Genomic DNA, 144,179 nt, shown 5'->3' with positions numbered 1-144,179 from the left:
TAATATTTTTGTCGGCAATTTTAAAAGACGGTATTTTTCACAAAAACATGCATGACAATATAATATCAATATATATATATATATATATATATATATATATATATATATATATATATATATATATATATAGAATATTGTGTATGAATCATAAGAATACACAAGGTTGGTCATAATACCATTTGTTACATTAAACCATGTTGTAATGTAGGCCTACTGTACATAAGTTTAAAAGAAATCACAATATACTGCAAACAATTCTACTCATTTTCGGATTACTGCAGTAAATGTCTGGTATTTTGCAATAGACGACCCTAGTATCAGCAGACTTTATGTTGGGCTATACTGTCAGATACAATTATATAGTAAATTATTGCTTGACAATGATAAAGCAGATTTAGACTTTTAGCAATGTAACTTACATTTCTGTATGTCATTTGTGTAAATCAACTATGTATTTTCTATGTCCCCGTTTTAGGTTCATTTTGCATTAATTCAAACCATGTTAGTGATTCGAGAAGGATGCGCTCTGCGAATATTATTACCAGAAAACAAAACTCTCAGTCTGCTGTGGAGCTGAACGAAATCGAATTCAAAGAAAAACTTAAAACGCTCTTGGAGAAATTTAACCCATCGAATCCTGCAACCAGAACCAACATCACCAGCGACTCCGTCAAGAGTCGAATGTTTGTGAACCCAACCAACCCAACGCAGACAACAGCCAAGCTACTCCAGGCCATAGTGGCAACGATAATTCAGGGAACCGAACTGGAAACGCATTACGACTTTCTAAAAACGCGTTTGTATTTTACACGCTGTTTATTACAGAGGATTCCTGGGATCAGCTGCCCGGGACGCTCGTGTGCATTCTACAGGATAGGAAAGACTGCGGCGTTATTGCTAGTTTTGTGAGACGTTTTTCCGGTCAGATTGGACATAAGACAAGGCTGCAGCATGACCTCGACTAATGTGAACAGCTTTGGAAGATCTGCAGCCACAAGTCTCGGAGCGCTCCTCTCGCCTTCACCGCGAACGAGTCCACAGGTGGTGACGGCTCGAATTCTGGAGCTCCAGGTCCAGGTGGCGTCCTTCTTTGATCTGCTGCCCCAGTTGTTCGCTCAAAGGGTGCAGGTTGCTTGGCAGATGTTCAGCAACTTAGTTTCCCCAACTTTCGAGAGCTATATTGGAGATAAGCTCATAAAGCTAATTCTCACGCCTGCAGATTTTATCATGCGTGAATTGTACATGTTGGTTGGTATTCCAAGTCTGGATCAAAATGAGCAGTGTTCACAAGGTAATATAAATCATGTTTATCATGTTTAATTTGATTGGTTTGCATTCATTATTCAATTTGTTAGTGATTGTTCTTCATTACTTGTATTTATTTATTTTATTTCCTACCCTATTTTCAAATGTAGGTGATTTAAAACAGCTCATTCTTTGGTACGTTTTCTTTTTTCTTATTTATATTTCAATTCACGCACCTACAACATAATTGTTCAGGTTTACACATACAGAGCATTCCCAGCATACAAAGCAATACGCTACACTGCCAGGACTAGGGTGAATATTGATCTAGATCTTTAAACAGAAACAAACGTAAAAAGGATCTTTGTGGGTGACAGAAAACGTCTACAGCTTACCATTCCAAAAGGCTTCTTTGCAGTGATTTTAATTTGCACGTTCCTGAAACTAAACGGGGATGTGCGTAGCACTGCGAATTTGGTCACATTAACACTACAGTGAATGCTCGTCAGTGAAGCTGCCCCAGACGTTATACTGGCATGTACGGTACATGCTATTTCATCACTCGCACGCCCTTTTCAGTAACATGCAGCCACAATCCCTTCCACATCCTGTCTATCTTATCTATCTATGTGTGTCTCTGTCTGTAAAATCTATCACTCTGTCTGTCTGTCTGTTTATCGATCTAGCTAACTCTCTGTCTGTGTATCTATCTATAGAATCTGTATATATCAATCGGTCTGTATGTCTGTCTGATTATCTATCTATCTATCTATCTGTCTGTCAGTCTGATTATTTATATATCTACCTGTCTGTTTGTCTGTATGTCTGTCTATCTCTCTATCTATCTATCTATCTATCTATCTATCTATCTATCTAGGGGATCACATATTTCTAAATTCCCCTGTTAGGTCAGTATGCACAGTATAAAGCACATAGATCTTTCTGGTTTGTAACGGTCAGCAATATCCTGTCCTCCATTGTGTTTCAGGGCTCTGACCAGGTTACAAAGTGGCTGGGTGCTCTTGATCCCCTGCTGCCCGAAACTTCTCTCCTGAGTGTGAGTTCAGGGCTGACCCCCCTGCTGTCCAGCCTCAGCACAGTCAGTCACCCGGCCTGGAACACACAGCAGGTCAGCCATCGAGTGCAGCTCTGCCCTTCCTTTATTCGTTTGTCATTTGTAGAGCACCCACATACTGCTGTGTTGTACAGTTATATTGTTGTTACCCAAGCGTTCCCCATGCCTATACAGAGAGATGCTTTACTAGGGATTTGTCCATACCTCCCCCATGTTTTCTCTATGCTTTACTACCCTTTGCTGTGCTGTTATCATGGTACACCACTGTGAACCCTTTATAAAGGGACTCCAGTCTCCGGTGCTGTAGAGCTGCCAGCTCATTGCACAGGTTTGTTACTAATGCATGGCAATGGATTGGGCTAAGCGGCTCAGGTTCCTTCCCTCTCCTCAAACACCTTCTTATTTAGCTGATGATGGATGTTTTCTGGCCAGTCGGTTGTAGCTCCTCCCCTCGGGGTGCCTGTTCATTCCCATAATTAAATATTGAATTATTTAGACCAGCACAGGTCAGCAGTGGTAGCAGCGCTCTATAAGTGCTATAAACGGCCCCAGCGCTGCTTCTGGTTCATTCACTAGGCTCCCATTCACACTCATTAAGTAGCAAGTAATGAAGACTAATCTGTCTGAGCTAAGCAAGCAGCTATGCTAAGCTGGGTGGGAAACCTGGCTGGATTTCTTTTTGTTTGTATTTTCCACAATGCCGCTAAAAATGATTGCTTCTAAGGCTTGCGCTCTGAAATACACACACATTGCATATTGATTATTTGTGCAAGATAACGTTGAATAAAAGTGCTTTCTATCTTTCAGGCAAAACTTCATTTCAGGGAATCTCTAAACGCATTCAGCGATACAGGGAGGATGGGTTCTTGTAAGTAATGTTTACCGTGTTTGTAGTCCCATGAAATCCACCCCATATCCCCACTGCCATGGCTATTTCTGGGGGTTTATTTCAGATGAATGTGCTCCTATGATGCGCAATATTCTTAGGCGGAGCTGGTTCTGGTCATGATAAACATGATAGATTTGTGGTACAGCAGAATAATTAAATAGCCTATCCAAAACCTCTTCGGTAACACAGAACTTTGTTTGTTTTCCTGTTTTTACTCCCTTATTCGTAAAGTTATAGCATATTCAGTGTTTTGTTAGCATCACATATAGTTTGATACCAGCATAGTAGATGTTAACCCTCTTGCTTCTGAGCACTCTGAGCACCATGGAGGGTTCTGGGAATGGATTCCTGTGTGTGAAGGTTGCTGTGTTTTATTTTCACAGGAAGATCTGCTGATATACCTCTGCATCCAATCCCATTTGGAGTCCTGTCCAGCCTGCTGCTTGTATCGCTGTCCCCCCATTGACTGCCCAATCATAAGGATGTCTCCACCATCTGTTTGATTTGCAGTGCATGCTTTTGGCTAGTTCCACAGACCCTGATTAGCATTAATCATGCACTACCATGCCTAAGGTGACATTAGGAAGTCCAGGAATAGTGCTAATAAGGTTCTGTGAAACCAAACGATGATGGAGTACTCTTAAAGGGGGTTACAGCTAGTGAAATACTTCCTTAAATCTTACCGGCCGTGCACTTCCAGCGAAGACCGCAGCTTGCATGCCTTCATTCAAGGTTACTAGGTCATTAACTTTGCTTTGGGGTCAAAGCATGTCACTGGATTCCCAGCACGTCAGTCATTAGGGGGAAGAAACTGGTTGGTTAATTCCAGGCAAGAAGGTCTCATAGAGGCTGAAGAGAATTACATTGTCAAGGTGAGCTAGAAGTGCAAGTCTAACAGACTGTGAAAGAACACAGTTTTTTGAACATGTGGTTCTTTTCAAGGTGCACACTGGAGAGCTATTGTACACAGTGAATGGAAGTGTACTAATGGGTATTTATTTCATAAAGTGTCAATCTGTTTAAAGTGGGATTATTTTTCGTGATCTTTTTTGTCTGTTCACATCAACTGATCAAGCAGTGGAGTTGTGAAAGAACTGTTCTCTCATATTATACCATTGCTGCTGTAGCGGCTGACCGTTTGATTTGTAAAAAGTTGCGATATCCAGTATGGAAAGTATTATTATTTTTTTATTTCAATTTACAAAGCACCTCCTGGCACCCTAAGGAGTATCAATAAAATTGACAAGTCACAATATCTATGTCATTATTTACATATTTTCCTCTTTGTGTAATATTGTGGATCTCAGTGGCTACTCTGTCTGGCTCAAGAGCCACCTCACCCCCAGCATGTCATGTTTTTTTTCTTGTGCTTGAACGAATATATATATTATATTATATAGATATATATATAATATCTATAGTATATATATGTGTGTGTGTGTGCTTTGTGGTTGTGTTTGTGTTGATCTAACTGAAAAATGATATATGTGGGTTGTCTTTGGGTAGGTATACATTATATTGGTCATTGAGTGGTACTGTGGTACATCATGCTCTGTATTTGTAAGTATAAAACAATAAAACAAATCACATTCCTTAAATAATCTGAATGAGCCTTATTTTATATTGACAACTTCCCAGAACATTACATACCAGAATTCAGAAAAACATACCACCAAACGAAAATAAATGTTACCCCAAAATGTCCCAACATAATCTCACAGCATGTGTCATTAATATTACACTGAATATGATTTTATTTTTGTGTAGTGCGTATGCCACCTGGTGGCTGGATTGTGCAGCTGCAGATACAATGGCCTGGTAGCGAGCATGCTTACATTTTATTTTATTTTATTTTATTTCTAAAACTTTGTGCTTACATAGAAACTACCTACATTAACGAGAAAGAAAATGTTTGCGGCAGATTAGTCCAGGAATTTGCACGAAACATAACTTTAACATAACTAGCAACAACAACGCTTTATTGCTGTATTTATTTATTTTTTTGGGTGGAAATACATTAACAAACCTGACCCACTGCGCGCACAATTTTAACCTGAGAAAGAAAACACTAAATACAATTGAAAAACAAGACCCGACATCAGTCGCTAAACGGCGTCGTTTAAAATGACTGCATGCATGCCTGGCACACGCGTGTCCCGTGGAAGTCCCCCAGTATCCCATCATGCCGTGGCTGGAACAGACACACGGAGCGAAGATGGCGGACGCGGACTCCTGGGGTAAGGAGAAGAGACAGCGTGGTTTGTTTGTTAAAGTTAACGCTTTCCATACACAGCAGTGCCATATTCACGCACGTCCTGACCTCGTGTTCTTTTTGTTTTTCACAGACGCTGACAATTTTGATAATTTGGAGCCGGACGTGCCGGTCAAAAAGGGAGTGGTGCTCGACAAATGGGAGGGCGAAGATGAAGAAGAAGATGTGAAGGTATAGACGGGAGCAGAGTGTCGAGAAAGCTCGGGGACTGGCCTGGCTCAGGCCGCAGGGCGGAAGGAGGGCTGCCGGGTCGTGTTAACCTGTTTTAGACAGGGCGGGCAGGAGGGGAAAGTGTAGTTTCAGAGCACGTCTGTGGTCTGTTTATTAGACTGCAGACTAGTTGTCGGTTTATTCTCGTAGTACAAGAACAACTACCAGTGATAGTGACAGCCAGGCCATGTGGAGCTGTACGCAAATACTCAAACAAGTACGCCAACATTGTATATTTAATTGCAAATCCCTTTATATAACACTTTTAGTTGTGCGTTTACTGCGATTGAGCTGATTTTATAATAGAAATGCACTCTGAAACCTTACCATATGTTTTAATGATCATGGCCTGAGAGTCCTCTCCCCCCCCCCCCCTGTGGGTACTGCTACAACTGAAACCAGTATATTGTACTGGGGAGAGGGGACTAGGTGGCAGTACCATCAGTCACATGGTATATGAGGTAATTACACTCTGCTTGTGAAAGCACCGGTAAAAATAGATGATTTTTAATATAACTAGTAGCTTTGTGTCCCTTTGTAAAGCGAAGATATGTGGTGTAATTACTGGGAGGTAATGTTACACATTTCAAAGTAAACTGACAAAATAAGGGCCGTGGTCTAATGTGGAATAGAAAAACATATATTTTGGGCGACTGCAGCTAAAATGAAATTGGGCTTACTAGAGACCTCTAGGTAAACGTCACCCTGATGTGAGACAGATAAGCAGAATGGACATTTGTACCATATAGACAGACCCTCGCCAACACCTGCCCAGGTAACTTATCAGTCACATCTATGTCATGCATCTCCCACAAATTGAGGAAACACATTAGTAGAAATTGTTCTGCTTGATCTGGAGCGCCCTGTCTCTTCAGTGGTAAGCCTTCGTACTCATGCCAGTAGAGCAGCGTTTCCACTGTTTGTAGGGAGCTGATAAGTCACATTTGCATTATTATAAAATGCACTATTTAATAGGTGTATGCTTTCTGTTAAATGCACTAAGCTAGAATTTACATGTTAAAAAGTTAATTTATTTTTATGGAGTTCCAGAAGCCTCCCTCAATTGCCTGCTTTAGTGTCCAGCTGTACATTTACTGCAAGCAGGACAGGTCATGAGATTTTAACTAATGCTACAGAAATCGCTAGTGCTTCCTTTGCACCGACTAACATGAAAATAACTGTTCACCATACAGAGTGTGTTTAAAAACTTAATTAAAATCTACCTCTCTGAATTGTCCTGCACTTTAAACGGAGTTTCAGTTTACTGAAGCGTTGTTTTATTTTTAAATGGTACCGGTGCGGCACGAATACATATTGTGCCTTATAGGCCTAAGTAATATCTTTGAACAGTGTAACAGCGAGCGGCTTTAACCAGCACTACTGCAGAACACTGTTTAGTGGTGATGTGTCCTGTTTATGCCTGGTTTTGTTGGCCTCGATTAGCATTGTGTTTCACAGCTGTTTGTGTAATTCAAACACAATGAATAGTTTCATCTAATACCAAGGACCACCGTTCATGCAGTAACGACCTAAATAAACTGAATTCATCACCACATTAAGGGCAGGGGTGAACCTCCAGTTCTTGCATGCATGTAGTTGTCAGTACTCATGTGTGTAATATATGGAGGAACAGTAACTGTCAGTGCAATGTCTTCGGTACCAGTGAGCCCAAATCTCCTGGTTCTATCCTCAATCACTGGCACAAGATGAATAACTAGTTTATGCATATACAGTGTTGACAAATCAATATCATGGTGCTGCATTCTCTCATCTAGCTGTACAATAAACTCTATATACTAGACCACTGTGAACTAAAATTACTCTCTGCTCTTTGTGCCTGTCACTTTGGAGATGCTTACAAAAAAAAAAAACTTATCTAGGAACCATTTATAAATGTGTGCTTTAGCTGGTGAAGATTATGTTCATTTGGACTAAAATGGGCAAGTGTTTGAGGTTCCCTTTCTAATTCAGAGGTTAGCAAACGGGATGGTAACACAAGCCTGCTTGTAAAGGCAATGTTACTAGTGTAACCCAAGTTTGTGTTTCACCTTAAAATGTATTGAAATAACTGATTTGTGTTTCCTCTGTAGGATAATTGGGATGATGAGGAAGTGGAGGAAAAGAAGGAAGAGAAAAAAGCAGGTGGGTTAACAGGTAGTGCAATTTGAGAGCACTTTCTATCTTCCTTGATTTAATCCAGATGTCTCTTTCCTATAAAGCTAGAATAGGAAATGTACATGCATATGTCTGCCTGGTGCAATATAAGACATGATAACCCAAACCATTTGGTAAATTCCTTTTGTATATTCAGATATTCGCTACTGCTGTCCGTCCCCCCCCCCCCTTTTTTTTTTTTTTTTTAACTGGTTGCTTATTGACAGATTAATATTTTGGCATTACAGATCAGCAGTTACATTAATGAGCTTGTAGTAAGACTTTCTACTTCAGTAGTAAAAGCAGTACACAAGGTCTGCACTGTTAAGTCTGTGTTAAAGATCTCTTAAATTATGTTTTTTTAGAGGTCAAAGTTTCAGAAAAGAAAAAATTGAGTGAAAAGATCAAAGAGAAAGAGAAAAAACAAAGGAAAAAGCAAGAGGAGCTCAGAAAGAGGGTGAGTCTCATGAAGATGAAGGAATGCCAGACGAGCTTCTTAAACACTTTCAGGGACTTGGTGCCCTTCCACTGTTGTGAACTCAAGCAACCCACTGTACAAGTGGACTGAAAACATTCACGTGGAGGGGTGGTGGTGTTGATGAAGACTGGGGGCTCCTTTCTGTTTTTTAACCTTTGCTCATATCACTTGCTTTGAGCTTACTGGATCTCACCCTGCAAACCCTCCTGAAGATACATTTACTTCCCCACTAATGTGTATCCAGTTATCCAATTTGATGCTAAATCTTGGGGAAGATGTGATTCACCACAAGTTATTGAGAGAACAGAGTACAGGCCAATGAAAGTGGGTCATGCGTAGGTAATGCTCGGGTGTTTTTTTGATTTTTTTGTTACGTTACCACTGGATTATTATTTTTTGTGCATTGCTGTTTCTAGTTAGAGGAACCAGAAGCACCAGCAGAAATGACGCCAGAAGAAGAGTTTGAAGAGAAACTACGAGTACGGAAAATGCAGGAAGAGGCGGACCTTAAACTAGCACAAGAAGCATTTGGTAAGGAATTGCTGTATTAAAAAAGATTCAGAGCTTTTATATATATATGTAAAACGCATGTTCAATAGTTTCAGTAGTATTGTGTGTTGATGTGTCTATTTCTATATAGTCCTGTAGGATTGGTGGCTTTTCTTATTATATACTAATACACTTTCACCAGTAGCTTTGTTTTTATTTAGATCCGCCAAATATCAGAGTCTGTTAGGACAAATGCTTAAATCATTATCTTAAACTTTGAAAAAACCATTAGGGGTCACCAAACCATGCTGTGTGTTTTTACTGGGATTGCAGTAAGGAGGTGGTACGGAGGACCTGTGATTGTAAATGCACATTTAACCCTTTTTTTTTTTTTTTTTTTTTGTGCAGGTGTAAATAATGTAACCGGAATTGATGACATGAATCCTTCTTCTAAAGATGATTTTACGGAATTTGAAAATTTGCTTAAAGAAAAGATCTCTCAGTATGAAAAATCAATACATTATTCCAGCTTCTTGGAGTCGTTGTTTCGGGATCTCTGTACTTCATGTAAGTGTGTTTATTTTTCATGAAAGTGTTTATTTTCAATGCGTTCAAATCCTATAAATCGCAGCTAATGGTTATTGTCCAGTTTAAATATCATGACCTCGATGGGAGGGAACCTATATTGGGTGAAATAGACCTGGAAGATAATAGGGGAGTTTGTTTAACCTTGGAGTCCTTGACTGAGGTTTATTTATATTGCACATTTGTAACATGTTCCACATAACTCATTGAGTTTCTGCACTAGTGAAGTTCCTCATTGAAATTCTTGGCTGCTTTTTTTTTTTTTTTTTTTTGTCCGATTTGGATCGGAGAGCCACTAGATGCAGTACAGAATAGATGAAAATGGTGCTGCTAGATTAGATGTACAGAATAGATTTGACAGTAGCATTATGTATAGGCATGTCTGGTAAATGAAACACTTGAGAATAAACAAGGGCTTTGAAGTTTAACATCCTTTGACACAGTGTAATGATGTTCAGATGGATCTTTTTAAAATGTGGTTTGTTTGTTTTTTTTTTTTTTTTTAGCTGTGCATTCATTAATTCGAGGAGTAAAATGTGTTTTCCTGTGTTGAAAGCTCAAACCATTCACCCTGTCAGTTTGAGTCCAGCTCAAGACAGTAGACTGTAATTGAAATCCATTATCTGAAATGCATTGTGCTAATAGGATGTGATAAATCTCCACTGACTGCAACTTATACCCACTTAGTGTTTGGAGAGTGAGTGGGCCTTATAAAGATGGAAGGTTTTAATTCTGTGCTGAAATGTTGCGACTGTAAACTGTTGGTAATACAGCGCATCAACTAAATCGCAAAATAAAAGCCTTCAATTTAAAAATCTGTCTGTTACAGGCCTCCCAGCACAGTTACCAACAGCAAACATTTCTGGTTTCGGATTAGACTCCCGTCACATTTGTTCTACTTGAAAACACTCTCCATATTGACACTGTGCTTTATGTAATCTGCAGGGAACAGCAATGGGAAAGCATTAGAGAGAGGAAAGAGAATGGAGACCAGAATTAGTTGTTCATCCTCTGTGTATCAATATTGTTTACAGCACTGACAGGCTAGTTTAATGGGACTCACTTGCACTGCCTTTATTTTTTTTTTCTTCAGTGGAAGTTGAAGATTTGAAAAGGATAAACAACTCTTTGACAGTGCTATTTAATGAAAAACAGAAACAAGAAAAGGTAAGAACTTTTTTTTTTTTTTCCTGTAGAGATGATTTTTGTTGTAAAATTGTGACTTGCAGTACAGGTTACTTGCACTTGGTGGAGCTCTTGAGCTATGACACATTTTTGAATATAAAGAAGCCTTCTGTGTGCATTGAAGGATAAAGTATAACTATTTGATAAGACTGATACAATACCAAGCTGGGTAGCAGGTTAAAAAAAATGGCGGGGGGGGGGGGGGGGGGGGGGGGGGGGGGGGGGGTTACTAGAGCTACACAGAAGGTAAACATCTGGCCCATAATTGAAGTCAAAATTTATGGAATTTAAGTTATATGTTACTGCTTTCAATTTGCCAAGTGGATAAAGCTTTGTGATAAATGCTCACCTGTGTTCTGTAGATTTGGGATTGTTAAAAATGTTTTTCCTGATTTAGCAAAATAAAGCCAAAAAGAAGAAGAATAAAGGCATCATGCCTGGAGGAGGACTGAAGGCAAAACTGAAAGATGACCTGGCAGACTATGGGGGGTTCGAAGGGGGCTATGTGCAAGATTACGAAGATTTCATGTGACAAAGGACCCTCTCTGCAGAGCCTGTCTTCATTCTCCACAGTCCCTTAACATGCAGCACAGCTTACTCATTTCTTTCCAATGCCATCTTTTAAAGATGTGGTATCCTTGTGCACGCTTTGTCTTTTGAAGGTTATAAAGACTTCATAAAGAACATGCTCTTAATATGCTTTGTCTTCTGATGATAAAGCACAGACCAGAACCTGATTCAATTCACCCTCCAGATCACCACCATAATTCAGCAGTTTTCAATTTTGAATGACTACCGTTGCACTGGAGTAAGAACACCTGCAATAATTGGTACATCTTAAGAAAACAAAATATATATTTTAATTATTTTAAAAAATGAATCAACTCAAGAAATACAAGTATTACTCTATTAAATAAGTTCCTGCATCTACAAAAAAAAAAAAAAAAAAATCTGATCTATGCAAATAAAACTGGGTATTTTTAATACAGGTAAACATCAGCCACAGTTTACAAAGTGCAGGAATAGGATACTGCATCTTTATAAAACCTGGACCACCACACATGCTTATTGATGCCTTTTGGAAATGCTGGTTATAAACACAAACGCCAGAGCGTGCTCAAATGAACAAAAACATGACTGACTGTGCAGATGTTTAGTAAATAACTATGATATGCTAAAGAAAGAAAAATGAGCCATGAGGCTGTACTCCTTACATAAAAATGTTACAAACCCCCCCCCCCCCCCCTTTTTTTTGGACTCAGTTAATTTGTAAATGCATTGGATAGTATCTGCTCAGTATTTTTGTGCATAGAGTTTAGTTTATATTCTGTGTTTATTACTAATGCAAAGACAAGGGTTGGCTGTTTTTCTCACATCTGGGTTTTCCAAAACTTCACAAGTTATTCTGAGTACGATGCAATCTACTTAAAGGAATATACTTGTGATGCCATATGGGCTGTATTTAACAAACTATTGCAGGTTTGCCTTTGTTTCCTTAAAGACTTGCTAGCAACAGCATTACATAATTGGACATAAAAAATGCAAACAATTCTGACTTTTGCAGTGTTTTATAGAGCGTCTAATGTAATAAAATCGCTATTCTAAAGGGATCTGCTGTGTGAACTTATTGGGCTGTGTAAGAATGCATATAATTTGTATAAAATTATTTAAATAAAACAAATCAGCAAGCAATGCTTGTTTCCAGTTATATTGAAAATTGTAACTGTTCCAGCTTGTACTAATTATGCTTTTCTTTTAAGTGGAAGTGTAAATGTAATTTTGGAGTTGGTCCAGTCTACATACATTGTACCTGCATCCTGGTCATGGACAGTTAAAGACATATATAATATAGGATATCTGGGTTTTACACATCCCCTCATTCCTCGTCAGTTTGTCTGTTGATGTTTGAAACTGCAAGTAAAACATTCAGAAAGACAGTAGGTCCTGTTTACCTGCCCCCTGCATCTGTTAATATTTAATGTTTTTTTTTTTTTTTTTCTCTAAGTCACAAACTCATTATGGTTTACTTCAGCTACAGTGGTGAGCCAGCAAGGTTTTGCCTGAATGTATAGCAAGCAAAGTGGTAACACGCTGTTCTAAAGCTCTGATGCGTGCTCGTTTAATTTCAGTGGCTCCCACGATTTCATTAAACACATTTTGATTATTTGCACCGTGTGCCAGTTCATGATGTTTTTCCTTTAAAAAGTTCATAAAAATCTTCTTGAGCTTGCTGTGTAATTGTTAGCAGGACTGTCACATTGTACAATCGAAGTGTTTTCTTGTTATGTGCTAATATGCTTGTTGATGCACGATCCAGGTGTCAAACATCCTTTCTGAAATGTCCAAAAGCTGACCTCCACCTACACAGCATAGCAAGCAACCCCGTTGAAGCTATCAGTCCAAATAAGGTATTTCTTTTAGATTACTTTTTTTTTTGTTTGATAGGGTAGTAGAAACAATATAATGTAGTTTAGTTGCAAATGTTTATAACTAAGCTACATTACATTAAATGTTCCATCAGTAAGAAAACCATCTAGCCTTATTATACTGAGAACGTGGTGTCCTTGCAAAGAATATTTCTTAGGAAGGAATAAATGCATGCATAGACTGTAATTTACAAGACAATTATAGTAACAGATGAATAGACTATTTGTTTTTCACTTTGGAAAACCACTACTCATCACATACAGTAATATAATATTATTATTCATCTGTTGTATTATGTTCAGTTGAAAGAATTATATCTGACCTTGACTTCTGCATAACAATGCAGCACTTGTAACATTAACAATGGGTTTATTTGCATTATGCAATAGTCCTGTTCCATTTATCTGAAGACACAAAGGACTGCAGGGATGCTTTTTTGCAGAAATTAAAGGAATTAGAAGTAATCTACTGTAATTTACTTGGACATGGGGAATAAAGGCTGAATTTGACACCTTTGTATAAATAATGAAAAGACAGCCTGATTGATTTAGCTGACTGATTGCAAGTTGTTCAGGTTTTCATTGCGTTTTAGTTTTATTCCAAAATTAATAAATTCTGACGAGTCTTACTCACTTTGTTTCTCGTGAATATACAGTAAATCTGTTTCAGCTGTTTGTTAATTATGAATACTTTGTATAATCTTCACAAAATTAAGAAGTGCATGGAATTCCTGTTCTGAATTACTGCCAAGTTTTACTTGTAATTTTTCGGTTAAGTGTGAATGCATAAATCAACGACAAGCATACATTAACATTTTCCTGAGTACAAAATAAAAAAAAAATTAAAAAAGTCTTAAGTGCACAATGATGTTTTATTTACATGGGTTTTAAGTGGGGTGAAGAAAAAAGTTTTACAGTCATAATTGAGCAGTTTTATAAGGCAATGATTTTGCATGAAGTGGCAGCAGTCAAAACAGTTATGCATGAACTTAAACATCAATTAGCATGTTAACTGATGAACACAAAAAGTAAATGTATGGCTACATATTGTCTTACACTGAAATTCCATTGGTAAAACAAGGTCATTTATTCTAAGAACTGAACATCACCGCAGTTTCTTTTAAATTGATCTAGCTTGCAAGCTTGTCATTTAGGTAACAGCTTGTTTTGGTATCTTGCAAAAGCATGTTTGCTACATCAAAAAACTTGTGTTCGTATGCCAGTTTGTAGTAGATATAGATGTCCTCACAGTACTTCAGCAGTTTCTTGAGATTCTGACTTGCAGTGGTATCTGGGTGCTGCTGGTGCTGCTTGAATCTGGAAAAGATAAAACGCCACACCCTGATAAAATGACCTGCAGTCCCTGACTCTGCAAGAACGACACAGCATGACAATACACACTATACCTAAGAGCACAACATTCACAATATGCTTGACCTGTTCATGCAGGGGAGAATATTCTTACAGTGTTTGACTAACTGGATGTTTTAAAAGGTTTTAAATCTCCTGCACAGTGGATGGAGTAGGGAGAAAGGTACATTGTGATCCTAGATCATCAGAACTGCTAATCCAGTAGTGATAAAACTTGTGTTCTGTGTTCCAAGAGTGAGCAACTGGCAAACACTTTTAGTAATGCGAGTTAAAAGAAATACGTCTGGATAAAAGAACACGGTGCATAGGTTGACTTAGCCTAATTTATTTTCTGTATTTCCAGTGTGGAATCGATTGTGCCTTGCTGTTACTGTTAAGATGCTGGCATGCTTACTTTTTGGATATTTCCTCAAACAGGCTGGCTTGCAGGAGCCTCTGCTGCTTAAACTCCTCCAAGTAGGTGAAATCCCCTCGCACAATCACTTGCTGGTATAAAACTTCTGCCCAATCAGGAATGAAGTCGTAAGCCTCGGCAACAACAAACGCCTTCAATGGAAATTAAGACAGACTTTGTTATCTCTAAATTGCAAGAAACCAAAGAACATTATAATGTTGATATTTTGCGTGCACTTTTGAAATTCCTCAAGGGGGTGATGCAACTGAAAAAAAAAAGGAAGCTTTTGCGACTCCCCAGATTTTCAGAACTGTGAAAAGTGCCTGTGTAATGTACAGCAATCCAAACAAATATTCTACAACTCTAAAAGGAGCATCAGCATTTTTCTTATTTTTCTCTGCACGTTCTGCATGTTTCTCAGTGTTCCTGGGCTGCCTCTCATCATATCTGGGGTGTGCTTGTCTCATGCGAGGAGAACGCCCTGCGGTGCTGCTGTACCTGGTAGAAGCTCGGCAGGGAGATCATAGCCTCCAGCAGGTCCTGCCTGGGCAGGTTGATTAGCCTCCTGTCCTGGTTGTTGTTGAGGAAGTGCAGCTGCAGGGTGACAAGCTTGGCCAGCTTGATGCACCTCAGAGCCTGACGGGCGCAGCAGTCCTGTGGGGGTGGGGGTATGAGAGACCCACTCAATTCAATTATACAACATGTCACAGCGTGCATCCTCATGAACAGTATCGTTGTAGCCTTTTATATCTTCCACTGAGTATTCTGAAAGTCGTTTTAGAGTTTTAGTACAGTTAGTTTGGTATAGTTTCTTTCTTGCTCGTGTTTTTTCTAAGTACCAGCATAAGCTTTCTGTGTTACATATGCTGATAAAATATCAACTCATTTAACTTTTCAAGGTACAATCTAGGTGGACAACGTGTTACTTATACAACATTGTCACAGTGCACAATAAAGACATGTTCTGTAACAGCATTAGGTAATATCCAACAACTAACAAAGTGCATTTTGTGAAGATGTTTGCATGATTTTCACCTGTGCCTAAGGGCTGGTATTACCTTGGAATAACTTTCTGCTGCATCTTTCAAAAGGGTCAAGACTTTCACCAAGGACTTCTTCAATTCGGGTGTCGCAGCTTCATTGTAAGAAAAATAAACACATGTTTGCACAGCAGTAGTCTTGCACACTAAAGTTTAATTGGATTTGTATTCTTTATAATTATGCTCCTAATACATCTAAAATGTATTCAAAAGAAATCTTTCAAATTACAGGCACTGCATTGGCAGCCCTGCACTGCAGAATGACTCGCAGCTCAATTTATATTCTATCGAAGCCAAAATGAAATATTTTGAGATGAAATGCACTTTCGTTTTTTGATCACAACAATGGTGTCTTATAATCCAGCACTCCCCTTTTAGAACACTATAGTTGGGAACCACAGTTGAGGAAACAAGACCATACTATTTGTGTTCTGCTAGTGGAATGGCATTATGAGGCAATCGGTAGCCACGCCCACACCATGCTGGAACTGGTTCCGTGGGGTTAAAAGGGCTGCCTGATAAAGAAGGGAGCACTGCAGGGTGCAGGGACTGTCTGGCACTCAGTGGTCATGTGAAGCCCCCTGCACTCACTCCAGGGCTGGGACTCGATCAGTTTGAGCTGGGTGCGAGCTGCCCCCTCGTGGTTCTCCCCGATCTCCCGGCACATGCTGAAACACAACGCCACCATGTTGTGCTTCTCGCTGTCCCCGGGGTGACACCGCTTGATGTAATCCAGCAGGGCTGTCTTCAACGTGGCATTCTAGCAACAACAACAGCAGGTATATTGAGGACCCATCAGTAATTCTGGACTGGTTTGGACAGCAAAGGGATCCAAATTCAAAATCCAGTTAAACCTGCATTTTTACAAACCCTGCTGCTTGATGAACAACGTTACGGTATTAAATACATTGCTCTGTCTGTAACAATCAGTTCACTTCAATAACATGTGAAAAGGCACACTTTGCACTGCAATAACTGTACCCTGTTCTTGAAGCTTTTGTAAAGATGTGATACAGTAGGTTTTAGCTATTAACGGAGTGTCGGATCAGAATGAAGCAGCGCACTGGGGGAGTTTAGAAAACGTCATGCTGATCATATGAACCGGCACAGACAGACCCAAAGCTAGGGGCCTCAGGGAAACATTTAACAGCGTTCCTGTATAACTGAAGATGGGTAGCAGGTTAGGGACACTGAGCAAACGAGCATGACAACTTATTTTCAAATGAAAATCTCCAACACAAGCCAAGAGAGAAAATGTGGGGTTTAATTCTGATAGCTAGCTAATAAGCACCTTTAAAAGATCAGCTTCTACATTTCTCATATTAAAGCTGCTGTCCACCACACATCTCCCCCAGGTGTTAATATAGGGACACATCTCTCCCAGTATCAGATGCTATTAGATTATTTTCTTATAAACAATGAACAGGTACGAGATTTCCTTCTTACCGACTCCACTTTCTTTCTGAGCAGCATTTCAAAGCGGTGGTTCTGGTGCAGCAGGTCAAAGATATAGGTCATGTCATTGTACCTGCCAATTCCAGTGAGTAGCCGCACCTAAAATGATACAAATAAATATTAAAAAACAAAAAAACGCCTATGGATGTTTATATCTTGCTCATATTATAGTGAAAGGGTAGGGTTATAAAAAGCTGATTCCCGTTCAGGGTCTAAGGATAACCCCCATCTTGCAATATGGAACAGCGTTTGATTTCCAGGCTCTGTTCAGGTCTGCAGGGCTCAGCCCATACTGGAGACACACCATGAGGCTGTACTTCTCGCTGGGTGCCAGGTGATTGTGACAGAGGTGTCTCGCTGCCTGCAGGACCCGCACGATCCCCTCCATGTGGCAGGTCAGGCTGAAGCAGTCATGTGCCAGGACCAGCAGATCCACAGCTAGGCAAGAGAAAAGCACAGTGAGAACAGCACACATGGTACCGCTACAGATTACAGCATTGCAGAACATGGAAGACTTCATTATGCCTTCTAATTTCAGAAGTTCAGTCTTTTTGTTTTTTGTATTTTGAGGGTCAATAGTTAGTAAACCTGGTAAATAAACAACTAAAAAGACACAATGCAGACACTTCAACTACACTATTTTTTTTCTGACAAATCATTAGATTAATATTTTTATGCACAAACGCAAATGCAGTATGTGTGATATTTATCAGCTGTATTAGACAGGTAAATATGTCTTGATCATGTTTATCCTGTACATTAAAATATTATCATTTTTTAACTCAGAATGAAAATAATTTTTAGTAGTTAAAATCACTCATTCTGAAATTCCAGACAAATTAATGAGAATCGCTGCACCGAAAACCAAAAAAAAAAAAAAAGTTAAAAGCAATGCACAAGCTAAACCTTTACAGGACTCAGTTCCAAGCTGGTGAAGGAGTCTTGTTAAGCAGCGATAATGAATTGAATTGAAATGCTAATACCCAGCGACTTACTGCATGCCAGCTCTCCGTGGGGCATAGAGGAGATTTTATCCAGTAGCTTCGTGCCAACAAGGTTCGGGTCCTGGCATAGCTTAGCAAGCTGCAGAAATGCCTCTTTCCCATTGCCAGGATCGTAAATCTGCTTCTGCCTCACAGCTGCAGTTACAAAGTGTCAGGTGCGTTAGTAAAGCCTGAAACAGACTGATAATGGTGTCAAACACCCCATTCAGAGGTTTAAGCCGAGTAACTAATCGCTCAGTCCCGGCTCCATCACCTCAAGTCACCTACCTACTGTGGCACAATTATCACACAGAAGTGACTAAAGTGGTGAAATAGAACTGCAATATAATGGATATTGACCAATTATCCTCCTGGCTGTGCTTGCTTTACTCATAGGAGGATTAGCAGTCCTCCCTGATCATTTAAAAGCACTTTCAGTCAGAAACCCATAATAAAACAGTAAATACTTTTATGACTACAACTACAACTGATGAAGTAAAGTTATGTGCCGTCATACTTGACTTTGAGAGGAAAAGACTCTCAGTGAGCAAATCTAACTGCAGAGAGCTGCTCTTTCACCCGCAATGGATAAATACAATGCAACAGTGCAACACAGATTCAGAAGCTTCGACAAGTTGCTTAAAGCTTCCAAAGGAGCATGAGAAATGCAGTGCGAGTCCACTGGTAATCTGGAGCGTGTGTTTAACCTGTCTCTGCCCCCTCTGCAGAGCTCAGTAACGCCTGCACCACCTCTCCTGAGACCAGCTCTGCAACAGCCTCCGTCTCCATGCCCTGGATGGTGATGAAGGCCTGGGCTCTCTTGTACCGGTCGGGCTGCTGGGAGCGCAGCACCTCCCGCAGGACAGTCTCCCAATCCTGGGCTGAGATCTCACTGTATGAACATCCCAGCTCCTGAACAGACAAATCAGAGTGATACAATGGAAGAGTCCTGCACCATGTGAAAGAATAGAACACTAACAGCTATCCTGGATTTTGGAGAATAACACGATGTAATGTTAATATAAGCTACAGTTAAACTTCCCTATATAACTGTATTGAGCCATGTGCTTTTTAGAATTCTTTGAAAAATAAAAATAAAATTCTGCTTAAGGCTTCCGTGACTTACATTTGCAACTATGTTATTTAATGTTCTAGTGACAAGTTGAGCACCAAGTCAAAAAGAGTCGCCTTTTCCCTTCCCTGCAGTGTCTGTGAACGCAGCGTGATGAATTGAGGAAATATTACGACTGGATACCTGGGAGAGCTGGAACAGGCTCAGGACCTGCCTGCAGTAATTCTTCCCATGGTGACATTCGTTTGCAAGAATCTGCAGCTCCTTAATAAGCTGGTCTTCTGGCTGCAACACCACATCGAAGGAGGAGCAGCTGCCCAGGCTCACTGCTGAGAGAGCGAGAGATTACCTACCGCCACTATCTAGAAATCAAGAGATGCACGGTATTCGTCTGCAGAAATAAATGCATACCCGGAATAAAAAAAAAACAAAAAACTGCACTATTGGTTTTAAAAGCTTAAGAAATAAAATATTAGGACTGCTTGAAAAATAAAAACACATCTTCAGATTTCCAAAAAAGCAACATCAGTGTTCAGACATGAGCATTATACATAGCTTACACTTTACACACACACCGGGTTCACAGAAAAATGTGCTACTGTATATAGCAAGGGTATCTGTGGCTCACTTCCTACTTCAAAAGGTTCTATTCATGCATTCCTGTCCTCTAAAAATATGCATGATACTCCTATAATATAATGGGTGTCTCCTCATACTCACTGCCTGGGATGGGCATCCTCCTGGTGCCTCCCTCTAGCCCCAGTGTGGCTCCTGCAGTGAGGATCACCTGAATGGCGGGCTGGAGGTCGTCTCTCTTCGCCTCTCCCGATGCCAAGGCTCTGCAGTGCAGCACCAGAGACACATCCCGGTGGAAGAAGTCAAAGTACCTGCAGACGCGGCTGGCTTCGTGGATACACCCCCCATCCAGCAGCTTCCCAATCAGGGCAGCCAGAGCTTCTCTCTCCGTGGCATCCAGCCTCGTTTCTGAAGCCTCCTTGGCCGGCAGACCCTCGAGCTTCAGGTAATCTGGGCAGTTTAGCACCCCCAGCTTGGAGAACGAGAACTCCTTGATTAGAACGTCAAAGGAACAGTCGCCAGCAACTGAAACAGGGCGTAAGAACGTGGCAGTCAATTTCGTGGCTGTCAGCAAGGTTTCCTGGCGAATGCGGCACAGCCATATTCTCTTTTCCATCTCTTCCAGCTGCTCGACAGGCACGGTGTCTTGTTGGGCCAGCCAGTGTCCAGCCATGGTCAGCAGTAACCATCTCTCCTGCAGGCTCATGATCCGCGTTTCCAGTGGACACTCCATCTGCATGGCTTCAGCCTGAGCCAGGAAGAATTCGGTCACCGCCATGCTGTTAATGCCGTTGCTTTGAAACTGATCGTTGCACTTCCTCCAGAAATTAATTCGGGTTTCCTTTCTCTCCCACTGCCTGCGCTCTTTCAAAGTCTGTAGCTCTTGTATTAGCTGAAAATTACATTGCATTTTATCATCAGAAAAGGAAGTGGTTTCTTTAACTCTGCCTTACCTGACCTGGAGCTTGCTTTGAGTTTCACTGGAGATCCTAAATGCAGGAACAATAGAACAACCTACTCCCCTCACTCATTCAAAATCATGTTGACAATACAAACATTTAACACTGCCCACCTATTCTTCATATAGATGTCCAAAGAAGTGCAACACAATCAGAAAGCAGAGCTTGCAAACAGAGAATTCCTCACCTGGATAATCATGTTTAAAAACTAAAAACACTTGTGCTAGAACAAAACTGCATGTTTGAGATGAATATACATAGCACAAGGAAGTGAACAAAAGGTTAAGACTTAAGAAATTATTTTGTAGACAACAAACGCTTAATAATAAGTGGGAGCCAGACCTCTTGGATCACCAGGCTGTCCACAGGGAGCTCGGCCAGTTCAGCTACCCGTCGAGCCAGAGGGAAGAGCCCCTCCTCCAGCAGCCGGCCCAGGACCCTCCTGCACTCATTCTGCAGGCTCTCCATGGGGGAGCTGGCCAGGTCCGGGAGGCTGATGGAGATCCGTGTGTCCTGTAATATCTCACTCAGGATGCTCAGCTTCTTGAAATCTGGGCCTGGTGTAAGGAAAGTAAAAAGTCAAAAGACATGCCATTGGAACTGCTGGCCAAGCTGTCACAACAATGGTTGAAAATATAGGCTCAGTGTGTGTACTGGTCCATAGGATATGTTATTGCTTCTTTTTTAATTAAAAAAATATATATATATATATATATATTCCCTATATAATAGGTATACATATTCCCCCTCGATACCTGTATTAGTGTATCAGTGTTATGGAAAATAAACACTGGGCATTCCACAGAGTTATAATTATAAAAAAAGCAGTTCTAGAACAGGCAGCAGCTGGGTCTCCTGATTACTGTGGCTGACAGACAATTAAAACAAGGGGATGTAATAGAAAGCAGTGACTAAGAAAATTTCCATCCGTGTATGATGGGTTTCAGCACCCTCTCTTCCAAAGGGACAGCTAATTACCTTCAGGCTTCCAAAGTGATCGCCGTGCATGCAGAATAATTACATATCTGTCTCTGCGAAACATACTAAACAGAACACCTCGTATTCAGTCAGAACAGACTTGAATATGCACAGAAACTGAGGCAGAATGTTAACGAGAACAAAAATAAAAATGTGTTCTCCTCCAGTGACCTTGGACCAGACATTGATCTCAGATTTAAAATCATGAGTCATCTCTGGGGCATATCAAACACCACAAAACAGGACTTACAGATGGAAAGGAAGTATAAATAACATGAGCAAAACAATGACCTGGGAGCACACTCTTTACATCTATACATGCAGGACATTAGATTGATAACCTGACAATCACATTTGTGGAAATGTGTTACTATTTTAATTACGCTATATTATGCAACAGATTATCACAGAGCTCTTCTGAAAGTGAACAGGTTTATTAGCCGAGAAAAGGATTAACATGTATTAACATGGTACTATTTGTATAAAAATATTCTCAATTAATACAATTGCAGAGAACCTATTCAACTAAAAAACCCAGAATGTAGCAGGGTCTAAAGTCTTTGACGGAGACTCTACTGATAGTGTGGAACAGCTGGAATATGCATGGGGTGGAGAGATGTGCACGGTGTTACCCAGAACCCTGAACATTATTAGCACCCTACCGTTTGTTTTCAGGATGCTGTCCATGTCTGCTAGCAGCTGCAGCAATTTTCTCAGCTCGTACTGCGTCCGACACTGCTGCATCATCATGTGCAGGAGAGACGATGCCTGGACCTCCAGCCACTGCACCGGTATCACGGCAAGAGCCTTTGGGCTCATGGTTTTCAGCTGTGAGCACATACAACAATGGTTTAGTTTTTTTAAAGGATGTCACAGCTACATAAGAGCTACCAGAAAGAACGAGGAACAAGTAAAACACCTTGACCCACAGTCGCTGTGTCCACATGTGAAGATGTTAGTCTGACATACTGATTGGGTGGAGAGCTGCCTAGAATTTTGTAATAAGCAATGGCTCTGAGGACTTCAAACACATTCTCTGATAGCTAGAAGTTTGAAGTGAAGTAAAGGTGTTTTCTCCATATTTAGTCCTTCACAAAACACCCACTCTTGCAAACAATACATTCCCTCTCCTTTGTATAATGGCACACCAAAGTCTCCCTGAAAGCCTTTCATTCGAGACAAACAAGGTCAACCTCTCAAACGACTCACTGAATCATTGTTTCAGTAAGAAAGAAACGCAGCAATCTGTCTTTCAGCACAGTCTGCCGTGGGGATTACAGGCTTACTGCGAATTAGTTATATACCCTAATTGAAATCGCAAAATGTTTTACCTCCAAGCAGTATTTTATAAATGCCATATATTTGAAATGTTTAACCTCGCTATTTTCTCTACATTTTTTTTTTATGAAAGGTGCTTCTTTTTCTTAGCATGCACTAGGAAGAAAACCTTTCACTGAGACACTTCGCTTTAAGTAAAGCATCCATTCTTTGCCAGAAGATTAGTTGAGAGTCTGATTCTGTTCTATTAAGCTCACAAGAGATTAATCTGAACAACAGATGCATTATGCACATTAACATTTTGTGTTTCCACCCTATCAATAACGTACCTTTAGCTACAGTTATGGCATTACATTAACCTCCATCCCATTTTTAAGCATTTCAAGTCAAAAACCTGCTGCAGTGAACACTTACACTGAACAGGCACTGCTGGAACTCAAGGAGCTTGGTCTTTGCTTCGCGGTAGTTTTTGTAATCGTTGCACAGCTCGTACATTTGCAACATGTACACTAGCGGGGAGTCCTAAAAAGAACAGCACATTTTATTTCATTTTGGATCACTGCCTACAAAATCAATCTCTCTTATGCTAGTTATAGCTTTATATACTTAGTTATATATATATATATATATATATATATATATATATATATATATATATATATATATATATATATATATATATATATATATATATATATATACACACACACACACACACACACACATACATACATACATACATACATACACACACACACACATACACATACTGTGAATTTACAAAGGAGAAGTCAGAAGAAAGATCAAATTCTAGATACTGATATTGTAAACGTTTCCAACATTTTGCAATGGAAGTTATATGCACATCCAACACTACCCTTCATGGTACTTTAAGAATTTATAACAATGGGATTTTGTCACAATAGTGTCTGTTTATGTGTTCTTGTTTCGGTGCGTGGATGTCTGTTTCTATTAAAGCTGATAACTTCAGAACGGCTTGCTAGATTGATCTGAAGATTTGTGTACAACAGCTTTGTAATGGTGGGGGAGCAAAACAGGAACAGGTATAGATTTTATACCAAACCATTTCCTCCTAAACACCCCACAAATCCATCAGTGTGTTGAATGTTAACAGCTTATTGAGTTTAATTAATCTGCAAGTCAAGAAAGGTCATCTTCATTCATGTCAGACAAACACCCTACCTTTTGGAAGAGCTGGAAGCCTCTGATCAGGGATTTAATTCTTTGTCTTCTCACCAGAACCTTCCAGATGAGTGACAGGTCATGGAGATTCCACTCATGGTGTTCCACAGACTCTTGGATGTGGCTTGTAGCTTCAGCAATTGTGATATCATCAACTGAAGAAAGAACCCAGACGCAGAGACACTGCAGGATCTCAGAATCCTGCAATACATTGAATTGTTATAGTTAGAATTATCATTATGATGATGAAAGAATTTTCGTACCCTTTCATCAAGCCGTTCAAAGAAACGGCAAGATCAAAAATCAGAGTGCACTGGTGGCAAGACAAAAACAACCTTCCTTGTTAATCTGATTGTATCCCGTGGCTTTTGAAAAGTAATGGAGGTTTCCAGTCACTTAGAGCTGCAGGTTTATTCTTAAAATGCAGTCACCAGAGCAGTTGAGCAGAATGGTGTGAACAGTTCTAATGAGAGAGATGTTCAGACTGAAAAGCACACACAGAGTGTGGTCCATATAATATATTTACTGTACATGCACCATAACCATTTATAGAAATGCCACTCTTCACTACCTGAACGCAGGCAGCCAGAACACTGAGGACAGGGCAGTGTTGACCCATGGCCTCGGACAGAAGATAGCGCCACGGGCTGGGCTGGTCCTGGCTCAGCAGCAGCGCCTGGAACAGATCATGGGGCCTCTCTTTCTTGTTCTGCAGGACAGGCCTGGCAGCTTCCGGGTGTCCCTGATCGTTCTCTTCATCAGTTGGAGGCACAAACTGCAGATTCTCAAAAGCCAGAGAGAGGTGATCCTGCAGGGCCGGGCTAAACTCCTTCAGCAGTGCTTTTACCTTAAACAAAATAGATGAAAACTGACAAACAGCAATTCAAATGGCAGCATGCCGCAACATTCAACATATACCAATGTCTGTGCTCTTTAACTTCCTGAAATTATAAAAAAAGAACAGCTTGTATCAGTTTATTTTAGTTTAAACTACAGGGCGATGTTTTATTCATGAAGGATGTTTCCAAGATGAACCCATGCAGGTTTGAATGCATTAAACCAAGGTTTAGGAAGTTCTGAAGAGGAACCATGCTGCTTTTGTGAAGCTAACAGTGTGCAACAGCCTCACTCATGAATAAACTGTACTAAAATGCATTCCCCGCGGTGATGAAAATCCCCTTGAATCAATCCAACACTCCCTTCCACCTCTCTCCCTGAAACCTTCAGTCACCCCAGCGCCAGCTCTTTTACTCATTCTAATCTGTGCACCGACTCGACTCCCTTCCAAAATGTTTATTGACTGGAAAAAAAAATTCTGTTTTGATTCAAAGTTGTTTTTATTGTTTGTTTTTTTTAAATAAAATATAAGCTGGTATTAAATACAGCACTCTTAGACATTAAAGCAAATAAGTATTCCATTGCATTTCAGGAATGCGCCCATAAATATTAAAACACTCAATAGTGTTAAATTTAGATATAGTATAAGAAACCTGACAAGTTAAATGACAAATGTTTTGATTAGAAGTCTTTTTCAGTGCCTGCGTGTCATCTCATAAACATGCATTGTGTGAAATTAGACTCCTAACGCAGTCACTAAGTAAAGAGAAGTGTGCTTTTCAGGATCTACTCACTTGCTCTGGTTGGTAATTGTGAAGCTGGATGAAGGTGAGGAACTGCAGCCACTCATTCTGTCTGGCACAGTCCTGCAGGTAAGCTGTGCTCAGGGTCACAGCGTGAAGCCTGCAGAACTCAGCCACCAGAGACCACTCCTGACCAGACTCATATGAGGTCCTGCAAGGAAAACCAACAGATTACAGGACTCAAAAACATTTCTCTGTTTATATTAAAGGATCAACAACTAAGGCTTTTAAAAATCATTTTATCATCTCTCACTACCAAATTAACATTCTATAAGTATTCTCTTAGGCTGAACAGAGATCAACAAAATATAAAGGGATTTGTTGCACTAATGATTTTTTGTCATGGTTCTCCGAGGAAGCTTGTACCTGCTAATGTTCCTTCTCTCAAGGTTATCCAGCATAGCAGCTTCAAGATGGATCAATAACTCTTCTGCTGTTTGTTTTTCAGTCTCTACAAGCTTATGCAGCTTTTCAGCTTCAACAAAAGAAAGTAAAAAGTCTAGACAAAAATCCACAGAGCACATTTGAAAACAAACAATTGCCATCCAAACTTTTTCTGGGGATTGCTTTGGGATACCAATATGTTTGTGGTGCGTTAAAAACACAAAACGCCTTTATGAAAAGCAGCAGTAAAGGCAGTAGCATGTCCATAAAATTCTGGATCCTGAGTGCATGCAAGCAATAGCTAATCAAATACAGCATGCTAACAAAATAAGACAACTTGAGAAAATGACCTGCTACTCACTGAAACATCTACATAATCCAAGAACACACTGATGGTCAAAACTGTTATGTCACTAAATTTGCATAATGGGCATTTCAGGGTGCAAGACTAAGCTGCTTTGCACCACAGAAGGCATCGTTTGCCTGCACTAATTACAGTCCGCTGGTTCCACAGACCCTGATAAGGACTGTTCCTGCATAATCTAATGATACCTTAGTTATAATTACATTATTATATAAAGTATATGGGGTCTTGCACCTTCAAAAGATAAGCAGGCAACATGCATGGTAATGCTTAAATACCTAAAGCTTCTCTAAGCAAGGTGTTCTGTGACTCTTCAGTGCTTCTGGTCCAATGCTTCAGGATCAAATTTGCAACTTTTAAATCAACTCTGAACTTCAGGCTGCTGAGACCCAGTAATTCACAAAAGCAAACGCATGCCGCAGCCACTGGAGACTCGTCAAAGTAGAGGAGACCCAGTTTATATGCTTCCATGGCTGCCTGTGTCATTCTGAAACAAACAAACCATCATTTACTGTACTCTGGGTGGTTAATGCTCCATAACGGACATAAAAAACATGCAGAACAGTTAACCAAACCAGTATTTCAAAAACAAAATCTACATTTAAACCTTCCAAATGCTCTGACTCTTAGTGAAACTACAATATTTAAAAAAAATGTCCTATGCAAAACCTAGGAGGCTGTATGGTCTTGTACTTACTGCTCCCTTGCAGTAGAATTGTTTTTTGATAATTGCTGAACCAAAAAGGTCCCGAAAGCGAAGGAAGGGCGGCCGTGGCGCAGATAGTACAGGAAATCCAAGCGCTCGGTAATGGCATACTTGTTCACAAGATCAAGACAGGAGAAGTGGGGCAACTCGCTCGATGTATCTGTCATGAATGTGCAAAACAAATTTAAAGAAGATGATTAACAGTAATAACAGCAACACACAGTATACCACTAGCTATTTCAAATCTAAAGCTGGTGACCCTGTATATGTGTGAGTGCATCTTCCCCAAAGAATTCAGTGCTGAGCAATAATCCACCCAACACCAGTTACCATTTACCTGAGTATCACTACAGAAGAGAGATACATACCAACAGTCGCAAGAGTGTTGGCTGACTGCCACCCAAACTGCCTTGAAGGATCAAATGGAAACAAAGACTGCAAGAGATATAACAAGGTCTCTTAGTAACATACAAGCCCCTGGCCAAGCATGCACACAGCTTGTACCTCTGCCCTGATAAAGACGCCATGAGCTACACCCACCCAGCATGCTTGACGGAATCTCACTGCAACCAGCTGTGCAGATTGATCATGGTCTCCATGACTTAACCTCAAGCACTTCTGATAAGTACATGGCGAGATTTAACACGACTGCAAGAGGTTCTCAAGCTGTAGCATATAGTAGGTACGGGGTAACAAGAACAATGCTGCTTTTAAGGGAAAACCATTTAGCCACAATATAATTATTCTCTACAGTAGTTGCTTTCTGTGACAGACCTCTTGATGTCATTTTTTATATAAATATGGTATCTAACAGCAAGAACACTACTGTATATTCACCCATCGCTGCTTGTCTGATATAACACTGCCAGTGTTCATTTATCTGGTTAATTTAGCTAGCAAGGCTTATGTATTCCTGTATCCTCCAAGTGTGACAAACAGCAAGAAGGCTTATATATCACAGACATCTGTTCCCTTTAGGCTCTGCTTACTAATGACTAACCTTCCCTCCAGGTTATACCTAAAGGGAGGTGATTAGCAAAAGATGTCATGGCCTATAGCTTAGAGATTAGCACACTTTTAAACAGCTTTGAAGACATGCCATCTTCTGAGGGTGGTGAGGCAAATAAATACACAGTTAATATTTCTCTAAACATCTATCCAGGCTTTAATTTAAACAGGAATAAAGATGCATGCATCAGGCCGTTCAACTTTAAATCTGGAAGTTACTTTTTATTTTCTGCAATATTTGTTTTGTTAAAACGATGAAGTTTGAAGCACCAACTTTGATGTACATCTTGACATGTTCTCTTTTTATCAGTCCTCAAGGTTGTTGGCTATTTCAACCAGGTTAGCCTGAGTTACCCGAGGCAGCCAAACAGGAGGGGAAGACATGAGTTCAAAACTGCTCCAAAAAGCAGGAGAAACGTATTTAATTAGATCTTCACGTTCAGCGTTTTCTTCAGCTTGTCCACTACAGCAGATGATCTGAGTTGGTATGATCTGAATCACCATATAAAAAGGCATAGTCTGCTTGTTATATCACTTGAAAGACATGTATTTGCAGTTGACAGTCTCACAGGTACCTGGACGAGGTGATAGACAGAGATATCCGGGGGCGGGATGCCTCTGGGAGTGGTCTGTGGGAACAGCGCTGATTTCAGTTTGGGGTAGGGAGCCAAGGCCATTTTCAGAAGCTGTGGGTCCACTTTCCACAGGGAGTCATCTTCCTCTTCTTTGGGACTAACAACCTGTTGGAATCGAACACGATACGAGATGTGTTACAGAAGAGAGAAGAAGAAGAATCACAACCCATTCCTGCAGGCACAGAGCACTGTACAGATCTGTCTCGCTAATGACTTTGAATCTCAGCGGCTTTAGCTTGCTGCTCAATCAACTCCCTATACAGGCGTATACATGTACAGAATGCAAACTGTTTGTCAAGGCGAGTACAACAACCACAAATAAAACGTCTTCTGAAACACATTATCTATCAGAACACATCTCTGAAAGGTCATTTTTGAAAATGGATATGGAAACAAGTACATAAATAATCCAATCAGCTTTAGTAGGCAATTTGTTTTAATAAAATGTAAAAAACAACAGCTGATATATATTAAAAGCTTCTCGTATCCTTTATGAAATTCCATTGGCATTTGCATTACGACTTGAATAGCAATCGCCTCTTATTACAACTCAACTATGTACAAACACAGTTCATATACAGCACTGTTTAGAATGCAGATGCTTTTACTTTTATTTTGTGCTGTATCCTGTGCTGTGGTACCATTGTGTTTAACTGAACTCAGACCTTCTTTCTCCTCGCACCCACAGTAAAAGCTGACACATGTTCTCTGTTGTTTTACTACCCAGCTGATTATATCCCATGATGCACATAATAAAAATATCAGGACGGTGTTGTGTACTGACACGTTACGGACAACGCGGGATCAGTAAAGCAATGCGTTTCTTGCAACTGCTGCAGTGTGTTCTGTAGCCCTGCAGAGAGAAGCAGACAGCTTAGTGCACCTGATCAAAGCCTCCCGGAGCGAACATGATGGTTGCCAAGCCCAGCAGGGTGTGCCCCTCCAGCAGCATGCTGCTCACACTGGCCTGGTTACTGGGTATCAGGATCTGGGCATTTGTCAGGCTGGACTGAAAAATAATGCTGGGGTCTATAACAATAACAACAAAAAACACATTAATGCAACCATGATGAAGTCTGATATAGTGCATCCATAGTGGCATTATAATACAGCTCTTTTTGACAGGTCCTGTAGGGGTAAACTGTTTCTCTTGTATTACTGAAGTAATATATATATATATATATATATATATATATATATATATATATATATATATATATATATATATATATATATATATATATATATATATATTTTTTTTTTTTTTTTTTTGTAAAAAGCAGCCAAACATATTTCGATTTTGAGCACATAAAAAAAACCATTAAGGCAACGGTAGTCTTTTATATAAGTAATTGAGATTTGAATTAAATAAAGCGGGCTGCAAATGTTTTGACCAGAAAGACTGACCAGTACAGTTAATGCTACATTGTACTGAAATGCAACAAGCATTGTGCTCCTTCACTTTCAGTTTGTGTAAATTGATTCATTTGTCTGCTCACATTATAAATCAGGACTGCGAATGATTGGTGGAGCCCTGCAGCTTCCTTTGTGTAGTTATACAGGCTCAGAGCCTGGAAACAGGCATCACGTGGCTGCAGAAATAATTTCTGAGACACACTTTGTATGTGGTAATACATGTAGTCACAAATAATTCAATGCTCCTAACAGGCTGCTATGGGTTTTCATCAAGTGCTGCTTCCCTAGGGGTTCGTCCTTGCCGACAGTCAATACACTCTGGATTCTCATCGGGGTTGTTATTCCTTCAGAATGACTTTTCTATTTGTAGACACTGCACAACACTGACAAAGACATGGTCTGCCATTCAACATAGTTTTAACCCCCGATATGCCTTACCTCTTGGGTTTTTGATGATTTCCTGTATCTTCACTAACAGCTCAAACCAGGGGTGTGTTTCATACAAATCCTCATCCTTCAGAATGGGACAATTGGATTGGTTTAGCCTTAAAAAACAAACAAACAAAAAAAAAACACAATATAAAAACAGCTTACAAAAATACAAACTATGTAATAGCCCCATTTTTGTTTCAGATTTTGCTTCCATACTTAGTAAAAATATTTTTTAAATTTATTTTGCTATATAAAAACAAAAAAAAAAAACACATTAAAAACAGCTGACTTTTTATTTGGAAGCAGAAAACAAAAGTGCACCTTACTATAGTTAGTGCGAGGGGTTAATTGACCACACAGTCCACATGTTTCATACACCTTGAATAAACCTGGGATTTTACAGCCAAGCTCTCAGCAAAGATATGCACAAGGAAACAATTACCATAACAAAGAAAGATGTTTTCACAGAGCTCATGCATTTCAGAATGTTCCAGATGTTTGTAACCATTGTTTACAGACAGAATATGGACATATAGGACATATTCTCAAGATCACGCCACGCACGAACCTCTGTACAGCAGCTTGAACACATTCTGCTCGGTAACGAGAAGGACCACTTCAAACTCTGAAGACACCACCAGACACAAATCAAGAAGCTCTTGTTTCTCTGCATTTTATATCAAAGTGTTTCGATATAAAAAGGAAGTGCAGGGAGCAGGGATTAAGAAGAAGATTTATGTATTCACTGTGAAACTGAAGCCCTCTGGCCAACATTTTTCATCCAAGACTAGTTCCTTTTAATCTTCTCAAATGCTAGGTTATTTCAGTCTGGTTCTTATTCTTAGTTCATACCACAGACCACTGTCAAAGGCATTGAAATATCCTTTCTAAATAAGGAGTAAGGATCATTTATTTTGTAGAGCTACAGCAATATGAAAGTATTCAAATTGCATTTGTGTACCGCTTGATTTTAGGAATGCTGTAATTACGTGGTAACAACATGTGTTACACATTTATAAATTGCTGCAGAATTATCTGTCAAAGCATGAGGCAATGCCTTCATCTCTCTCCGCCAGCTTGTTACACAGCAATGCGAGAACACCAGAGTGAGAGACAGACTCCGACAGCATTCTGGTTTCTGCAACACATGCTTTTTTATTTATATTTAATGTTAAACCACTTAATGTGCATATCCATGGCAGCATGGAGGGTGATGTGATGAGCCCCAAGGGCTTGTTGCATGAACTTAGTTCAAATGATCAACACTTGGGAAGGCATTTGAAATGTCACCGTCTCAAACTCCCAGCGCTGTGCAAACTGGTTTTGATCAGAAAGAACAATACTTCACATTATTGTACAAGATAACAGCTCTGATTTACCCATGTGGAAAAGTTTAATTACTAGGAAGACACAATAAATTAGGCTTTAATTTATCAATGTCAGGCTGCATTGGGAATTGCAGTTATGGGGAAAAAAAACCTGTCCTAAGTGTCACACAAATTTGCGGAAAAATATTCTGAAACATCACAGTGGTACATCTTAGAAATGCACTACTTACAAAGAAGTCAAGTGACCTGCCATTTCTATAAAAAAGAAAAAAGCATCTCGACGATACGCTTCAGAAGTCTTTGTCTATTTTCTTACCATCGACTGCAAAGCTGAATTATCATCGCTTTCTCTGTAAGTCAGCTGGCTTCGCATGTATAGAAAGAATGGCATGTGTAGGAGATATGGTTTTCCAGATTTAACAGAAGTGCGTTCAATTACAATCCACAAAGATCAAGTCACCCCCGGAACACCCCTGCTGTACGGAGGCTGGTGTTACGATGTGCATGCAAACCGAAAATGTAATTGCAACTCAAAAGGCAGCAGCCAAACATCATGGAACAAGAAAATGGAAGTAGCTCTTTGCTTATTATTTTAGAAAAATGTCATCAGTTGCAATTGTTAAAACTGTTCTGCTCTACTGAAAAGCGCTTCCTGGAGATCTACCGCCATTGCAATAGATGACTGGACCACTTTACAGACAGACACAACTGGTTCTTCTATTCTCTCAGAGTCTGGACAGATAGTGATCTGAATCCCTTACTTCAACCAGTCTGGAAAGAGAATCAGAGCCTCAAAAATTTTATTGTTTAATAGAGCAATACGATAATTGTGACACTCGTGTGTTTTCTATAAAGCCCCTGAAGCACGCAGGTACTGCTCTGTAAGCGTTACTGTTCGCACAGGATGTCTCGAACAGTATCTTTCTTGGTCGTTTAAATTGTAATGCAGTTGTACGAGGCAGCTCTAAGTTAAACAGGAAGGGTTTGTTACACTTACTGGTAGTATTCCAGATAGACACAGAGCAGGTATCGCAAGCTGTTCTCCAGACAGTAGTGGATGAAGTGTGAATGGAAGTCTAACCCGTCAGAGGAGTGATACCCTGGGACGGGTTGAGTCTCCTGCATCACCCCCCCAGCATGGCCCAGCCTCACCAGGAGTTTCTCCAAATCAGCTCGTTCAGACGGGATGAACACTCCCCTCCTGTTCGGGACACACAGGAAGGGATGGCAGTAAGTGTGAAAGCATGAATGCGATGACATGTAAAACAGTTAATAAATATTCATTTTTAACAGCAAACAGAGTGCATGCAAACACAGGGACACAATGTGCAGCGCAAAAAAAAAAAAAAAAAAAAAAAACTCATTACAGCTGTGGTGTCTGACAATCAGGTGCTCAATTGAACAATAAAGGTGCAATGATTGAAAAGGCAGCAGTAGTGCATGTGTGTGTGTTTTTTATTTTTTAAACTCCCAATAATTTACTCCAGAACTATAATCTTGGTATGAAATATTGCACCAACTTTGGAGAAGATGATCTTCTGTAGTTTAATATCAAATCAAGCCTCAAAGGGAAGTCCATCAGAACGAGGTCAGTTTGGTAACGGTGTTTTGAGAAGAACTCGTTAGACTCGTTTTCAGCAGTAGCCTGGCTCTGCGGGTGGGCGCTTGTGCTATGAAATGCGTACCTTGCCAGCAGGTTTAGTATTTCATTCCTCATGCGGCCGCTGCAAAGTGTGCAGTGATTGACAATTTCTGCCGTCAAGGCTGGCCATTGGCTTTGATCTGAAGGCTCGTCAGCGAGCGGTTTGAAGGTTTCAACCCAATCATGGACTCTCTGTTGATCGTGGAGAGATGTGAGGTGCATCCACAGGACTTCAGGATCACAGGATTGCAGACCTGAAAAACACCAAAATCACACACACACACACACACACACACACACACACATTACTGAAATGGTACAAGCAGACCTTGATCTATAATGTCTTGGGAGTCCAAGAAGCAGGTAACGTCCCCAATAAAAGATTAGACACAGTTCATTTAACAATACTATCGATTGGAGATCTATTAAAAAGAGCTAAAAGGCATATCATGAACTGCTACTTTGACTTTCAATCAAAAGTTTTTAAGGTAAAACGAACTTACAAACACCTAAAGCAATAAAATAATAGACAGAAAAATTAACAAAACAACAGCGATGCAGATAATGAATTTGCCTCAGGGGTTTCATATCTTGGTAACATCCATTCATTGGTTTCAGCAGATGAAAAAGAGTAGATGGGCTTGGCAGCGGTCACTGAGCTTCCGTCCTCAGTATCTGCAAGTGGGCTACAGTGGTGAGGTGACATTCCAACTAGAAGCATTTGTAGAACTTCAAATGAAATGCCCTGAACTAAACTGGCAGTACCTGGTTGCCAATAATCAGTTTGCCAACATTTTTTGTTTGTTCGTTTGTTTTTGCTTTTTCCCCCAAAACGGTCCAGCAGGATTTATTGGAAGAAAAGTATATCCCAAATGAAACATCAAATAATCACTTTGTCGGAATGGCATACAAGGGATCAAACTACAATTTACTATACTCTTGACAGCAAACAAAGAAACCAGAGATTCCAGAGATCAGGAATGTTCCAGCAGTATCTTTGAAATATGAAACAGAAATGAGAAGCTTCAAAACTATCAAACTTTTGAAAAAAGGTTCAGAATTCTTCAGGGATATTGCATACTGACTAAGGAATACCGTCTGAGCAGAAATACAGAGAGAATAATAGATTTTCAGTGTTTCAGTGAGTTACAGCAAAATAATTCCATCTAGGGTTTAAGTGATGTCATAAACCAAGAGACATATTTATATATATATATTATATATATATATATATATATATATATATATATATATATATATATATATATATATATATATATATATATATATATATTTTATTAATATCTTGTATTAGAATGGTGTAGTTACCATACCACGCAACTCCACCATTTGAATGAAAGATTAGTGCTTACTGTCTGGTTCAATCACCTGTATATACACACACACACACACACACACACACACTATAAAAATGAAAAACATGTCCAGAATAAAAGAAAAAAAATCCTGAGATCTAAGATTTTGCATAAAACCACATTCAAGTTTAGACTTGTTGGTATAATATCTGGCTCAGGACATTTTGGAAACGTATAACACTTGATATCAAGTGACAAGCAGATAAGGGTGCAGGAGGCAATCACAGAAGTCATTGCTCTGGTATGGCAGACCCAGAGGTTTTCCGAGTAATTCCATTGAAGATGGTTTTTCACAGCAGGTATTTAAATCGCTGACGGGTTTACAAGCCGTTTGGAAGCGAGTTTTCCTTTCACCTGGGAAGCTGACATGTTTACTGTCGTGCTGCTGTACCGAGTCTGTAAACCGACAATACAAATAGGTTGTGAAACCAGCAAATGCAAGTGATTCTCCACATACACTTTCCTTAGCCCTTTCTTAAGAACTGCTGGTGCGCACAACGGGCAACAACTCCACAGTTCATTGCAGAGTTGATGCATTTCTAAGGAAATGAGCAAGGTGAAATCAAAATCATATTACATCAAAAGGATAAAAATAAAAGTTTTTAAGTTAGTTTGACCACAACTAGCTCTATGTTAAAATCCCACTGTCACAGATTGTTATTATTTGATTCTCAATAACTGTGTAAACAAGGGCACCCGAGGGATGCTTTGATTTATGTTGCGTAATGAACACGTTTTTTATTCCATTTACTTAATAACTTAAAACACTTTAAAGGGAATTACTTATATCCGAGTACCTATTGTCTACAGGTGCTATTTTTTAATAAGGAACATGACTTCAAGACATCACACCTTTGAGATAGTTAAAAGCATTGCCCCTGTTCAAATCTTCTCAGTGGACACCAAAGCCAACTAATCCATGCGTGTCACAGCTTCCTTAGTAATAATTCTCTGTATATTGATCCATGCAAATCAGCTTGCAAGGCTGGGGTCTTTGACACATGCAGTACAGCACACAGACCTCACAGTTCAGTCTTTAATTGCTTTCTTTGGGATGTCTTTAGCAGAGTTTTGTTATTACTATGCATCCTCAGGGGCTACAGGAGTGCATTTCACATCAACTCTTCCATGCAAATGGAAGTGCTTAACACTTGCCTTCCTTGGACGTTCTTGAAAGAAGGATAGTCTCCTGAATGTTTTCATCCCACCATCTTGCCCAGTCCAGCAAAACTGTGGAAATCTCAGTGTGCTGCAAGTGGTCTTGGGAGTTCAAGCTTTTGTCAAGAATAGTTTTATATTTTGGGTCATATTGTTGCATCTGCAGAGGTCTTAAAATAGAGAAGTACAGTATATACAATCATTGCAAAGCACCAACACAGTTCAATGTGTAAGCAACATTGATTTAAACTCAACAAGTGACTATTTCAATTGGTTCTGAGATAATCATATCTGTATTTTTCTAGGAGTTGGATGTTACTGATAAGGGCACATACACAGAAATTATAAGTTAAGATGACATAACACCTGCTCAGTTACTGCTTATGCAATCTATCCCTATCAAAGACTCAATCTTGTGATTTATTATTTTCCCAGAAAATTGAATTATATCTTCAAGTTAATTATTGTTTAATATCTTCCAGTTAATTATTGTTTACAATAATGGAGTACTTGACTACAGTAGATTTAGAAAGCCGAATGCTGACAAAACAGAAAATAAATTATTGTTTAATATAGAATAAATCTACTTCAGTTTTGAAGTCTGGCTTACTTATGCAGCCAATCTATACACATTCCAAAAGCTATTATAAATATTTTTTTTTTAACTTGATTGGTCTCCACATACATGGTTTGGAAAGCTAATCCAGTGCTGAAGTGTTTCATTAATATCATAAATATATCAGCCTCTTCCGGGCTGTCTGGGCTGAATTGCTTTGGATTGCACACAATCTACAGGAGAAGGAGCGATCCTCGAGCTGAACAGGATTGAGTCATTCAAATTAGCAGACAACCTTCAAATCACATTCACAGATCTGCAGCATTTCAGAATTCATTAAAGCACTCAGGGGAATAATCACAATGGGAAACAATAACAGCGTATGTAATGTACAGCGATTGCAGTGTGGAATACTTGACATATTGCTGTTTCATCAAAGCTATTTTTCAAAAGGTGATTCTTTATACAGAACACTTCTTGTCCACTTTTGGAAAATGACACCACTACTGGTGGTACCAATAGATTTAATGAGGATAGAATGCAGAGGACAGACCACAGTATAGTATATCACTAGACCTTACAGAGGGCAAGCACATCTTTGGCTGTACTGGAAGTATTATCTCCACCGTGTGTTACAATTTTACACATTACTTACATGACATTGGGCTTGATGTCTTTAGTTGGTTTTGCTGGTGAGAAACACAGTCCTTCAACCTGTTTAATGAACTCCACCATGGCAATTTCCCTGTCTGATAAATAGTTTTGCTTTTGTAAATTGTCCACCTAAACAAAAGAAAGCAAAAGCAAAACACTGACAAGGCATAAAACGTGACAGAGTCACTCAAAACCAGCAATCATGGTCTACTTACTATTGTTTTTTTATGCGCAATATTTTCACGCAGTATTCTGGAGTGTATTATTGCTCATAATAACCTCTATATATATATATATATATATATATATATATCTATATATATATATATATATATATATATATATATATATTATATATATATTTTTTTTTTTTTTTTTTTTTTTTTTGTTATGCAAACAATTATTGCTCAGGACACATGCTCATCCTGTGTGTCTGAATATTTGATTGAATAGAATAGCAGTACATATAGAACACTTATAAAAGCATTATTCATTTTTTTTATAAACAAAATCTTACCAAAAAATCCCGCAGATCTCTATCATCTGTATAGAAACATATACTGTGCAATTGCTTCTTCACACTGAATCCCTGTTAAACAAAAAAATAAAACTTTATGAATCACAGTGCTAGCCTACAGCTGCAGATAATGCAATTTTTAAAAACATACAGTAGATGTTAACTTGTACAAAACATTACAACTGAATGTGCAGGAAGAAAAAAACACACGTCTCCCATAGGAGGCTGCAGAAATGATGCACAAACAACTGTATTTTGAGTGTTACCCTTAAGTTTGCAAAACTATGGGGAAAGTCAGGGCTTTGATAACATAGAGCAGCAGCCTCAAACATCTGGAAGGCAAACTGTATGCTGAAACAAGACAGCTAATTGCATCCCCATCTGCAGGGCAGCTGCTCCTGCATTACCCACCATATTTCTTAAGAGCTCTGAAGCCTCTTTCAGCTCTCTCCCTAACAGGCATTCATACGCCAAGTTGAGCCCCGTCTGCAGCAGCTCTTCCAGCCTCTCTGCCTTGTTCTGCCGAGACCTGAAGAAGGCCTGGGCCTCAGGGATGCGATTGCTCATGATAGCACTGCGAATAACATCCTAGAATGAGGCACAAATAAAAGACAAGAGAGGGAGATACTTCATTTCAGGAACACAGCTGGTGTGTTATTAAACCATCTCAACTCATAATTCTGTATTTTTTCAAAGTCTTTTTAAAAGAAGGCCTGGTAAACAAAGGTCCAAGTAGCTAAGGGGTATTATACAAAAACACAAATAACAGTGCGTTAGACAGATACAAAATTAAACATTCTGAAAATGCTGACGGTATAAAGCCTCCCTTTCAGGACTCGCTGAGTTTCATGGTTTATTTGCATGTTACATTAAGATGCCAGTGCATGCTAATTGAATGTATTTACAGCAGAGCTGAGCTTCTGCCACTCCTGCAAGTGTTCAATCTCCAAGTGGCCTCCATCACATTCCTGCCAGGGCTCGTTCTCATCAGGCTGGGGCCGGGGGAACTTCTTCATGAAGGTGCGCAGCTCTGAGATGTAGTTGCTCAGAATATCAACACACTTCTGCAGGTCCTCATTCAACTCTGGTAAGAGGATGTAACATATGCAAAACAATTTTCAAAAAAAAAAAGAATGATCTGTTTTAGCACGTACTTTATGCATTTAATGAATAACAGGACACACTATAAATATTATCCTTTACAGTTAATCAGAAAGGTTTGAGAGGGGTCGTACCATGACTCTTTGTAGTTATAGAAATCAGCTTATTTTTTTTACATGCATTTTCTTGTTTCATACTGTAGAAATGTTGGTGTCATTCCAGAATATATCAGTAATGACCGTTTGGCTCAGGAGCCTCGGAGCTGCAAGACCCTTACCTTCTGTATTAATGAGAATCTCCCTGACTTGCTTGTTCAGAAATGTTAAAGTCATGTTCAGCAGCTGCTCTGAGAATTGTTTACTCTGGGCTTCAGAGTCATTGTCTTTGATTGCGGAGCTCAGAAGAGTAAGTGCTGGTCTCAGGTCCTCCACATCTGTGAGGTATTCAGGAAAAACAACCTTCAAGAACACTGCTTTACATGAAAAAAACACCACCAGCCAAGGAGCTGCAGCCCCACAAACAAGACCTGTCTGACAATGAATTACAATTCCTTCAAAGTTACAGGCACCTGCATCCTCTAACAGGATAACAGACATTTAAATGATACGATTTCATTTACTAAAGTCCATGACTGGCATTCAGAAATGCACAGTGCAACAACTGAAATCACAGACAGAATGTTACTAAGTTTTTTTTCTTTCTTTCTTTTTTTTTTTTTTTTTTTTATTAAAATGACACATGACTTGCTTGCTTGTTTGCTTTGGGTGACAATTAGTGGAAGTGAAAACAGAGTACTCCCAAAGAAGGATTTAATTAAAACTGCATAAAGGGTTTACAAGAGACAGCTTCAAGGCGTGTTCCCTTCAGCCAGATGGAAACAGTGCTGAGCTGTAACGCTGAGCATGCTACCATTCACTCTGCAGTCGGCACGGTACCTACTCTTCAACTGAAGATGGGTCGGGATGGTTCCAGGCTGCTCCGGTAACGTATATCCCGCAGCTGGACAGAGGATATTCTCTTTACTTTTAAGGAAAAAATCAACTGTATCCAGCTGACGATTCTTTAACCCAGCCTAAAATACAGCAAAAGAAAAATGCAGATAGCAGTATTTTTTTTAAAGGAGTTGGCGTTGGCACCTTGGTTTATTTCGGACTGACCAAGTTAAAAATAAGACTTTAGGCACATACACAAAAATCTACAGCCCTGGATGGGTGATAGTGTAGCGCTACAACCACTTTATACAGACAAGTTTTAACATCCTTTCATGGACATCTGTCTTCAAATAAACAGATTCAGTTCAATACACTCGCCTCTTGAAACGGATGGATGAGATCCAAGCATCTCATTTTCTGTGCGCACCAAACATTATTCTTCAGCGCTGCAGAGAAGCTTTTAATTGTTCGTGAAGCAGGGCATTGCAAACTGCCGCGATATAACCTTTTTAATTACCAAAGACTTATAGAGAAGAAGCTTAAGAATCCTAGGGATCTATGCTTCTCCCTTAGTTCTAAATTAAATGAAACGCTCTACTACTCTGATTTCTCAATATAAAATTATATTTTATGGGATTTATTTTTGTTTTTTTCACAGGTCAGACCCTGGTATTATGTACTGTACTTTACAATTTTAAAAATGAGACATGCAGAGCCCCCCTAAGCAGGGTAACTAGCAGTGAGTATACCTCCAGAGCGTGGGCAGGAATGCAGCACCTTCCCTCCCCCCCTCCCCCCCTCCCAGCAGGGTAACTAGCAGTGAGTATACCTCCAGAGCGGGCAGGAATGCAGCACCTTCCCCCCCCCCCCCCCCCCCCCCCCCCCCCTCCCCCTCCCCCCCTCCCCCCTCTCCCCCCCTCCCCCCCTCCCAGCAGGGTAACTAGCAGTGAGTATACCTCCAGAGCGTGGGCAGGAATGCAGCACCTTCCCTCCCCCCCTCCCCCCCTCCCAGCAGGGTAACTAGCAGTGAGTATACCTCCAGAGCGTGGGCAGGAATGCAGCACCTTCCCTCCCCCCCCCCCCCCCCCCCCCCCTCCCCCCCCCCCCCCTCCCCTCCCCCCCTCCATCCCCCCCCCCCCCCCCCCCCCCCCCCCCCCACACCCAGCAGGGTATACTAGAGGGTCGTCACTCATATGGAGGTCTGCACCCGTCCTTACGTCCACCCCCCCCCCCCCCCCCCCCCCCCCCCCTCCCTCCAGGGTAACTAGCAGTGAGTATACCTCCAGAGCGTGGGCAGGAATGCAGCACCTTCCCTCCCCCCCGCCCCCCCTCCCAGCAGGGTAACTAGCAGTGAGTATACCTCCAGAGCGTGGGCAGGAATGCAGCACCTTCCCCAGCTGTTGAGGTGACACAGCAAGTCCACCGTGCCTGCGCTGCCGTGTATCATCAGCCTGCTCAGGAGCTCCTCTTGGGTGAACCCAAACAGGATCACAGACAGACCAGACTCTGGGAAACAGCAGGACAGGCATTCATTGCATCAAGACACCTGTGAGCTTCTTAGTGTGTGGATGTGGGGTGCAAAAACCCCCCATGGGAAAATGTTTAACCCCCACAGGAAATTTGGTCACCACACAAGAAACATTGGACTAGATTTTCACTAACAGTTATTAGCACTTTATTTATTTTAAGGGGAAATGCACCAATAACACTTTTAAAAGAGATAATATATACCACTACACAGCCAAGATTACTACTACTTTTAACAGTTGATATCTTTATTCAGCTGCTTTGTGTGGGGGAAAAAAAAACAAAACATGGTAATGACAAATTCCAGGATAAAGCTTTGAGAATTCTATTTTAAGTAACCATAAAGTGAAATATAAAACTAGAAATACCCTACAAATCATAAAAATATTTATTTTAAAAAGCATGCTCTAATTTTTCCACAGTCAGATAAAAACTTTCATTCAAAACTCATATAAGAAATATAAAAAAGTTTTTTTCCGTTGTTTTAAGTACTTAAATGAAATTGCTTACTACATTACTACTTTACTTATTTAACAGAATAAATAAACTACAACAATAGACAGCTCCAGGGTGTATTCGGGGGTACTCTTGCTATTGAATGCTACCAGATTCTCACCTTTCATAACCAGGCACAGCTGTTCCTCACCGCTACACTGCACTGGAGTACAGCCAGGGTCGAGATGGTGGTAGGTCACATCCTGAGTCTGAAGATCCCAGAACGCTACAGTCACTGCAGAGTCACTGGAAACAAAGGTCAGCAGGACAGTGAATTCAGACACCGAAACGGTTGCTGGGGTCATGCGTTCCCGTAAGCCCTGGAGCTGCACAAACCCTTGTCTTTTGCAAGGTAGGGGCTCACTGCTTCTGCCAGTCCTTTTCCATGCAGCACAGCTAAGTACACAGGCAGTGTAGTTGGAAACTGTGGCCGACACCTGAGATTTGGTTAAATCAGAGTGTTTGTTAGGTTCAGCGTTGGGAAGGTGATGGTACCAAGGAGCACACAGTTTGGTGGCACAATCTGAAGATGAAGAAGCCTTCCCATCGTTGTATAACACTGACAACTGGGCACCCCAGGACCTTGGAACAAGAAAGCAACAAGAAATGCATCATTATACAGGTCATAAGTTGGAGAACAAGGCAAGACCTTAAAGAAAATTTCAATCAAATGCTGTACAATTTCACTGAAACGTGAAGAAGCCTATGGTAAAATAAATATGCTTTCCAACATCTCGATCATGCATCATGAAGATACTGCACAGAACAGATTGTCTCTTTTTCTAACTGTGCATGGTGGGTCCAACTCTTGCCTGTTGGTTTGAAATGAAACTCCAAGCAAGATCCTGCTGTAGTCTGAGCTGGACAGGTCGTCCTCATCAACACCATCCAGTTCTTTCAGGGGGAGCTGGTCTGGAGCTCTCACACACAGCAAGTGCTCAGGATGCTTCCTGCAGTTTAATAACAGAAATATCTTCAAACAGAGGACTGCAGCAAAACACAGCAGAACAGTAAGCTTCGGGCGGCCATTGGCAGGGTTGAATTCACTTCTTCTGTTAAGAAGTGGCATTAGTTCTACAGAGCAAGCTTTAAGACATAGATTGCAAATGAATGCATTTGTTAAGGTTTATGATTAAATAACAGTGCTGCCCCTTAATAATGCTGTAGTCAGGAGCCTTAGATGAGAGGCCATGCAACATGTCCCATCTATAAGTATAATGGCGTTATGGGGCAAATTAAATCTGTTCTGAAATGTACAAGGCCACATTATAACAAGGGAGCACCCTATTCAACTTGGGTAGTAAAGTTGTTTTAATTTCATTCGACTCTCATGAAATTACAAACCTAAGTTAATAACTGTATAACTCTCCAAACTGTTCAGAAATCAATCTGAAATCCATTCATCTGTTCTTTAGCTGGCAAAGGCAAATAGAGGCAAATTACAGTACAGCACTGGCTGTAAAAGGTTAATAGTAATATGCAGCAACCTCAATGGTTAGGTTATCCACCTTGTCCTCCACCCCTACAAGGATTTTTCGCAGAATGCTCTAGTGCAACACTGTGTCTAGCTAATGGATTGGAGCATAGCAATTCAGGTATCAACGTGAGGAGAAATTACCTGAAATAGTCATTGAAGTTGACACATATTGCAGAGTTAAAACATGTGACTGCTACAGCAGTGATCAGGTCATGTGACACCTTTAAGAGGGCAAAGGAAGACAGGCTGCATAGATCTTCATTCTGCTCCACTAAACTGGTCTGATACAGACACAAATCAACACTGGCAAGGTGCTGGCCATGGGCAGTGTCATAAATATCTACACAACTGTGTTAAAGAGGTAAAAAGCGTACTTACAATGAACATAACAGGCAGTAATTTACATAGTTCAAAAGTAACTTATAATTAAAAGCATTCCTGAATAGAGTACATGATAAGGTACAAAAAAATGGGGACCGTTCAGCAATCTCGATTTTGTGAGTCGATGCTTTGCATGGCACTTTAAATCAAAGGACTGCGGCAAGAATGAAGATGACGTTTTTGCAAGGACGACAAGAGGTGCAATCAGCAACCAATCTCCTAATCCATTATCAGTCAGGTATTTATCACCAGAGATCAATGCATTGAGAACGCTTCATTGTGTGCAATAAATACAAGCCAAGGCAATCTAATGTATTAACTGATGCATCCGTATCTTCCTGGTACAGCATTCAATGCAGCCTTGGGGCTAAAGGGCATAACAAATGTCCCACTCAACTGTTCAGTAAATGAATAACAGTATCACTGGCAAACATATACACCCACTGGGATGTTTTTGGAAAAACAGGATCCCTACTAAAAGACAAAACAAATAATTATGTTTTAGCTACTCCTTGATTTACTCTTTGATTTTAATATGAAAGACATACGAATGACCTAACAAATCTTCCATAAAACATAATCTTTAATTATTTTATTTTTTTAATTTTCCACGAAAGTAGAAAAATAGATTAATACTGCTTAATAACCGTCTCTCTTGCTCTAAGCAATAAAAACACTTTATTACAGAACATTTGTACTGTTCAAGCACTCCAGGTCACCACTGGGAGAGAACAGACCTGGAATAATATAGCAAAGTGCAGTTGCCTAGTGAACTATTTCAGTCAAGGTCCATTATCACAGGCTATAACTGATTGCTCTGCTATCACTGAAGGTCAGTTTAGAACTGAGAGTTGTCCTGGAAACTACTTGATAAGCCACAACTTAATTCTACTCATACCCTTCCACTGCATCTTTTTAATTTTCCAGAAAATAGTTTCTGATGTGAATATAAAGCATCACAAGACTGTGGGTTATCAATTTCGGTTTATTTCTAATGACTGGCTTCACCTTCATGCCTCACAATGCACTCACAGTGCATGGTAATTTCCTAACTACTGCACACCCTGCTGTGCTACTTCTTCCATACACAACATATTGTGCATGTAAGCAATATTAAACCTCACAGACCTGGAGTTTAGACTCATATACTATTTACCACCTTTATGAATCATAAGGATACATATGTGCCCGGTGTTATCCAGTACAAACAGAACCCCCACGCAGATCTGGCAATCTGCTATTCTCTCCAGGGCCTGGGGAAGCACATCAATAGTGCTGCAGTTGAGAACTTCAGGCTCAGCTCCAGCCTCAGAGAAGAGAAGGTGAAGAAGGATGCAGTTATTCAGCAGCACAAAGGCTTTATTATTCTGATATGACAGGAGCCTCAAGGACAGAGATGAAGAAAGGCCTGTGGAAAAAAAAAGACAGAAGGGTGTATTTAAAGGATAAAGCCCAAAGGGTGTTTGAGTGTTTCAAATGCCTCTAGCTTTAACTACAGCAGTCATATTCCCAGAATAGAAACAGCAGGGATACTTCATTTGATGGAATTATTAGGGTCTATTTGTCTGCTTGAATCTTCCTGCGTCTTCACCAAACTCTTACTGCATGTAGGTATTAAATCTATTGGTTAATGTAACCTGGGGAGGTTTGATTTCGAGTTTATGGAATAATATCAGCAGGTACTGGCTACACCCTTTCCTTCTAGACTCTGGTGGTAGCTGAAGTCTCTTATTGCCACTGTTCTGTGTCCTCACCTGTCACTGTACCAGTGTAACTGAAGGTGTACATGTATATAAGAAAATGTTCTGCATATTTACAGGACAAACCATGGTACTGCAAAACTCACTCAGGTGTTCAGCTTCAACCAGCTGTCTCAAGGTATGCTCAGTGCAGCTGCAGAGGACAGTAACAGCACCTGCGCCACCACCCTCATCCTCACGCTCCAGCTCATACAAGCAGAGCTCGTTATCAGCGCCAAGGGCCAACAGTCTCAGGGTGCATTCATCATCAGCAAGAGAGTCTTCCCAAATAAAACTGCATCAACAGGAGAGAAAGGGGTGATTAAATGTATTTTACCTGTTCTAATGTCACTGCATTCAAGACTCCTAGATTCTACAGCATATAGGGAGGCAGTAAGCACACAATGCATCTATTGTGCAGACATGCAGAAAGGTAGTTTAAGTCAGAAATGGGATGTCAAAAGACGTTTGTATTAGACGTTTGAGGTGTCAGCACTGGTACAACACACGGCTTGCCTCGTTTGACTACCTGGTACAGGTATAACCTTCAACTGCAAGGAATTTAAATCCAATTCTAGAACACCTCTGCTCATCACAAGACACATGATGTGTATAATGACCCATTTCCTTTTCTCTGAGCCTGAAGCCAATAGAACACCAATATCTAGCTATCTTTAGCCCTGATGTTAAACGACTGGCAGCAGTCTTTTTGTGGTTTCTTACTGGCAGTAGCGCTTTACCGGTATAAAAGAAAACAATGCTGCTGCCAGTATATTTTCTATTAATATACTAATTTTCTATTAGTATACTTACTTTGTGAAGTTACCATCGACGCTTCTCTCGTTGCATTGTTGTCCATTGTCAAAAATATCAGTAAAGTCAAGTCCCTTGTTAGCATTTAAACAGCAGAGCGTTGAGAAGCCTTTTGCAACTTTTGCTTTCAGTGTGTGTTTTACATTTTCACAACATGCTTGCTCAGATGAAAGCAGGACTTCAAGACCGCCATTCTTCAACACCGAATCGTCAAACATGTTTGGTGAGTTTTGTAAAAAATAATCAGCAATTTGACTGTGCAAAACCGCATGTCATTGTTGAGTCTATACTGGTTACGGCAAACGTCACATGCTCTTAAAAAACCTTTTTCATACTGTAGCTAATAATATGTTGAGAGGGAATTTGCTTTAAACTTGTTAACGATTTCATACAAACCCAGTTAACTAACTTACAGTACGCTACTATATTTATGTATGTTACTAGTGCTTGGAATGTCCTAGTCACTACACTATACACCCCAGCGGTATGCTAAGCTCCTCCCTTGTATAGTTATGATTTTGGTTTGTTTTCGTTTTTGCTATTATGGTTCCAGTAACAACACATTTTTTCTATCATATTTACATCCTCTTCCTCTTTCGACAGCTTTGACTGACATCGACTCTAACCAAACCAACGCTGTAAATGTAGCCACCTCTAAATCAATGTCCAATCGCAAGCGAGGTAGGCGGGCTTTGTAGTTACAAGGAAAAGCAAATGACATGCGATGAAATCGATCTTAAAGGAGACAGTAAAGTTTGAATACAAAAGTGCTTGCCACAGGCGCCACTGCTTAGGAGGGTAAAGCAATAACCTAGGACAAAATCCATCCTTTATTTTATCTATTAAAAACAGTGCTTTGACCCCTGTATCTTAGCTCTTTCGCGTATCCCGGGGTGGACGCAGTTGAATGAGCTCGGTACTTGGCAGCTCCTGCCTACACGAGGAAGTGAAAGCAGGTCAGTGTGACAGCGGGCAGCCGCGCCATGGCGGAGCTGGAAGATGGAAGATGGAAGTAGCGTACGGGCTTGTTTCTTATACTTTAGCCAAACTTTTCCTGCTCTCCCGTCTTTCCAAGAAGGATAATGCGCAGAGATCCAAGAAGATGGAAGATAAAGCTTTAGAAGTTTATGGTAACTAACTGGCTGTAGAAAAAGTCCACAGAAAGTATGTGTGCAGTGCGGAGATGTGCTGGTGCTAGTCGTGCTATTAACAAGGAGGAAACGTGTTACTGTAAATGGGGGTTCTCGCAAGGATATCACCCTCCGTAGGTATCAGTGTATTTAATCATGCAATAACTTGACATGTCTTGATTTACAAAAAAGACTTTCGCTATACTTACATTGGCGTGTACACCGTTTTCTTTTATTTGAGTTGTACACAAAAGCCTGATGGCAATTGCAAATGGTTCAGTAGTAGTCTTATAATGTCTGCACCACGCAGAGTCTGTACACTGTTCTCAGGCGCTAACTTTATTTTGAAGGCATGGAGGCGCATCAAGGGTTTGTTAGGTCTCCTCTGTGTGCAGTTACGTAATACTGACATTGCATGACACGACAAAAAATAAATAAACAAAAAAACGACACAAGCAACAGTAATTTATTTGAACGGAGCTGCTGTTTGTTTTTGTTATTATTGAGGACAGCAGAGCCATAATTTAAAGAACTGATAGTTGCATCAAAAACGCATGTAATGGTATAGTGTATTTTTTTTATTTATATGACCCATTAAGTACCAAATTTATTTCTTTGAAAAACAAATCGGAACTTTTAAAGTGAAAATGAAAATAACAGGTAGACGCCAGTTTAAAAAAAAAAAAAAAAAAAAAAAAAAAAAAAAAAGCTCCACAAAATTACGAAGTAGCCTGTCCTCAACTGAGGTCACTGCATGTCACTTAATGGGTTAGTACTGCGTGTTGCTTATCCAAAGGCTGCTGTGAGACCTGCTGGCACGGAGCTGTGTAGCCTGCATGATTCCACGAGTGATTTCTTTCTGTTGTCGCTGTCTCAGATGTGATCCGTACAATCCGAGACCCTGAAAAACCCAACACCCTGGAGGACCTGGAAGTGGTGTCTGAGAGCTGTGTGGAGGTGCAGGAAATAGGAGCAGAGGAGTACCTCATCGTTATCAAGTTCACCCCCACCGTACCGCACTGCTCTCTGGCTACCCTCATTGGTAAGCAGATCGGCCAACACATAGGTCCACATAGTAGCTTAAGCCAGCAAGTTCGTTTAACACTATATAGATAGATAGCTAGATCCATGTTCTTATAAGTAAATGATACAGTATTACATATGGACCATGTATATCTATTGGACCAGCATCCTTTTTCCCTCCCTAGCTTACCTCACTCACATTTTACACAGAGATGTTCCGTGCACTCCCGAGATCCCTCTCAAAACTGCTGATTTTAACACTGCAAAAAATAAATAAGGTGGCAGACAGCAGATAAGGCGCTGTTGTGAAGGGGGAGGTGTTCTGTGCCCGTCCAGGAAGGGTGTGCTCTGCTTATCAGGTAGTCTCGATATACTGCACAGCAGGGCTGCCCAACGAAACACCCATTCTGCCTCGCTGAGCCCCCCAGCAGTGTGGCTGTCTTGACCTAGAAGTGGACTATCTCAGTGTCTTGGGTTCGAATAGACTCCAAGGGTGTTGAAGCATGAAGCATGTTTCATGGCCATGGCGTAATTAGGCTTTGTTCCAGACGGGTTGAATCAGGTTTGTACATCTCTTCTCTAAATACCCTTTTTACTGTTCAGTAATTTCATTTTACACCCTTCCTGTTTTGTTTTTTTGTTTGTGATGGCGCTTTGACCCAAAAAGGTCAGACTGATCCTCTGTACTGTGTCTAAACAGTGAGTGTTTTATTCAAAGGCTTCAGTGCTTGTGGCGCATTGAGATCTAAGTAGTGTACTGCTGCGTAGATCAAACTGGGCGCTTTGTGTACCGAGCTGATGAAAACCAGTATCTTGAACAATGCAAGGCAGTGTATTTTTGTAAGCTCATTTAAGCTTGAAAGAAATTATTTACATCCCTGCGTATTGCACACCAAATCTGGCTCCTATTAGACACTTTACATCCCCTGTCTAATGGAAAACAAGCTTATGAGTTGGGGGGGGGGGGAAGAATGTGTTAAATGTAGTATATTAAAAATACATTTTCCTTTCCTTTTACAAGATTGACTAAAGGTTTTAAAAATGTTGAAGTGATCTGCAGTCTGGGAAAACGAAAGCAGAAAAGTAAATTACTTTGTCAGATGTCAAAGATAAAAGCTTTTACATGTGAGAGTGGGCGAAAAGTCTTTTCAAATGTTAAAAAAAAAAAAAAAAGCAATTTTCCAATGTTTTGCTGTCGCCTCCTCACTTAACACTCACTCCCCTCACACTGTCACCCCTTTCGAATAGCAGGGACAAGTTGATGGGTGTTTGTGATCTGTATTCCGTAGTGTAACGTTTATTTCAGCGTGTCTAACGGTCATTTGCAGAGCCAGAATCGGCGCTGGTTCTGTCTTTTGATTTTGACCTGACAGTGTTAACAGTGCACCATGAGCACATGCAGCACTGGCGTCCTGCACAGTGTGCTCCGCTTGGGTAGAATCGACACGCAGATTATTATCTTTTTGTTTTGATGACAGCTCATGTTAAATGTTGTGCCAGCAGTCTTGGTATTTACCATTGCAGAAACCACACACTGTTGTTCTGCATAGTGGCAGTAAATGGATAAGGGTTGCTCTGCAGTTGCGGGACGGCCCAGTCATTCATCATTCCCAGAAAACAATAACAAATAACAACAGTATGATTTTGGGGGGTAGACTTTCTCATTAAAAATTGTTCAGTAATACCTAGATTTGTATTCAGGAAGTTGACTGAGCATGCTTGGGTGATGCAGGAGGGGAATGAATATTCATTCCTCCAGCCAGCGATTATGTATAGTTGTGCAAGTAACAGGATCGTAATTTCACATTGGTGCTGTTACTTGAATAATAATTTGAGGATTATGATAGTTGGAATACTAATTGAAATATTATCTTGGCTATTTTTTTTTTTCTTTTTTGCACAGTCAGTTTCCACTGTGGATTTGAAGAGAGCCATGCTTTATAAATGTAGGTTGACAGCCTTGTTAACACCATAGCGGGCTGTTGCAGTCCCCTGCTGTTTTCTTTTACTGTTTACTGTTGAGGTTGAAGCCTGTTTTTTCTTTTTGATTTTGATTGCTAATGCAATCATGACAAAACAGGCAGACCTTGCAGTTTAGTTGGTGTTTCTGTTTCTTCTTTTGCTCAGGGCAGTAGACAGGTCTTTGTCTGAGAGTCCCTTCCCTCGTCTCTGTCCCTCAGGCAATGCCTGTGCCTGGCCACAGGGATTTATTGCGTGTTATGGTACAAGCAAACTCATTTTTGTCCTAGAAAGAACATACTGTAACTTACCTGGTTTTGCAAAAGAATCCCACTTCTCCACTGACACAGTAACTAGTCTCCACCCATCACCTGCACCTTGGTCTCTTAGGCAACCAGATGTCCTTCAGAAAAACCTTCTCTTGCACAACCATACCTGAAAAAAAGTGGAATTTTGTATTCATTTGAAAGCATCTTGTTTTGTTCTTTTTTTCAATGACTTGTATCCATCATCTCAATTATCCCAGAACAATGCTTTTTATTAATCTCACTCAGAACAACAACGTTTTGTGATGGCAATGGCACAGTCGTTAATCCAGGTTCTTGGTTAATGGAAAAATGAATTTTTTTAAGAAAATGTGTATCTCTGTTAATATTCTGTCACTGTTGTCCATCTTTATTAAAGTAGCCTAAACAGTTATCTATTCAATTGATGTAAATACCACAGTTGATTTGATCATTCCGGTTGTTGTCTGCCTTGTTTTATTCAGGTCTTTGCCTGCAAGTGAAGCTCCAGAGATGTTTACCATATAAACATAAGGTAAGAAAATCCAATTCTACCCATCAGGTACCTGCAGACTGATTGTTGTGTTTGGTAGTTTCCTTTTGAGAAGATGAACAGTGTGCAGAAGCAGTATGTACTTTGACAGAATCCATATTGCACAATTAGGCTTAGTTTTGCGGTAATGCAGTCTTATACAGCGATACATACCGTTACAAAAAACATCAACAGAGCTGTTATTTTAAATATACACTTACATTTCTAAGCAAAAAATATTTAAAACCCATTCAGGGCGCACGCTACGTTTGCCATTTGCATGAAACAAAGTAATGTGTAATTTTAACTGCACATAATTAAGCTAATCATTAATTCTGTTTTTCTGAGTAGCTTGCTGCTCTGTACCACATGGAATTTGCATGCGTACTTTCAATTAGTGTGTGATCGTGGCAGTGCAAAGCTTACTGTTTTATCAGTACCTGAGGGGAGTAGCTTCCTCTCACCTTTGCTTTAATTGCCCCCATTCTGTAACAGAGTGTCTGAAGCTGCTGGTTCTTGCTTCTATCCTGTTTCCTTTCTGGGTGTTAATGAATGCAACAAAAATACAAGGATAATTGACTTTTAACCTTTCAGCTACCCTGGATTGTACAGTACAGTGTAAAAGAAACGGCTGAAGAGGGCCGTCAAAAACTGCGTTTATGAGTTTGAGTCACAAACCTAAAGTAAAGGTCTACTTTATTATTCTGTATAATCATTGTTTGTCCTCCAATTAGCCATGTGTTATGTTGTTTATTTCTGCTGTAGAAATAAAACTGTTTGTTTCTATAAATAATCCATGCATTTTCTTTATCAAATTGAGAGAAGCCTTTCACAGTAGCTGTGTAAACTGGAGCAAGCGTGCCATTGCTTGGGGGAGCTGTCTTTGATTTTCGAGTAACTCTGTGCTGTGACAGTGTGTGTGCTGTCTCTTGATTATTCATTTTCACGGAACGGCTGCTTTTCTCATTTCAGTTGGAGATTTACATTTCTGAGGGGACCCATTCCACGGAGGAAGACAGTAAGTATTGTGACCGCATTTTGGTTAGATCCTTATTCTTTGAAATAAAACTATTTAAAAAAAAAAAAAAAAAAAAAAAAAAAATCCAAGGAGAATTATTTTGTATCTTAAGATCTAAAAGCATCCTTTTAGAAAGGAGTGTAATAATAAACATTTAAAAGCTTCTCTTAATATTACTCTTGAGTGCCTTTCAGATCTGAATCCTGCTGCATTTAACTCTGGAACAATCACAGTTGACATTTACATGGGTCTAAATTACTGGCTGTGGGAAATGCTAGCAATTGACTTTTGATTTTAGCTTTTTTTTTTTTTTGTCAATGGCTGTTGTCAATTAGCAAGTAAAAATCCCATTGAAATTTACGGCAAATAGGTACGTCTTTAAGGGGAGTGTGGATTGCTAATTGGGACAAATATCTGTTGCGTTGTTGATGCTAATTATCCATCCCTAAAATATGTTGGAAATTGGAAATCAGTTTTTCATTATACTTAGATACAGTACAAGTAATTTGAGCCTTGCATGTTTATTATGATCAGTTAAGCTGTCGTTCTTGTATTTAATGCATTATTGAAAGTGATTATTTAATAGCTTATTCTATGTGATCAGCTGCTGTTATGTATTCTGCTTGGTATTTGCTTCTGACTGCTGCTGACAGTTTGTGTTTGTCTTTGCAAATAAGGATTCGGTCTTGGTGGCTGCTCTCCTTGTTTAAACAAATAAGAGAATGCCAGGATATACACATTTAATTCCCCCCTCTATGGCACCACACATTTTATTACTATGAACAAAAAACAAACATTTAAGTGACAACCTAATCTAATTAAATGCCCGACACGTTGGACATGGTGCTACATAAATGCAAATGTATTTATTTTGCCTGGAAAAAAAAAAAGAATCGCCGGCAAGGGTGGATCATCCATCCCTCTTTGAGTTCTCAGGACATGGAATGTTGCCTGATTCATGTTGAGGTGTGTCCACCTTGACTAGTGGTGCAGGCTGAGCAGCTCTCGATTCATACAGGTCAACATAGTGGAGACTCGGCCACAGACAGGGTTGGGGTTAATTCCTTTTTAAAACCAATCTCCAATTCCTGTGGCCACACATTAGAAATAGGTCCTGAAAAGGATGCTGCCACTGAGAGGTTGTGGTTTAACGCACCTTTACAACAGTTGTTAAAGGCTGTCCGCATGAAAGCATAAAAATAAATTGCCAATAACAATCCCTTTTAGTCAAGTGTGTTATTCTTCTTCTTCTTGAAGTATCTGCAACTGAACAGATTATACTCCCCAGTGCGACCTTGAGACACTGCAGAACTAAAATGCTTTTTTTTTTTTTTTTTTTTTTTTTTTTTTTTTTTTTTTTAATGAAACCTGCAACCTTTATTCTTTGGACATGTGTAAACTTCTGTTGGATTCAGCCAGACAGTTCTGTAATTGAGATGATTTGAACAAGGGGGCAATTTTAGTGTGATTAGCAACTTACTTGTTTTTTCCCCCCAGTTAATAAACAGATCAATGACAAAGAAAGAGTTGCCGCAGCCATGGAGAACCCCAATCTGCGAGAGATAGTAGAGCAGTGCGTCATAGAGCCGGACGACTGACGACTACATCTCCTGAGAAAGAAGGACTTGCCTTTACAGTCCAGAGCTGCTTGTGTCATTTTTAATGACCTTACATCAGGGATATGTTTTAATGGGATAGGGTTTTGGTTTTAAAGAGAGGGAAGAGGTTCTGTCCAGTGCCTCAAGTTTGACCTCACAATTGGAGTGTGGCTGTTCTTTTTGTGGGCTCTGTTTTAGGGTCCCTCTTTACATTGATGACAGTCCCATTGCTGGAGGAAAGTAGGCAGCTTAAATAGAACAAGAGCACTAAGCATTTGCCCCAGTTCTTTTTTTTTTTTTTCTCAGTGTACAGCTGGTGCAAATTCTGCACTGGTGTAAAAGCTTAGTGAAAGCAAGCTGCAAAAGGTTTCTGTAAAATAGTTCAACATTGTGGCATCATACAGTGTCTAAGAGGGCGTGTGGTTACCTCTGTCCTCTCTCTCAGGTGGGGTCATGATTAGGCAGTGGCATTTGGTGAAGAGTTATTGGCAGTGGGAGGGCTACTGCATGCATCAGCAAGTTAACACATAAGTTGTGGGGGGTAGTCTCTTAATACTTTACCAGCTGTATATTCTGTCAGTTTCATAGCTCTTGTAAGGTACATGGGCAGTTAATAGTTTTCTGCAAACCTGACACCCTCCCCAACAGGGTGCTGTTATAAGAGAATAATACACCATTTCCGTCAGCCAGACTGCTTCAGTAGCTCTGATACTTTCTTGAGTGCTTCTTGGTACCATAAAACAGTCAACCCAGGTGTGAGAACAGTGCAAGTAGTAATGGTAGCGTTTATTTTACTATTATGTTTATGACAGGGTTCTATTAGGGGTTCTGTCAATTTGAATGTATATTTCGATGCATAGAGAACATGTAATATTTCTGAAAGGGCAGTGCTGCCTATTGTAGAACAAAGACTTGATGCAGAATGCTGGATAAGAATAAAAAAGGAAAGGGCTTTCAGCCTCAAAGCTCTTTTGTTGAGTAGCACAGAGGCTCAAATCTCTAAAGGCTGAGGCCATGCAGTTAAGTGTTTTAACCTTTTTATGTTTTCCCCCTTTCAGAATGCATTTTGTTATCCATGCCTTTGTTTTATTGTGTGTAATGTGTGAATTCCCACTTGCAGGCATGTTAATGGGAATTTCACATTGGTCTCGTGGCAAAAACATAAAAACTTAAATGAACCAGAATGGGTGCACATTGCGGATTTTGTAATGAGGTTTCTGCACAGGGTAGTATGTGCCCTTCTGTTTAGGCAGGAGCACGCAGGTCCACTAACACAGGATGATTGGTCGGGTGTATCCCCCAGGACTAGACGAGGGTTTTACCTCCAGGAAGCCAGACAGTGCGCTGAATGTGTGGATTGCTGTTTTAGACAACGAGAACTACAACAAAGAAAACAAAGATACACGATTGCCCTTGGGAATCTTCAGAAGGGTTTGGAGGACAGTGGAAGGATTTATTATTATTATTGTTTCTAATAATGTAGAGCAATTTAGATGTGGCCCATGCTGTGCTCATGTGGCTAGGTTTATTGAACCAGAATTGCAATTTGCTTTGGTGTTTGTTTTTTTGATGGTGGGGTGGGGGTCTGTACTAATGTACTGACTTCTAGTATCCCAGACGTCTTCCGTAGGTTCACTTTTGTGTCCTTAAATTTACATTCAGGTGTTACTTGCTCATCAAACCTGATAACAGACAGAGTTTTTCTGGGTACATAATAAAACAAAAGTATGCCTAAAGGGAGGGGGCAGAATAACTGTATACCACTGTTAAATTACTTTTATAATTCTCCCACTGAGAAGTGCTTTTATACACAGAGTACAGTATCGTGCTGTTTGCTAAAAATATATGTTTTTTTCCATTTAGCAATTCAACAAAGACTGAACGTGTTTAATTGAATGCGATTATACACAGCGGGGCCCGGTTTTCAGTAGCACCAGGACTCACTGATTGGAATAAATGCTTTATCTGAGTTTTGTCAAATGTGTTCTAATTTATTTAAAGAAAATATTCACCCTATTCAGACACATTTGTTATGTTTTACCCAGTAATTAGAAATCTGTTTGCAACTCTCTACCATAATAACAACTGTGATATTTTGTCAAGTTTTGTTTTTTTTTTTTTTTTTTTTTTTAACATCAGAGTTGATTTAGAAATATTGTAAACTACTGACCCGGATAACCTTGTTTTATTATTATGTTCTACTAAAGAGCCCTCATTGCTTTCAGATTCTTTATTCTGCCGAAATGCAATGTCAATTTCAAAAGATGCCATTGGAATTGTAAAAAAAAAAAAAAAAAAAAAAAAAAAAAAAAAACTACTACGAAGGGCATTTCAAAGTTGAATTTAAAAAAGAAAATGTGTGTGTGTGTGTATAATATCTTTGCAAGTATTTTAGAAGATAATCTATACTGCAGAGATGGCCATGTTGATTACATCTGGAATCAGTCCTATTTCAATACAAGCTTTTATAAATCAATGTACTCGTTTGTACACAGTCTGTATGCACTGTGTAAACCTATTGTAAATGTCTGATCACTACTCTCTTCACTGAGATGTTTTTTTTTTTATTATTATTTAAATAAAGCTATACTCTGAAGATACACTAGAAGTGCTTGGTTCTGTTTTTGTAGTTCATATTTTAAGTACTCAAGAATGCAGGACTGTTCCTCAAGTTTTTGATTTTCTGCGGTCCTGTTTCTTGTACGTGTTCTGCGTGATATCTGCCTTGTGCATTAGAAGCACTGCAACTTTTTCTTGTAATAATTACATTTTTCTGCACAGCTCTGTTTGCCTGTAGGGGGTGCTGCTCTGCAGGGTAAAGGACTTCCATCTCCCAGTCACTTAAAAAGATCTGCTGACTGGTTAGTGGAAAACAATTAGCATAGAACGGAATTAATTATTTAATGCAGAGAAATATCCACTTTTAGCAATTAATATATATCCAGCATGAAGAACAAAGCTTTTTTTAAAGCAATTTTGCATATGAAGAGTCCAGCCTAAAACAATAAAGTCTTGACTCATAAAAGACTTGACCTTTTTTACATTTTCCTCACCACCCTTCTTTTGCAGATAAAGTGTATCGAACCTAAATCCTAAAGTACCCAAGCGAATTGCCTCGGGTCTGCAAGAGGGCAACGGTGTAGTTTGCACTGATTTTCGAGGAGGATGATAATGCCTGTAGTGGTTTGAAAGACTTTTCTCACACAGAAAATCCAGGCAACGTGCAGACGAACAGAACACGTGGGCTTAATAACCACGGAAAAGAGACGCTTTTTATAAAAAACAAAACAAAACAATATTATTTCTTATTTATACAATGTCTTTTAGCATGGCCAGCTCAAATATAACATGCACAATGAAACATCAACATGTAGGGAAATTAGAAGCAATTTGTTTGGATTGGATAATAAATAAAGGAATGATGACCATATATACAAAAGGGTCCAAAAGCAACCAAAAAGAAAAACGCATTCAAATTATTCGTGCCAGGGACCCTGTTCATGTGGAGTGAAATGCAGCTATTCACAGTGGCTCAAAAGCCCTGCAAGTTGGCAACCATGGCAACCTAACCAGAACAGCTGACCTGTCTCGTGCATCTGGGCCACAAACACAAAAAAAAAATTTATAATGTAGAGTGATTTATTTGGAAGAGTGGAGGAGATGGGGTTTCTCAAATGTTTTAAAAACGTTGTGAAAGGTTTTGAATTAGTGAGTGATTCAGTGCAAGCGGCAGAACATTAAACTGCAGGTGTAATGCATGGGTAAGAGACGGGTTATACATTTAGCATTGTGATAGTTCAACATGTTGCACCTGTGGATACAAATAGCACAGTGGAAGTTAAGCATTATTGCTAGAGGGCATAATCAAAGGTTACTGCTGCAGACAGACCCCCAATGGAAATGATTTGTAATGCTAAACAAAAATGTTTCAATATTAGTTAAACATTTTTTGTTGTGTTTGTTTTGCCAGACAATTACTCTGGCAATGTCTTTTAAAATTGGTACTTATGAATTTAGTAGGGGCAGTATTGCTCTTCCTAGCAACGGTCTAGGGTAGTCCCAAGCAAATGAAACTGAATGTATTTAATCAAAATACAGTGAAATGAACATTCCTTAAATAAGTCATGAGTTTACGCTTTGTAAACAGGCCTCTGTTATTTCAGACTCGCGCTCGTTTACCCAATGTGCAATGTTTATATGTGTTTCCATGCACCCAATGGGACTGCCTCAAGGGGTCAAGAGATCAAGCGGCCTCCAAGGCCACCAGTGGCTGTGCTGGGAATTTAGGAAATAACAATGCCTCCTTCATAATTAAATCGTCCCACCTTAAATCAGTTTTAAAGGTGCAGTGTCACACATGGTCCAGAAATACATTATTAACCCCTTCAGGTAGACAAGGAATTGAACGGTTGTTCAAATGGTTTCTTCTTAAAACACATTTGAGAGTGACTCAAGTATCTCAAGCCTGTCTCCCCACCCCTGCAGCTGCTGTTGTATAATCTTATTTGAGTACATCCCCTTGACTGATATCTGAATATTCCCATTCTCATCTCCACAGGTCAGTTCAAGCCAATTAATCCTGTGTGGGACGGGCTCGGAATGCCCTCTTGTTTTGCTCTACAGGACTGACAGATTTTGTTCTTGGGTTTCAGGCTTTGTTCACACAGCATGATTAGAAATGTCTGCTTTACACTTGAAACCACTGGAATATTACCCAAAACAGATTGAAATGACTGTAATGGGTCGAGTGCTTTCTCAGTCCTTGGACAGAAGTAGCTTCTCCTGGGGCTCGCGGTTGAGAAATGCTGTAGCAACTCAGCTGATTTCAACTGAACTTGATTGACTTTGACTTGATTGAACCAATTGAAACAGAAGCCAACGAAAACTTGAGCAGACCCTGATGGACTAGCCACTGTTACTTGAGGTGTGGCAGCCCGAGACTGGCACTAATCAAAGTCTCTGAAACCACCTTTATAGGTACTATTGTCAAATCATCTTCAACAGATACCAGTAGAAACCAGTTTTACCAGCAATGCATCTGAACACTGAAGCTGGCAGCGTCCTGAAGCCATGGTGTTAAAGGGCAATGCATACTGCACCTGCTGCTGTAATTCTGCATGTTTTCCACAGTCCCGATTAATCGGCAACACTGATGAATTAACAAAATAAACATTCATGAGTAATGCAGATGTATTGCCCACAGCAAGCTATTGTCTGTTTACTGTCTTTTTTCCCCCATGGCTATGAGTGTGGATGAGTTAAAGGCATTGTTGTGAGTAGCAGCTCTTATTCAATGCATGAGATTAGCCAGGCGTGAGGATTAGTTAACCCTACAAGACTCTCTGTCGCCATGGCAGCACAGTGTTTGTTGGTTACACAGATAGCTCTGAACACTGGGAGCTGTGAAGTCAGCTGGCACTACATCTGTGGTGCATTGGTCTTGCTGATTAGCACATACTGTAAATGGTGAACTTACTGTATTTTACACAATATTCAATGTACATTCGTATTCTACTTTTGGTAACACTTCACAGTAATCGTGTCTTAATTGCACTTAATGACGCCGGAATCTGACACTTGATTTTGTAGTTCCAATGCAACAGCATGATTAACTACTAAATTAAAATAAACTTGTGTCTTTTGTAATGACACTTTATTCCCACATGCAGTTGTGTATTTACAAGATAATTACAATTAAGTTATATAGTAATCGTGGTGTAATTAGAGAAGCTTAAAACACGTGTTGGAGGACAAGCAGTACAGGAAATGAGGCATTAGGATAATATACACCTGACATGAACGTCACCTCAGATTCATTTTTCCATATCACATAACGTTTCCATTCACAGTTCCATTCCAATGCGTTTAATATTATAATATACAATCAAGGAATAGAGGCTTTATGGGACTGAGTTTCCAAGATATCGATTTCATAGTCATTGCCATGTAATTACTTTCTTTGCCTCTCGCTGTGGCTTTTCATTGAATCCCATTAACTGGAGAATCTCAGGTGGAATCAATGGGTGATGGCTGATGTTGACCCTGAAAATAATTTTAATTTCCAATAGAGCGCTGTCAGATCCTGACTGGGACTGAGTCAACATCAGGGATTAGCCCAGCAGACTCCTGTGGTCTCCCAGGAGATAATGAAGGTCACGGTTATTATTATACAGCCACAATGTAACTACTATTGTAAGCAATTGTATTGTGGTTTAAACAGTCTAGAAATATTTGTTTCTTTTCATTTATAAACTCTGCATATCACTTCCAATCTCTCAGCCACTGTCCTTTTAAAGTTGTGTTTGTCAAACACAGGTCCCTAATGAATGATCAGAGACAGGTGTCTATTAAATTGACCTTTAGCAGAGCTAGATCAAACAGTGATGGATCAAACAGTCTCTTCAGTGTGTTTTTGTCTTTGAAAGTCAGTACAATGGCACGCTGGGCCCTGTTCGAATCTTTAAACAGTGATGGTGTTTAGATCAGTTGAACAGACACCATATCTGACAAGTGGATTGTTGCACTTCTATTCAGGATAATAAAGAAGAACAGCTGGGACACCTGTCTGTCTGAACTGACTGCTCTGCTTTACTCATGATCTCATGTGAATTCTAATCCAGAGCTTCTTTACCATAAACTAAGAGGCAGGATGGAAGAAAGTTTGATTGCCGTTGACCCGGAAGGCTCTAATCATAGTCCACACAAGAAGATAAACACCAGTCCAGTCTGATTGTCAATGTCCCAGTGTGAACCCTGACATTTTTCCTGCTTGAAGTATAATAGGAATAAGCAGAAGGATCAGACAGATGAACTCGACAAGAAGATAACCCAACTCATCTCCTCAGTGGACGTGCTTTCACTGTCCAGATCATATGGTTATGCCTTCAATAAATATGCATCACCATCTTATCAGCTAACAAGAATTTTGTGTCCACATCATTTTAAATTTAGACATAGGATATGCATAGTGTTATTCATATTTAAATTATTCCTAATTGATCTTGCAGATCAATTATTTTTTTTTAAATGGTATAACAATAATAAAATCAAATTTCAGGACATCATTTAATTTTGAATGAACGTGGAAATGGGGTGTAATGCATCATGGTGTGGCAGCAGCTATTCTAGGTAAAGTGATTATCATGCATAGAGAGTGCTGGTCAGGTCCTCACTGGGGGATATTGAAATGGAGTGGAAGTATTAGCTTGAAACGACTGAAGGTAGAGGAGGAAAGGTGACCTGAGGAGGCGAGTTAGGGGGTGGGAGTGGAATATCTTTAATCTGACAGCAGACACTATCCGGAGTGAATGAAACACAAGGGCAGAGATCTATCAATCTATTAATGTTAAGGCTTTTGAAATATGTAACTCCCCAATGACTGGACTGCTTTACCATGTCTCAGAGAGAAAACTCCCAACCCACTTAATCGACATTTCACACGTTGCAATTTGAAGAAAAAAAAACTGCTTGTCAGTGATTCCCTGCTCCTCTCTGACTGTCAATGATTCCCGGTTCCTCTCTGCTTGTCAGTGATTCCTGGTTCCTCTCTGCTTGTCAGTGATTCCCGGTTCCTCTCTGCTTGTCAATGATTCCCAGCTCCTCTCTGCTTGTCAGTGATTCCCGGCTCCTCTCTGCTTGTCAGTGATTCCCAGCTCCTCTCTGCTTGTCAGTGATTCCCAGCTCCTCTCTGCTTGTGAATGATTCCCAGCTCCTCTCTGCTTGTCAGTGATTCCCAGCTCCTCCCTGCTTGTCATGGATTCCCAGCTCCTCTCTGCTTGTCAATGATTCCCAGCTCCTCTCTGCTTTTCAGTGATTCCCAGCTCCTCTCTGCTTGTCAGTGATTCCCAGCTCCTCTCTGCTTGTCAGTGATTTCCAGCTCCTCTCTGCTCGTCATGGATTTCAATGTCTGCTCTGCTTGTCAGTGATTCCCAACTCCTGTCTGATTGTCAGTGATTCCCAGCTCCTCTCTGCTTGTCAGTGATTCCCAGCTCCTCTCTGCTTGTCAATGATTCCCAGCGCCTCTCTGCTTGTCAGTGATTCCCGGCTCCTTTCTGCTTGTCATGGATTCCCAGCACCTCTCTGCTTGTCACAGATTCCCAGCTCTGCTCTTCTTGTCACGTTCATGCTGGTATGGGGTGTTGATACCACTATACTATGCCCTTGAAGGTGTTATAGCGTTAAATATAGCGTTACACATCTCCACGTGTGGCTACAACTGATTAAATAACGTACCTGTCATTGGTTCTTTTCATTGTTAACATCCTGACAACATTTTTACACGTATAACTTGAAACTCTGTTTCAAAGCTCTTTTCAAAATGCCTGCTCTAGTGCACTGATAGTGTAAAGATTGTGGCCCACGTTGTCAAACAGGTAACACAGCAATAACGATCCATGATGTGGTACAGAACAGAAAAGCCAGAGCACTCATTCACGAGAAGCCTGTTAAACATCATTAGCATATTAAAACAAAAAGCAACATTAATAATCACATTTATAAATGTATTGAAAACGTAGCTGGCTGATTATGTGATTCAAGAGGTTAAATGCAGCCTCTGGCACGTATTACAATGAAGTTATTGAGGGTTATTAAAAAAACTCTTCCCTTCCAGCCATCTTATTCGCTGATGATCTGTGGATCCTTTCAGCATTACTCTGCTGTAATGGTTCTTACAGACGACTACTCATGCTCTCTGCAATTAGCGAAGAAAACAAATTCCCTCACTTTGCTCTCATTTTTAAACAGGATGACAAAAAAAAAGGTTTTAAGTGACGTGACCACCTTTCCAGTAACCAAGCATACTGAGGGACAGATTCTCTTCAGATTCAAAACAGATTCTCTTCAGATTCAAATCTATTGTACCTTCCTGGAGAGTGTACAATGTTTATTTATTTATTTTACACTGCAATGTATCCTTGCTTCCATTCTTGGTTAACCTCCTGACGGGAGATAGCATAATATTTAAAAGGAAATAGCCTATCTAAATGAAACAGGCTATTTTACAAGGTCAATGAAAGTGGAAACCTGCATATAACAATTCCAGATTCAAGCAGAAGGGAGGTGTCTGTCATATTGCAGTGTGAAGGGGCTGAAGAAATGAATGCCTATTCACCTCTGCTCTTGTGTCTTGAATATTAATGCAGCTGTTTTGTGCTGTGATTCAGGATGCTGTGGCGCTGAAAGGCTGTCTTCTCTTCATGTGCTGGGGTGCTGTCTCACATGTTTTGGCAAGTCAGTGTATATTTGCTTGACTGAACTAACAGACTATGATAAAGAATAAGAATACAAAGTAACAGATTTGGGTGTCACTTTACATCAAGTGTTTCTAATTACTGTGCATTGACATAGCATTTGCTTAGCAAATACATGTGTACTTACATATAATGGCAATGTTATTATGCATTAATGTGTAATTTTTTTGCATGATATAACTCTAACTCTAACCTTAACCCTAACCCTGACCCTTTTCTGATACAATTGTGTACTTACATATATTATGCAAAAAGATTTACACACTAAGTACATTGTAACTATGCATAATAATATTGCAATCCTATGTAAGCACACATGTATTTATTAAGCAACTACTATGTAAATGCACAGTAATTAGAGGGTTACTCATTTTAGTTTTACATTTCTTGCTGTTTGTTTCATTTTAAATCGCATTCAGCTGGCAGTAGTTATTATGTGTTTCAGACCCTCCACACATGGTGTATACCAGCCCTTCTCCTTCTTGCTTGCCTAGTGTCTGTGACTAACAGGATTCTAATCAACAGCCATAATTGACAGGCTATATGGAAGGTTACAAAGGTTACAGGATGTCCAGAGTCTAACACTATACAGTGACCTCCACAACCTTTACAGCAAATATAGATACATCAGTGAGATCTCTGCTGCCTTTGCCAATATAAGAACATGCAATGACAGCATGAGATCAGATTTAATAAGACAGTAGAAAAGTACCAGACTTGTGTCAAGTCCTGCGCTAAATGGCTGCACAGATATACAGTTGTTGTTCCCTTATTTACTCTGGCCTAGGCTTGATGTAAATAAGTCACACAGTTAGGATTGCATTTCAGACATGTGAGGGTCTGTGAAGGTGAAAGCGGGGGTATTTGTTACGCTGCAGAGAGCATAAACAAGTACTGTAACAGTTTAAATGTGGTGTTATAATAAATACATGCAATAAGATGATGGTGTTTGCATTGTGATTGTTCTTCAATATGAATGGCAATCCTGCCTCGTTGGACTTCATGATCACACTTCATGCTCTCAATATGACAAACTGACAAGCCGTCCATCTTGTATTTATGACATGGACCACAAGCAGCAACTCCAGTGCACACATACACATATATATCCAAGTCTGAGATACTGTATCTGGAAACTGCATATCACAGTGGCTGTGGTCATTATGAGGCTCCGTATTGAAGTATGTTATATTCTAGATCCTGTACAATAAACACTTCAGATAAACTTTTAAAATCATTTGCTGTGCAGGGCATTCGGACCCCACCACACTGGCTGTTAAATAAGCACGTAATTACAGCAACAGAAAGCAATGGCACGACCCAGGATTACTGATGGGAGCTGTATTTCTCACACACAATCCCTCTATTATTTCAAGTCATTTTGTGGAATTACTGTTGGTTTGTACGGTTTTACTTTATACATGTTGTCCAGTCTTGTGTTGTTGTTTCACCATCAAACAAAGTACGTAATGGCAATTCTATCAGTTAGCATTCCTACACAGAAGCGTGGCAAGCTATACATTCCACAGTGGTTCCTTACAGAACCAGCTTACCGTATCTAAGCTGTAGGTTAACGGCATAATTTCCCATCTATGTATTCTGGAAAGAATGAAAGGCCAGCTACAGTAAAGAAGGCTGATATTATTTTCCATGGAAAAAAGTGTATCAATTACAGTAGAACTGTATTTAATAAAAAATAAATCTGTTACCTAGAGGTTGTGTTTCCAGTCTCCGGACCACAGAGGACTGTGGGGTTCTGCAGCAAGTGTGGAGGTGCACCATGACTGCCTTTATTAAAGTGAATTCAATTCTTTAACCACAGACATTGCTGCCAGATGGAATGCACTTGGAAAGAAATGTGCCTGTGCTTGCATAACAAAAAGGGATTTCAGAGTGCTTTGTGCAGACTAGGAAAACACAATTCAGACAACGACTCAATTACTTGAGTATGGGAATTCTGTTTCTTTAATAAGCAGGGGATTCTCATGTACTGCAGATCTTTAATTCATAGTAATAGACTTTTTGCTAACAGAGTTTTTTTAAATTGGTACATTGTTGTTAATCGGTCATGATTAGCAATCTGACTGTTCTAATCAGCAGCAATGCAAATGCTTTTCCTCAGCGCTGTTGGCTTTCACGCATGCACAAAGGGTCACATTTCCGCTGTTTCAATTCAGGGCAGCACAGCCCGCACGGATTGCTTTATTATAATGCACTCTGCTGCACTGGGCCGCACGTCTCAGCACTCTCCTGATTTCAAATGGAAGTCCTCCTCATTATTTTTTACATTGGTGTTCTCCACAAACAGTTGCTGTTTGCTGTGCTAAGTGGTTTAGTTTTTGTTCTGTTTCCAAGTCATTGAAGTCAGAGTCATTCGCAGCGATGCTGGCCCAGAGCATCCCATCTGTTTGGCTGAAACATTTCAATATGACGTGCTACATGGTTGTGTCAATGACCTAACAGACTCTAGTTCAAAGCTCTCTATTTCACACACACATGCAGCACAGTCGTTATCAAAGCATAGCAGTCTTCAAAACCATCAATAAAATAGCAATGAGGAGAATACAGTGTACTTCCTTAAAAAAAGAAGACAAATAATGCAGCTAGTTTGCTTATATAGTGCGTTTAAAGATTTAGTTCTTCCTTTGTAATAATCTAGACATTGCAAAAGATACTCCGATCAACTTTGACTACCTTAATCTATCCATGTCTTTCTCTGGTGATGGTAAATGAGTGCATTTTTGACAGTACCCTGGGGCATTTCTGCATCAAAAAATGATACATTATTTCAGATTACACTTGTTTTCCCAACCAAGTAGAATAATGTACCAAGGTGATCACATATTTATCAAAGCTACCAAACAATAAAATTAACTTAATCTATATTAAATATGTATTCCATTAAATATGGTTCTGTCTTTCTCATTGTAACACACTTGCCAAGTTTATTGCACAATAAGGGCAGGTAGCGATTAGCAGTACAATCATTGTAACATTCCCAGTGTCTAGCAGTGTCTACCAGCAGGCTCTGAGAGAAAGACAGGAGACCCTTTCCTGGCAAAGTGAAGCCTGTTGTAATAGTCTGATTTAGTGTGAAGAGCAGCCTGATGATCTGCTGCCTGTTTGGCTTTCTTGAAGGAGCTGAATCTGCTCCAGTGGTGCTGTGTAGCAGAGCGACAACCACTCCGACAAAGAACTCATTACAATGCACTACACGATTTGACACAGTGATAGCAGATAACAGTGATATGGGCATTGAATGTGAAGGGTGGGACTGCACCCTTTCCTCAATTATCAGTGAAGGTTCTTCTATTTAAACCTGCAAAACAATTTCCCTCATAGTTTCATACCAGTGGTTCTCAAAAGTTTTTAGGCACATGAGGTCATTTTCTCACTCCAAAATGTACAAATCAAATGACAGATTTCACAGATGGCATATAAGCAGAGTGTGGACCACAGTGCCGTGGAAATGCATCAGTATTGCTTCAGGGTTCTGCTATTCTTTTCTTTACCGTTGCGTGCAAAGCTTTGAGGACTGGGTCAGGAGAAGTGAGCTGAAACTGAGGGAAAGGGAGCAGAGAAGAGCAGGGTTGTGGGAGGACAGTCTGTGTTTAGTTGCAGGGTGCTGAGGTGAACATGGACCAAGTGAAGCAGCACAGGAAGCAACATCCTCACGGCACTTTGCACAGACATGCAATTGCAAATGCTGTCTGTCTTGAGTTTCTTAATTCACGGGTTAGGCCTTCCATCATACTTGACTGAACTTATTCTGTATACTGTACTTCTTCTATTAATATCTTTGCCATTGGACTAGCTGATCCCACTGGGAGTGTTAATGCTAAGATGCATTCAGAATGAGTTAAAGCTTACAGGGGAATGTTGGTACTGACACGTATTCATTTTTTGCCAAGTGAGAGCCTGCAGTAGCCCTGAGGTGTAAAAGGTATTGCATAGGAGATTATATATATATATTATATATATATATATATATATCTATATATATATATATATATATATATATATATACATTATAGTATGACGATTACAGTACAATGGTTACATATAACTAGAACGACAAAAAAATATCTAAGTGGTTCAAATTCGGAGCCGATGTTACCAAATTATATTGATCTTGCTGTTTTTTATTAGTTCACCAAGTTTAATTCGGATCTAAATCAATATGTAATATCACCTTCTAACAATGAAAAAAAAAAACAATAATTTAAACCTAATAAAAATACTTGAGGGATTTCCACTGTCTTGTTGAGCGCTGCTGTCAAAATAAGCTGTTCAGAAATGAGCCAATAACTCCCATAGACTTGCACTTCTTATCTTGTTCAGACTGCACGGTATCTGTAATCGGGAAGTCCAGGTTCTGACATGATTAGACTCCTCGTGCCATTTTAATATTATAGATACATATTCAATCAAAACAGACCTGCCTGTGTGTGCCATTAGTGATCTGGAGTATTCAAAGAAAGTTACAACTGCTGCTGTTTATTTATTTATTTATTTATTACAATCTTGGAATTGACACGAGTACAAAACAAGTTTTAAATAGTTTAAAAAGAAATGACAAAAATCATGACAAAAGAAAGGAAAAAAAGAATACCAACAGACGAGCAGCGTGCACACCCTTAATAGCTATATAGGGTTTGGACTAAATCTTCCAGGTGATCGTTTAGAAGCTGAGGTCAATGATTGAAACAGAACAAGCTACAGAGTTTAGTTTAATTAAAGCGCACCATTGCACTTCATCAGACAACTGCTCCCATTGTATTCTACAAAAAATACATCTGTGTATACAACAAGAAAAATACGTTTCTGTGTGCAGTGCTACTGTGTGAAGGTATATAGTGGAAACTATACTGCATTCATTCAATCCAGCTAATAAAAGGAAAGCCATTCCCCGAATGAAATTGTTTCAAACATACTTTCCTTACCGTCCAGTGTACTTTACTAGAATAGTACACAAACTTACATGAACCAATACCTCATTACCGTTCATGGAGTGCCCTTATGTATTGTGTGTTACCTGGAATGAAACAATAAATCCCAGTACCATAGGTAACATACCTCCAGCATAACATTGTAGTGTCAGAATAGAGGTACTTACTCCTTTAGACTTTGCTCCAGAATCTCCTTAAATATTTCATTGAACATATTATTCAGAATGGGCTAGAAGAATACATCAGTGAGCTTGCACATTCTGCTTTGAGTTCTAGAACCAGTTCCCCATGTGACTCATGAGATTCATCTGGATGGCAGATTACTATTACATTGATCTCAACCACTATGCATTTGAAATGTGTCCTCTGGGTTTTTACAACTTAACAGCCTAATTGGAAATATATATGACTCTGTACTCTGTCTTTATCCTCTGTGTATAATGTTTGTTTTTTAAATGGAACACCATTTGAAATGCTTACAACAGACACCATCACCCATACCAAACAAATACATTATGTCTGTACAAATACATTGTACATCTTGAATACAGATCTTAACATGCACAGCAAACTTGTGACTTGTGGATGAACCACTTTAAGTACAGAACAGATCATACAATTTTAAGTGTCCTTGCTACCTTCTATGAATGTAAAAAAAAAAGATTGTTTACAGCTCACTAAGAAACATATAATCAATGCATAAGGACGTTGGGCTAGCTTCATAAAAACATTTATTCAAAACCATCATTAGCAAAGATTTGCCAGCTGGTAGAAAGGTACCCAGTAAAGTTACCAACCCAGAATAAACAGCTCAGAGATTTCATTAGGAGCACTCTCCTGATAGGGTTTATATAGTAAATGATTTGTATTCCCTTGTGATAATGATTTGGAGTAAGAGGCTGTGAGAATGGAGCCGCTATCTTTTTTATACAATGGGTGCAGAGTAACAGCGGATTCCCACTCCTAAACACAGCAATGGTGCAGAACCTTTACTGAAGAGTCACTGAATTGTTATGTTAGACATGCCACCACAGGAACATTACAAATACATTCGTGTATCATAGTCTTTTAGACCTACTCTGTTAATCTGTTTAAGCTGTAAATATATTCCTATGTTTGTTACAAACCGAACAAAAATATAAAATGATTGCTCTGGAAATTCTAGATCTATTCAATGAACACAAATAATGTGTATTTACTTTCCTGTGTAAGGCTGTCACAAAGACTCTGATATACAGTAGCATTATTATTATATTATAAAACCACAGATCAAGTATGGAAAGTTACTTTGCTGGCCTGCCAACACCCCCAGAGCAAGCGAAGAATGCAGGACTGTCGATAGCACCGCTCTCATTGATCGTAGCACCGTCTTTAAAGGGTTCAAGTTACTGGTGGTTGCACTTTGGTCTGCCTTGACAAACCTGTAGCAAGGAGAGATTACACAGTATCTGATTGGTTCAACCAGATGTGTCTCCATGTTTCCATGCCAACCAGCGGTACCTGAATTTTGTCTGGGCGACCCCAGATGTAAACGCTGATTGGTGGTTTCCCAACCAATCAGATCTAACATATTCTTCTGTTTGCTAGCCGCATTCTGTGAACTTTTGTACTGTATTTTTCTAAGGGCCATTGCTCTCTTCTCTTTTAATAAGGCAGCGGGATGCTAAAGGATTGTCGTGGTAACGCTGGCACTTTTCTGTCTCTACCTCTCACCTACGTGTGGCGCGCTCATTGCCCCGTTCTCGGACCCCGTAGCCCCCCAGAGTGCAGGTCTGGCAGCATTGCACTCGGACAGTAGGGAGGAAGCACCTTCCCAGGAGCTTCAGGGTCTGGCAGAAACCGAAGGTCAGGCGATTTCTTACACAAGTGTGACCTACAAAAACAAAACAAAAAAACAATACTTAGAGGAGGAATTCAGGCTCATCCACTGACTATAATCGACCATTTTTATCATGTTCTATTATATTTATGTTGAAGACCTAAGGCTGGATTATGAGTAGCTTTACTCTCTTTACTATCATTTTTCCATTACTTTAAGGGGAACAAATGACATCCTCATATGAGGCTATCATGCATTTACATCTTCCATATGTGCCTATAGAAAGACTAGAAGATTTTTTAATCCGATCCATATGAGGTTGTCATGCATGAATGGCTAATCCGTCCACTGTCAATTTGCACCCATGACACACTCAGTTTTTTACCCCTGTAGTGGCATGGGGTGGTGGGGGGGGGGGGGGGGGGGGGGGCATTTTAGTTCCAGCAGCCATGCCCTAGTTGTTGATTAATATGGGCGAGGACACTGCCTGTATCTAAAGCAGCAGAGGCCCAGTGAACACAGACATTTAGAAGAGCAGGAGAGCTAGCAGACTGCACCAGCTCACATGATCTGTTCCACGGGGGAGGGAATGAGAACACAAAAGGGATTTATGCCTTTTAAGGTTAGCAGAGCTTGTGGTGCAAAAGTAATTACATTTAGTTTAGAGATGGTTGGCTTGTAAAAAAAAACAAAAACAATAAAATAAAACAGAAAAGTCTATAGTGCTGCTCAGTCAAGTAAACATCATTACTCCAGAAGAATGGCATTTCTAACACAAGGAGCAAGCTGTTTCACACTGGGGTTTTTCTTTTTAGTTAACATTATTCATGAAAACACTTTGGGTTGTACAACTGTCTGAGATGAAATATGTGCCAGTCTTGCAAGTGCTTGTTCATGACCAAGTGATGTGAGATTTAATAAGCACTCTGGAAATGCATTCCCATTCAGACGACTACTGTGGTTTTGTAACTAGGTGTAGAATTAGACCTCTGATCTTTCCTGTTGCAAGATCATACACGCTGTATTTCCATTAGAAGCGGAACTATGTGTCTCAGCAAGGCTACCTCATCAAAGAACATTCAGTGAGGGCATACAGCTGACACAGAAACAGTGCTGTCCACAGAAACAGCTGGAGCAGCAGTGACAATTCTCCACGCCATGCCATCATCATGCCATCCAGATTAACAACAACATGACTGAGCTGCAGAATGAGTGCCAGCCTGCATGAAAATCAGCTGTATTCTTACGGGAGAGAACACACTTTGGGTTCACTTCACAGGAACAGTAAGCGCCAGTTGATATGATATGTTTCTTTTGCAGAAGTTTATTTATTTATTTCTTTTAAGGACAGATATCCAAGCATCACATCATTTCAATTCCTTGCTGGTAAATAGATTTTCATTCCTGTTATGGAATGCCAAGTTTTTATAACAGGTTCTGGTTCTCCTTGTCTTTTTTTATCATTAACACTCCCTCATGTCAGCAGATTCAGAACCCCTGGTACATGAAGGCTGGCGTGTAATGCTTGTAAAATATCCCAGCCTTGTCCTGGAGGAAGTACGTTTTTGGTATGGGGAATTTTCATGAGGAAGTTTCAGTGTATTCCTTTTTTCTAAGTGGTTATTGAAGTAGCAGATTGGCAATGTTTTTGCCAGGTCCAGCTGCTTGTAAAATTTCCTGTCAGGGGAATGGGATTATTCAGACATAATGTGCTGGATTATTTTAGCAGGACCTTTCCAGGCTTGAAGGGCAAACCTATCTTCATACCTCCACGACCCAGTCGGCACAGTCTATAGCACACGAAAAAACTGGATTATAGGAATGCTAAAAAGCATAGTCCATTTACAGTACAGCCTTGTTGTGTCTTCACTATCCTACCTATCTCTGCTCCCATTCAATGCAAGACCCTTGTTCTTGCCTACCGCTCTCTTCACCACACTGCCCCCTCCTACCTCCAATCCCTCATGTCTCCCTACACTGCTTTTCTACTGGTCGACTAGTCAAGCCTTCACTCCATTCTCTGTCCTCCCGTGCCACTCCTTCTCTTCCTTAGCCCCTCTGTGGTGAAATCAGCTACCAGAGAACCTCAGGACTGCTCTGTCTCTCACTGGAGGCTTGTGGTGGGATCTTACACCCAGCATCTGAATGTGCTCGGTGTCTGGCCAGTAGGGTTTGCTGTTGCACAAAGAGGAGAAGGAGTTCAGCCTCTTTGCACAGCCTGGACGCAAACTAGTGCAGCCCAAGCTGTGTGACTCATCCTGCGCCCCCAGCGGCAGCGCTTTAATTGGATGAGCCACTCGAGCACTCTAGTTTTTTCTTTTTTGAAACACTGGTAATCTGCAATGTGTTGAAACCAAAACCCAACATGTGTTCAGCAACACCCATATTCACAAAGCTGCAACTTAACATAAAAGTTCTCTGAAACTTTTCTTGACCGTTTTTAATGAAGCCAGCAATCCATGGCAGACTCATCAATATCGAACTGTATTTTATTGACTCAATAAAGAACTCATGGATTTAAAGCTTTGTAAATTTGGCCCAGGTACTGTATCCCATCAATACCTACTCTATTTATTATGATCATCTTCAAAGGGAGTTTAGCTATTTGAGGTCAGCAGCAGTTCTCGAATCACTAGTGGGATGGTATCATTGGGTTCCACCTGAGGATTACACATAACAAAGAGGTGCTGCGAGGCAGGGAAGGTAACCGGCATTATGAAACACTAAACTCAAGCCAGACAGCTCTTTAAATATCCCCAAACATGATATCCAGCTCTAGGAACAAACCCAAGCTCCAGTGATTACACACAAGCCAAAACGAAGCCCACTGCAGACGCAATAGGCACTAACACAAGTCATTCAGTAGGCTAAAGCTGTAGAACTCCCTACAGGTTGTTTTTTATTATTATTATTATTATTATTATTATTATTATTATTATTATTATTATTATTGCCACAGGGTCATGTTTTCCTCCTCTAAGTGGAATAATCAAAGGGATTCACAGAGCTGTAATAAATGGTTTCCTGGCTGACATTACAGCCCTGCTTCTGAACAAAAGCCCAGTCTTTCCCATACTCTCAGATCACAGCAGAGTGACATCATCATATAGGTCAGAGGGCACAGCTGTAGAACAATACAACAGGGCCCCCTCAGCAATGTGCCAACCCCCTCCCCCTCCCCTGCTCATCCACTCTTATATTTGATTCCTTGAGGCCCAGTAAGGTTAAACAATCTGGATTTGGGGCTGAAGGCAAGCTGGCGCATCCCCACTCACAGTACAGAGCCACAGAGATTCCATTGCTGTTGGTTTCTTATGGGGGGAGGGTCTGAGTCCACTGAGTTCTGTTAATCCCTTCAGAAAATATCTATCCAATTGAGACTGCACACCAGAACTGGGTGAGAGGCTTAGAATGTGCTGTTCACAGTGTAAACGTTTACAGAGCTATGTGATGGTAAACAGAGAGAAGGGGAGTAAAGCACAGTGAAAGCATGCTAACAAAAACAAAAGCATGCATATTTAACATGGGGAGCTTTTGTCACTGAGGGTATGGTTATTCATGTTTTCTTCAAGGAGACAAACCTTTCGGGTAGTGCCTTCTTCAATACAATACTGTTTTTAAAACTCTAGTAAAACAAATCCTTTGAACAATGTGTATGTCTTTCACAGTGATGGATTCATTTTCACACCATGTCATATCCAGGCTCTGTCCAGCGTGGGTCCACAAGGTTTAGAATTATTCCACAGGTCAAAAGCAAAAGGAGCTTAGGTTTCTATATAGCAGACACGCATCTTTGGCAAAGCAGGACAAAGGCTAACAAATAGAAAGAAGCTCAGAGCTTTACCACGCCACTTGAAATGAATTAAAAACCCAAGCAAGCAGCTGCCTGATCCAAGACCTGCCTTGAAGCAACATGCCCACTGCAGTATCTGCCAGTCAGACTTGAGGTACATGTCTTCAACAAATGAGCTCTAAACCAGCGCTGGTGGATAGGGAGAATACATTGGAGAGCAGTCAGACAAGCAAGCTGAGAACCTCCTTTACCTAGTGTAGTAACAGATACTGTATCGTCTTTTCAGATGAAAAGATATGTTCACATGTTTTTATTTCAGCGCTGCCCAGAACAAAGCTGAACTATCTTATAAAGAATAAGCTGGTTTTCAGTGTTACTTAGAGTGTTGCTTTCACCTCCCCCCTCTCTCCTCCCCCAGTAGGGTTCTCAGTTACATTATACAAACAGATATTTTTAATCAGCTTCCTCATTCCTGTGAGATATGAGAAGGAGAATGAGAGACTGATCTGCTGTCTTTATTTCAGCCAATAAACAGACTGATAATGCGGGGTGCTTGTTATTATCCAGCAGACACCTCAACCCAAAGCATAAAAAAACCCCAAAAAACAATATATATGATAGTCAGAGCCTTTGCACGGCATGCAAAAACAGGCATTATTTTATTCCCAATCCTCTTAATTAAGATCGAGAGAGGGACTTTATCTCAATGTTAGAATTTTAGAGATATAATATTCAGGTTGCCAGCTGAGTCCGCTTGGCTTGGGGGAGTTGATCTTCTACTTTGCATGATTAATGGAGCTGCAAATCCCAGGTCAGATTCACACAGCACTGAATAACTAACAGCATCCTCTACTCTCACTGTTGCTGCTTCTTTGCTTTTGGTTACTGTTTTTTTTTCCTTGCTTTCAAATCCTACATGGTCCTAAACACTGTAGTACTGGTAACCTTATCTGATCAGAGAGAGCTTAATGCTGCAATCTGTGGAGATAATGGTTGCTGGAAACAGCAGGAATACACCTGGTTTTCAGAAGCTCTGTTATCTCCTGGGTACAGCCAGTGGGAAGACCAGGCCAGTTTATAGCTTAACAGCTTTTCCTTTACTGAAACTCTGCTGGCTTTCATTCTGCAAACCCTGCACTGGGTGAGTCAGCCTTCAAATAGTAAAGGATAGTGCTTTTAAAGCACAATCGATGTTACAATGAACAGCATATGCTACTGTTCATTTAACAAGTTATTCTGAACTGTAAATATTTCAAAAAACAATATTTACTTAAAAATATATTTACTTACAAGAAATCTCATTTTATAGACTAGATGCAATAATATGTGTAGTTCAATTGATTATGTCAAAGTTTGTAACAAGTTAGTTGTTGATGTCAATAAGATTGAGGGCTTCATCTGTTTGTTTGTTTTTTTAAATAATGACATCTCTCTTTGGAAGTGAAGCTGTCACAATCAGGGACAGGCAGACCCAATCCAGGGCAGATAGGAGCGAGGATAATGTTTCCATTAACACATCGAAGTTGGAAGTTGCATATGCAATGCAATGTGTCAATAGATACACCTTCCCAATAAACATTTCTTATTTCTCTCCAAGGCCCCTTTCCTGTGTCTTACTGCGTTGATAAGAGTTATGGATATCCAGCAGAAGGCAGCCAGGGTTTACCCTTCACTCATTATTCACGACTTCACTCTCAGCCTCTCAAGCTCGACAGACACTTGCAGATAACAGCACTTGATAAATGGAGGCGCTTTTGTGTGTCCAACATTAAAAAAGTTGAGCAAAACAAAAGCAGAGTTCATTTTGCAAACCTGGAACCTGAAAGCCTTTGTTCCACCCAGACCCTAAATTATGAAACCAATTTAACCTTGTTACAGGTCTTATCAGTCATTGACTGGCACATATGAAACATAGTAGACTGCTGACCTCGAGGACCTCTTTAGTGCACTGCATTTTGCAAACCAAAGTTATAATAAAAGCTGTGCATTACACATAATGTGCCTTAATATAGAGCAGACACATAGGCTGACACATACCATACTGCCTACTGCACTGTGTAATCTTCTCATTAGTGTTGAATTGCTCTGCTCCCTCACTGACAGCAAGTTCCAGGGTGTGTAAGTAGAACCATGCTGCCCCAGGGTCCCTGCTTGTTAGTGCTCGATCTCGGGTTGTCGCACCAGTGCCCAGACTCATGTTCCCCCTCCCCAGGGAGGCCAAGGCTCAGTGCAGTGTTGAGCTTAGGGCCTCATAAGCATGTGTGTTGTTAGCTACCAGAAACTCAACTTCAATTCTGATCGACAGTCAACATCCGAATGTGGTACTCATACAGGCAGGGTTTCGTACTCACAAACTCAATGCACTGATGTGTTCGACCACTATGACGGTCACCCACCTTCATTCTAAAAGGAAACTACAGTGTGCATGTTATTACAAATCAGTATCCGGGATTGCAGTATGAGAGGTAACTAGTTATAATGCACAGGGAAAGAAATAGTGCCAGTGTCTAATTGGGCTCATGATAAAAACCTGGAATGGCTCAATGTGCAGCGTTAGTGTTATCCCCGTCACTCATGCATGTACACAGTCATTGAGACAGAAGCATGGACAGGCGTGAGGGAGGGGTAAACTCAGTGGCACTGCATTGGCAGCTTACATAAAACTCTATAACAGCCCCAAACTCGACAGACAAGCAGAATCGCCTGCAGAAGCCTGAAAATGTCAGCGAGTGGATCAGTGTGAGTGTGACCTTTTAAATACAGGGGATTAGAAGATTATGTTCATCCGCGAGTTCACTATCTTTACAGTAGCTCATTGAAAGCAGAACAGACACAGCCCAACACAGTACAGCTCATGTCAGAAGAGTAGTGACCTGCCAAAGCTGGATAGCTATCACAAATTCCATCTTGCATTTGGCATTCATACTAGTTATACTACTGCAGTTTATCAGGTTGAATCTAAATAACTGCAGCAGTTACATTGAAAAATACTTAAAATTATATTTGGCAACTGGAGTGAATGGAAATATGTCCAAATGTGACTGTTGTGTCACAACCACGTTTTATAAAAACATCCAGGCTTGTGTTTAGGGCCAAGCCAACAGGTTGCATTAATCTCTTCCAGCAATTACTGTGTGGATTATATATCCACTAAAATGTTTTAAAGGTGCCAGGGGGAGAAGAATGTCGTTCTAATCACCGAAGGTGACGACGTCAGGTCTTATTTTAAAACATTGCTTTCCGAGTACCAACGGAGCTTGAAGAAGACTCTCCTAACCTCATACTGCTGCAGCATGTCTCCATGGCTCCCAGTGACACAGTATCAACCTTCAGGGACTGTGTGAACGAGCAAGTGAAGAAACCAGGCAGGCAAAGTCAAGATGCTTTCTTTATTCCAGCACTGTGAAGAGAACCAGGGCTGACGGCTGGAATTCAGTTGAAATCATTTTCTCAACATTTGCACGCTATCAGACCACTTCCAGGCACTAGGAGGAGCCTGGATAGCAAGAAGACACTTTCCAACATCCTCACACTAACTCAGAGACGCACAGCCAACTTCCAAAACTAGGTCAAACTTCATCAGTTTAGCTAGAGGCTTCTGGCAGCCGCTTACCATCTTAAAAAAAAGAACAAACCATTTGGCTTCAGCCTCTGTATCAAATGTTAAGTGCTAGATATTTTTTCTCACACTAAACAATGATCTGTTTTTTCTGCAGGACTGCCGCAGTGGAGTAAAACAGAACAGAGTCCACAAAAAAGCTAATTTGTTGTGTTCAGTTCCAGTTCTCCCCCCAGGGAGAAGCAGCAAGGAGGAGTTCAAAAACCCAGACACTTAGACAGCCTGGAATTGGAAAGGAAACCTGCTGCACTTCTTTACTATATCTCTATCCCATAATATACACTCAGCTACTTCAACTCTTAGGTAATACTTTACATTGTGTCTCTATTGACTATATTTACAAAGTAGTTACTTAGTAAATACATGTGTGCTTACACATCATTACAGTGTTATTATGCATAGTTACAATGCACTTAATGTGTAAATCTTTTTGTATAATATATGTAAGTACACAATTGTAACAGAAAAGGTTTAGGGTTCCAGCTCGGGTGAAGGGTTAGGGTTAGGGGTCAGGGTTATTTCTGCATGTGTGTTTCATTTATTTATCTGTTGCTGTTTCTGCTCACTTCATTTTCTACCAGCTGTACTAACCAGCCTCCTTGTGTTTTTAACAACAGGGGCCTGTTTCTGACAGGACATCTGAAATGAGCTAGACTTAGAAATGACAGCGAGGGCTGACTCGGCTGCAGCAACTGAGTTTCTATAAAAATAAATACAAATGCAATTACATGGGAGACAGAAATGGCAGCAGCGGCTTGGTCATTTTGCAAACCACCACACTTTACAAAACTACACTAGTTAGTTGGTAAATAATGATCTAAGCAGAATAAAAAAGAATGGATGATAAAGAACACATACTGTAATATATACATACAGTATATATCAGCTTGATGGTTATACTCCCAAATGTGCAATCTGGGGCTATGTTATTGTTTGTAGAGACCTCATAACCCTTAGTAACCATGCACTAGGGCTGACAGACAGCACTCCCCATAGACCTGAGTGCTGCTCTTTAGTTGCACAGTTTTGATAAAAAATGAAACACAAACTGTCTTCCCTGATTCAATCAGCGTCCCTGCAAGAAGCTGCTGTTTGCACAATTTTATGGTGAGCCCAATCCAATATAACACAATGAGGTCTGCCAGGCATTCACAAAAGAATTACCACCCCCCCCCCCCCCCCCTCTCTACACTGTAGCATCACAGATCTATGTATATTTCTACCAACATGCTCTGTTGTGGGGTTATCGGATAATTGCAATTATAAGTAATTGCAAGTAACTCAGATTGCATGCTTGCATTTCATACCACTTATCTATGCTTCGCTGTCACACATTGACATTTCATTAATGTGAAATGGAGATTGACACCTGGGGCTACTGTGCTGGCCTGTGGGGGGTGATGGATTATCAAGAAGACTCAAACTAAAGGCTGTAATTAAATACTAAGCTGTATTTGCATATTCTTTACAGATACAATAGTCCATGGCTCGGACAAAACACTTTAACATTTTAGTTTTGATTTGTGAGCAGCTAATTGCATGCTGTGGTGCTGCTAATACTTATCAAGGGAAACTTTTGTTTTCGGATACCCTGTCTAAAAAACTCAGAAAGAGCAGATATACCACCTTTAAAGGGGATGAAGGATTTGAGGAGCTGATACAATGTAACAGATTTGTTTATTTATTAGACACTGTATACAAACTAGCATTCAAGATCTCCGAAGTCTCTTCTTCAGGTGGAAGTGGGAACTCTTCTTGCATAATCAAAGCTGCAACCCCCTATCCTTTACAATGTGGTGTTTAACAGAACACCACCAACCAGGGAAAAGAGAAACATTATTCTGAACTAAAACATTAGCGGCACTGTCATTTTTTTATGAATGGCTTCAATGCTTCCTTTTACAGAAACAGAGCTGAACATTTATGGGTAACAGAGCTGGAAGTGTCACTAGAAGAGTGACTGGTTTTACAGCTGTTTCGCAGGAGAAAAGAGAAAACATGCCATTTACAATCAGAAACTATTCCAAATAATGAAAAACAATGGCTCTCGCTTAGATTGCCACCTGCAGGAAACAAAGAATGACAGCTACTTCCTGAGGCAGCACTTTGACACACCCAATCTGTGAGGACCCCCAGTTCACACACCCCTGACCCCTGGTTTTCCTGTCGGGCTGAACTGGACCCCTGTGCCCCTGGGTAATAGACAACAAAATCTTTGAAAAGCGCGATAGGAATTACAAGGTAAAGCTATTAGTCACGTATACATGCTAGCGAGTGCCCTCCACTGTCCTTACTTGGTTCGGCGTTGTTGCATTCCTGCGTGTTGCACTTCTGTGTGTTCTCTGGCCAGGGCTCGTGGTCACACTGGCTGCTGTCCTCCTCAGCATCGCCGGTCTTGGTGTTGATACACTTCACCAGTCGTCGCTGTATCCCCCCTCCACAGGTAGCAGTGCACTGCGAGGAGAGGGGAAATCGATATTATTAACGCTGATCAAATAAAGCGGCAACAATCTAAACATTTCGAAGACGATTAGTGGGCTATTAGCCAGATTTGTAGTCCTGTCCCCGCTTAGCAGGACAAGGCTAGAGTTGGGTCACCTGCTTGCCAAGCAGAAGTAGATCGGTGGGGAACAACCACTCCAGTCTGGAGTTTGTTCCAATTAGTTAAGTGACCCTGAGCGATAGAGCTGCACCAACCCATTATTGGATTACTTAGATTGAGCTTTCCACAGAAATCAGGTGCTGACAATCAGGGGAGGGTCACTGGTGTTGACAGGGCTGATTCACCATTCAGAGTGAAACAAGTGAAGAAACAGCTGCTTGGGTTTGTGTGGATCGCTGTCCTCCACAGAGTCCAAGAAAAGCGGCAATCAACACAATTCATCCAGCTGTTTCTTCACTTGTCGCTTTGAAATTGTTTAATTCAAACCTCCTTCCAGCCCCTGAAGCAGTTCATTATCACATTTTACCTGTTAAAAGTGTAGTGGAATGGCCCTTTAGGACCTTGATTGGACATGTCTGGTTCAATATTCTAATTTTGGACATGCTTGGAATAAAGACCTAGACTGGACTGGATCTCGTATGTGCACTGCACTGGGTCTAGCACTAACCTTGGAACATGACTGTCTTACAGAACCACTCACCTGGCCCCAGGACCCCACCACCCACTTGGTGCAGGGGTGCACGTTACACCCCTTGGTGCTGTTGGGTTGCATGGACTCCTGACATCTTCCGACCTCTGGACAGGTGACGAAGCGCTCCTGCTCCCCTCCTCCACACAGTTCTGAGCACTGTGGCAAGACCAGAGACATATCGCTGGCGTTTCTCTCAACACACATTACAAAACACTGCAATCACAGTGCTGTCTCAAGCACTGAGCTACTCAAAAGGCCTTTGAAGTTTAATACAAAAACCTACAGAGGAGTACTTTAAGTGCAACTTCTTGAAAACAAATGTGCATTCTTTATTAATGTTCAAAGTGAAGGGGGAGTTTAAAGAGCACACCTCACTCCATGACGAGGTGTACCAGTCCATGCAGGGCCTGGAGTTGCAGGATATCTGCAGCGGGGGCTTGTGGGAGACTGCCTGGCAGTGGAAGGGCCTCAGTGGCCTCTGGTCTCGAGTGTCGGTGCATTGCACCTCGCGCACTTTCATCCCGCCCCCACAATTACTGGAACACTGAGCAAAAAAAAAAAAAATGAAGATACTTAATACTGTCATTTCCAATGCACCCACAACAACCCGACTAAAGCACTTCCCCTTTAAGGAGTCAGCCTCACCCTTGTGTTCACAGTCTAGGCTGACCTGCAGTGACGAGTTACCAGGAAGCAGCCACATAACTGTATCTACATATACCGAATCATAATAAATGAGGTTACTGGGAAATGTGCTTTCCTTGGCTGGTCTCCTGGTAATGTTTTATGCAGCTCGAAACCGCAAAATAACATTGTGATGCAGAGTACAGGTTAGCTAACTGCTTCCTGCGCAGCAAGCTAAAGAAAGCTCAAGGAATTGTACCCTTTTAGAATTTGTGGTACATCTGACTGTTCTAGAAGGAAAACATTAGTTTATCTGGTGTTCAAAAGGGCTACAGTATTATGAGGTCCATATTTAAAAAGATCCATTGATACCACTAAGAACTACACATTGTTCGCGCCCTGTGAAGTCAACAGATTTCCAGTTGCCAGGAATCTCTGCAGATATAAAGGCAGTAGGGTCTACTGGATTTCCTCTGCTGCTGCTCGAAACAGTTTATATTATTTAACAAGTCACCATTTAACACAGAGGTCTACTGTTTACCAGTGTTTTAATCAATGCATTGTTTGGGCTATATGGTGTTGCTCAATTCTGAATTGGTTCGGTACTGCTGCCAACACAACACATTTGTGAATGAGGTTTTTTTTTCTCAGTGAGCCTGGCTGAGTAAACAGCTTTGGGTAAGTTGTAAGAATGTGAAAAATATTTTACAATGATGTAATTGCGATGAAATGAAAAGACACTAGTAGCTCAGGTTTTAGAGAAGTGGTCAGAAAAGACACAACTCTTAATCGTAAAGGGTTAACAAACCGTGATTAAAAACTTCAGAACTTTCGTCCACCAATCACAAAGCTCCATTAGTGCTACCAATGAAATTAGTTTTACTTTTCAGACACAGCAGAAGTCAAGGAGTCCCACAGGCCTGGACTCTTTCCTTCCTGACTCTATATACACAACAGTGCTGGCCTCAGAGTCCTGCCGTTTCCTTCTCATGCTTTTACCTTGCTCCATTCTCCCACACGCCATGCTGAGCAGGGTCTCAGGTAGCAGCTCCGGGCAGGGGCTGGCTTCCTGGTGATGTCACAGTCTGTTTCCCTGTGGCTGCTGCACTGCACTGGCCTCCAAATCGCTCCCAGACCACAGCTGGTGGAGCACTGCAACAGCACCACACAATCAACGCAGCCTTGCAAAACAAACCTACCAGCAGCTTAAACATTGTAAAGAACAACACAGTGTGGAAAAGCATATTAATAGATATGGCAAACCACTGTACACTATGGTAGATGCATAGTATAATCACAGGAAAAGCATGGTGAAACCGCATAAATACTCTGCAGAAATACTGGGGTACACTTTTATAAGGGTTTTTAAAGAGCTGCTTACATAATACTTTCTTTCAGCTTTAATAAATTGTATAAAATGTTACACTTGAGTTCTGGAGCCAGGACTGTATAAAACCCCAATACAAAATGAAAGTGCTCTTTTATTAGTTCTCTGAAGTACTTTACTTTTAGCCCAATGTACTTTCGCCCCTTTATAACCCATGATTGACTTGCAAGGTAACATATCAACAACAAGCAAAGAGATATATAAAGTGGGAGTGAGGTGCTCCTGTGGGTTCACTTTCTTCTAAAAGCTATAGAGGAATATCTTGTATGAAGCTGTTGAGAGTGGAGAGGGTTTGCAGAGGGAAGAGAGGGTTTTCAGAACAGCAAAACAAGAACGAGAGAGTGCATGTGACATCCACAGCCATTATTCTCATTGTCTTGTGGAGCTGAGTGTATTGAAGTGCCTGTGCTGCAGTGCAGATGGAGGAACTAAAAATGATGCTAATTGGCCTTGGGTACACATAAACCCAGATAAAATAGTGCATCAGTGATAATCAATTTCCATTAACGATAACGTGAAAGACAATCTCATACAAATCCAACAACGGAATTATAAATTGGATCAAGCTCAGACTAGCCGCTCTACGGCTAATCAGGTAATAAAGTATTGACATAAAAACATTGTTTATTCTTTATCAAGTACTCTGAAGACAGACATGTGCCCGAAGATGAAGCCGTAATTACCAATCCTAACGAACCTGTGCCGTTAATCCCAGAATATAATTGGCAATTTGTATGTCTTGTTATGTTTTTAAAAAAACCAAACTGCTCTAATGAAAACAGGAAAGCGCACATTTCCTTTACACATGATGGTACATCACCGGTAATGTGAATTAATTATGAAACGCTTCATGCACTTCACTGCATCGTAGCACATAGGCCAGCTTTCCTGGGGAAAAGTAACATTACAGCTTCTGAATGTGGCACCCAAATTTTGTTTTATTAATTAGTACAGCATGTCGCTTTAAATTAGATTATGTAGCCACATCTGTTTCAGTTATGGATGCATGATCGTATTGCAATATCCTAAATTTGAATTAAGCTTCATACTATGTCCTTTCATTCGTCACACCATATGGGACTCAGTAAATGATATAAAAGACGTTTGTTGTGTAGCTATTTAACTAAGCATCCCCTACTTGTGTAATAATACATCGTCAACAACTAAACTCAGCTTTGATCTGCACTTCTCTTTACGATGAAAAGAATTTGGATCACTTACTGCACTCCAGTGGCTCACCCTCCAGAAAGCAGCTGCGCTTGTGTCTTTGTTGGCCGACTGTGTAGACAGCAGCGGCTCTGTTGGATTTGCAAGGGCTGGCGTGGACGACTCTTGGAGATGCCTCTGAAGATGAAACCCACTGGTATGGCTCGAACTGTGAGGTGCATCTGTAGTTTGGTGCTCTCTGTCTTCATGCCTGTGCCTCAGCATGTGCTCGGGAACTACGATTTCATTGGAATCAATCTCCAGCCACTCTGTGGTGCTGGCGGTGGCGGCGAGGGCTTTATTCTTCTGGGGTGTCATCTGAGAAGGCTGAGCAGTCACATGTTTTTGGTAAAAATCATCTGCAGAAGCTGGCACCCCATAGACTTTACCTTGTGAAAACCCCAATTGAGTTACTGTAACTGGGGGTGAACTTGTGAAATAGAAGTCGGTCTGTGAATCTGACGGATTGTCTTCAAAGGGCCTGTTATGTGGTGGCTGGCTGTTGGAGTCAGGTCTGGTATTCCAGGGATAACCATGCTCTATAATGGGCGGGAGTAAGTCTGGAGTGTGGAGCATGGAGAAAGCTGTTGTTTGAATTTTCTCTGTTGTTGGTTTTGTTCTTGGTGTTGCAGAATCTGGTTCTGAATCTGAAGGGTCATAATCATGATCGCCTACGTTATTATAATGACCCGTGTCCTGTACTTCAAATGCAAGTTCCACTGAAATAGGATTTAAATTGTACTGGTTTGACATAGTTGTTAGTGGTGGCTCTGAGGTAAAAGGGATGGCTTCAGAAGAAGAAATGATTGGAGTATCCAGTTTATCAGATAATACTAGGGGGGTTGCAGGGGGCTCCTTTGATGTCAAGTAACTTTCCAGTTCAATATTAATGGGAACATGTTCATTGCTATCTCCTACTGCAGAATCTTGTTCGATCACGTTCATGCCATCCCGACTGAAATCACTCTCATTCCTGGAATCAATGTCCTCATCTCCTGTTTCATCATCCTCTCCGATACTAAAAACAAGATCATCAATGATATCTTCCTCATCGTCAATAATGTCGTTCAGACCTTCACTCGCATCTTCATCAGCGTCATCGCTTTCATCTGTTTCACTGAAAACCTCTTGATTAAAATCGTTATCTTCACTCTTGTGTTCTTCATGTGGGTTTTCATTATTGTCGTCATCAGATTCCTCTAAACTCTGCTCATGGATGTCTTCCTCGGTGAAGTCTGTCTCATGGCTTTCAGTACCAATGCTGTGAGGGATTATAGAATGGTTGCTATGAAGGATCTCAGTCACAGCTACCTCACTTGGACTATCTGTTGGAGCCAGGCCTCCATTTGTCTGCTTCTCTTTATCTGAAGAATTGTGTATCGCTGTATCCAAATATTGCTTTGTAGGATTCACAACTGGTAGCAGATGGTTAATTAAGTAGAATACCTCTTTGTCCACCTTTTCAGTGTCAGCTAGGTCTGGCATTGTTGTTTCAGTCTCCTTTTCTTCATATGGGCCTTCCTCTGCTTCAGGCATATTATGTTTGCCATTTTCCCCACCCAGGAGATTTTTATTCTCTTCTTCGATCAACACACTATTGTATGGTGTATCTAGAGTGGAATACGAGTCCTCTGATGAGGCATCAGCCTCCTCTGGGGTGGCTGACGTCGTGTTTTCTTTGGGACGACCCAATGATTCTTCATCAATGCCATTTACCCAATGTGAATTTTGGTCAGATTCTCCACCCACACCATTTACTCCCAGTTTCTTTTCTTTGATGTTTTTTTCTTCTTCTTCTTTTTCTCCTTTTTTTTCGACGATAGGATCATAAGACAGATCTTCATGGAAATTGATGAAGTTATAGTCGTAGTAAAAATCATCCACAAACACATTTTTGCCGGGGGAGGAGCCCTTATCATCAGTCGGCTCTATACGGCTGCGTCTGATAAAATCATCTTCAATTAAATGGTTCAGATCATCATATTTGCCTGGCTGGTGTGATTTGGGAATCACATGATCCGGTACAGGGTGTTGATAGTTGTCATTCTTGGGAATGAAGTCGACTTCATTGAATAGTTCTCTGCTCGATGATCCACTTCCAGACCACTCTGATCCAAAGATATCCACCTTCCTGGGACACGGCTGTGGGCTGCATGTTGTTTCTGATATAGGCTTTTCTCTGGGATCACAATCAGTGCCTGTGTTTTTACTGCAGCCTATGGGACGTCTTTGTATTCCACCACCACAAGTCTCAGAGCACTGGAAAACAAAAAATGGTGCATTTTAAATGACCAACCATGGGAAAAAAGTGAATGCTGCAATGCTATAATTTTAATTGTTTATGTATGTAACCCCTATTAAACCATGATATATACTTTAATATGCATTTTTAAAAGGTAAGCAATCCACTGTCTTAGGCAGTGTGTTTGCCATTAGATGCTGCACACCTGTAACTGGGACATATAACAATAGTTTCCATTAGGTTTTGATATGAGTCCTTAAAAAGTAAAAGTGTTTTACCGAGACCAAGTCAAGAGACACTTCTTGACTTTCTAAAATCACACATTAGCCTTGATTGGCCTCTTATGGCATTTAGTAAATGGCAAAGTACTTTTCACAGAGGTTAAATGAAGGGTGCTTATAACACTTGATTGCTGGAAGGCTCTTGTTAAAATTCTATTGTTGTGCCGTTTGATTTTACTGATTCATCAGGGCCCATTAGCGTCTAAGAGCTGTTTAGACTATAACCAGATTGCTCAGGTACATCAGGGACATTCAAGGATCTCAATCTTCCCTTTGTGTGAAGGTTACACTATAAATCATTTGTTTAATTGGGATTTTAATTTTCCTTGCGATGTAAGAACAAATTGTTTTTCCATGAGCAGCTTTTACACCTAGCTATTAAATACTCTCCCGTATAAATCACTGGGATTGACAGGTACAAAAACATATAAATATAAAAAGAAAAACAAATGACAGCTTTACAAAAAAACAAAAACAACAAAGAAACTTAGTACAACCTAAAGACAAATGTTTGAACAAGAAGACTTCAAATCAATGTCTTCAGATGCACAGTCTTCTTTAAATACTTACTCATGGCATATGCTGTAGAGATAATGGGTCATAATGCAAGGGATTGCTGGTAAGTACAATGCAGTTCATTTCCCAGCATGTTCAGCCCAATGCCATGTTATTGACCAAAAACAAAAAGGAACCACCAAGCTAACCAGAACATAAGAACTGATGATGGACTGATCCAACAATAAAAAGGTAATCCAGCACTGGTTGTCACACTAGGTATTCATGGTGACGCATTTGTGTTGTTCTTGCAGGGCACAATGAATGAATGTATATTTGTCTAACTAATTATCTGTGTTTCCTAGGTGACTGTGACTAATGTGACCTTTGGTCTTCGACTTTCTCACCTCTGACCAGTTGCCCACAGTCCATTGAGCAGGGCAGGGCTTCTCCCTGTTGCAATGGGCAACGGCCTCTGGCTTGGGGATGTGCTGACATTCTGAAGGCTGCAGCGCTCTCTGTTCATCCGTCCCGATGCTCTGAATACAAAGAACGGTTCTCTTCATTAGCCCAGTGTCCCCGCAGCTAGCTGAGCACTTCTGCCACTCTCCCTCCCACCATCTGCAATGGGAAAAATGACAGGAATTCAGTGCCATCACTATCAGACCTTCTGCCAACTCTAACATAGCATCTTTACAAAAGGAAAATTAAATCCAAATGCAAAAGTTACCAATTACTGCCCCGCCCCCCACCTTCTGCCATTAACAATTGAATTAACTTCTTGACACCTACTACAGCCCTGCTCTGCTTTGTCCTATCTCGATGCACAGAGCTGCTATTTTGATCTCTCGTTGTGTCTGAATCCCAAGCCCTGACTATCCATTTTATTTCTAAATGAGACAATATGTTAAATAACCGAATCGTTTAAGTTATTTGAACTGCAAAAATTCAAGATCATCTCAAACTCAAACCCCTGTTTACTATCATTAAGAACAAGATAAATCTGCAGAGACATCTAGCAGCCTTTTTGATACCCAGATCGAGCTGTGAATATGTAAGTTAGTTAGCAGTAGCTTGGAGTGTTTTGATAAAAAACAAATCCTCAGAAAGTCCCAGAGGATGCATAATCAGTTTTTAACACTTGTGTTAAACTTAATCTACAATATGACCTTTCTGCCGCACAGTAGAACAAAATCCAAATTACTTTGGTGTAAGAATACAGAATCTGAAATTTGTTTTCTAAATACCCCTTCGTTTGTTTAAGTTTCTGCTGTTGCAGAGAGCATTAATTATCATCTGAACTAGTGAGCCATTGCCAGGAGTATTCTAAAAAACACACACTCATTTACTATCTACTACCATGTTGTGTCCTTCACAAGGTGTGCGCTGCTCTCCAATGACCTCATCAGACATTTGAAATCAGCATTCATCGTGCTGGGTGTCTTCAGGGAAAAAACTAGACACACAAAGCTTATTATTCTAAGCCTTAAACAGGTGTCACACGACCAACAATTTGGTGTACCCAGCTGTTTTTCAACTCTCTCCCAGAAGTAAAAAGCATGTGTTCACTACACCAGGCCCCCACTACTGAACTTTCTTTCAATCAAAACTGAAAGAAATGCAATGGGCCATATTGGCATTTACCACCAGTTAACACCAGTTTAGAAAAATGAAAACAATACCTTGGTGTGGAAGCTGTTTCTTGCAGGTTCCGTGACCAGTTTTTTATTTTACAGAAGAATAGTGCAATCTAACAAAAACAAACCCTAGTTTCATTTGAGCCATTCCTGCCAGATGGGCTTCCCCCGCACTGGAGCAGCACTGACCTGGCCGGGCAGAGCTCCTCGTTGCAGCTGGCATGCTTGTCATCAGGTCGTGTGGCGGGGTCACAGTACCGCTCCTCCACTATCCCAGCAATCCTCTCCAAACAGTGCACAACCTGCCTCTGAACACCTGGAAGGAGAAGCACACGTGCACACAGACACACACGTCAATAAGGAGCTCATTGTTCTGAAAAGGACCTCTGGAACCCCCCCCCCCCCTTTCATTCCTCACAGAGACATTACTACATGTGTTTGATGTCTGGACAGTTGTAATTAGATGACCTTTCAGGGCATACTGGGCGAGCCTGAGATTCCCAATTAAAAGTGTGGTTCAAATTGTTGTAAAAGAAATGACGAGTGAATAGTTCTTTGAGGCTGCAGCAGAAGACTTACAAACAAGACTACTTAAGTACCAGACACGGAGATGGTACCAGCACAAATGATTGCTTTTTCAGCAACTTTTTCTATTACTGTTTCATATTTCAAAAAACTTTTAACAGACAGCAGTAGCTAAACTAAGCGAAGGTGCCAAGAAGCTTTAATGTTAGTGGAAGATTGTTTTCCTGTCTGTGTTGACTTTTGAAGTTTTAACACCAGTGACCTGCATTAACCCTTCATAGACAGGCAGTCTTGGAGATACACCTTCAACCTCACTTCTCAGGAATCTTCCCGGAGGGACAGTACCATGTTTCTTACTGATTTATAGCTTTATTACCAGACCCAATTACTAGCTATTTGACGAAGACACCAGGTAATCCCCTTAAGGGAACAAGAACAGAGCTTTGGAGCCAAGGGATATTTACAGGCATCAAACAATTGGATTAGAATTGTGCTCACTCCATTTTGTATGCCAGAATCCCATACTCAGACAGCATCTGCACTGTGCCACCTCCGGATTCTCAGATTCCCTTGAGATTGAACAGAAACCCAGTTCGTACATCACTGAGTGTTTGATCAAAACTGAATCTAAATCGAATGATCAGTTCTTCTCTTTCTACTTTGTTGATGGAGGTCACAACCTACTGCCGTTTCACCCAATTACATCAAAAGCTAGTGGTGCGATCTACTACCGGGAACACTTCAGAAACAGATTGTCTTGTGTCCACCTGAAATTGGAGATCAATATGCTTCCTACAATCTTAATATGCCACCTGCACGATCAAGATCTCCCTAGTTTTTAAATTACTGAGTGCGAAGGACAGCATCAGTTTAGTATACTGAAAAAAAATCCCTCTTTGTTAAAAACTATAATATAGCTTCATTTCCAAGCTTGCAATGAAACTAAATGATTTGATTTCAGTTTAAATTTGACCATGCTGAAAGGCAGCAGTTTTTGTGCTGCAGTTTTGTTTGGTTTTGCACAGCAGTTGAATGCAATTAGACTATTACACCATGCTTTGGGATATTACATACCTTAGGTTTAAAGCAGAAATCATGAGTGATGTATCTCAATCGGAGGAACCCTTAGGGCACTACTGACACAGAATGTGGTTTTCTATGGCACTTAAACAGAATCAGTTATATTATTCAGAGGATGGCTTAATGGATGAAATGGACAGATTACTTAACTCCTTTTGATCTCATTTTGTGGATGCACCTGTGTACTACTGCTGTTGTATAACGAACATCAGGAGTCTGTACCATTAGGCTTGTAGGCGCCATAATGAAAACAATAATCTGCATTTACAAGTTCACATCCTTATTGAACAACTTTGTTTTGTCCAACTAAAAGGTAATTGCGCAAATGCCATTCATTTTCTTTTGAGGGGTGCCGATGGGAGGAATGGGTAATAAGTGCACTTGTGTGTGTTCTCTATAGATGCAAAGAACAGGAACTCATCCTTTGCTTTAGATGAGAGACATACAGATGCCCGCAGTTTTCGTTCAAGTGCCAGTTCTGATGTTCAATGTTCACTTTGTCTCCTGGCTGCATTCAGATGAGATCCCTGAGACACAGGCCAGATTCACAGGTCTTTCCACAGATCAGCTCTCTGTGTTATATAAACAGCATTAGAAAATTAAATGCTTCAATAGCTTTGTTTATTACTTCATGTACAATCTGCAAACCAATTCCACATTAACAGTGTGGTTAGCTCCTGTGTAGACTTGTTGCTTAAATCAGTTTACATAACTAATGCCAATCCCTGCTTTCTGGTTCGGAGTTCACGTCGTGAGTGGGTGTCAGCTGAAATTAGCTGATGCAAGATAATAAATGCAACAGTATCCTTGTGATCTCTTTTTATTGAGTTCTACCCTGTGTGCCCTTTTTAACAATGGCTTACCAAACAAACAAAAACAGGATTGGCACAAAAGATCATACAAGTGAAGAAAGCCTCTAAGCGTAACCTATACAGCTGTGTTATTTTTTATCAATCATAATTAGTGGTTTTCTAAAAAAAACAAAAAACAATTCTCAGTTCTTATAATGCCGGCATCTACTAGTGCATGCAACTACTTTCCACCTCTCACACAGTGGCACAGTCACAGAGGAACAATGCCCCTATTTACTGCACATCCAAAGAGAATAATTTGCAGTTAGCCCCGTGACACAGGATTAGACCTTCAGACTGACATTGGAGAAATTAGATCTCAGATTGCCCTGTCACATTCCACAGACTAGAAGATGACAGTGTTTTCATAAATTAACATTCTGAACAACTAGAAGGAGAAAAAAGGAGCATCTAACCAGCGAGCAACTGCTTCCTTTGATTAAACTGTAGAGACTGATATATATAAAGGTTGTGGTATTAATTACCTGCCACTTGTATGAATAAAAGGGGCTGAGGCATTGCCTTGGCTGTCAAGCGTGTTCCTCAATACAGCCTTGCAGAATCTCTTATTATTGTACTGGCCCTCAGTATTCTCTGTTCTACACAGCCAGCAATCAAACCAATCAAACTTCCCTTGATAGGAGGGCGCAGCCCAAATGCAGAATCCAGCAATACTTGAAGCCTTTGTGAAACTATAATCACCACAAGATAACAAGCTACAGCTATTGCCAAAAGTTTGGCATCACCCTATGCAATTAAGTAATTTTGCTTCATCAACTCGAATGAAACCTAACATATTAAATTACATACCACATTGTAGTTTTCCACATAATTTATGAGAAACTGATAAAAATTTTAAAAAGTGACATTTTGAAATCTAAGATGAAATCGTGTACTATTATTATAGTTTCAATCTCGAATGGCAGGGATGGGAATGGGCTGCATTGTGTCTAAATCTATACGCTCAAGTTCAAACCAGAGATGCGCGACTTATCTGCAAACCTGCTGTAGTGTGAAATGCATATTAAAAATGGGTTAAAAATTGCACAATAGTTTTAACACTTACCACAGTAACTTTCTAGGATTTTTGGAAATCGTAGTAAGATTTTGGATATAGAACTGTACTCTAATGGAAAGAACCAATGTTTTTGTATCACCTTATCCTCTGTCTGCCTTTGCAGCTCATTTTAAATTACTGGGATGTGTTCCGTTAATAATAAGACTCCCCACTCCCTTCAGAAATGGTAAGAGCTCATTTGGGTGAGTGAAGCACTTTCTTTGCAGGGTCCCATTCAGGAGGCTGTGAGGCAGGAAGGTAATGCAGGGGCAGGGTCAGCAGGAGGTACCCGGAGCTCAGCTGTAACTCAGATCATGGACCTGCTCCCCCCACTTTAATCGGATCTTTGCGCATCTCTGCAGTGTTTGCTCAGCCAGTCACACTAACGGCATGGCTGCCGGCTCGCAGTCTGGTGGGATTACCCTCTGACCCTCACCTTTGACCTCCTCTTGCAAAGGGGACTAATTCATTTTGCACATGGGAAACTTGGGACAAGTAATAATAATAATAAAAAAACGAATAAATCTGACAACTGCATGCAGTACCCTGCTAACCAGAGTGCCAGTGAAACACTTTGATAGGTCTGGCTCTCATTCATGTGAACACAAGCTAAAGTGAACTCAAAGCACGTCCTACACCTCCATCAAGCTGACAGAAATGATTTCATTATGAATCCTTACTTCAGTAAATGTACCACCCTTTTACATCAGTTTTTAACCATGCTTTTCCTATGCTGTGGTTTATCATGATTACCCATGGGTTTTTAGACCACTTCACTATGCCATCGCTGTGCTATATTTTAGTGCCCCTGTTTGCTGTGCTATACTGTATATCAGTAATATTTTATTAAGGGTAATATGTAAAGTAAAACAACTGAAAATCAAACCCAAATGAAAACCGCACAAGTTTGGCAAACGATAATGGATCTTGCACAAATTGGCAGAAAATCTGGCAATGTTCAATAGTCATCATTTAAGCCACGATTGTTGTCACAGGATGCCTGGATGTGTTGCAAGATTTTCTTCATTTTCTTTGCACAACTTCACAACCCCACCAACAGCAAGGTGTGAACACAGCACCATCAACGCTATGGTTACTGCCTGGCAAACAGAATAGAACATATTCCCAGCTCTGTCCTGGGCTCTGGGCATTTACTGTGTAAGTGAAGGAACTGCCAATATGCTAAATCCAATGAGTACCAACTCTGCATGGAGTGAGAGCGGCACTCTGTTACACTCACAGTGAGTTTTATTGCAGTAAATCATAGTGAAACAAAATCAGGAGGATTCAAAAGCATTCCTTAATCACAGCATTTTTAGAAGAAGTCTCGCAAACTTGGTTCACACTGGAATAATACAAGAAATGGAGACGAAAAGACCAAACCAGGAAAACATGGGAGTTTTCATTTAAAAGTATAAGCAGATGTTCGCAGATTTGGAAATGATGGCAAGGAAATTCAGTGTCATTATTTTGCATCATTATTATTATTTTATCAGCCTGAGATACATTTGCCAGTTTTGTGTGTGCACGCGCACGCGTGTGTGTGTGTGTGTGCGCGCGCGCGCGTGCGTTTGTGTTTCTATTGGCAATAATCCACCCTTGTGAAAAAAAAAGAGTATAGTAAACAGTACTTCTACCAACAGGAGTTTGGGCAATACCATATACTTAGTGCAGGGGATGCCAAATCAAGATGTAAATCGCTTTTTAATGAAATGCATATAGCTTTCTAGGGCAGTACACATTATGGCAGTAATTCACTGAGAGACAGCTCCATGAAATAATTCGTGCAGAATCACTACACTTTTCCCTCACCTGTCCCACAGGAGGCGCTGCATGCAGTCCAGGAGCCGTACAGCCAAAAGAATTCCGGGGGCTGGATTTCGTTCTCGTTGTCCAAGTCCCTCCGGATGGTGTACTCGTAACGGACCCCTGGGTTTGTCTCCTGGAACAGCAGCTGCGGACACACACCCTTAACGGTTAAGAGCATGAAATCACCAAACCTGCCTCCTTTTTTGGTGGGTCTCACTTTCACCTGCCCATATCCCTCTATCCTCACATCTGGTTGAAGCCATTCACACAGTCTTTCCCCAGGAAACGTATTTGATATGTTATGCTCGACACCCTTTTATCATGGGAAATGGTTCTGCCTGGATTCCAGCATGACAGAAGACTTGATTTCACTCGAAGCAAAACGAGGCTGCTGCACCAGATTGCTGAGCCGCAGCCTCATGTAATCAAACAGGCCATATTAAAAACGTGCCCCAAAGTCTGTGTACCTACTGATTCAAACAATCTGCTGTTTAAGTACAGGCAATTTGAGTGACAGATAGCCTGCCCAAAATGAAATACGACCATCGTTAGCAAGAGCTTAATCCTCGACAGCAATTCATCACAGCGGGTTACTGTGCTTTACAGCCCAGGCTCCCTCATTCCACCTTCAATCAATCAGGACTGATTCCCTATAGACATCCCTGTGCCTAATTCCATCGACTGTGTAGCTATTACTGGGCAGACACATGGCAAATGACATTTAATAGAGAAAAGTGTAAGGTACTGCACGCAGGAAATAAAAATGTACATTATAAATATCATATGGGAGATACTGAAATTGGAGAAGGAATCTATGAAAAAGACCTAGGAGTTTTTGTTGACTCAGAAATGTCTTCATCTAGACAATGTGGGGAAGCTATAAAAAAGGCTAACAAGATGCTCGGATACATTGTGAAAAGTGTTGAATTTAAATCAAGGGAAGTAATGTTAAAACTGTACAGTGCGATAGTAAGATCTCATCTTGAATATTGTGTGCAGTTCTGGTCACCTTGCTATAAAAAAGATATTGCTGCTCTAGAAAGAGTGCAAAGAAGAGCGATGTCATATGCAGACAGGCTAAAAGAATTGAATCTGTTCAGTCTTGAACAAAGAAGACTACGTGGCGACCTAATTCAAGCATTCAAAATTCTAAAAGGTATTGACAGTGTCGACCCAAGGGACTTTTTCAGCCTGAAAAAAGAAACAAGGACCAGGGGTCACAAATGGAGTTTACACAAAGGGGCATTCAGAACAGAAAATAGGAGACACTTTTTTACACAGAGAATTGTGAGGGTCTGGAATCAACTCCCCAGTAATGTTGTTGAAGCTGACACCCTGGGATCCTTCAAGAAGCTACTTGATGAGATTTTGGGATCAACAAGCTACTAACAACCAAACGAGCAAGATGGGCCGAATGGTCTCCTCTCGTTTGTAAACTTTCTTATGTTCTTATGTTCTTATTAGGCCTGAATCAGTGATGTGTTATCAAATCAAAAATCACTACATCAGTATCTTCCCTTACTTGATGATTTTATTCTGTATCCTCCACCAAAAACAAACAAAAAACTCTTTGAATTGTCTTCTGTTGTCAAATGGAAGCTGATTACAAAGTTGTGTTATTACTGTGTTTACTTTCTCCAGGGTTATCTTGAGAAGTCACTCCTAACTTCTGGTTGACTTGGATTTCTCAGGGAACAGCTGTTTATTTTAAGATTGGGGGGAGGGGTGCAATAGAAGAGAGCCGTGTGGGAAGCAACACTGCAGAAGCAATTTTCCATCACTTGATCCCCCTTTATTATTAGGTTTTTTTTGTTTTGTTTTCTTTTACAGTCTGATGCTTTTTAAACCCAAATGTAGTATTTCAAACCGGGATAAAGTTCTGAAAACACCAGGGAAGTCTCAATCTCTAAGCTCCTTATCTTATAAACTAAACACAGTGTCCAAACAAAGCACAACACGGCTGCTGATGCACTGAATCAATCACGGCCCAGGTGACCTGGTTCCAGGCAGCCTCACAGAGGAGGGAGGGTCGTTAGATTGAGTTGATGCTGTTATAGCGTTTCTACTGGTGACCAGCAATTGACTGGATAGTGTAAATTCATTTCACTAACGGCTTGCTTGATGTTATTGTCATTTTTATTTTCAGTTCATTTGTTGTAAATAACAAATCAGTTTTACTGCAATACGAGGCTCTTGGTTTGCTGTACAAAACTAAAACACAATAACAAAAATGACTTGACTGCGTTAAATAAAAGAAAACATTGGAAATGCATGCAGTGCCAACAATGCATCCCAGAGCTGTTGATTAAAGCCTAAAGCTTGCCTAATTACAGTACAAGCACGATGCATCCTGATTGGCTGGGGGCAGTGAGCATCACTCCACACAACAGCTGGCAGGTGTTCACACACAGAGCTGTGCTCAAGTTTTCACATTCCTATATTCCTATATTCTTCCATTCTCATCTCTCAGTGTGGTAAGACAGACAGGGGGTAATTATTAACAACGTCTGAGAGGGAACGGTGGCCTCCAGTTTGACAGCAGCTAAAGCAGAAAGTGCACAACTTTGCACTCTACTCTCATTTGCCAAGAACCTCTAAAGTTGTTTGCTTGAGACACTTCCTATTCTTTTTTTTAGTTTAGCTAGCGCATTAATGATCAGGCACCTGCTTTAACGTGGTGTACCCGTGGCATGCAAGCTAGACTGAATTAAAAGCGTCGCCTGAATTTTCAGCACATTTTCATGCTACAGAGCAGAGGATCCTTAGTTTCTGAACATGTGAAATATGCTGCGATGTCTGGCAATTAACCAATACAACGTCTGAAATATCAAAGTACTGCTTGAGAATGGAAACATGCTAACCAAGTTCTACTGCGCAAGCCAGAAGGGGATCATTATCTCCCAAAACTTTATCCCACATTTACAAATGGAGCTATACTAAGCAAAAGGGTACTTGTGTGTAATAATAAAGGCAACTTTGAAAAGGCACCATCAGGGTTAATTGCTTCCATCATTGAGTAAACCCCAGCTGAATAAAGCCCCTGCAAAGAAGCATCCTAGCGATGAATCTGGTTTGAAGACATTACAGTCGATTGCACTGCAAAGGAAATGACTTCCAGTATCCTATATGCCTGCCAGGCAAAGTCATCATTAGGGTAATGTTTTCATATTATTGCAAGCTGGTCCAGCTGTGTGCTCCTTACAAGCCTCCAACACGCTGAAGTGGTGTCTAGCATGGAAATGAAGATCCTGCAAATATCTATCAAACACTAAGCCTCACAAAATGAAATTCTGCCATCTGCAAAATTGAAATGAAAATGATAAAATGAAAACATGAAGCTATGACACGGAGGGACTAGCTCCCCCACCCCTTTCTCCCACCCCCCACAACTGCACAGTGTGTGCAAGCAAGCAGGTCTCTGAGGGTAGATCTGGTGCCATGCAGTGCATGTTGAATTGCACACTATTAAACTGGAAAGAACTGTCACAGGAAGCTGTGCAAACATGACGCTGAGGTTATCTACTGACAGAGAAGAATGAATCTGAATCAGAAGCACAACACTAACCAGGTCGCCTGACTCCACCCTGCAGGGATACAAGAGAGGCAAGCACTTCTTCCAGGAGCCTGTGGAGCTTGGGGACTCAAACACAGATTAATCTATATTACAAAAAGAGCTACAACTGATTAAACCGCTTCCAGATTTTGGTCTAACCTGATCTAAGTGAATGTGTACCACAATAGACTGTGCTTATATCTGTTTGCAGATTGCTTACTGGCCAGTAGAACGTTTTGAACTCTTGGTTCAGTTCTTACTGCAGAGCCTATGGACCTGCCCTAAGACGATGTACCCGACATTACTGAGAGGCTCACCTGGATCCAGACGGGCTCCCTGGTGGGCCCAGGTGAGGTCAGATTCTCCAGGTTTCCGCTCCTCTCGTAGGTGAAGGTGGTCCCGGCCACTTTGTAGTCCCCATTCCACTGGATCGTCCAGCCCCCATTCAGGAAATACTTCTCCGGGTCCTGGCTGCGCAAGGCTAGGAAGTTCCCAGCTTCCGCCACTTCTTCGATACGGATCTCCCGCGCCCCTTCTGGGATCAGCCCGATATCCACGTAGCCTGCACAAACAGCACACTGGGTGCTAGGAACAGCTTATAGGCACATGCGTTCAACCATGGGGGACTCTTTTATTTAAAGACAGTTGCATGGACTTTTAAATGAAACCAAAGGATTATCTGCCTGTCTCAGAAATACGTGTGATCATAGTGTGGTGGAAACATCCCAGTGGAGACAGAGCCAGTGAGTGTGCTTCCTTACCCATTCCCTCGCTCTCCTCGAAGGTCTTCTTCACCGTCTCGCATGTGGAGCCGTTCCCGTGGCAGACCCCACAGCGATCCTCCACTGCGTTTGAGTCAATCTCGTAGTCGCAGCCCACATTCTGAAACACCAGGGGGGAGGGAGGGATTGGAGTGTAAAACCGAACAGTTGTGAACAGAAATAAAGCATCTCCCATGTTACATCATGGTACATCAACTCACTGGGCCTCCGAACCCCCGAAACACAGAGGATCCAGGGTCTGAAGTAGAAACTTTCCATAGGTCATTTCTTCTAGTCTACAGTCACAGTCTTTGCACTGTCTTTGTATGATTGCCTTATTTGCCTTTCCTGTGTCTCTCCTCACTGCCTCTCCTCCCCCCACTGTTTTCTTACAGTAATACAAGCCAGTCTGAACTTCACCCTTAGATAATCAAGAGGGAAACAGGAAGACGCAAGAAGTGGATGTTTAAATGGATATGCGCTAGACTAAATATTTATCACCCCCACAAATCTAAAAATGTCCAAAAATATATACAATACACTGGGTTAAAATAATAAATTACTTTTTAATGTACTTTTCTAAGCAATAGACAAAGCTCTTGAATCCCATGGTAGTAGATACAGTATGGGTTGCATACGCGCATTCTTTCCCACTCTATTCGCAGTGCCAGTGTCTGGCGATGCATACCTTGCAGATGCCGTTGATGCACATGTCCCGGCTGATGCTGCCCTCGTAGCATTGAGTCCCGTCCGTGACGGCGTCCAGCATCTTCTCTGAGAAATAATCGTTGAGCGGGCGGCAGTGCAGCTCGCAGGGGTTAACTGGTGAGGCAGAGCAGAGCAAAGCGTCACGCCAGGGCAAGCTCTTCACTAACTCCCTACACTGCCATATTCAACGTGTTGTTACACTGTGCTGTCGTAATCACAACACAGAGTTTAAACTACTTCAGTAGGTCAAAAGTTTGTTTAACAAGGGATTACTGGTTTGATTCAGCACTGTGCAAACATCTGGATTATCACTCGTGGCTTCTATAAACCAGACAAAGTGAGATTTCATCTAAAATATTTGCCATTTATCTTTGCACTTTAGGGTGGTCTTGTAACATCCTCTCTGTTATAAATGCAGCTAGCTTTTTTGTAGGTTTTTTTGCCTTTGCTTTTGTACTCACTTCTGTTGTTCACTGGGATCCACTCGTAGAGTTTCCCTTTGTAAGGCATGGTGTCGAAATGTCTGCACTGGATGTGACGGAAGGAAGGTTTATCCGATTGGCAAGAATCAATATTGCAGATCTTGTATCGTCTCCGCTCACCAAGGCAGTATTTTCCACCATACTTCGGGCTGCAATCCAAAAGAAAATAGCAGGATTATGTGGAAATTGCAGCACGTTCTCCATTCCACACAATAACCATTTTTGCTTGACGTTGTGAGGGCAGGGGGCGGAGTATTTTGTTCTGAAATATACATCTGTGCCATATTCATGGGCTATCGATTCTGAAGATATTCCTTCATTAGAACAGCAATTCAGAGGCTAAGTGCCAGCGATCACTACCCCTAATACAGCTCAGTCTCTTTATAGTAAAGAATTGAAATGCAAATACAGTACATCAGTGTGCTTTCACTATCAACAGAGATACTGGGGGTGTTCATGTCTTCTCTGTACCACTTGCCACTGAAACCGTCAGTAAACAGGCTTTTTAGAATGTGTTACTATAGCATTAAAATGTTACAATATTGGAGCCCGGCTGTAACCATAAGACAGATTTGAATGACTCTGTTCCCCATGACATCATTCTACTCACAACAGAACACTGTTGTCCATCAAGGGGAGAGACGCTTTGATCTGCCAAGCAAAATCACAGATCCTTCAAATAAATTAGGCCAATTAATTTATTCTAATGAAGCTGGAGGCTTTCTGAGGACCACAGAAGCGCTCTGTAACCTTCTTCTTTGATGATTTGTTTACTGATTACAGATCGTGCTCAGCGCTTTCTCCATTAATTACGTGACAGTAAATCGTCCCTCCACATTTTCTCCTGTGTATAATGGTAATTGAATGGGTACACAGGATCTGGATTTATTCAGAAGACAATAAAAGCCAGTAATAAAATGTCTCTGAATTCTTTGAGGATTTGTAATGTGTTTCTGCATACTAACACAGTTGTCTCTGGCCAGCGGGGTGTGAAATCGTATTTGGGAGGCACCGCCTTGAAAGGCTATTGTCCAAACACACTTTAACGAGCATATCAGTGAAAATGGCTGGAGAAGAAGAACGAGGGAGTGTTGTGTAAAGTTTATCACTGGCAGGGTGGACTCCACTCCACTGTGTCTTCTGCTCTCTGCTGGAATTCCTTGTCAATCTGGGACTGCTTTATTGTCAACAAACGTCTTCGTAACCCAGTTAAATTTCATTAATGCTTTTTATCACCTAAAATAAACACTCTTTTAAAAAAAGAAAAGTAAATACATGACTTTTGAATGCTCCACAGTCCCAGAGAAAAGCAGGACTGCCTCGAGTCCTCAGAACCTGCAGAATGCTGTTTAGTGTATGCAGACTGCACTGAGTCACTATGGGACCACACAGGCTACAATTAGACAAGCCCATTTATCAGAGTGACCAGGGACATCAATCCTGGCTCCAATCAGATCCCCTAAAGACCCACATAAAGCAATGGATAAAAATCCTATCTTTTTTTAACAGAACCTTCCTGCTTAGCACACCTCGCCACCTGCATTCAAATTTGTTTGCACCAGAAGCATGATTTTGAATGCACTGCTTTAGTGGTTTATAACAATGTTCATTTGATATGTATTCTTGTCTGCACTACCACCCTCAGTGATTTTGACTTGTGCTAGAAATATACAAATCAAACCTGTATGTGAGATACTAATGCTTTAAGGACGATTGCTCTTCTCCAAAAGAGGCTACTTTCTCAAAAAGCTTTAGTTAGAGGACTGTCCTCTAGGGACCTTCGCTTTTCTAAATTGCAGACCGCAACTCCCGTGGTACAGGCTGGGGGAGTTGGCAGGAGGTTGAGAGTGAAGGGCTTGAACAGGGGGTCATCTGGCCAAGCTATGCTACCAGCAAAGCTCTAATCAAAGCACCTGTTCCTTTCAAAGCCTCTGTGATATTGACAAGTAAATCCCTGTATGTTTGAGGGAGGTAGTAACACGCTGCTTTAAATCCCAGGCTTCATGCTACTCACACAGGGTTGTTGCACTGCCTCTCTGCATTCTGCACCCCAGCACCACAGCTCCGAGTGCAGGCTGACCAGCTGCTCCAGGAACCCCAGCCTCCATTGATGCTCTCGGGGCGATACCCCACAGCAACACACTCGCCATTGAAGCACCACTGCAGGAAACAAAAGGAAAACAACATCTGTTAGTCCCTTTATAAGTGACCTCCCAGTCCTCCAAGCTGCCCATTGCTTATACTCCTCTTCAGTAGGTGTCCTGAACCAACACATCTCTAGCACAGTCAGGACCGCATCTTAACCCTTTACCTCCCTGTGGGCTCGTATTTACAAAGGGTTTAATGAACTCCTGTAGAAAAACATCTGTGAATACAACAAAACTAGATCCAAACAATTAGGCACGGTCATGTATTTCTCATAAGCATGCAATAATTCTCTTTAGTCATACTTACTAGATCCTTGATGGTAACCAGCTATCTACTGATGGTAGACGTGTTTAACAACTGCATTGCAGACACTTGGTTTTTACAGACAATTTATTTTATTTACTCTATGGCTTCTTCTTGTTCTGGCTTCTCAATTGTTCCTTCTTAAGATCAGAGCATATACTGCAAACTACTGCTGAGACACCTTTGATTAATTCCTCCAGTAATTAGTCTCATATCATGAGAGGTTAGCAAAAGCATGGCAAATCCGAGCTCTTTCATGGAAACTGTCAACATGGCACCGAATTTGAAGCTTTACATTTGAAATATTGTAATGCAATGTTATTTTATGTTAACAGCTTGATTAATGTCTCAATCTACTGAACAGATTACAACAGATATGAAACTGATGGCAGTAATTAGTTCATTTTTAGAATAATAGAATTGATGTGAACTCTATAGGGAATGGGAAGTTGCCCTACCAAGACTTTATAAAACATTTTTTGCATTGTAAAGAACAGCATAGAGAAGAAAGTTAACATGGTACAAATCTACACACAGTGTAATTGCACTACGGACAGCAATGCTGATAGCTTGTTTATCACATGGACAGCTTTCAGCAGCAGTTCATTTTCATCCTTAATAACACCGTTCCAAGTATTGATAAAAAAAAAAAATCGTTCTCCCGCTTGAACGACACTTTTCTTTCTTCAAGGAGAGGCAAAGGCAGCATTCTCAGTTCAATTCACCCAAAGAACATTTTGTTTTCTGAAAAAAACAATTCTAGACCCATATGTTATTTGTCCGTGAAATTGAAAGAAATCGAGGCTCTCGCTCAGTTTGAAAGGAGCCTAATAGTTGGGGCCCAAGACTAGAACTACGGCTGGGAAATCAAGGATGACTGTGCCATTTGTTTGAGGAATGAAGCTCAGAGTGTCTGCTGCCTGATCACGGGAGACGAAGGCAGCACAGAATCATGCTCGGCATCTATCACTGACAGTAATCCAGGACAGTGTGCAGGGAAAGGGGTAACACCTTCTGGATGGATTGCAGCTGAGCCAACGTCTACAGAACACTGCCTCAGCTTCGAATCAGTGTCCTGGCTGCAGGTTGGAAATAGTCTGTAATCTTCCACAGTCACCTTTGGCAGTCAGAATAGATTGGTTGCCAATACAAATGAAACTTGGCAAGCCTACTAAATCCATGTCAGAGCTGTATATAAAATATTAATTGACACCAGAAGCACTGTTCAGTTATCACTCAGTTATTGCTAAGATGGAGCGAGTCATACAATCAGGAGTTGCTTGTGCAAATCTTGGTTTTAGTGAGTTGCAGGTCTCGGCTAGGGGAGGGTTTGAACAGGGTAGTATCATCCATTGATCTTCAGTCATCCTGTTTAGTAAGTGGGTTGCAGTGGCAAGAAAAAGTTGTATTGGGCATTTCATACTGGGTAGTGAAATTCCTGCACTTACATAAACAATAACGTGACTAAATAGAACTGAGCCATTTACCTTGTTTGAGCCACACTTCGTCCCGTCCACCGCGGCGTCCAGCTTTGAGTGACAGGTGTTACCCACAGTGCACCACAGGGTGCTGCAGACATTCTATCAGAGAGAAGACAGGACTTACTCAGAGGAAATACTGGGGGGGAAAAACCTTCTTTCCAATGCTGTCTGAGAAACATAACACACCACTGCACATTTCACCTCAAAGACTTGCTTTTCATGCTTAAAAAAAATGAACAAACAGGATAAAATGAATAAATGTTTCATAATGGCCAAGTACAACAAGTTCACAGTTAAATTCGTCTTATAGAAGAAAACCAAGTCAAATGAAACTGCAAGCTGCAGAGCTGTGCTAAAACACGATGGCAGCAAATTGTGCACCCATAAGATTCCCTTTAATGGATGTTTTGTAACTAAAAACATAAGGCAAACAAAATACTTATACAGAGGTGAATTTCTTTAATTTAAAATTAAGCAAATCTCCTAGGTTTAAATTCAACAAATATAATTAACAAAGCTTCTACGATCGCATTTAATTACAATTGAAGTAAAACAGTATGGTACTTAAAAGGTCTTGGCCAGTTTTAATAAGCCTGTCAAACTGCTTCATATCAGAGGGGTAAAAAGCCTGAGCAACATATAACTCATTAAGTGTCTGCTAATTAACTCAAAATGCCATCATAAAGAGCTGGTATTTCATATAGAAAACGGGGCAATCGAGATGTGCGCCACATAAACAACAACACAAGGTTATGGCAATACTTCGGACTTCAATACATTTAACAGCATAGCAAGATTCATTTTGTCACTGTCTTCTGGCAGCTTGTTGATAAACTTCCTTTGTATCTGGGGTCAGGCAATCAGATAGACACACAGAAAAAGCATCCCTTTGCAAAGTTTCAGATGAGCAGGTGGACTTGGCCGATGACTCGCTGTGACCGTCTGGTTAAGGGGTGGCATGTTAAAATCCAGTATGAGGCTTGTAATCATTGAGGTACACGTGCACATTGCAAAGGGGAGTCCTCTTTGTTCCTCCAGCACAGGTAGAAACAAGAAGACAAGGTAAGCACTGAACACAGCTCTATTGCACTGGATTCTGTATTTACTGAAAAAGAACAGTATTATAAGAAGCTGGCATTAGATTCAATATCTTTATATTCCATTGCGTTTCGATCTTATCAAGGAATAGAATCATTTCTAAATGTATTTTACTCACAAGCTCACGAGCCAAGCACAATGTTATCCTGTCTGTTGATAAAAGCACATTCTTTGGTTAAAAGTCAAACACATGGAGAATGTGACCCAATGAAACAAAGGCTTTGACACTAATTCAATTATTAAAATGCTAATTTTATAACACAGAGTCAAAGTTTGTTTTAGTATTTCTGAAATGAACACTAGGTTGTTTAATGGCTGTGGTTCAGGCACAGCTACTGGCACACTTACGAACATGTGAACTTCAAATTATACTTTGAAGGCACACTATTCCTTTTAAAGTCTAACTACAGGCTCTGTACTAATGAATGCAAACCTGTTCTCAGTCTGATCTGTGCAAGCGTAGATGCTGAACTGTTCAGATTCGTTTGTGATTAAAATCAGTTGTGGCGATACACACGAGACCACAAGAAATGCTTCCCTTAACAAAAACAGGAAAAGGGGCACTTCAATATTTGCATTTGCATTTGGCATTCAGACAAAGAAACAGACCAGCATGCACAACACACGCCACACGATCGCAGGCAACTGCATATGTAGGTCAGCTATATATCTCCTATTAATCAGTGGCATAGCTTGGTCATTTCTTTAAGCAAGCACATATGGAGCAGTCTGGAACTTGTGACAAGCTGTTCAAATTTAAAAGAAACAGGAACCTCTTAGCTCAGAGAAGCATTAAAAAACCCAGCATACATACTGTACGCTCAGACCATTATTTCAGAGTTTGTGTTGCTGGTTTCATCTGCAGTTGAGAAAATACATGAACTTGGAGCAGAAATGCATACATTTTATTGCCTGTGTTGTATTTGTTGGCTTGTGTGGAATTTACTTAAAGCATTAATTAGCAGGTCTAGACATGGCTTATCGCTGAATGTACTGGAAATAACACTTTTATAAGTTTTAATGTATTCTGTACATCCCATTGTGTTAGCTATTGAAGCGCTGACAGACAGCATCCCCCCGAAAGCAGCTGCAATGAGGAGGCTGAGTTGTATTGCTCATCTGTAAATGATGCAAGGTCAGGTCAATCAACAAAAGAAAGTGTGCTTACATCCATATCGTCGCAGAAGTCAGATCTGGAGCCGTATTGCAGGCGGCACTGGTGAGCAGCATCGTACAGCACTCCAGGGGGCACCGTTGAGAATTTGATCACATCCTGGACCGGGGGATCATCCAGACAGAGCCCCCAGCCTCGACTGCAACAACAAGGGCGGGTTACACGTGTCACTGCGACGGTTATAATGAAGCACTCACCGCTGCTAAACACGTGCAGAGACACAGGCAGCTCTACTTTACTGAGCTCAATTACAGCACATTCAACTCCATGCTGCATGGAGCACATCAGCGCTCACCCCTGGCAATTGTGCTAAAGTAAAGAGTCCTGTGTAATAAATCACACACCACACTGCCAGAGGGGCAGACACCATGCAGAACTCTCCGAGCTAATCTCATCTGAGCGGGCAGCCCTTAATACAGTACCAGCACTTTCACTGGAGAATACCATTTAACTCCATGTCATGCTGCAAATTATTCAATTCTACCTCCGTTCTCCTTATCATCTGTCCAAAGCAACCATTTTTTTTTAAGTCGGATGATAATGAATTCTGAAATCTAAAATTGTAGTCAAACATAGACTGGAGATAGTCAGAAGCAGATATAGCCAACAGGCTAGGGGTTCTAACTTCAGCAGATGAAAAACCTTAGACGAATATTATATTTTCAGCAAAAGCCACTGATTCTGATTAAGCACACTGGGCTTGGTTTTCAAAGACATGCCGCTGAATTGCATTTCTACATGCAAATGAGTGTGTATCTGGTTTGGAAACTTCTTCATACTGTGTGGAGAAATGGGGTACATTACATCATGTATTATGTATCGACAGCGACCCTACAGTGGATAATTCACTCCTAATTTACTCATCAAATGAAAAGAATATTTACAGAAGAAGCGAACACATTAAAAACCAAATTACCTAGGTGGCCTCATTGATATGGTAACTACATTGTAACAACACACAGCTCCTTTTGTAATTACAGTGTACTTTATGTGAGCTTCAACCACTTGTGTTGTGTTATAACAGTTGTGTGCCAAATACTGAGAAACGACTTAAAGTGTGCTGCCTCTACACCAAAGTACTTTGCAAAGTCATATGACAGTTGAAAGTGAAGTGTAACGCTCTTCCAGAAGACCAAAGTTTCACGGTTTCTGACATTTTAGCAGTTGAAGTTGAGCTGTCAAAGGCATCAGGTTTTACAAAAACATATAAAGCCCCCTCAAGGGACGTTTAAACAGAGTGTTGTCAATAAATGACATCTATATATAAACATGCACTGTGCATCCATCCACAGCAGGATGCACGGCTCCATTTGCTGGCCGGGTTATTCCAAAGATGCACAGCGAGCTATCCGTGTGATCTCCTCACTCATATGTGACTAGAGAACTCTTTCAAGTGACAAGACACTGATAAAGCTGCAATCCAATCCTGTCAACCACCCACCATTTATCAATTAAGGAGAACCTCTTGCAGGAATCTGTAAGGCTGTTGACGTGACAGCCACAGCTGTGATATGTTACATAGCACACAGCACATCAATAACCGTCCATTGACCGTCAGTGGGATCTTTGAAACAAGAGTTATGGGAATCTGCTCTTGTTCAAAGAATATCTGAAATTTCCATTCGGGTTCGAACAACATATCTGTAGGTATTACCAGTCTTTGCACTGCACTAGTCACATATCTACAGCCTCCTTTTCCGAAGGCACGGGATGCTGAAGGTATACAGCTAATGCCGACAGCAATCTTTCTGTGTAAATTTGACAGCAGTTTGCCATTTACTGTGTAAATAAACCAGCAAAGCATGTGGGAGACACCAAACCCCTTTAGTATCAGCCTGCCAGGTTACTTAACCATTAACAGACTAATGCGTTTATCTGCGAGGCAGTCGACAAGCAGTCCAGAGGTGAACGAGGGGGCAGCAGAGGGTTTAAGGCTCACTAGTGAAGCAAGATGTGGCTGGGAGAGAGAGGCCTGAGGTAGTGCTGCAAGCTGCACCTGGTATACTGCTAATCCAGTACCCAGTCGTCTCATTTCATATTAAGTGGTACTTCTTATTTTATACAGTATGGTGTTCAATAGATGCTGGGGAGAATATGGGTTTACAGTCAATCTGTGTATCTAGTTGCTTTCTTCCTTTGAAGATGAATCACGGCAAACAGAATAAGAAAGTTGAGTAACGTCTTGCCTTTGTCTGTGTAATTGGTACTGGCTGAAACGTTTGCATGCTTGGGGCTGGGAATCAGGGAATGTGATGCTTCTTTGCTTCTTGCATATCGACTCCTTCTCATGTGGACAAGCCAGCTCAAGTCAATCAGCATGGTGTTGGATTTGAGTATAGTAAAGTGCTTGTTTATTAGTGAGGTGCAGAACATAGATCCCAATTGTACTGTATTACACAGTGCACAGCCAAGCAAGTGTCTGCCCAAAGTGAAAATGGCCAAGTTTTTGACTAAAGGATTGCCAGACATGGTTGTGGTCTATTCAGTTGATCTAAACAAAGACTGGGCAGGGTCCTCCTACAGAAAGCACATAATTTTATGAAGACATAGTAGGTTCCTTTTAAAGGACAGGGAGACCCCCCCCCCCCCCCCCCCCCCCCATTAAACAGCCTAAAATTATTCTCCAGTCGGGGGCGGGGCAATCAGTGCGGCTGCTGTTTCTAACAACTGAATAGACTCCATTGTGTTACAGCTGCTTATTAATATACTGCCGGGATTAGAAGTCATTTATTTATCTTCCATGTTCCATAGCCTTTGCCATGCTACTTTATTCAGAGAATTCACCTTCTTATAAAAGCTTATCACCTAATATCATAGTAGAAGAATAGCAAAGTGTAGCAGATCATATTATAAGCAAATAACTAGAGGGAGCACCCGAGTGGACACAATGTGAGGTGGAGTAAACATTTTTAGTTTGAATGCTGTGAATTTTTTAAGGTCCTGAACGTTATATGCAGCTGCTACTCATACTTTCAGTGACAAGTGTGCTGTGCCGTGAATGGGAGCCTCTGTGACGTCTGTTAAACAAAACTGTACCGTGAGTATAACAGGACTTGGAATCCTGCTGAGAGTGAACGACATTCCACTCTTCATAAAACGCAGCTTAAGTAAATCACTAAGTAGTTCGGTAATGCACGGCAAACCTCCGCACAGCACAGCAAATGCAGGAGCGTGGGAAAAGCATGGGAAACAACAGTACCATGCAAATGTAACTTTTTCACTGCTGTTTTTCTCAATTCAAAATCTGTTCTTTTGTCAGGCCAACACTGGAGGAGTGGAGGGTAGGGAACACTCCTGCTGTTGTCAGCTGGAGAGGTGACGTGGAGTCCTGGTCAATGTTGGAGAGGAGACGTGGAATCCTGGTCAATGCTGGCTGGAGAGGAGACGTGGAATCCTGGTCAATGCTGGAGAGGAGACGTGGAATCCTGGTCAATGCTGGAGAGGAGACATGGAATCCTGGTCAATGCTGGAGAGAAGACGTGGAGTCCTGGTCAATGCTGGAGAGGAGACGTGGAATCCTGGTCAATGCTGGAGAGGAGACGTGGAGTCCTGGTCAATGCTGGAGAGGAGACGTGGAGTCCTGGTCAATGCTGAGGTTTGACTGGACAAGCTCCAACTACGACAAACAGTGCTCCTCCTTCACCTTGGATGCCAATTAAACAACAGACATGCAGAGGAGGAACTTATAACTTCTTTTGTTCCTTAAAAAAAGCTGGGAAAAGTGCCAATTCCTGATTGTTTATATGGGTTCAGTTTGTTATTCCATCTGCTTCTTGTTAGGGTGTGTTATATTTCTGACTTGACAGCACCCACTATTGCTTTTAAACACAGGTTTATTCCAAGTGTCAGATTTCACTTTTTCGCTTCACTTTACTCTTCAAGACTTCCAGACCCAAGGGAAATGCTTCCAAAGAACAGGGCTTGGGGTGAACCCAGAGTGCAGGAGTATTCATTTCAGATGGAAATACAAATAATCTGAGATCGTGAGGAATGGTATCCAGATAATCGCTGGTGATGTGTTTTGGAGGTTCAGCTGGTCCTGATTTAACCCTGTGGTCCCTGGAGAGCTCAGGATACTGTATCGCAGTGTACACAGGACTGGTTTATCCAACATTTAAATCAGAGCAGCTTCATAACAGCATCGGTTATGCTCCTTAATTGGCACCATACTCTACACTGCTATTTGTTAAACACTAAGGCCAACATTTATTGAACTACTTTACTTTGCTAATTCACATGTGTTTTCATTTGTGAACAGCTGCTGCAAAGGCAGGAGTGCCAGCTCAGAGGCATACTCATATATAGGTGGAAAAACAAAAGGAATTGAGTTGAGTATTATGAGTTGACACAGCTCTCTCAGCAGTGTGGGGGGGCTATCAACAATTTCAGGCATGCAGATTCCACAATCAGTCAAAAAAAAAAAGAAAATATATAATATATATATACAAAATAATTAGCTAAGTTCCCTGCATGAGACTTAACAGGGTATGAGCAGCCAGGATGATCAGATCAGAACTACAGCAAGGGAAGAGCAGGTTACTGGCTTGATTCAGGACATCATTCCTTCCTTTTTATTTGCCAAGAATCTATGGCTGTTATCAAAAATAAAACAGATAATTTCAGTAAAAATGATAATGGTATGTTTGTTTTTAGATGTGGCTCACTTTAGTTGATAGCATACTTTTAAGCTCTGTGAATGTTTTTGTTAGTGTTGCTTGTCACAAAACTAAACACCGTCTAAACAGAAACCAGCAATACAATTGCTCTGCAAAGCCACATGCATCTCCCAGAAGAACACATGATTCGAGGTGCTGTGAGACACAGTGGATCTTCCCGGAGGTAAAGGGGTTGAGACTGGCAGTGGGCTTGTATTTGAATTACTCTGGGCAATTGCATTATTAAATTGTGTACAGGCTATAATGTTTTCATAACATTGTACTCATGCATGCCTTTTTCATTACTGCCACATTTTGTCACATGATTTTGCAGCGGTTTAACAAACCATGCAGCTATCTAGAATTAAATGAACTATTTATTAAGGATTAATTTAGAATATGATGTCTATTTTGTTTGACCCTATTATTTTCTTCCCTGATATGAACTATACAGGGAGGCTGTGCTGCATGGAAGTCACTGCACCGCAGAAGAGGATCTGTGTCATGTTCTGGTGCCCACAGCTACTGCAGCCAGCCATGGAGCGATTACTGCAGGGAGAGCAATCTCTGCTAATCTAGTAATCATTGAATCAAGGGGAAACAACAAGTTGTCTGTGCATCTTCTGTTGTGGATCAGTATATGCATTTGTCTCCTGACCAACAAACAGACAACAGCTGTATAAGTTACCGGTAGGCCAGGTAAAAATCCCCCAAAAACAAGTGTAAAACAGGTAAATCACACACATAACAAATCAGTGTAAATATCTCTGCATTAATGATGCATTTCATTGGATTTCCATTCTAACAGCTCATTACTGTCTATATAAATTCATTTTCTCATGACACACAAAGAGGAATGGAAGCGTGCACTCACTCGAGGAAGCGGGTGATGTACTCCCGGCTGCAGCGAGACCAGCTGGGCGGGGCGCTGCCGTACAGGAGCTGTGGAGACATGATGAAAGGTCTTTTCCCAATCGGCTCACAGTCATTCCCGTTCCCATCATGCTGAATCCCAAAGCTGTGGCGTAAGAGCACAGGTCCCACAAAGAGGGAAAATGAGGGAAATCTCCTAACTACACAAATAAAATGCTTTGGTTTCCGTCATTGACACAAAACATGAAGTTGCTCTACCCACGTCTTTCATTGCTAAATTGTTGAAGGTGTTCATTTAAAGTAATTAAGATTAAGATCTAGACTGGAATGGACTGAAAGAGCCACCATTGTGAATCACTGCAGTAAGGTCAGTGTGTGCTAGTGGTGCTATAGACGTGACCTTAATGCCGGGAAATGACAAGAAAAAAAGCATATGTGAGGCTGAAAAGGATTCATGCTGCTAACATTTCTCATTGTTTTGCTGTTGCTGCATCCTGTGCTCTATGTATTGACACAGTAATCTGCATTGTTTTGATATTTTTGTTCACAGGAACCTAGCAGAGATTGCAGTTCTGAAACACGCTTTTTCTCACACTTCTGTCTCAATAAAAGCCTCCCACCCCGCAGCTCTCCAGTTGTTTACACAATGGCTGTGGTTGCAGGAGGTGTTCATTGAGAAACGCAAGTGGAAATGTGACTCGGAACACAACAGGCTCCAGCACAGAGAAAGGGAAGTGAAATGCTAAGCCTGTGTGGATAGATGTGCCAAGACATGTGGATAAGAATATCACAAACAATCACAATTACAAAAAGAAGGAAATTGGAGCTATATTGAGAGCACAAGAGGGAAAAACAGTTAGCCTTGAGGGCTAGAAGCTGAGTTGACTACCTCTCCCTTGTTAGTGAACACAGACCTGGCTCAAGTGCTTTATTTATTAATAGTTTTTTTATGTTTTGTTTGTTTCTTTGTCTTTAACAGTTTGTTGTTGTTGTTGCTAAAACAAAATTGAGCACAATGAGTTTTCTGAATAGGCCTCTCAGTCTGCTAGTTTCGTGTCAGGGTCTCTCAATGTGGAGATGAAAGTCTGCTAGTTTCGTGTCAGGGTCTCTCAATGTGGAGATGAAAGTCTGCTAGTTTCGTGTCAGGGTCTCTCAATGTGGAGATGAAAGTCTGCTAGTTTCGTGTCAGGGTCTCTCAGAGTGGAGATGAAAGTCTGCTAGTTTCGTGTCAGGGTCTCTCAATGTGGAGATGAAAGTCTGCTAGTTTCGTGTCAGGGTCTCTCAATGTGGAGATGAAAGTCTGCTAGTTTCGTGTCAGGGTCTCTCAATGTGGAGATGAAAGTCTGCTAGTTTCGTGTCAGGGTCTCTCAGAGTGGAGATGAAAGTCTGCTAGTTTCGTGTCAGGGTCCCTCAGCTACATTCTAAGTGCTTTTCAAAGCGCTCAGCCGAGGCAGGACAGTCTGCCCTGTGGCTACACAGGGTGGCTGGGTACAGAAGGCATCTGGAAACAAGTCAGCACAAGTAGCTCTAAACCAATAAAGCAGGGTGTTGACAGGAACAAGTAGCAAATGGTATTTCTTCATTTAATGACCATCACTGTAATTGGCTCACAGGAGGGATAAACAAAAGAGGACTTGAGCAAATGCATTCCCTTGATGTTATGAACTAACATTCATATTATTTATAATGACACCTTAATCTTCATAATAATAAGCGGATAATATAATGTTACTGTTCATTATAATTGGCCCCAAGCCATCTATCCTTTCATATTATTATTAGAAGAAGAAGAAGAAGAAGAAGAAGAAGAAGAAGAAGAAGAAGAAGAAGAAGAAGAAGAAGAAGAAGATCAGCTACTGGGTTTGCACATTTTCCACATTGTGAGATTAGTTAAGCTCCAGTATTTAAGCAGGACTTTTGTTCTGCTATGATTTAGTTTACTCCTACAACACATGGACTAATGCCCTGAGAGGCTGTATTGAATAGCAAGGTGGGAGCTGGTCCTTCGAGTCAGGATAATTCAGTTGTTTCAGAGGAGATTTGCAGCTCCCATCAGCCACACCCTAAATATAATTCTAGTATTCTGGGCTCACTGTAGTAGGTTTGTGAAAAAGAAACAATAGAAATGCAACTGGAGTGTCCAGAACACTGCTCTTTAAAGCAGCAGCAGCAGCAGCAGCTATGCTTCCTGTAGCTAGTACCATTATGAGCTGAAACACGCACTTACACTATTGTTCTGTCAAAAACCTTTTAGCACGCCCTTACTAGAAACATTTGAGTGCTGGCATGCTGGGTATGATAGTATTCTTCAGCTGAGGTATCTCAAGCACCAGATCTCAGAAAGGTTGAAAAGTGCAAAAGTCTTACTTGTGCCCGAGTTCGTGTGCCACGGTGAATGCCACAGGCAGTCCTGTATCCTCATTGATGCTGCAGCTGCGGTGAGGCTGGCACATGCCCGACACGTGGGAGAGACCCAGCGTCTCACAGGGCCTGTTCATGGCAGCGCAGATGTCTTTCCTGGGTAAAATAGACCACTGTATTTGTTATATATATCCTTTATATACCTGCCTGCCTGGAAAGCTCAGGGTGGGAGAATTTCCATTTTTGGTCAGTAATGGGTGATATAGAAACAACAGACACTCGTGTGTGAAAATGTTAGACCACTTTGTGCTTTAATCAGGCATCAAGTCTCATGCATTTTAACCTTCCTGGCTATGTGTTCCTCTTACTATTTTAAATGAATTGCATGTGCGACCTATTAAAGTCATCAATTCAATCATTTTGACAGTTTTCACAGTGGTTTGACTTCATATGCACAACAAATCAGAGCTGCAGAATCACTGGGGGGGTCTAATAAATCTGCACACTAATGTACGCTATATTAATCTGAGAGCACTCAGAGCTGCAGAAGCAATAGGGGGGTTCTAATAAATCTGCACACTAATGTACGCTATATTAATCTGAGAGCACTCAGAGCTGCAGAAGCAATAGGGGGGGTCTAATAAATCTGCACACTAATGTACGCTATATTAATCTGAGAGCACTCAGAACTGCAGTCCATGTGCTTCATACAAAACTTTAAAGCTGCAATGGGAAGATATGGAGGGTTGTGTGTTAACCACACTAAAAGAGTGAGGGTAGTGTTAGCATGCAGAATGCAGTAATGGGCTGGAGCTGCAGTTGGGGGATGTTGGTATTGAAGCTGTCATAGTGGATCCATGAAGACAGAGCACCGTGTTTGATGGACACTCTGCCTGAGACAATACGAGGGGGACAGACAATCCTAAAGCAGTGCCCGACACCATGTTTTAAAATGAAAATAAATGTTTGCGAAGGAAAACATTTTTCAAAACTGAACAGCTGAGGCCTATGTGTAGCTAATGAAAACGCAAAGATGTGTGGGATTATTTATCTTAGCTGTAACAACCTCAACAATAGTCCATTGTACCATCTTCCCACTTGGATTAGTGTTTTAACTGTGCATATAGTAATTATTAACCTGCTGCCATGACTCTGCATGGATTTCCAGTGAGGAAACTGAACTCTCTAGTAACCATAGCTGGCATTGCCGTTAACCCTTCCCTACCTGGTGAGCAGCACAGCCACGTCGTGGTGTGTGGGGTTGCCGTCTCCCTTCATGTTCAGGCTCTTCTGCCACTTGCAGAAGCTGGAGAGGCTGTTGTCCGCATGGTGGGTTATTTTGAGGTCCTCCTAACAAACAAATACAGATGTTTGTGTGAGACACGCAAAGCACTGGAGAGATTTGTTTTGTTAAGTAAAGGTTAAGGAGCAGGACTCCAATGCAATGCTGAATTGTATTAAAAACGGGAGGGCCAGTCTGTTTCAAGCTATAAAGTGTACTTGACAGAAGAATTAGATTACACTTTTCCAAGTTTAATAGGGCAGCCAAATGATCCAGGATAGCAGAGTTGGCAGATTCTAGACCACACAGCTTTACTATTTAACGCTGCGTGTCCTTCTTCATTGTAGCAGACGAACCAAGCAGAACATGCAATCTAATCTGTACTGGGGCACCCTGGTACAACTGTTTTTTTTACCACAGTGATTGTACCTGGTGGTACCTTACATGCACTTGTTTATTTGTTTGGATTCAGATAGTCGTTGGTGGTACATTTTGGAGGAAACTGTTCAGAAAATGATAGACATTGAACTCTGGCTCAAATTAAACAAAGAGAGTCTAAGAGAAGCAGTGGTGGTGCCAGACACCCGGAGGTTGTGTGGATATACATATGTGTTCTCCAGCTATGGCAGCAAAAAGTACAAAAATTTAAAAAAAGGATGCACATATGTTTTTTGTGATAATCTTATCACTTACTGTCAACATGTTGATGGCTGCTATCTTCATTGTACTGGGGAATTCAATTCCCAAAAGCAGCTTTGTACTGCCATACAGAGCTAAGAAAACACAAAATGCATCTGATGGGCTGACATTGCAAACGGTGTTGAGCAGGCTGATTAACCTGAGGCACTTTTGTAATGTTCATTCTTGTATAGCCTGAGCCAGGAACGGCTGTCATAAGGGTACAGTTGAAAAGGAGAGGAGAAAATGTGTTTAGTTATAATTCCCCCAGATTGTGGAACTCATTGCCCTTTTCCATTAGAGACCGTCAATATTATTAAGTCAAGAGACTTACTTTTATAGTTTTACCTGGCTTTCAAAGGTAATTGTTTTTATCTATTTTATTTGCTTATTTTTGTGATTTATGTTGTTTTCTCTATCATTCTTATTAATTTCTTGTTTTCTGCAATTGATTTCTTTAGGCTTTTTATTGTTGTTATTATTTTATTATTATAATTATTTACTGCTATTTTGTAATTTTGCTACTTCTTGATGCTGTATACTTTTGTTCTGTATAGCTCTTTAAGATACTGTGATATGAAAGGCGCTTTACAAATAAATTGAAATGTTAATAGAATTAAAGTATACGGTTTGCATTAGTAAGACCTCATCTGTACAATGCATTAGTATAATGCATTAGTAAGACCTCATCTAGAATATTATGTTCAGTTCTGGTCACCTCGCTACAAAAAGGACATTGCTGCTCTAGAAAAAGTGCAAAGAAGAGCGAGCAAATTATTTCAGGTTTAAAAGGCATGTCATATACTGACAGGATAAAAGAATTTAATCTATTCAGTCTTGAACAAAGAAGACTACGCGGCGACCGGATTCAAGCCTTCAAAATTCTAAAAGGTATTGACAATGTCGACCCAAGGAACTTTTTCGACCTGAAAAAAGGAACAAGGACCAAGGGTTACAAATGGAGATTAGACAAAGGAGCATTCAGAACAGAAAATAGGAGGCACTTTTTTTACACAGAGAATTGTGAGGGTCTGGAACCAAGTCCCCAAAAATGTTGTTGAAGCTGACACCCTGGGATCCTTCAAGAAGCTGCTTGATGAGATTCTGGGTTCAATAAGCTACTAACAACCAAACGAGCAAGATGGGCCGAATGGTCTTCTCTCGATTGTAAACTTTCTTATGTATAGTACATAAACCATGTCACATGCCACTTGTATCAATGGGCATCAGTCAAGAGCATGCATCAATAGTAGGGACTAAAACTGGGACCGTGTCTGACAAATAAAGAGAATGATGAGCTGAAAGATGAGATAAGAAAGCTGCTCTACTAACTCAAAATTAGTGCCACCATCAGCACCTGTTTACACAGCTACTGAAGAGCAGTGCATCACAGTGAAGCAAACAGACAGACAGGCGAGCGAACTGAAAACACAAGCTCCTCTCTCACCTCGTCTTCCTCCAATAAAATCAGACGAACCACCACAATGTGGATGGAGTTTCCAACACTGGCATCATGGAACAATCCTGCAACCTAAAAAGCAAACAAAGCCATGAGGATCAGTAATGTTTTTTTAATGTTTTCTTAGGAGAGGACGAATGGGGGGGGGGGGGGGGCAGGTAGGCTCCATACTGCTTTTAAGTATAGTGTTTGGTTACTGGCTAAATAACAGGCGAAACTGCGAAAACATGAAGAAAAATGCCATTTCCCCCCCTCTGTTCTTTCTACAGAAGAGTTGCATTGGTCTTTTTTGTATCCAGGATAAGAACTGGAGAGTGGCCATGACAACCACAAGACAGGCGCTGGCAAATATAAATTGTACCTCACAGTTTGACACATAGAATGTGACCCACTCATCTTGTAGGGTTAACCATTTGGAGGGATGAGATGCTATAAACCCTTTTCTTTAGCCCTTGCACAACGCAACAGGCTCGAAAAATAAAATTGCACTTGCTGTCGATTGATGCTAGATATGCATTCACCAGATGTACTTACTAACTAATTGACCTTTTACAAACTTGGGGGCCTGCTTCTGAAAAGAGAAGCTAAAACAAAAAAAACAACTAAAAGCTGTATTCCTGAATTGATTATCTAAGAAAAAAACAACAATGGAGAATAATGGAAAACTCTATAAAAAATGAAACAGGTAATAAATGATATACTATAAAATCAATATCCCTTAATAGGGTTTTTCTTTAACGTTGCTAATGCAGTGGTTTGTTAGACAAGTTTGATTGAGTAGCACCATGCCTCAGGGAAATGGTCATAGAGCAGGCTGTACTGGATTAAACAATGCGGTGCACACAGCTGAGGAAGCCCCACATCAGCTCACCATGTTCATGACGGTCAGCACATAGTCCTCCACGTGCTCGCTCCCGTGGTACTCCACCATCTTGGTGTCGGCCACCACCAGCGTCTCCACCCACTTCTCCTTGCTGATGGAGCGCTGGCGGATTCGCCTGTGCAGGCGCTGCTTCTGCTCCCACTTCACCCGCCGCTTCTCCGTCATCTCCCAGCTCCTCCTGGACTCTGAATACGACAGAACAGCCTTTCAGGACTCAGACAGACTGCAGGACGTGACTCAGCTTCTCTCGCTGAGGGACAACAATTCAGCAGTGAATCTCTTGATTATCTACCTGCTCATTAATATCAAGCACGTTTTCTTAATTCAGTCAAGCTTTCTGCGAGATCGGACAATGGTATCCCTTCCCAGCTGTCTGTGTGTCTACCCCTGACACCTAGCCTGTCCAAATCAGAACTCTGTTCTAACCTTGTTTTGTAACTGCTCTCTCCTTTGTTGGATGAACATAATGTTTTGGAAAACCAATTTAGAAACTGTCTGCCTCTACGCCTCAAATAAAAGTAAAAAAAAAATGTTTTTTCAAACCTGTGATCAGAGCACAGTGCAATTTAAATAGAAGAGCTGTATCATTCAGTTTAGCTGGCTTATTTTGATTTCTATAGACAGACGGGTTAGTCAAGTAATTTAGTGCTTCTCATGCTCCTGAATACATGATGCAAATAATGAATGAATGAATGAACCCTAAGTGCCTGCCTCTCACCCAGCAGGGCACTCACACACTATCAAAGCTCACTGAAACTGAAGACAAACACAATCTATATTGGCAAATATATCTATATTGCAGCCCATTCACAACTGGGATAGAATGGACGACACAAGGAAGCTGTTTGGCTGATCGCCAACATTGCCTGGTTCGTTAAATTAAGTTAAAAGTTCTGTCTAACAGAAGTCTTTATACAAAGGTGATTTAACAGGGGAAACACAGTCACCATATACATCCAGGAGGAAAACATAGAAAAATACAGATATACATATATAAGAGGTTTAACATACCTTAGTCGCAGGAAAGTGTGTTTGAAAAGAAACAGTGGGTGTACTTGTATGCTTTTGATGCCATGGCAACTACACTCACTTATTTCTATTTAAATCTACTAATGTGTTTGTGCTGTAATTTACTACATAGCTAATGATTTAAGAGTCTACTATTCCTTTCTATCTAACCCTTCAGGCATCCTGGTATTGATTCTATTTGTCCATTTATTTTGCTTTGCTCTCTACAGTACCCTTCACTCCACAGGTCCCATTAACGGGGGAGTCCTCGCTGATGCTGTTCTGGCGTTGGGGCTCACTCCCTCTCTCGCCGCCCCTCTCAGCGGCATGCCGTTTGTATATGGCATGCGGCTGTGCTGCTCCAACCTCCTGCTCCTCTCCCCCCAGAGGTTCAATAAAGAAGTCTTCATTGGAAAGCTGGAAAACACCCATCTAGAGGGGAAAGCAGCACTCAGGATAGATACCAAGCAAAGCACTGCACTTGTACAAAAAGGGATGGGCAACAGGCATCTCTAACAAGCTCTCCTCCAGCTAGCCTGTTTATTTATCTTAAGACTTATCATCACTGTCAAATTCTTTATTTAACCAGGTGCAGTCAATTGAGAGAGAACACATGTGTTTACATCTGTTTGACACCTTGATGTAAAATAAAGGTATTAACAAATAATGAAAACAGGTAGCCTCAAACTTAAAAATACTGCAGTTGATGTTGAAATGAATGATACATTGTAGAGCTGGTATTGGGTGCCTAGATTTCAAACCTGCCCAATGCATTCTTTAGCTATCTACTTTAATCTATTTACTGACCCTTAACTATAAGGTAACCTGCAGGCTATTTTCTTGCTCTGGTTTTCTATCAAGACTAAATGACTCTGTGCACCACTGGTGCTCCCTCCTTGAAATGCTGTTCACAAGCCTGCTAGTTCACAGCACTGATCCTTAAAGAACACACTGGTACGGGTCTGGAATATCAGCCATCATCTTAACTAATGTATTCATCTTGTTGTTTAGAAACACTTTGTATCTCTTTGTCTGGTAACTTTTTAGAGGTTAAAGCACCCATGTCTTGTCTCCAGCCGATACCTTTAGAAAAGTTTGCCACAGTAAAAGCATAGCAAAGTGTAATAAAGCACTGTGCAAGCATGGTAAAGCATAGGTAAGCATTGTAAAGAAAAGCGAGGTATTGCACTATAACATTAATAAACATGGCAGACCAGGGTACAATTCTGGTAAATATTATATAAACATAATATAATATAAGCATGGGAACAGCATGCAAAAATACTGTGGTGGTAAACTTTTATAAGGGTAGTCAATATAAGAAATACCCCAGTAAGATATACCACCTAGAACACATGTGATAGTTCTTATATCCACAGGGCAGGATGTTACAGGGGGACGGGATAATGGTTACACTCTGGTGTACCAGCTGTCCTAAAGAAGCCCTAAAATATTCACTGGGCAGTGATGAGCCAAATGGAACTGGATCTACAAAGCTGTGCTAAGCACCAAGACATTAGTTAAGAGATTAGATAAGAGATAAGATCTGTGCCAAGCTGCTCTATAGCTGACAATCGATTATCCTGGCTTGGGAAGCTACATGTGAACAAAGTACTGCTTTGGGATTTGATAATTTCATGTTAATAGGGTTGCTGTTACACACAGACGCTTGTAATCTCTGCTCAGACAGGATGGTCACTAACCGCTTGCCTTCACTGCAAAAGATATGTAGCCTTTCCCAGAGATGTCTATGTCAAGTATAAGGGATTTATAAAGTGGCTTTTTCTTTTTTTTCGCACTGCACAGCAGATGGAAACTCTACGCAGTGCTATACTGTACAGTCATTCAACACAATCGTATCTATACTCTAAAAGCTGTCTCCGCTAGCCTGTGTAACACTGCTCACACCTGGACTAAGCTCTTAACAGCAGGATGCAGACTTTCTCAGCGTTTCAAATCTCGACAGTGAATACCCATTGGCAGGCTGTGGTTTTCAGTGACAAGTCTTTTTGTTTTCACTGCCAAACTTTCTTATGCTGTATTCTGAAAACTATTGAATGGCCTTAAGCTTTAGCAGGCAATTGTGTTGTCTGTGGGGCAGAATAGTGCCAGTGTGCTCTCTGTTAATTTATCCCAGTGTGGGCTGGTGTTTAAATGAGCCCAGATGTCCTTGTCTTCTGGCTTCTGTTGTATTGCAGATGTTGAAATCTATTGCCCATAATTCGAATGATTGCAATAAGGGGTATTGGTGTAATTTATATAATGTTGCAGCTGCTGTTGATGCACTCCAGGGTAGTATTCATTCAAATAACCATTTCCACTGTAAATCATCCTTTCTCTTGCTTTTGCTTTTTTTTAATTTTTTTTTTAGCAGTATGCCAAGGATGTGTGTTTAAAAGGGGTAGATAAGGTGAACAGTCTCTTTTTATAGAGCATAACTCTGCACCTGGTTAATATCTGTTACCATGCACAATAGAGACCCACAGAGGCTTAAGAAAACATTCCTGAACAGGACAACTACTAAAATACGTCTTATTAGTCAACATTCATAATACCTGCAGACGGGATATTTTGCACAGAACTTTTAATACAGAGAGGCTAATGAACTCACTTAACTTTAATGTGATTTTAGCTGGAAGAAAGGGCTTTAGAAATGTAAATGAAATCTCTTTTTTATTTTGATTCATCATTAACAACGTGTTAATCTAATTATTTACTCTGCATGAAATTAGCATTAATGTAGCTGCTATAATGAAGCTCGCTGTGCATCATGATATAGTGACCTTGCAGTGTGCATGCTGCAGTCTGTTAGATTATGCAAGTCTGATATTCTGGGTGTGTGCACATGCAGGGAAGAGAGATTGATAGACACTGAGACATATTTATTTTAGTTTAGTTTAGTTTATTCAGTTTGTGCACAGGCACATATTTTCAACGTTTTACTCCGGTCTTTAATGAACTCCTAATGTAGAAAAAGAGAAAGATGCATGTTCAGAAAGTGATCCTTGTAAACACCTGCATGAATATGTCTTTGTGAGCTAGGGTTACGAAACACCACTAAAAGAAGGTGGGAGCGTGAATACAGAACTGTGAGTGCCATGATATCAAAACCCTTGACAGCGCCGGGACTATGCTACTTACCAGTCCGTTGCAGGTACTGATAGCTGCCTTCCCGCTGGTGGAGTCCTGGCCCTGCACCTCTCCAATGAACTGACAGGAGGAATGGCTGTGGGTTCGAATCTTGGCCCCAGCCAGGCCCCCGTACCTTCTCTCAGAGACGAAGCCGGGAGCCAGCAGGTGGGGGTTTCTGCTCAGGTTGAAGAGCAGGTCCTGCCCGCTGTACTGGAGCTTGAAATAAACTGGAGTGCTGCTGCTGTCCTGGGAGCTCAGGTCCCGTCTGAGAATCCTGCTCATGCGACGGGACACAGAGTGGGAGACAAACTGCCCAGTTTCATCCACTCTAACAGGGTGGACTACTTCAAAAGCGGTCCCTGCAAAGAAGAAATAATGCACACTAAAGTTACAACAAAAATAGGGCATATCAATGCTGGCGATCTGTGCTCAGCCAGGCTCTTTATTGTTTTCAGCAATACCCTTTTTAATGGCTCTGTGCATGAATACAATAATGCAAATGTAATGCCTCTCCTCCTAGCGGCTGATCAGTTAATAACACCGACATCAGCGAGAGCCTTACTTACCTACCGGCTACAGAGTTTACGCTGTGGTTGAATGGTAAGACTTTCGTCTTTGAACCGTATGGTTTGCGACTCTCCAGCCCTTGCCTTTCCACTCAAATCAATGGGCTGAGATACCACTTATCTTTAAAACCTGTAACACAAGCATTTCAAAAACTTTTTTTTCTTTACACGGCGCACAAACGTCTTCAGTTGGATTAAGATTCAACTTTCCCGTCTTTTAAAGATTATTTTTGGTGAACGTTTGTGACTATAGTGGATGACAAAGAAACACTAGTAACACGTTGCATTTGTTTTATTGTCATCGGTCAACATTGGTATCTATCTATCTATCTATCTAAAGTTTTAACTTAATGACGCCCCGTTTACCACCCTTGTTTACAACTTGGCAGAAGAGTTTACAAACCTTTACCTTGTGTGAATCTGTATGTCGTGCAGCTGCCCAGCACTGCTAAAATCCCTGACAGTACCACGAAGAGAGAACATGTCTGTCCGATAAAACGAGAAGCCCAGCTTCTGCGGCTCCGAGGGGACATGTTGCACCAAGAAAAAGAAAAGGTCAAAGAAAATCAAATTCGGTGCGCTGAACCCGTGTAATAACTTCACAAAAAATGCATTTTTAAAAGCTTTCACTCAAGATAAAAATCGTTATCTGTGCTGCTTTAACTCTTCTGTTCCCAGTGTAGTGTCGTTAGCAGAGCCAGATTCAAGCTGTTCAACCCACTTTTATCAAGTCCTCAAACTTGTGAATTCCCGAGCTGAGTGACCGCAGAAGAAATCCCTGGCTTTGCACAGTAGCACTGGGACCAAGCCCGGGCTAATTAGCATAAACCTCTTGGGGAAAAAAACACCAAACGGAAGGGGGTTTAGCTACTCTTATCGGTTCCCTACTGGCTGCAGGCGGGTCGCCCGAGTATCTGAAGTTTGCATGTACTGTATGTCGTTGGGAATAACCCCTTCCTTTCTCTTTTCATTACAACTGTAATGCAATCAACGGCGTTTTTATAAACAGGTTAACATTATCAAGACCCCCACGGTGTTAGCTCCTGCTAACTGGCTAAAGGGGGCAAATGCTACTACTACCACGGCGATGTGAAATGTTTCTTTAACACAGTAATACAATGCATTGCATGGAAAAGGTCATTTCTGTCTGTGCCGCCTAGTCTGCAGAAATCTGACGATTTATACTATACGATTTTCATTTTCCTTTGGAAGTGTGTGTGTGTGTGTGTGTGTGTGTGTGTGTGTGTGTGTGTGTGTGTGTGTGTAGTTAAGATCTTCCAACTTGGCTTCTACACACGCCTTTGTCACGAATACCCCAGTACTTTACAGCTGAACTCGAGAGCCGTTTAGTGGTACAAAAAGGGAACTGCAGTTAGCTATGGAATGGCTTTACTACCACCTTTGAGTTGTTGTATTCGGGTAGGGCTGCTTTTATAGTGATGGTAAAATCAATCTTTGTATTTTAAGGGGGGGGCTCATACCTTAAAGATTTAAAATATCCAAATCATTTGTGTTGTTGAGTGTTTAGCTCTCTGAAAGCCGACATTACGTTATTACATCAAACCAGTGGCATCATTAAACTGTAAATTATGCTTTTACAATTACGGTGTCTCACAACCATGCGCATATTTGCACGCTACAATACAATAGTTCAATCCTCTGTGTACTATACTTTATTAGAAAGTAGATCATAGTCCAGGCCGGCTGGTTCACATTGCCCAAAGGTAACGTTTAGCTGTGGAAACACAAGCTACAACTCCCCCATTAAAACCTCCCTCCATGCATAGTCCCTCTGTGAGCCTCATATCCGTGCTCCTGCTACTTACAGGTTTAAGAGGAGGCTGTGATAACTTTTAACTGACCCATTCAAACTCCATTATAGCTCACCCAAACCAAACACTTTGCAGGAAACCCGAACAGAGGTTATACATTCAATATTTTAAGGTAGCACACTTTTCATTTTCCCTTTAATATACAACGGGGCTGTGTTTACACCTACCCCGCTTACAATTTCTCCTCCCTCTGCCGTGCCACCTGGTGGACAGAGAAAGAGGTACAGATTGAGGAAGGTTAGTCGTTGTGCCCTAAAATTGAGCGAACGAATTTTATGATTGTCAGACCCTTTTCAATGATATATTGGGCATTTCTTTATGGTCTATAGCGTGAGTTTAATATTTGGACATGGTCTAATCATTGATACTAGTAATATGCAACCTATCTTAAATGATTATTGAACTAAACATACAACAGAAAACTATAAATAAAGAACCTGGAGCGACAAAATGGCACGATGCATTGGGTGCTAGTCGTTCAATTAGCGAGCACGCATAGTGGGCGTGAGAGACCCAAAACGTTCTGTGGCCGTCGAAGACTGAAGAATAGAATGTGAGGTAATCGATCATTTGAATAAAGACAATTCATTGGGTAAGGTAGCGTTACTCTATGAAGTAGAATATTATCTTAACTATTAGTTCGTGTTTCCGTTATTTAATTATCCAGTTGCTTCCTATTTGTAACTCTTAATTCTGGATCCCAAATAAAGCATTGCATTATGCAGCCCCTCCGAGTGCTATTTGAAACCATTCGATTTCAACTGAATCCATAGAACATTCCAAGATTCAGAAGAAATCCCGAAATATTTGTAACCCAATTGTTGAGAATGCTTGTAGTTAACTAGGTCTACCTAAAGACTGGTTGTTAAATGTTATATAATATCACGCCTAGTGGAATTGGAGGCGACGATGTGCTAATACTTTACTGCCGATGCGCTTTGGAACATCACTGTCACTTCAACACCTTGGATAAAGGTCGAGACACAGCGCGCTTCGTGTTGAAATCCCTGGGTGATGAAGTACGAGAGGCAGAGGTCTTATTATTAGTGTGTGTGTGTGTGTGTGTGTGTGTGTGTGTGTGTGTGTGTGTGTGTGTGTGTGTGTGTGTGTGTGTGTGTGTTACTTTTAACACAAATAGTGTTGCCCTTTAAAACAACGCGTAAATGTGCTTTTATTTCGTTTACGTGTATACATGTATAAATTATACATAAAACCCCAGGCAGTTTGTATTAAGCAAGGATCAGTGCAAGGTCTGTTGTTAATGCCCCGGTGATCTGCGCAGCACCACATCCTAGCCTGTACACGATGGAGCTCACATCCTAGCCTGTACACGATGGAGCTCACATCCTAGCCTGTACACGATGGAGCTCACATCCTAGCCTGTACACGATGGAGCTCACATCCTAGCCTGTACACGATGGAGCTCACATCCTAGCCTGTACACGATGGAGCTCACATCCTAGCCTGTACACGATGGAGCTCACATCCTAGCCTGTACACGATGGAGCTCACATCCTAGCCTGTACACGACTGAGCTAACCGATTCTCCTCATTGTGACAGCTTTGCGACGGACTCTTTGATTGACAAGGCAAGCGAACAATCAGTTTCAGTCTTTTCTGGAACTTACCTGTAGCCTGCACTCCAGCCCAATCAACGATTCCAAGAGGCGGATCACCAAAAATGCACTCGCATTAACCAGCTTGCAGTGGCAGCCTGCTGTCCATTTAGCACATGATGCTTGTTGCTACGAAATCTGGAAGCTAACAGAGTTGATCAAAGTCCACAGCGACAGAAGAGAAAAGGGAGAATAAAGTTAGGAAGGCGAGTCGAAAGAGGTTGAGGTAAATCTGGTGGCGGTGGGGAGAAAGCTCTGGATCCGCATTGGTGACATGCTAGCAGTAAACAGTCTGGTGCCAGCGAGCGCACCTGCAGCACTGTTTATATCTGAGAGGATGGTGGACCTTCAGAATGATACCGGGGGGCCGTACAACGCCTCTACCGAATGGCAGACATTCAGTAGTTTGGATGACATCGATGTGATAGCGGATGGGAGTCCAGTATTGAGGATCCTCATCTCCATCATCTACTCCTTGGTTTGCGCGGCGGGGCTGGTGGGGAACCTGCTAGTCTTTTTCCTCATGAGGGTGAGCCAGGGTAGAAAGAAATCGAGCATCAATTTCTTTATCCTCAACTTGGCTGTGACAGACTTCCAGTTCGTCCTGACCTTGCCCTTCTGGGCTGTGGATACTGCCCTAGACTTCAGCTGGCCGTTTGGGGATGCGATGTGCAAGATCATACTTTCGATCACCGTCATGAACATGTACGCGAGCGTGTTCTTTCTGACTGCCATGAGCATCACCCGATACTGGTCAGTCGCCTCTGCATTGAATAACAGAAGCCGACGAATGTCTTGCTCTGTGAAATGGATTTGCTTGCTGCTGTGGGTCTCTGCTACCGTGGCCACCGCGCCCACCGCAATTTTTTCGACAGTGACAAACGTCGCCGGGGAAAAATTATGCCTTCTCAGGTTCCCCGCGGGCCAGTACTGGCTGGCTCTTTATCACCTCCAGAAGATCATGGTTGCCTTTGTCATCCCAATGCTCATCCTCTCCATCTGCTATTTGTTACTCCTGAGGTTCATTAGGCAGAAAAGCATGAACAACAACAATCCGAAAAGAAGATCCAAAGTTACCAAATCTGTTACCATAGTGGTGCTGTCATTCTTCCTGTGCTGGGCGCCCAACCATGCCATAACTTTATGGGGCGTCCTGGTCAAATTCAATGCGGTTAACTGGGATAAAACGTATTATATGATCCACACCTACATTTTCCCCGTCACCGTATGCCTGGCGCACGCCAATAGCTGCCTAAACCCGATTCTGTATTGCCTAATGAGACGGGAGTTCAGAAAAATGTTAAAAGATGTTTTTTGGAGGGTCTCGTCCCCAACTATTTCACACACCTGTCCAATACACCCGTTTTCTGGTTCCCGTAAACCGGACCAGGTTGACACACTAGTTATCATCCCGCTCCAAGCTATTGAGAGCGAACACGGCACTCGCGGCTCGATCTTCAATGAAAGATGTGACACTTTACCTTCTTCGAGTACCCTGGTGCAAAAATGAACGAAGCCACAAAAGAAGCATAAACTGCTGGGTTCAAATAACTGTGAATGTGAGTGTGTGTCTGTGTGTACCGTGTCTAACATGTGAAGACTATTAATAATAATAATAATAATAATAATAATAATAATAATAATAATAATAATAATAATAATAATAATACAACACATATGCTAAAAAGAAAAAGAAAAACTATAAACGTTTGAGAAAATATAACTTATAAAATGTAATGTGCTAAACTGCCAATGTGTGTTTAAACTTTGCTGTACTAATCTATAGGAGTTGTGTTTCTTGAACTGCTATAAGCAGCTTTGGTTGATCTGTGTTCAGATATGACTTACCCCACAATGCATGGCGGTGTTTGCTTTGACTTATTGTATGCATTTAATATATGTTAACACCAAATTCAGTATATGCGGCTATTATGCATTTATTTATTTCGTTTTACATCTGAAATGTGTATTTTGTAATAAAAAAGACGAGAATAAAGTTTGGATCATGATGTCTTATTTTCACATTATAAGGTAATTATAGAAACTTGAATGCAACCAACATTGAAAATACATCACGCATCTAAAACGGGATGCAATTAAAATGCGATTCTCACTCAGAATGAGCCCAATAGAAAATCACCACGGAGTTCACTGCCAGGCATTGCTTCATATTGTAGAACTCCTACTCAGGCTAATAAACAAAACCAATACAACAATTCCAGATAATCAGGTGATTCCACAGGTTCATAAGCGTTACCTACGTTATCTAAAATAACATTGGCTAGTCCAAGATTAGTGCAGACTAGGGTCTATGAAACCAGCTGAACATAGAAGCGCACAGTGGTTTGGGGATAAAACCACCAATTATTTTTTTAAGGTTTTTTTTTTTGTGTGTGTGCATGTTGTGTACTTTAGTGTTTATTGCTTAGAGTATTACACAAAAAAGACATGCGTTATCACACTTGATTTACAATGCAGTCATATTGGAAGGGCGTATGACATTCATATTTACAATATAATAATAATAATCATGTTCACGCATGAGCGCAGTTTGGAAAGGGTTCACCAGCATCCAAAGGTTAATTTAATGTTGCAGTTTGGCGCAGTAAATGAGAATGGTTGCTATGTTGCCTAGATGCTTTGGCTAGGTTTGGTGCTGCACAGATCTGCTGCTCATAGAATGCGGGCAGCACAACGGAAACAAGGACGTTCAGTAGAACATTGATGCCGGTCAACGTTCTAGCCACTGACCCTGCCACTAAACGCATGTGCGTTAAACACGGATGACAGAGCACTGGCAGATTCACATAACTGATCTCTGAACATCTGGACATGCGGACTGAGTTACATTACCATGTTCTCAGGAGCTTTAAACGGGCCACATGCTATTCTTTGACGAGGCATAGCCGTGCTCAATCTGATAGCAAATTAATGTTTGGGAGCTTCTAAAGCTTTTAGTAAAAGACGCGCTTCCCAGTAGCCAACGAGCACTGCAATCGAGGAGACCCATCCCTCACAGGGCTGGAAATAAGACTCCTACTATATAGCACTTTCACCCATTCCAGATTTTATTAGGCGCTTGATTAGCCAGTTTGTAGGTAACAAGCTCAGGTGCGTCTTATTGTTCAGTGCGTGTTACAGCAAAGCAAACATATACGCTGTATATATTAATGCCAAAAAAAAAAAGCCTGTTAAAGAAACGCTTGCATGCTATACTTATAAGGTGTGTCTCACATCCCAGATAATTTCACCTGGATTGTGAAATACTCCCCAGCGCCTGATTTTTAAATATGATCAGTAATCGGATCCCACTAAGACGTGAATGGCAAAATAACGCAGAATACATTTCAGTGCAATTCTCTAACTTGAACGCAACGGTAATAAAACAAAATAAAATAAAAATAAATAATGATTAGCAAGAATCGGACTTTTACTGTCCAGTCAGTGGTTCTGACCGGACACTAACATTTCTCTTAAAACCGGATGTCCGCTTGAAAACCGCAGCTGGCATTGGCAAGCCTAAGGTTGTTGGATACTCTGCTTGGCTCCGACTGTAGCACTCGTGTGAAATTCGTATAGGCATGAAGACACAGCTCCCTGCAGTGCAGTCGAGGTAATGCAGCACTGGCAGGCAAGTGTGGTTTTTCTTATAGAATCGGCTAAATAATGAAATAATGTAACAGTGACAAGCCCACGTGAACCACTGTCAGTGCACCACACGTTTTCCCCCACGCCACTCTCTGCAAACCCTTGCCAGTGCAGAACACAGCGCGCAGACCAGAGAGAGAGAGAGAGAGAGAGAGAGAGAGAGAGAGAGAGAGAGAGAGAGAGAGAGAGAGAGAGAGAGAGAGAGAGCCTCCGAGCCAAGGGGATCCACGTGACGCTTGTGCGTCGCTCGAGTGACGCAGAGCGGCGCCTTCATTGTGTCTGGCTGAATTGAGAGGTGGCGATGCTTAAAACTGATTTTTCAGATATTTTAAGTGTTTAATCTGTGAATGGCGCCAAAACAGGACCCTAAGCCTAAATTTCAAGAAGGTAAGGAACCGTTTAAGGTGTAATAAGGTGTCGGAATTCGGGCACTTGCGTCCCCCCCCCCCCCCCCCCATGAGCTGCGGAATGAGCGCTGATCACAGAGGCAGGCTCGTTTTGGGTTTGTGGCGCGCAGTCTTGGGGAGGCGCTTTTAATCTGCTTGCAGTCAGATCGAAAAGGACCCGACACAAAAGACTTGATTTTTATTTGGGTTTTGAGGTTTAAAAGAACAAAACAAAAACCTGCCGCAGTGCATCTCAAACGGTCTGACGCAAACATGTGCACCTTGTTTTATTGTGAGTAACGAAGCTGCAGTCTGCAAGGCAGTGGTGGTAAGCTCTTGTCTCCGAGCTGAATTAGCTAAATTAAAGGTCCTGTCGATTACTAAAGGTGTGTTAACACATCATATACTGTTTTAAGATTGCAAAACCGTAGCAACGATGTTTGATATTTTGGAACATAACTTAGTGTTTTTCTTGTAAATCAAATTGATTTTATTTATTTATTTTTTTATCGTTTTGAATCGCGTCTTGATACATTTCCTGCTGCTACTGCTAGGCCAGTTTTGATTTCTATCTATTTATTTATTTATTTATTTATTTTAACAACCAAGTCTATCCCTTTTAAACCTCAACACATTATGTTAAGTGTAGTATAAAATATATTTATATATATTTTTTTAAACAAATCAGCTTTTCATATATACTTTCTTTAACATAGGTTTGCTTTGATTACGTTGCTCAGATATTTCATCCCTGTCTGGCCCAGGTAATTATTATTTTTTATTCTTAATATAATTTAGCAAACCTCAGTTTGCTTTTTACAACTATTAATATTCTCAATATCTATAAATATCTTATCTTTTTAAAAAATATATATTGTTAACATCGCTTTTATATACAATAAGATATACAGGGGCCCGTGTTGCATGGTTTCATTTGGGAATTAAACATTTTGTTCTCATATAGTGGATGTGTGTATACTACAGCTATGCTTTTGAGAAGCTTGACCACAAAAGTGTCCCTGTTCTTGCAAAGCACACTTAATAATGATTATATTATCTATTTTACTATGTAATGTAATTGACCTGCTACTGAAGAGATGACATTTCAGTGTCAATTCACTGCTCTAGATAATGCCTTTAAACATGAAGTTAGCAGTTAAGCATTTTGTAATGATTTGCCCCACTAAAGCATTTGTTTGCAGTTATTTCTGGTTACCGGTCCCAGGACTATGACTGTCCTATTTGTATACATTGATGTAGTCTTTAAGGTGTTTGTAACATAAAACTGGGGGCCACTCATGCTGTTTGTGCCTTGAAATCTAGTATAGTAAAATAAAACTAGGTATCTGAACCCCAAAGTTTAATCTTCACATAAAAAAAACAAAAACCCTTTCCACTTCCCCTACAAGCCCTATTGGCGAGTGTTCTGTGGCACTAAAGTTAACGTTAAGCAACTGGCAACCTTAAGAAGCACAGCTCCCTGCTTTAAATATTACAGTACTTTGAATACATTGGTAAGTTCATAGTTTACCAGTCACTACTATACTGAATTGTGGGTCATTCCTTGTTTTTTCCCCACTTCCTCTCCTTTTAAAATTCCCGACATGCAGTGTATTTAAAATAAAAAGCAAATTACAAGACTATGCAGACTTTTTTTTTTTTTATTACACTTTGTATTTGAGGTGGTGGTGGAGATGGGAGAGAAATAACATGGAATGACCCATTAAAACAATCTCATGAATGCTCTCTGAACCCCTGATTGCGGGAGAATTTGAAGTCAATTTCAATAAGTTTGACAATAAAACTAGCATTGTTTTTACAACCCTGTATAAATGAGAAAAGCCCTAGACTCTAGCCCTGCACCTATCCCTGGTGGAGTTTCAGGACTCCCCTTGTATTGAAATGACCGGGTCCTATCAGGCCCCTGGTAAGTGAACTCATATCGCTCCTCGTCACAACATGTGTAAGTCAGGTCTGTGATTGTGTAGGTTTACTTAGAGGAGCTGTTTATTAGGGGTTAAGATAGGAACAGTGTAATTAATATCAAACTCCTTGCTCAGGATCATTTCAATAATATAATTAATCAGTATTTCAGAAACCCAGGACTGGGTACCAGGTTAGTGTGAGTTTCAAGCCCTGGTTGTATGGCTTGCATCCAAATGCAATATTTAAGAATAGGTGAAAGCATCGGGTGATTTGGGGTATCTGCTTTAAGCTGTGTGTTGCTTTTATTCTTTCCAGTTGGGCATTATTGAATCCAGCTTCTCTGTGAAGCTTGCACCACAACTCCTGCATTCTGACAGTTTCTACAGTTTATATTCTAGGTGTTGCCCATTCATTGCTGTTTATTTATTTATTCCCCCTCTCAAGTGCTGAGCTGTTTTAGGAGCAACTAACAATTTGTAACTGCTGCACCAAAGATTATTTCAGGATACACAAATCCTATCAGAATCATGTGTAGGGCCACTCTGGTGTGTGTTATTTTTCCATAAATTAACTCCTTTTAGGCAGTCTCACGATTGCTTGTTACAAGCAAACTTGATCGTAATGTGGGTGAATGTTTTGGGATTATTTCAGCACTTGTTCACAATGTTTGTTTGGGTTTTATAGAATGTACTTGTATGAAGATATTAAGTGAATCATGAAACCTGAAAGTAGGCCTATTGTATGTATTGGTTAAAGAACGTACATTTATTGTACATTAAGGGATATCTCTTGTTGATTTAATGATCCAAACAGCTGCCTTCCTGTAGAGGTGATCGTTGCAAAGGAAATGATTTGAAAAAACACAAACAAAAAAAAGAAAAGCAACTGTACTGAGGATTTAGAAAATAAATTTCGTAACCCACAAAGTTAGATGATGTGCAGGTTGGTGACTCACGGCGGATGTGTGTGTAGGGTGTGCAGTTTAGATACTGACCTGTTAAATGTGCCTCTCCAATAGTTTGGTTTCTAAATCCACATTTCTTTTTTTTCTTTACAGGTGAACGTGTTCTCTGTTTTCATGGGCCATTGCTCTACGAAGCGAAGGTATGTTTTTTTTTTTTTTTTTTTTTTTTTTTTTTATCGTTGCTTTATTTTTTTTTTTATATCCGGTGTGTTTGTGTTTCATTTAGGTTAGCCTGTAATGCCGTTTTAATAAAAGGTAAAAAGGTAGATGATGAAAATCCATTAACTGCTTTAAAGCATCGCAATACAGTTTTTGTTAAAAGAAATCCCAAACCTATTTTTTTTAAAAATTTTTGCAGAATGACTCAACACAAATAAAACTTACTTGCATGTGCATAAGTTATTTTGTAAAGGAGATTCGTTGCAAGTTTTACTTTCTTACCGTTTCCTTGCAAAATGTTTCATTCCGATATTGCTGCTTTTTATTTTGTTCAATTATTTGTATTCTCTCTTCCAGTAGAACAAACCAACCAAACCAAAAATACCTTTTTATATAGCAAGTGCAATTACTTTCAATACCTTTTCCCTTTGGACTAGCACAAGCGTACTAAAGTAGATAAAGGGTCCCTGAAGCTTCTAGCTGAGCAGAAGGCTGGGAATGTAACTGCAGATCCAGATGGCACTACCTCCAAGGAGGCCTGCAGACCTCGGTGTCCTCGTTATCTACACAGGCTTATTCTTTATTTGACAGACAGACACTTCCTGGGATTCAGTGGATTATTTCTCAGTAAAAAAAAAAAAACATTTGAATGGCTTTTCCCCTGTGAATTTAGTTTTGTTTCATTTGCATAATTATTTTTTATTTTTTAATTCAAGCTATTGTGAATGATCTGTATATACCGTAAAAACCAGTGTATAAGTTGTCGTCCCCCCAAACCCCCCCCACCACCACCTTTGAGACAACAATTTCATGAAAAGTCTGTAGGTCACACTGGTGTATAAGTTGCTCCCCCCTTTTTAGGAGCCCCTAAAATACCTAGAAAATAGACTTATGCAAAGGTTTTTACAGTAAGTTAAGCATTAGAATAACAGTACTCTATCTGGCGGTTTTAATGGATAGAACTAGTGGACTGTTTGAATGTGCTCAATGTGGCCGTCATTCCCATTAGAGAAGGCTCAATTAAAACACAGTAAAATACGGCATTTCTGCTGGGGCTCCATACGTCTTAATGGAAGGCATCTGTTTAATTCTATTTGAAATGTGTTTTATTTTTTTTCCTGTTCCTAATAACAGTATAGCTGTGGAGTGGATGGCAGTGTAAATATATTTCATTGGTTGATGTTCTATGAAGAGCATTGCTTTAACTCCCATTGGGTGATGACACAAACAGGACAGTGTAACCCCGATCAATGCAGCAGAGAAAATATTAGTGTGCAAGGCATGTGTATCTGAATAGCTGCGCTGAATGGGGAAATAAAGCAGCATTTTGATTTTGTAACTAACCGTTCGTTTCTTCTCGGACAAACGCATGTTTCTCAAGGCAAAAAGCTCATGAGGTCATTATTTTATGTCTGCAGCTACTTGCAAATTAAACTCCGATTAGCATTTACAAAAACACCCCGCTGTGCTTTAAGTATATTCAGTTTTTGACTGTAGTGGTAGTTTAGCATTCCATTGTTGGATACCAGATACTAGTTGCACTAGCTTTTACACACCTCTCCACTACTTTACCAGCCCTAACAAGATCTAATGCATTTTGAAAAGTTCATCTTGAAATGAACTGCCAACATCGAGGTGTGGGACTAATGAAGAATGAGTACTGAATGAAAGTGCATTTCAAACTTCCCTTTTAAAGAATTGAATTCATGTATCCTTTTTTTTTTTTTGCATAACTAAAGTACTTTTGTTTTATTTCAGTGTGTAAAGGTTAATATAAAGGAAAAGCAAGTGAAGTACTTCATACATTACAGCGGATGGAATAAGAAGTGAGTTTCTGAACTGAATAACTGAACTGTTTGGGTGGGGAGCAGTGAGGGGAATCCTAGCAATCCAAGAGTATGTGTTTGTATATTTGTCTAGCTATATATCTAATGTGTAAGAGGCAAACCAGATACGGTGCTGGATGACAGCTGCTTGCCTTTTCTCTTTGGTCCTGTTGTATCCTATACTGTGATAAAAAAAAGTTTGTTTCCAAAGCGCAATGTTTATATTTAAGCAATCGTTTTCCAAGAGTTCTTAAAGTGAGTTTGCATTATTATATTGCACCTTCCAGCACGTGTTTTTGTTTACATTAAGCTGTCACTGTTAAGGACGCATTTCTGTGAGAATGTTTGATGATGTCTTTTGTTTCTTCTTAGCTGGGATGAATGGGTTCCTGAGAGCAGAGTGCTCAAATATGTGGATACCAACCTGCAGAAACAAAAGGAGCTTCAAAAGGCTAATCAGTAAGTGATGACAGGAAAGTGTAAGGCCGTCTGCCGAATTCTCATTCATTTGTGGAAAACCTTCTTTCAATAGGATTGAGTTAAAAGCCAGCGACGAGTAAAAATGTAATATTGTGCATCTACTTTTTATTCTGCAATGGGGATATTTTTCTCATTCCAGTGTTGAATTGCAGTAGGAAAAGCAAGCATTTTCCAGTACTCCTCAAACAATTCAATATTAAACTTGCATGGATTAGTAAAGATTTATTTTTCACAAGAAATCCAAGCAGTATAGCCTCCTGTTATAGCAGTGTACTGTGTATTGTACCAGTTATCTTTTAACTCGTCAGTACAGGATAACCCTACCAAACAGTCTTGTATGAGGGGGTCCTAAATTTATATTGGGACGTGTTCAAGACTTTTATTTTTATAGTATTTTTATTTTATTTTTATTTTTTCTTTTGAGGGGAGTTATTTTTCCTAGACCTTTACCGTTCTGCAGTGTTGAATGAGTTAAATTTGTATTGCACAAAAAAAAAACTCGATTTTAAAATGTTCCTGTAGTCTGCTTCAATGTTCAAGTAGTTTTTTTTTTCTGATTCTGTCCCAAAGGGAACAATATGCAGAGGGAAAGATGAGGGGTGCAGCACCAGGCAAGAAAATTGCTGCTGTGCAGCAGAAAAATGTTGAGTTGTAAGTAACAAAAATAAGATTGCCAGCTTTGTTCTCTGAAGGGATTCTGTTAAGAACCTGAAAGCTTACTGCTCCAAAGAAATAAGGTGTATATAGATTCAGGTGATCCAGAATTTGTAACACTTTATATAGTATAAGAATATGCCTTCAGTGTTTGGAGCAGTATGTCTAGAAAAGGGATCTCATGCATTCTCTTTTCAGCCAGTACATTAAAGTTGATGTACTGAATTCTAGAAGAAAATGTAAGTGATATATTGCTAGCAGCAATTACTCTGAAGTCCTTTGCTTTTATTTAATCCTTTGGGTTTGGCAGCTGGTAATTATTGTGATTTAATAGGTGTCTTTTGACTCTTTACAAACATGAAATAAAACAGTTCTTGTTCTCTTTAAACAACATTTACAATTTACAACAACAAAAAAAAAAAATAGCCTCCCTACTTAAATTAAGCATATCCTGTTTTCCTGAAGCATTTTTTTGTTTAAGTAAATGGGCAGGAATGGTAAATTGGTAGTTTAATTGAGACTTAAAATGCTTCTCCTTTGTCTTAAAGGGCGTGATGCAATTTGCAGCAGCAATAGGTCACATAGTTCAGAGGTGAAACAAAAATGGATTAAAAATGAGTTGCATTTAAACAAATGGATGCTTGGAGTTTGTTTTCCAAGATAAGCACACTTGAGCTTCTAATTTGTTTAATTTGCAATTTCTATCTTCACGATATCTAATTATGTATTCGGGATAATAATAAATACAGATCTAATAGTAAAATCTAAATCAAATATTAAATCTAAACTCCTGCTGTTCATAGTTGGTTGGTTTGGCCTGCATATTGTGTTTTTTTGTATTTGTGTTTTTTTAATATATATATATATATATATATATATATATATATATATATATATATATATATATATATATATATATATATATATAATTAAAAAAGTAATAGCAGTAAATGTTTGCTCAACACGTTCGTCATAGCAGCTCTGTGTTGGATTACATATTTCTGGAAATGGAACCATTTGACATTCTAAAGCTGCTTTGACAAACAGAAAGCTATTTCTATGAAATAGAGCAAAGGAAAATAAACTTTCATATTAGGCTGCGTTGGGCTGCTGTTACAGTGCAGTTTTTGCTCTTTTGGGTATTCGTCTTGGTGTTGACAGCTGTCTTAATGCATTGCTTTCAGTGTGTTTCTCTCTGGTCTAATTAGATTTATGTATTTATTCTACCACGACCCCTAGAGGTAGAAAGCCAGCTTTTCATATTTTTAGTTTTCCTTGACCTGTAAGATATGAATATTTGAAATGTATTCTACTGTAAATAAAGATTGTTCCCTTACAAGAGTCGGTAACTTTTTTTTTCCTGTTGTCTTTCTTCATAGGAAAACGAAGAAGAACAAGCAGAAAAGTAAGTTGTGTGCGTTTTTTTTACATGGTTCGAAGATTTATTTAATCTCCCTGAAACAATCTGTTTTCCAATTTCATTACATTTAACCATGGGCTTTTCTGAGAACTCAGTGCTTGTAAATCAGAGTGTAGTTATTCAAGCCCCAGTTTGATAATGGAACGCAATGAGATTGAGCTTTACAGACCTGATTTCATGACAGATAAAAACACGGCAGTGGTTACGAAGGTAACATTTGTTGAAGTATTGTAAAAGATACTGGTGAAGGGGTGGTGGTACTGTGATTGGGTAAAATCAAAGTATGATTTTAACTAGTCTTACTTTCTGTTCATAAGCTCCTGGGCCAGGTGAGGGGACCAGCACGTCGGAAATGCCGCAGCCCCCCAGGAAGAAACGTGCACGCGTTGATCCCACAGTGGAAAGTGTATGTGTTTCTTTTACCTTCTCACAAGCTGGTAACAGCCACATGGTATACATTCTTTTTTCCATTGCCATACCAATACGCCTTGCTAGGGTATCTACCTCTGCCATTATCCTTTGTACTAAACAGCAAAAAGGGTTTTAAAGGGCATTTGAGCCCTCTAGTGGTCGTTTTTTTTTTGTGAACAAATATTTCAACAGGAGTTGGTGATGGGTTAGTCTATTCTATTAGAAATGCTGTGATGTGAAGGACTTGCAGTGATTTCGTATTTGCTGACTTGAAAATGTCTCCTCTTACTGTCATGGTCAGCAGAAATCTTGGATACAAGTTCCTGTCTTCACATAACCACAAAAACTGAAATGTTTCTGCTTAAATTAGCCAGAGGCAGACTTGCTCAATAACCACACTGTTAAGAATGGGCAAGGCCTTCAGCCATCTTGCTGGTTGGCTGATCAGTGAAATAGAATCTGATTGGCCCACACTGCTGTGGTTACTGTGAAGGGAACTATTCCAGGGGATATTAGAACTGAATTCTGATAAATCACCGTTCTATATAAATAATGGCATTAGAGTTCAGTGCAGCTATAATAGAAACTACAGCAATTACTAATGTTCTTATGAGTGTACTGTACTTGTATCAAAACTCCCAGTTACTTTCAGCTAAAGTAGATATGGTAGTTACCTAATGGCTCCTGCTCTGTGCTCCTGTACTTTTTGAATCAATTCTTAAGGAGGAAACATTTATGAACAGAGTGGAGGTGAAAGTAAAGATCCCAGAAGAGTTGAAACCGTGGCTTGTGGATGACTGGGACTTGATTACAAGACAAAAGCAGGTAACTGATTGTATAGTGTGAGTTCAGGGTTGTCAATAAGACTAGGTGCCATTTTAGGTTTTACTAATTGCAATGTTAACAAGCTCAGGAGGTGTATATTTATTGATCTTTTAATAGCTGTGCTATTCAAATAAACAAATGCTACTTGGTGTTTCAAGGCTTGTTAGGCAAAGACATGGACTAAAGAAACTCACTAAACTCTTTGAGGTGTTTTAATGATGTAAGCGTAGTCTTTAGTATTGATAGTAATCATAACTGGGCAATTTCCATATTTCATTTTCACCTTTTTGTTTTTCAGCTGTTTCATCTACCTGCCAAAAAGAATGTTGATACTGTCTTAGAAGACTATGCAAATTACAAAAAATCAAGAGGCAACTCTGATAACAAGTAAGTATTTCCATAAATGTGTTAAAGACCTGTACAAAACAAAAAAACATGTTTTGTAAATACTGCACTGCAAAAATTCATGGGGAAATGTCCTGTGTAGTTTTTACTGTAAGTGAATCAGGGTGATACCTGAAATCGACAGCAGGAGAATTACACAGGCTCGTGGTGTTTTATGATTTAAAAAAAAAAAAAAAAAAAAAAATTCCTGCTGATTTTGCTTTTAAATAGTTATATCATTGCTGCTGTTGGTATATGGTTGGAATAATTGTGTCAACTTTGCAGCAACCAACCTTCTTCCAAAACTGTGAATCAGCTAATTACCGAGTCAACAAAACAACAAAATGGGTTCAAGAACTATTGCGTTTGGGGCTGCTTACAATACCACATCTGGCTTTGAAATGTCACACTTTCTCTATGCCTTCATTTATAATCGCACACATGAAATGGCATGTAAGCACTGCTGTTAGAGAGCATTCCTCATACCACAGTGCGAGAACATAGATATTTACATTTGAAACTTATTCGAATGGTGATCTTTCCATCAAATGCACCTTTTTACTTTATTTCTTTAACGTATCCCATAATAAGCAGACAATTCCCTCAATCCAATGATCGCCTAGCAACCACAGCTCAATGAATTGCAGCACATTGTAATGTGCTTGTATTGCAAAAACAATGTAGTATGTTTTTAACTTAAGGTGTTCAGCGCCTTATGCAATAAAGACATTTCTTTTGTAATAATGCATGTCATGTTTAGTCTTAATGCACTGTATTTGGGTTGAATGTTTTGTTTGGTTGGTTTGAAAAGCTGCACAGACCTTCATAATTTTTGGGGGATGAAACGCACAATTGCTGATCTGACAAAGCCTTCTTCCAAAATACCAAAAATGTCTTAATAGATCTCTGAACTCAAATCTTTGAGCTTGCACATCTGCATGCCGACTTCATAGTTAACAGCATTTTAGGTCAGAATTGGCATTTTAATGTGATTTCTTTCGACTGGGCAGGGTGTATGAAGAATGTGGAAAAGAATACTTGTAAGTTGGTATATATGTATATATATATATATATATATTATATATATATATATATATATATATATATATATATATATATATATATATATATATATATAATCTATATCTCTATATGTGTGTATATATATAGATATAAGTGTGCTTGTGTATATAATGTTATTATGTGTACAGTTAGTTTTCCAAAGTCCAGTGCAGATGAATTTTGTTTCCTTTTATAGGGAGTTTGCTGTTAATGAAGTGGTTGCTGGAATCCGGGAATACTTTAATGTAATGCTGGGCACACAGTTACTGTACAAATTTGAGAGGCCACAGTACGCAGAGATACTGGCAGATCACCCAGACGCGCCCATGTCACAGATCTATGGAGCACCACATCTTCTAAGACTTTTTGGTGAGTAACTCTTTATTCCAAGTGCTGTACTGTACGAGTATTGTTCCGCTTTTGCTGTTTATTTCGAATTTTACCAAAAAACTATTTTTTTTTTAACTGGGCGTCAGTTTTTACTGATTTTATACCCATTCGTTATCTGTTAAATTTTTTCCCAGTACTGTTTTCTAGGAAATGCACAATGTTTTGATTAAAATGCTGTTTTATTTTGACTGACATTGTAATAAGCAGACCTACACTATCCTAGGATACAGCAGACGTTTAGATGTCAGAGGATCAAATGACGTTCAAACGTGGTTCTCTGTCACTTCACAAACACATTATCACCTGATTATGTTGGCCAATCAGAGTCTGATTTATTGTGGCAATTGCAGGGCGTAGTAACTACTAGCTTGATCAAAAACTAAATTGAAGTACTTGCACAAAAATATAATCTTTTTAGTGGATGAGAAAACATAAATCAGTTTATAAATATTCAAAACAAAATGAATGTTTCGAAGTATACAAAAAGCAAAGTTCAGGTGAGGCAGAGGATGCATAGCGCTGCAAATACTGCTGCATTGAGGTACATGTTTGCACTGACAATAAAAGAGCATACTGAAAAATAAATGACACATTAAACTAAAACAAAGAGACACTCCGTCCGTTTGTCCAGCTTTTACATGAGCTTTGATAAGAGAGAGCGCAGAATGACTGTGTTAATGAGTTTGTCAGCTCTGTGCTGTGCTGGACAGCCACTGTTTATTGCAGAGGTATGTATCGATGACTTTGTGTGACAGTACTGCCTGTCCATCGGTTAAAACACTGCCTAACGCCGACAATCTTAATCGTAAATATTTGACAGAAAATGGTGATGCTTTAGTTGGTAAACTTATATGGCACGCAATGATAGTGTCCAGTGTGATTTTTGACGCGTCTCCCATTGGCTTGCACCACCCAGTTTTGTCAGTTTTCTTTTTATGATTTTCAAGGTGAATAAACCTGACTTGTGTTGTGCTGAGGTCATGTTCATACCTTCTGTAGGTACTATTTCCGTCAGCACAGTGATTGCCCAAACGTTCGCAAAGTACCAGTTAACTTGGGAAAACGTGGCTTCGACTTGCACAGATTCTGATTCAACATACAAGGACATTATTAATCAGAAACCAGAACTGCCACGTATCATATTCCACTTGTAAAGGGTATATTTTTCACCCTGATTTTTACTGATGTTTCAATTAACGATTTTTTATCGATTTTTTATCCCTATTTTAATATATGTAAAATAAACTCTGAAAAATTCCCATGGAGCTAATCACTAGTGATGGTATAATGATTGAATTGGGAATATTAAATACTGCTGAGTAAATGTTAAGGAGAAAGCAGTTCAGACTTGGAGGTTTTTATCCCTTAAAGATTAAAGCTCATCAGGTACAGAAGATTGGTTTCCTGTCAGAGGGCTTGAATAATGGTAATTGTGTTTTAAGTGTGCTGATTTTAAAGTCGTTTTGGAACAGACGAATGGAAATGCCCCAGACAGTTTGTTTACTTCTTGATTTAAGTAGTGGATTTAATTTGAGCCATTTGTTTCTCCTTTCAATGTCTTTAATAAACATAATTTGCAGCTGATGATTTATTATTGTTACCTTACCAAAGTTACATGTGCTAAGTTTTTATAGATTATGAAACAGCTTCTCATGTGTGTAATGTTCATTGAAATCAAATTATAGATGTTTCAACTGAGCTTTTATCTAAACATGATTCTTAATCATTCCAGGTCTGCATTCTGTCGTAACAAAACTACAATTATTCCACTGGCTACCTGAGCCCATAACAAGTGTCAAGTTTTCTAGCGTTTGTATTTGTTATTTTCAGTTCGAATTGGTGCCATGTTGGCCTACACGCCTCTTGACGAGAAGAGCCTGGCACTGCTGCTGAATTACTTGCAAGATTTCTTGAAGTAAGAGTTTTGTACTCCTTTTGAAACTACCTTTTTTATTTTGTATAATTTGCGTTTTTTTTTTTTTTGTAAAATACAGCTCTGATATGGTAAAAGTCCAAATGGAAAATGTATAAATAAATAGTGCGTCCTCGTTACTTCTGCTGGTTTGCGCATACGATCTAAAAGATCAGATGCTGTGGGATAAACCATTTGCTGTCAACATGCCTTAACAGTTCACCAAATGTGTGAACGATCCAGTTAAATACAGAGGAAGCACTGATTTTAAAATTACAGACAGCAATTTGTAGAATATATGACACTCCAAGGGGCTGGAGAGTCTGGACAGCATATCCTGGGTTGTGATTGTTGCAGTGGATGTGTATTTTTAATTTATTTATTTTTAGGTTGATTGCTGAAACATTTCAAACTCACTGACCTGCTGTTACCAGGCAAATGGTCTGTTTTCGTTCAAAGTGTTAGTCTGGCGGTGGATGCAGATTCACAGATGCTCAGTATCTATGTAGATATGCGAAAGTTGGCTTTCCTGTTTTTCACTGACTGCATCATATGGTATTTTTTATTAATCCTACTTCACACATGGTGTAAATAAATAATACAAGGCTTTACTCTCTCAGTCCTAAAGATGGTTCTGTATTTACAAAACTTGTGTGAAGAGTGAATGAATGATGGTTTGATAAACTTTATTTATTATCTGTAACGCCCTTCATTATGACGAACCTATCCCCTGACCCCAAATTAAAAAAAAGAACAAAAAATAAAAAAATAAGTCAACATCCCGGTCTGTACAAAACTAAAAATTTTATGATGCAACAAATCTGGACACTATCTTGATCATTTGAAAAAAGGAGTAACACAGGCATAGCTCTGTCGTGAATATAGGTTATCAAAAAGCACTTTTTTTTTTTGGACTTGCTCAGTAACCGCGTGGCAAAGCAAAATTGATTTAAAGAAAAACAGCAAAAAATAACTTGAGGATGTGATTAACTTTTCATGTTAGGTTAATTTAGAATAAAAGATCCGTTTGGGATTCTTTTGAGTTGGATTGATATTTGGTGCACTTTGAAACGATTCATGTCAGATTGATTTTGCTTTTTTTTAATTCTTTAATGAAAAAGATAAAGCAAAGGCGGCATACCTCATACATGAGACGAACAGATACATGTAATTCTACTTTTATTCACAGTCATGTCATTAACTTATTCCAACAGTATCGTTCATTTTGATTGTCCTTTTGCCATAACAAACCCCTCGATTTAACGAACAAAAGGCTTGGACCCCAGCAGGTTTGTTGCAGCGGGGGTGTACTGTGTTAAATTTTTTAATGGTTTATCAATCTGTTGCTCATGACCTGTCATTCTTAATCAAGTAATCTAGGTGGGACTTCAGGTGTTGGTGTTTATTGTTTTAAAAGACAGGAATGTTTCTGCACACACTGTGATGGTCTCCCAAAAGATTTTTGTTCTTATTTTTATCCCAGATATTTAGTAAAGAACGCCTCCACCTTGTTCAGTGCCAGCGATTATGAAGTGGCACCACCAGAATATCATCGGAAAGCTGTGTGAGCTTGCCACCCAGCACTGTGCCACGCTGGAAGAACAGACACATGGAATCAGAACTGTATGCTCTGTCATGTGGTTTCCAGAGAATACACAACGGCTTCAATCTCAAAAGACTTTTGAAAAGACTATCAAAGATTGATTGGTTTATTGGATGGGCTTTTTGCCTTGAAGGATTATTGAAGGGTAGGGGTTGGGAGATTGCTGAAGGTAAGC

The 144,179-nt window shown here is 40.4% G+C and overlaps 6 protein-coding genes and 1 non-coding gene across 10 annotated transcripts in view; 5 read left to right on the top strand and 2 right to left on the bottom strand.

Annotated features, from left to right (window-relative positions):
- Window positions 1-5,348: 5,348 nt before the first annotated feature.
- Window positions 5,349-12,192, top strand: LOC121299198 (eukaryotic translation initiation factor 3 subunit J-A-like). 2 transcript variants are annotated; one of them, XM_041226830.1, is made up of 8 exons: window positions 5,349-5,446; window positions 5,555-5,652; window positions 7,782-7,833; window positions 8,211-8,302; window positions 8,740-8,854; window positions 9,221-9,379; window positions 10,491-10,564; window positions 10,980-12,192. In XM_041226830.1, exons 1-8 carry the CDS (start codon window positions 5,392-5,394, stop codon window positions 11,112-11,114), a joined length of 780 nt encoding a protein of 259 aa, XP_041082764.1. In that variant the 5' UTR covers window positions 5,349-5,391; the 3' UTR covers window positions 11,115-12,192. The 2 variants fall into 2 exon arrangements, with proteins under 2 accessions (XP_041082764.1, XP_041082763.1); XM_041226829.1 differs by having other exon boundaries at window positions 7,782-7,845.
- LOC121299413 lies at window positions 7,264-7,398 on the top strand. Its single transcript, XR_005947410.1, has one exon. It is a non-coding gene; the product is annotated as a small nucleolar RNA SNORA57 (small nucleolar RNA).
- A 675-nt stretch (window positions 12,193-12,867) lies between the features above and the next one.
- LOC121299197 (spatacsin-like) lies at window positions 12,868-47,169 on the bottom strand. 2 transcript variants are annotated; one of them, XM_041226827.1, is made up of 40 exons: window positions 46,599-47,169; window positions 45,893-46,080; window positions 45,227-45,454; window positions 43,807-44,005; window positions 43,001-43,138; window positions 42,310-42,770; window positions 41,527-41,672; window positions 40,174-40,306; window positions 39,512-39,667; window positions 39,039-39,217; window positions 38,545-38,721; window positions 38,134-38,205; window positions 37,618-37,745; window positions 36,404-36,576; window positions 33,916-34,126; window positions 33,228-33,431; window positions 30,909-31,015; window positions 29,938-30,083; window positions 28,995-29,159; window positions 27,780-27,846; window positions 27,403-27,571; window positions 26,984-27,192; window positions 26,324-26,432; window positions 25,949-26,108; window positions 24,889-25,164; window positions 24,318-24,518; window positions 23,529-23,636; window positions 22,499-22,664; window positions 21,201-21,415; window positions 20,044-20,791; window positions 19,507-19,652; window positions 18,959-19,163; window positions 18,264-18,407; window positions 17,573-17,706; window positions 17,260-17,367; window positions 16,405-16,573; window positions 15,832-15,908; window positions 15,272-15,427; window positions 14,774-14,925; window positions 12,868-14,325 (listed from the first exon to the last, which is right to left on the bottom strand). In XM_041226827.1, exons 1-40 carry the CDS (start codon window positions 46,814-46,816, stop codon window positions 14,139-14,141), a joined length of 7,335 nt encoding a protein of 2,444 aa, XP_041082761.1. In that variant the 5' UTR covers window positions 46,817-47,169; the 3' UTR covers window positions 12,868-14,138. The 2 variants fall into 2 exon arrangements, with proteins under 2 accessions (XP_041082761.1, XP_041082762.1); XM_041226828.1 differs by having other exon boundaries at window positions 19,507-19,649.
- A 326-nt stretch (window positions 47,170-47,495) lies between these two features.
- Window positions 47,496-56,742, top strand: LOC121299200 (cytosolic iron-sulfur assembly component 2A-like). The gene is made up of 5 exons (XM_041226831.1): window positions 47,496-47,728; window positions 48,606-48,770; window positions 51,480-51,529; window positions 52,499-52,544; window positions 54,042-56,742. Exons 1-5 carry the CDS (start codon window positions 47,506-47,508, stop codon window positions 54,140-54,142), a joined length of 585 nt encoding a protein of 194 aa, XP_041082765.1. The 5' UTR covers window positions 47,496-47,505; the 3' UTR covers window positions 54,143-56,742.
- Window positions 56,743-67,889: 11,147 nt separating this feature from the next.
- LOC121299017 (A disintegrin and metalloproteinase with thrombospondin motifs 7-like) lies at window positions 67,890-123,341 on the bottom strand. Its single transcript, XM_041226456.1, has 25 exons — window positions 122,916-123,341; window positions 121,950-122,299; window positions 119,042-119,240; window positions 117,789-117,985; window positions 116,906-116,989; window positions 114,724-114,848; window positions 113,505-113,654; window positions 111,139-111,282; window positions 105,604-105,748; window positions 103,344-103,436; window positions 101,420-101,565; window positions 99,385-99,554; window positions 98,904-99,037; window positions 98,216-98,336; window positions 97,772-98,016; window positions 93,905-94,046; window positions 88,769-88,895; window positions 87,350-87,563; window positions 83,940-86,183; window positions 82,331-82,483; window positions 81,078-81,251; window positions 80,717-80,863; window positions 79,868-80,027; window positions 70,056-70,215; window positions 67,890-69,763 (listed from the first exon to the last, which is right to left on the bottom strand). The coding sequence occupies exons 1-25, from the start codon at window positions 123,037-123,039 to the stop codon at window positions 69,592-69,594; spliced, it is 6,120 nt and encodes a 2,039-aa protein (XP_041082390.1). The 5' UTR covers window positions 123,040-123,341; the 3' UTR covers window positions 67,890-69,591.
- A 2,708-nt stretch (window positions 123,342-126,049) lies between these two features.
- On the top strand, window positions 126,050-127,528 carry LOC121299018 (relaxin-3 receptor 1-like). The gene has a single exon (XM_041226457.1). The coding sequence runs from the start codon at window positions 126,229-126,231 to the stop codon at window positions 127,462-127,464; it is 1,236 nt and encodes a 411-aa protein (XP_041082391.1). The 5' UTR covers window positions 126,050-126,228; the 3' UTR covers window positions 127,465-127,528.
- A 2,308-nt stretch (window positions 127,529-129,836) lies between these two features.
- Window positions 129,837-144,179, top strand: part of LOC121299301 (mortality factor 4-like protein 1) — a 14,675-nt gene continuing 332 nt past the window's right edge. The window contains exons 1-12 of one of the 2 annotated variants that reach the window (XM_041226980.1): window positions 129,837-129,989; window positions 132,972-133,018; window positions 134,796-134,863; window positions 135,239-135,322; window positions 135,914-135,994; window positions 137,377-137,402; window positions 137,735-137,823; window positions 138,552-138,653; window positions 138,952-139,040; window positions 140,296-140,468; window positions 142,320-142,404; window positions 143,885-144,179. The exon at window positions 143,885-144,179 is cut by the window's right edge and continues 332 nt beyond it. In XM_041226980.1, the coding sequence (XP_041082914.1) occupies window positions 129,950-129,989; window positions 132,972-133,018; window positions 134,796-134,863; window positions 135,239-135,322; window positions 135,914-135,994; window positions 137,377-137,402; window positions 137,735-137,823; window positions 138,552-138,653; window positions 138,952-139,040; window positions 140,296-140,468; window positions 142,320-142,404; window positions 143,885-143,969 (969 nt within the window). In that variant the 5' untranslated portion in view covers window positions 129,837-129,949 and the 3' untranslated portion in view covers window positions 143,970-144,179. Of the gene's footprint in view, window positions 129,990-132,971; window positions 133,019-134,795; window positions 134,864-135,235; window positions 135,323-135,913; window positions 135,995-137,376; window positions 137,403-137,734; window positions 137,824-138,551; window positions 138,654-138,951; window positions 139,041-140,295; window positions 140,469-142,319; window positions 142,405-143,884 lie in introns of both variants that reach the window. The other variant, XM_041226979.1, reaches the window with a different exon arrangement.

This window comes from Polyodon spathula, chromosome 24 (assembly GCF_017654505.1).
Source record: "Polyodon spathula isolate WHYD16114869_AA chromosome 24, ASM1765450v1, whole genome shotgun sequence".
NCBI lineage: Eukaryota > Metazoa > Chordata > Actinopteri > Acipenseriformes > Polyodontidae > Polyodon > Polyodon spathula.
This window is presented reverse-complemented; position numbering and strand designations above follow the sequence as displayed.

Bases quoted from the DNA above. Each gene is read 5' to 3' on its own strand.
- LOC121299198 (XM_041226829.1), top strand. From the start codon at position 5,392: ATGCCGTGGCTGGAACAGACACACGGAGCGAAGATGGCGGACGCGGAC. The intron at 7,846-8,210 runs GTAGTGCAATTT...ATGTTTTTTTAG, and splicing joins AAAAGCAGGTGGGTTAACAG to AGGTCAAAGTTTCAGAAAAG. The intron at 10,565-10,979 runs GTAAGAACTTTT...TTCCTGATTTAG, and splicing joins AAAAACAGAAACAAGAAAAG to CAAAATAAAGCCAAAAAGAA.
- LOC121299197 (XM_041226827.1), bottom strand. From the start codon at position 46,816: ATGTTTGACGATTCGGTGTTGAAGAATGGCGGTCTTGAAGTCCTGCTT. The intron at 41,673-42,309 runs GTGAGAATCTGG...GCTGTTTCCCAG, and splicing joins GCTGTGCCTGGTTATGAAAG to AGTCTGGTCTGTCTGTGATC. The intron at 29,160-29,937 runs GTGCACTAAGCT...CGATTCCAACAG, and splicing joins CTCCGGGAGGCTTTGATCAG to GTTGTTAGTCCCAAAGAAGA.
- LOC121299200 (XM_041226831.1), top strand. From the start codon at position 47,506: ATGAGCTCGGTACTTGGCAGCTCCTGCCTACACGAGGAAGTGAAAGCA. The intron at 47,729-48,605 runs GTAACTAACTGG...TCGCTGTCTCAG, and splicing joins TAAAGCTTTAGAAGTTTATG to ATGTGATCCGTACAATCCGA. The intron at 52,545-54,041 runs GTAAGTATTGTG...TTTTCCCCCCAG, and splicing joins CCATTCCACGGAGGAAGACA to TTAATAAACAGATCAATGAC.
- LOC121299017 (XM_041226456.1), bottom strand. From the start codon at position 123,039: ATGTCCCCTCGGAGCCGCAGAAGCTGGGCTTCTCGTTTTATCGGACAG. The intron at 114,849-116,905 runs GTGAGAGAGGAG...TTTGTTTGTTAG, and splicing joins TTTTATTGGAGGAAGACGAG to GAGGACCTCAAAATAACCCA. The intron at 69,764-70,055 runs GTGAGAGGTAGA...TCCTTGCTACAG, and splicing joins AATGAGCGCGCCACACGTAG to GTTTGTCAAGGCAGACCAAA.
- LOC121299018 (XM_041226457.1), top strand. From the start codon at position 126,229: ATGCTAGCAGTAAACAGTCTGGTGCCAGCGAGCGCACCTGCAGCACTG.